Genomic DNA, 121,618 nt, shown 5'->3' with positions numbered 1-121,618 from the left:
GAGGATTACTGCTAAACGGCTTCATCCTGACCTCATTTACTAATAGTTTAAGAAATGATTGCCACGGTTGGCCCACTGAAGTAATAACAATTAAGACATTGCACTTACAGTTTGTAATAATCTTGGAATGGGCAGACTAGTAGTAAACCTGTTCTCTTCACAACAGAATTTGCTTCATCTTTGCAATAAGTAAATTACACAAAGTTAAATACTATAAAAGTCAAAGTATGCTTTGATGTTTCATCCATAATTCTCAACTTGGGACATTTTTAAGCAATGTGTACATTCAAGCTGTCCTGCAGGACTGTCCGTTGCATGGGAAGGATAGTTTGAAAAAAAAAAAATCAAAGGTAAAGTGTAATGTAGAGAGTTGCTAGATAGAGACAAGGTATTGCAAGAAAAGTCAGTGAAAGAACCGCATGGACTTGTTGGAAGAAAAATCCATCTGGTTCAGTTCCAATTGGGAAGACGGCCACTGGAAGCATGGAGGCTGATTGGAAAGATGGTTTGTTGATGGACAGGACCGCATGGGTTTGAGGTCCTGGTGCAGCTGAATACATAGAGAGTTATTAATACCATCTCTGGGGCTGCCCCTGAAGAGTGTTCGAAGACTACAGTTGGTTCCGAATGCAGCTGCACGAGCGATAATGTGTGTACCTAGATACACTCATGTTACACCTATCCTCCGTGAGCTGCACTGGCTCCCCATTGGCCTCCGGACGTGCTTCAAGGTGCTAGTCATTACTTTTAAAGCCCTACATGGTATAGGACCTGGCTACCTGAGAGACCGCCTCCTGCCATTCACCTCCCAACGACCAATAAGATCGCACAGGTTGGGCCTCCTCCGGGTGCCGTCAACTGGACAATGCCAGCTGGCGGCCCCCTGAGGGAGGGCCTTCTCTGTAGCTGCACCGGCTCTGTGGAACGATCTACCCGTTGAGATCCGGACCCTTACCACTCTCCCGGCCTTCCGTAAAGTGACCAAGACCTGACTGTTCCGGCAGGCCTGGGGCTGTTGATTAATATCCAGCCCCACTTAGACTGAATGGATTGTGCATTAATTTTAATAATTGTATCTTTTCTTAACTTTTTAAATGCTTTTATCTTGCTTGTGAGCCGCCCAGAGTCCCAATGGGAGTGGGCGGCATACAAATTTTATTAAACTGAAACTGAAATCTCTTGGGCCTTGCCCTTTAGCTTCCTGTAGCAAGAGCATATATTCTGTTGGCTGTTGTAGTCAGACTCCCATGTAGGGTCAGTTTGAATCAAATTTGAAGCCTGCTGGGTGATGCTAAAGTAGAATAAAATATGGATTAAAAATACAAGAAGACATGGCATAAAAAGGATAGTTAGAAGCTTGCTTAAAAGAAATGTCTTCAGCCTCTAACCACAAGATGTTCTAGCCAACGTCCCTACATCAAAAGTCCAAATCACAAGGTTCAGATAAAGTTCACTAATGACATGTAGTCCATACCTGTAACAAAAGAAGACCCTCATCTCCTTATAAGGCTTTTTTCCTCAAGGTAACCAATAAGAAATGAGTTAAGTGTTTCCGTGTTACGCTGCCTTTGAGAATGTATAAGAACGCGTACTTTGATGATGAAGGTGGTTCAGAACTTGCAATGTTAGCTAACTTTCTGAACCTGGCTGCCAAATAAACCTTTCCTGTATCCTGAGAAGTCTAAACAATGCAACAATGCAATGAAGAGGCTTGTGTTCTGAAAGGGTGTTGGGCCATTCCTATTGTGTCTTAATGGCTTTCCTGGTTTGGATCTTGAGTGAGGGCTGATCCTACCATTCTACTTAATTCTGCATTTGTTTAAAATATCCTGACCATTCTACTAAAATATCCTACCATTCTACTTAATTCTGCATTTGTTTAAAATATCCTGAATCCATCTTGAATGGATGACCAAATCTGCCTTTCTAAAAGCTGGCCTCATCTTAGTATCTGCTTGGGGGCAGGGATCTGTGGTTGAATTTCTGTTTTCCTTAAGATTTCTATTTCTCTTTTAGGAGAAATATAATATTCTGCCTTTTTAATATTTCCTAAAATACTTAATTTTACTAGGAGAGGGGTGGGTGCTAACTTTCCACATACTTAATTACAATGCATTGTGCCAAGCCATGGTTTGCCTTGCCCACAATTGTTTTGAATAAAATTGGGTACATGGCTGCATTTCAGGAAGTCTCATTCTGTCCATTCTATAGTATTGGCTTCCAAAAATGTATTAAGTCTGGACTCTCAATAACTTCTACAAATTATGCTTTTATTTTTATTTTAAGTCAAAATAGCTGTCTCAACACAAAATGCCACGCTCGTATTCAGGTTATGCAAATCTGCATAGGAACTTAAACTAGTAGTGAGATCCTCTGGTTAGAAAATGTGGCACCGAATGCGCATATAACTTTAAAAACCGCTGGAGAGAGAGTTTTAGTATCTCTCAAAAAGCAATTTAAAAATTATAGGCAGCTTGCTATTTCGGCTCTGTATTCTCCCCGGTTCTTCAAACCACAGCGCCAAAATTTCATTTCGACCGGCAACGTGAAGAGCGGCGTTAGCCGAGTAGGCGTTTTAAAACTTGCCCATAGTAAAAATGGCAACTGCAAGCATCGCGGCACGGTATCTTCCTGGCCATGGTTACTTCAGTCGCAAGAATTCTGACACCGAAGCGGGACGACGGTCAGCAGCGCCGGAAGAGGATCAATACATGAGTAGGCGCCCGCATTTTTTACCATGATTTTTTTTTTAAAAGAATGCCGTAAAACAGAGGTGTTCAAACTTGGCAACTCTTTAAGACTTGTGGTCTTCAACTCCCAGAATTCTCCAGCCACTTATCCTATGCCGGCTGGAGAATTCTGGGAGTTGAAGTCCACAAGTCTTAAAGAGTTGCCAAGTTTGGGGATGCCTGTTTTAAGAGAAAGATAATCTCGTCGCCTCTTGTTTCTGCCCGCCGTAAACGCGGCTCATCCAATCAAAGCGCCACGCCCCATTCCGCCCCGCCCCCGTTCGTTCAATTTCCCGCGCCACCAGCCCACCAATAGGGCAGCGCGGACAGCGCGGCCTGTCGTCGCGACGCCTTCACCGCAGGCCGCATTCAACATGGTGCTCTGGGTCCGCTCTCTTCCGTCCCATTTGCCACACCTCTCCGGCCGGTCGGAAGCGGGTGGGCGTGGCCATGAAGAAGGAGCCGGGAGAGGGAAATAAGGTGTCTCCCTTTCTCGTTTCCGGGCTGGCGGCGGAGCGGCGGAGGTGTGGGTGGCGATGGCGGAGAGGGGGCTGCCCGGGCTGGAGGCCCAGCGGCGGCAGGTAGAGGGAGAGGGGCCGGGCCAGCCCGGGAGGAAGAGACCTCTGGGAGCGGGAGAGAAGTGGTAAGTAGTGCAAAGCGGGGGGTGGGGGTGGGGGGTGCGTCCCGCGTGGAGAGGCTGCTCGGGCTTTGGGGGTCTGTGTCGATCCTTGATCGCTCCCCGCTTCGTTCGCTTCCACCGGGGACCTAACCAGGTGGCTCAGTGGCTAAGACACTGAGCTTGTCGATCAGAAAAGTCGGCGGGTCGAATCTCTAGTACAGGTCTCCTGCGTGAGCAGGGGGGGTTGGACTAGATGACCTCCAAGGTCCCTTTCAACTCTTGTTACTGGGTTCACCTGCTCCCAGCCTCGCCCAAGCCTTGATTCGGGGCTTGATCCGCGGACGAGCCCCCCCCCCCCTCGCGAGACAGGTCTTTGCTGCAGGTTGTATTTCAGGTAGTCTTCGAGATGAGCCAGGCAGCAGTAGTGACAAAGCGCCTCCTTTTCTTTTTTCTTTTCTTTGCTTTAACCATGGATTTATCATCATCTTGATTTGTGGGGGGAAAAGTTCCATTTGCTGAATGCAATGGGATTATTTTTACTCCTGGAGTAAGTATAGGATTAGGCTAATTAGCCTTATATGAGCTTTCAGTTACTGCATTGAGGCAAACATGAATGAGGTTTTACTTTAGGATGAACTAGGTACCATTTTTCCTTGGCCTTCTGTGCTCTCCCTCTGGCTGAAGCGCCTTCTCAAAATCGCCTTATTTAGATTTGTCCCCTTTTCTTATATGTCTAATGCTTTCCCTAATTGCTCCTGGGTTGGTTAAGCGATGCTCAGTATGTCATATATTCTTAATATACGGTAGGTGTACAACGGTGGCTCTAATAGCAATCTTAATTGTTGTAAACGGTAACTTTCTGAAGGCATGTTTCTCCGAGTTAGCCGAGTTAGGTTATTTCTCTCCTTTTCCATTTGGTTCAGTGGTATCACGATGAATAGATACTTTTTAATTAGACCAGCTGAGTACTTTGAAAGTAGATTTCTTCTCCATAATCATCAAATGTTTGTCCCTTATTTTACCAGTCAAGAAAGGAAACCGAAACGGAATTAAAAATCAACTTGTCATTCATATAAAGGAGAGACTAGTTTCCTCTATAAAGGAAACGTGACATTTTTTGGTCACTTCCTCTTTCTTCTCCTAGAAATCTTCTATTATTATTTTGCCATTTTAACTAGTAGAATTTCAAGCTATAGGTAGCTTTGATTGACATGGATTAGTGCTTGGCAGACCTGATATTTTTTAAAAAAAATATTTACTTATTTATTAAATTTATATTGCTGCCTATTCACCCATTCACCTATTCAAGGCGGCTTACAGAATATAAAACCACATTTTAAACAATAAAACTAATAAAAAGAATCAAATTAATATAGTATAATAAAATCACCCACCCCCCTCCCTGCCCAGGTGACAGCAGATCACATGAGCCATTTAATGGGCTCCATCCCACTCTGGGTTCCCCAGGCCTGCTGGCAGAATCAGGGCTTCAGCGACTTCTGGAAGAGTATTCGGGGGGGGGGGGGCATTCTAATCTCTGGTGGAAATGAGGTTCTAGCGAGAAAGAGCCACCACAGAGAAGGTGGCGTCCCATCAGGTGTATCTCCCTCGGTGATGGGACACACAGCATTCCCTGCCTCCCCTCTTTGATGGGTTGGGTAGATGTGACCAGCAAGAGATCCTAGATCTCGGATCTCTTTAAAGGTGACAACCAGCTCCTTGAATTGCACCCAGAAGCAAATCAGCAACCAATGCAGCTCCTGCAGGAGAGGTGATACATGTGCATACCGGGGTCTGCACAAAACCATTTTGGCCACTGCATTTTGCACCAACTGGAGCCTCTGGATGCTCTTCAAGGGCAGCCCCATGTAGAGGTGTTGTAATAGTCAAGATGGGAAGTGACATGGGCATGAGTGACTGTGAGTAGGGATTGTTGGTCCAGGAAAGGGCATAACTGGTGCACAACTCACAGTTGCGCAAAGGCCCTCCTGGCCATGACTACCACCTGCTCTTCGAGCAAGAGTCATGAGTCCAGGAGAACCTCCAGATTACGCACAGGGTCTGTTTGGGGTAGTGCCACCCCATCCAAGACCAAAGATGGCAATTCTCCCTGGGCCAAAGAACCCCAAACCCAGAGCGACTCTTGCCAGGGCTTAGTTTCATCCCATTGCTCCCTATCCAGCCCCTAGCAGCCTCCAGGCTCTGCGAGAGGGAGGACATGGCATCACTTAATTCACCATGGGCCAAGACAGCTGAGCATCATTAGCATATTGGTGATACCTCAGTCCATGGTGACAGATGATCTCACTCATTAGATTATCTTAGTTTTATTTATTTCATAGCTTTTAGATTCTGCCCAACTTAAAAAGACGAGCCAACATGTCAATTTAAGACAGCAACAACTATAAATCAGCCTACCCCTAATATAGAGATCAGCAACGTTTAACTAGGGTTGAAGTCTTGGTGAAATAAAACTTATCTTTAGTGCTCTTCTGAATGATATCATGGATGGGGCTTTATGAACCTCTGTAGGTTAGAAGTTCCAAAGTATGGTCACTGCCACAGAAAATGTTCTTCTGACTTCAAAATAAAGAGTGGGACGCTTAATAGATCTTCCTGATATTCCTTTCATGAGATGGCTAGATTCATTTTTGGCAAGGCTATGGTGCTACCAAGCTACACCATATAGGGCTTTGTAGGTGACTAGTAGCACTTTGAATTGGGTGTGGAAGATTAATGGAATTCAGCACAAGGCCTGCCTGTTTCAGAGAATGAATTGTCATGGGCATCCTGTGTGACGCCTGTGTGCCTTTTTGAGAATATTGCAGCTTAATGGAATAACCCTTGCTTTGCATGCAGAGGTAGATGTTATAATTGATATACTAATAATATAAGGTGAAATCTTATGTTTCTAAACAAAGTGTGTTTCACTGGGGATGTATCTCACTTTGGAGACAAAACTGCAGGCCAGTTCTGCTTTCTTTCCCCTTTATTTTACAAAGTCAGTTGACTTACTTGTGATTGTCCTTAAATAGTGCTTGTCTAAGAAAGTCACTTTGGTTTCACTCTTCAGCTACCAGCCTTCCTATTTTATGAAGCAAATTGAGCTCACAGTAGGAATTATTTCAATTGTTCCTGCATCCTGATGGATGGCCGTTAAAGTTATGTTGTTTGAGTCTTCCCTTGCACGCTGATTTGCATGCTGCTATGTCTGGAGTGAGACAAACAGGAAGCAGAAACCCAGTAAGAGAATAGGAACCTCCTTTTGTGTTATTACAAAAGAAACTATCTTGCACATTTATATCTTACACTCTTATAATGAAATTACAGGCTCAGCCTCTGTATCTATTATACTTAGAAAGCACTCCCACTAAATTCCATGGATCTTGTTTATATAAATATGTGTAGATTATAGCCTGCTGAAAAAAAAGAATGCATGAAGAAAAACAAGGGAGAGGTAATAACAAATGCACTTTTGAGAAAGCTAGTTTGATGTTGTAGTTAAGGCACCAGGCTAGAAACTTTATGCACAATGCTGTAACTTCGGGCCAGTCATTCTCTCTTAGCCTCAAGAAGCATGTATGGTAAGCCACGTCTGAAATCTTCCAAAGAACTGCAGGGAGTTGTCCAGGCAAGTTGCCAGGAGTCATCACCAATTTGACAATGCGCACACACATGGCACTTTCAACATCCGCTTCAACCTTAAGGCTTTCAATTTTTAAAACTTTGTGGTTTTAAAACTCAAGGGAACAAACCAGGATTCAATTTTTTTTTACTACCTGTTCTGTGGGCGTGGCTTTATGGGTGTAGCATGGGCAGAGTGTGGCTTTGTGGGCGTGGCTTTGTGGATGTGGCAGGGGAAGGATACTGCAAAATCCCCATTCCCTCCCCACCCCACTAACCTGATTTCCTGCTCAGTTCTGTTCACGGCAACCGTGACCCGTCAAAACCGCGGTAGAATAAAGCGCGCCCGATGAAAGCGCGTACGTGACCTCATCAGCAGCGCGATGAAAAAAACTAAAAATAAATTAAATTAAAATTAAAATAAAATTAAAGCAAGCCGATTCACATAAAGGTAAGGGTTAGGTTTAGGGTTAGGGTTAGGTTAAGGGTTAGGGTTAGGGTTAGGTTCAGGGTTAGCGTTAGGTTAAGGGTTAGGTTAAGGGTTAGGTTTAGGGTTAGGTTTAGGGTTAGGTTTAGGGTTAGGTTTGGGGGGGTAAGGTTTTCGCTTTAATTTTAAATTTACCGCTCACAGCGCGATGTTTTTGTCACACTGTGATGACGTCACATACGCACTTTCATCGAGCGCGCTTTATTCCACCGCGGTTTTGTGGTGGAACCCACGGCAACAAAAGAAGATCATCTGGGAGACAGTGGGGGCATGGCCAGCCTATTTGCTCCACTACTGGTTCTCCAAACTACTCAAAATTTCCACTACTGGTTCTCCAGAACCTGTCAGAACTGGCTGAATGCCACCTCTGGAACAAACATACTTAGTATTCCTTATTTCCCCATGATACTCACCCTGTGAAGAGGGTTGGGCTGAGAGAAGGACTGTCCCAAAATCATCCACCTGGCTTTCATACCCAAGGCGGGACTCAAACTTGTGGTCACAAGTTTCTAGATCTTAGTCATTGACACCAAACTGGGGCGCCTTAAGATACTGTGGCCCTCCAGGTATTCCCAGTATTCCTTAGTGACAGTATTAGCAGCTGCTGGGAGCAGTGCATCTATCCATGGTCATCTTTTGTTACAATGCTTGTCCAGACTAAATCAAGCTACAATTAGACCTTGTTTTACAACTATACATCCAATATTGTATTTGCTGCAGACAAATAGATTGGGATACAAAAAGCTATTTACCAACCAATTTTACACCATGCTTCCTTTTGAAATAAATCTCTACATTACTTGGTATGCCAATGGGAAAAATTTTCAGCAGGCTATAATCTACATACATTTATTTAGAAGCAGGATCCATGGAATTTAGCGAAGGTGCTTTCTAAGTATAATAGATATATAGGCAGATGGAGCTGATAGATTTCTCTTTGCCTTTCATTGAAGCCAATGGTAGCGGCTTACACTAAGATTGCTCCTTTTTTTGCAGACTTTGGGGAGGCATTACTCTACTTTCTAGGTCAAACCAAGGGAAAGTTTTTTTTACAGCCTGCATGGCCCGATTTGTTCATGTTGCGGCACAATGGCACACCATAATATTGATGGTGTTGAGAATGGAATGCCTTTTCTTTTTAGTGGCGTAGTCAACAGCTAGGAAGAATGAGGATTATGGTTTGCTGCTGAGCAGAAAATTCAAACTGACTTGTCCAAACATTTGACTTTGGGAAGTGGAAAATAAGCAGATAACTAAGGAGGCCAGATTTTAGCCATTTATAAATGGAAGGTTCTCCAAGGATTCCCAAGTGTTTCAAACACATTTGTCTGCATTTCTATCTGTTGTGGCCAACTGAAGAGTTAGTAAACTACGGCACAAGGACAGTGACTGGTTTGGTAAGTTGACAGATAATAGTAGAGATCTGAATTAGGAATAACTGGTGGCATAAATTCCAGTTTGGAGAATGAGAGATTAACAAACAACATGGTTTTATGTTACCGCGTTTCCCCGAAAATGCGACAGGGTCTTATTTTCTTTTTACCTACAAAATATGGCTTGGGATTTATTATGGGGGGGGGTATTGTTTTGGGGTTGCCGGGCGGCTGCTCTCTTGTGAGCGGGCTCCCAAAGAGCCGGGCACAGTCTCATGCGTGAATGGCTGTGTTGCGCAAGCGGCTCTATGGTTGTGGGCCAACTGCCTGCAGAGCATACAACCATAGAGAGTGCGCCCAGAGTGGCCACTGCCGAAAGACTCAGGTTGGAAGCCGTGGAAAAAGCCAGGCTGTGATGGTGGCAGTGCCTGAAATGCCTTGGCTCCGTAATGAGAGCTGGGCCATGCATCGTGAGGCTGGGAAGCGGGTGAGTGAGAGTCACGCAACCCCCCTTTCCAGCCGTGCAGAGCGCAATTCACTGGCATTTGGAAGGCACCAAGCCGCGGGAGCCGGGCGACGGCAAACAGGCGCTCACGCGGCTTGGCGATACCCTTAGGTCAGTGAATGGCACTGTGCCCGGCTGCAAAGGGGGTTTTCCGGGTAGCTGCTCGTGAGTGTCGTTGCTTCATGGCTGTTGTGTTGCGCTGTTGCGACAGCGCAACACAGCCATTTGCCCATGAGGCTGTGCTCGGCTTTTTGGGAGCCTGCTTGCAAGAGAGCAGCCGCCCGGCAACCCCCCTCTTCAGCTGGGCACAGCGCTGCTCACCAACCTAGCTGTATCCCAAAGGCGCTAAGCAATGCGATCACCTTTGCCTCCCCCCAGGTTCCTGTGGCTTGGCACCTTCTGGTTACTGCTAGGTTGGTGAGCGGCGCTCTGCCTGGCCGGAGGTGGGGGGTTGTCCAGGGGGCTTATATGTGGGGGGGAGGGCTTATATTTTTGCCCACCAGAAAAATGTGGCATGGCTGTATTATGAGGACATGTCATATTTTCGGGGAAACACGGTACTCCCTGTTCACCAAAGCCATCTTAACTAAAGACCATGGAAGGGAATGAGAGATGCCAGCTGCAACTATGTCATGTAAAATGTTACAGGGATTGGAACAAATTGCCATGTTGTGGTTCTAGGAAGCCCATGAAAAGATTTTTGACTTTCGTAAGTTTATGTCTATTGTCTTAAATATCTGAAACTTTAGGAAATATTTAGGATTCTTGGGGATTTGCCTATAAGGACTACAAACAGAATTTTGCCATTCTTTAGTATAATCACATAGCCAACTGGTGTTTCAGTCTGAGGCCTGAGCTTCTTATAATCCTATTTATGATTGGGAATGGAGGGAGAAGAATTGCTACCGGTAACTGCTTCTGATTGTATGTTAGAATGTGGTCTTGATTTAGATTTGAGCTGCCTGCTTCCTTGCTCAGGTATTTGCTGGAAAATCATTGGTACAAGCAGTGGAAAGCTTATGTGGAATCTGGAGATCAGAACTCAAATGCTTTTCCTGGACGGATCAACAATGCTGAACTCTTTGAAGGTATGGTTTCCTCTGCCTTATTTCTTTTATTTGAGGCTTCTTCTCTTCCTTTCAGATAAATTCTCACATTACTTAATCAGGAGGATATGAATTATTTGATTTTTCTACTTATTCCTCTAGAATGCTCCAGATTGCATACATTTGATCATTGTAGTAGATCAATAAAATATGTTGGGTTAATGAAAAGTGACATTGGGTTTTCCCACTGCCCTTCAGCAGAGATTACCTAATATGGTTTGCTGAATAAGGCACAAATGAGTGGGTTCATATGGCATGCTAAATCAACATAAGATAGATAAAATAATTATCACAATGTGTGAATCTCAAAAATTATAGACCTAACGTCATATAGTATATTTCCCAGGTAACTTAGACTGAATCTTGCTTTCTGCATTATTTCAGCAGTAATTGCTACATCCAGTGATGGCTAACCTTTTTCTAAAGGTGTGCCAAAATTGTGTGTGTCGCGCCCACCCACCTGTGCATGTGTGCATGAACCCTCCCCCCACCTGTGCATGTGTGAACTACCCCCCCCCCGCACATGCATGCACGAACCCCCCACGCAGAGGGAGGGATTTTCGCCCCCTCTAGCCTCTGGAGGCTTTCCTGAAGCCTGGGGAAAGCGAAAACAGCCTCCCTTGGCCCCCCCAGAAAGCCGAAAATCAACATGCATGCCAAAGCTTAGGGCTGCCATGTCGCCAAATATGGCTCTGCGTACCACCTGTGGCATTCGTGCCATAGGTTCAGCATCACGGTGGTATACCATACTGGTTTTATGAGAAGGGGTCTTCTATGGAAGCTAAAAAAATATTTCCATGTTAAGCCCTTGGCAGTTGCTTTTAAGCTATGGGCTTCTTTAAAGAGGGTGAGTTCTCCATGATTTCAGCCTGCCCTCCTCCTTTCTCCCTCCAGATTTGGAATCTTACCGGTTGAAGGACAAGCTGGTAGAACACGAAGAGTACATTCTGGTGCCAGAGGAAGTGTGGGACAAGCTGGTGAGCTGGTACGGCATTGAACATGGCCAGCCAGCCATTGAACGAAAGGTGAGAAATTTGGAGTTGAGAAGCAAAGGCTTTCTGTGGAATTTGCGTGCCCTGCAGCATTTTTCCATTGTAATTAATAGAAAAGGTGGCCAGAGAATGAAGACTCAATTCCCTATGTGGGTGGAAGACTTTTTTCTAGAGATACAATTTAATACTTAATTTATATGCTACCTTTTTTTTAAAGTAATCTTTCCCCCAGGATTATCTAACTCTTGCTAATGGTAAATTGAAGGGGTTGAGAGAACGGGGAGTGGCTTATGTAATGAAAGTAAAACCTATGGGGGATTATTAGTTTATGGATCTCGTTCCTGCCATGAAAGCTGCTTGTACAGCCCATATACTGATGGACATCATGCTAGGTTCTTGCTAGTGTTACAACTTTTTGTTTCTTTTTACATATTTTTTTTCTGAAATAACTGTGTTCTAATAAATAAGGGCCATTTGGCTTTAAGGATGGGGTTGGCTTTCCCCTTCTGAGTCTCTCTTCAGAGCAATAAGTATCTACCATTCCTGATTTCCCCAAATTCTTTTAATGATATTCTGTTTAATGATATTTTGATTCTTCATTTTGATTCTTCCCAGGTGGTAGATCTTCCTAGCATGCAGAAGGTGGAGGTTTACTTGGTTGATCTGTACCTCTGTCAGCACAATGATGTAGACAGCCCTGTGGTCTCTCAATTTAGCCGGATGGATACCATTGGTAAGGTCTCAGGAATTCTGAATTCAGCTGAGAGGGAAAAACAGTGGGGTTTTGTCCCAAGAAGTCATTTTTTTTTCTCTTTGTCCTCTTGTCTCTTGCTCCTTAGATACAGTGCTAAAAGAGGCCCGGAATCAGTTTTCAGTTCCAGCAGAAGATGAATCAAGACTCTGGGTGAAAAATGCTGATGGCTCCTATGAGAGGTTACGAAACTTGCAGATGACTGTGCTGGATGCCTGCCTAAGTTCAGGGCAGGTAACGCTGCTGTCACCAGGTTGAGGCTGGCCTGTTTACAAAAAAGAGGCAGAATTGGTATCGGGCCAAGATTTGTCTCTGGCATATTTATATGGATTGGTTTTCCACAGCCTGTTGCTCCAAAACTGTGTTTGATTGTTACAATCAGCATGGAGCAGGCTGGCTGAAGGTGGAGCCATCTGGAAGATAGCAGTTTGAACTGGATTTGAGATTATCAGTTCCAAAGACTGGATTTGAGATAATCGGACAGACAGAGTCTGTCTGGAGAGGGACTACAAGTTTAGACTACAATGGACTACACTTCTCTAACTAGCAAAGCCGATTTAAGATTTAACAGCAGTTTGTACTGGATAGAAGCCACTCTTTGCATCTCCTACACAACTGGCATACTTGGATCCAGATCCAATAATTACTTTTTTGGGGAAAAACAAAACACCCCCCCCCCACATACACACTAGATGAATTTTAGTAAGGAGACCTATTAGTTATATACAATAAAATAGCAGAGTTGGAAGGGACCTTGGAAGTCTTCTAGTCCAACCCCCTGCCTAGGCAGGAAACCCTATACCTTTCCAGACAAATGGCTATCCAACATCTATTTAAAGACTTCCAGTGTTGGGGCATTCACAACTTCTGGAGGCAAGCTGTTCCACTGATTGATTGTTCTAAGTGTCAGGAAATTTCTCCTCAGTTCTAAGTTGCTTCTCTCCTTGATTAATTTCCACCCATTGCTTCTTGTTCTACCCTCAGGTACCTTGGAGAACAATTTGACTCCCTCTTCTTTGTGGCAACCCCTGAGATATTGGAACATTGCTATCATGTCTCCCCTAGTCCTTCTTTTCATTAAACTAGACATACCCAGTTCCTGCAACCGTTCTTCTTATATTTTAGTCTCCAGTCCCCTAATCATCTTTGTTGCTCTTCTCTGCACTCTTTCTAGAGTCTCCACATCTTTTCTACATTGTGGCGACCAAAACTGAATGCAGTATTCCAAGTGTGGCCTTACCAAGGCATTATAAAGTGGTATTAAGACTTCACGTGATCTTGATTCTATCCCTCTGTTTATGTAGCCTAGAACTGTGTTGGCTTTTTTGGCAGCTGCTGCACACTGCTGGCTCATATTTAAATGGTTGTCCACTAGGACTCCAAGATCCCTCTCATAGTTACTATTGAACAAGATACCACCTATACTAGCGATGGCGAACCTTTTTTGGCTCGCGTGCCATAAGTAGGGGTAGCGCAGGGGGGGGGGGGCGTGTGCGGGCGTGCCGCACCCATAATGCAATGCATGACCCCCCAGTGCACATGCGTGCACTACAGGCGCTCCCTCCCATTTTATGCATGCTTTTTTCGCCCTCCCCAGGCTCCAGAGGCTTTAGGCCTCCAGGCTTCAGGGACCTTCAGGAGGCTTCAGTCAAAACGACCCTCCGAGCAAACCGGAAGTCCGTTCCTGAAGTTCCGGTTTGCCCATAGGGCCGTTTTTTTGCGCTTCAGAGGCTTCAGGGAAGCTCATGAAGCCTCCAGAGGGCCTCCGGGAGGGGGGGGGCTCTTTTTGCCCTCCCCAGGCTCCTGTAAAACCTCTGGAGCCTGGGGAGGATGAAAAATGGCTTTAAAAAAGGGTGAACTCAGCTGGCAACTGCTCGCATGTGCGCTGGCCAGCTGACAGGGCAGCGCCTCGTGTGCCCTGACAAATGCCTCTGCGTGCCACCTGTGGCATGCGTGCCATGCGTGCCATAGGTTCGCCATCACTGACCTATACTGTACCTGTTCATTTCGTTTTTGTTGCCTAAATGTAGAACTCTTTTCACCATTGAATTTCATTTTATTAGAAAGTGCCCAATGTTCAAGTTTGTCAAGAGCCTTCTGTATCTTTAGCCTGTCTTCTGGAGTGTTGGCTATTCCTGCCAGCTTAGTGTCATCTACAAATTTGATGAGTTCCTCACTTATTCCTGCATCCAGATCATTGATGAAGATGTTGAAGAGTACTGGGCCTAAAACAGAGCCTTGGGGTACTCCACTGCATACTTCCCTCCATGTAGATGCAGTTCCATTGAGGACTACACATTGATTGTGGTTGGTCAACCACTTACGAATCCATCTGGAGGTGATGCTGTCCAACCCACATTCTTCTACTTTATCTAGTAGTAAGTTATGGTCTACCTTATCAAATGCCTTACTGAAGTCCAAGTAAACTATATCGACGGCATTCCTCTGGTCCACTAATTTTGTCACTTTGTCAAAGAATGCAATAAGATTAGTCTGGCATGATCTGTTTTTGACAAACCCATGTTGGCTATTGGCTATTACTTTGTTTACTTCTAGGTCTCCTTCCTGAAATCTGTTTTGGAAGGTCTCAAGACATTTGTGCTGAGGGAGGATATTGGAAGACATGCAGAATGCTTTCCCCCCTTAGGAATCTTTTATGGCCTCTCAGACGCCCATCTTAACAAGGGAAAGAACTTCTGGGCAGCTAGATTGATTTTAAGCCTTCTGTATTTCTTGACATCACACATTCAAACACCCTCCAACGCCTTTTCTATCTCAGATCTCCGCTTGCTTTTAAGAAAATGTCTGATCACAATCATATTTGGAAATTGTGTGTGTGGTGATGGTGGGAGAGCTCTTTGGCCACAATTAGGTGCTTATGAATGCTCCAGTACCATAAGAGAGTGTGTGCTCTCTTAGAGGCTGTGATAAAATGCTGCTTTTGTTGGAAACAGCTGTGTCTTGCATTATAATTTCTCCAGGGAAACTATTCACCAATGGCTTCAAAATGTTCAATTTCCATGGAAGTCATCAAGTCAAACTAAAAAAAAACATATAAGATAAACAAAATGGAAAAATAGATGGAATGAATTGTGTGCGTGCGTGTTTCTGGGTTCACCTAACAGGCTTTTCCCTGGTTGCTTAATAGTCATTTTTTTGGGGGGGGGGGTGTTTCACTTAACACATTAAGCAATAAATGAATTACTATAAGTAGGCCAAACAAAAACAGCAACTCAAAATTAACCTACTTAGCATTTGTGGCATTCACCTGTGAAATTTTTAGCCGCTCTTGTTAAACCATATGGGAGTTGCTTTGCAGTAGGAGAGAAAATGAAGGATAAGTTTGCATTTTTGACAAATCATAGGAGTGCCTGTGCTGCCCTTGAGCCATGCACTACTTTGATATGCAAACAATGGTTTGAAAGTTATGTTGCTTTGACCCTCTTGTTGGGCTTGCAAGTAACAAGTGATAGATGATAAGAGCAAGGAGATAGATGCTGTAGAAGCAATAAAAATAGAAAAGAAAGAAAGATATACTTGATTCCAGCTAGACGGTACTATATCATGTCTGCTTTCTGTGGGTTTTAAAAATGTGTTTGGGTAGATTGAGCAACTCCAGAATAATAAAGATGCTGTGGGATCCTTGGTGCTCCCTGACCTTGGTTGTTTTCTTGCAGTCATTTAATTACCAAACTAGTCACATCATCAATGCTGATAATGCTAACTAGTTTGGTAACAAAACAACCAAACTCGGAGAGACCCAATGACTCTTCAGGTCATGGACAGTTGCCCAGCCATATACTAGTTAATGTGGCCCAGGTTTGGTTTTTTTTTAACTTTAATTGTGCCTCTCTTTTCCTACTTGCACCTCTTCCCTTCAGATTGTGATAATGGAGACCAGGAGTAAAGACGGTACTTGGCCCAGTTCCAGACCACATATCATGTGAGTATCTACCATACTACAATTTCCACAGTTTTGAGGTGCACCTGCATCCCCTGTCTAGGGTGGATTGTACTGTCAAAATTGGGCAGGCTTCCAGCTCCCAGTTTGCCTGAGCTTTGGGAGGTATCACTGTCTTCTGATCTCATTCTGCTCCAACAGGAACCAGGCTGTGGGTTTCACCTCCTCTTTTTCACACTCACTTTCCCTGCCTCTTTTCAGGAAGAATTCCATTGACGAGGAAGAGCGGTACCGGGGCCAGCCAGGGATTTGTGGCCTTACCAACCTGGGGAACACATGCTTCATGAACTCTGCTTTGCAAGTAAGAAACATGAGTGATCTTTTGGGTACCAAAACTTTGGGTACTGTGATGACTTGCCACCAAGCAGAACGAAAACTTTGCTCACATTCTGCTAGTATATTGGGTGCATTGCCAGAGTTGTTTCATGTCTGCCCACATGTAACGTCCTAATGGGTTATGTATTTTGGCATTGTCTGCTTGAATGCCTGTTTAGAGTAGCTGTTACGTTGTAGGGGAATTAACCCATCTTGGCTGATTTGTTTCTTAACACTCACCAATCCCTGAATGCTAACAAAAGGGGGGGAAAGGGCCACCCTTTTTCTGAGAAGATATACATACTTATGTATTTATCTGTGTGATCTATTCGTGACCCGTCAAAACTGCGGTCCACTAAAGCGCGCCCGATTAAAGCGCGTACCTGACGTCATCAGCAGCGCGACAAATACAACCACGGAGAAAAAAGGGCGCTTTAAAAAGCGCTTTTAAAGCAAGCCGATTCACATAAAGGTAAGGGTTAGGGTTAGGGTTATGTTAAGGGTTAGGGTTAGGTTTAGGGTTACGTTAAGGGTTAGCGTTAGGTTAAGGTTAGCGTTAGGTTTAGCGTTAGGTTAAGGGTTAGGTATAGGGTTAGGTTTAGGGTTAGGTATAGGGTTAGGCTTAGGGTTAGGTTTAGGGTTAGGTTTGGGGGGGTTAGGTTTAGATTTACCCTTTAATTTTAAGTTTACCGCTCACAGCGTGCTGTTTTCGTCGCGCTGTGATGACGTCACGTACGCGCTTTCGTCGAGCGCGCTTTAGTCTACCGCGGTTTTGTGGTGGAACCGATCTATTATGATAAATGTCAATCTTGTAAAAAGTACAATATTGACAAGAGCTTTTCCTTGACCTGCAAACCATAAAATTGAGAATTCAATCATCTGGAAAGCTATGATGATATCACCAGCCACCTCTTAGTGATAAGCCTCTGGTTGCATTTAATTGTCCAGCATCCTAATCAAAACAAAACATCTCTCTTACAATATGATAACGTACGATAATTCAATAAAGTCTGCTTGTATCAGTCTCCCTACAGTCCTAACTTAATGTCAACTCTAATAACACCACCTCTTTGTTTATATTTACCTTCCACTCCCAGGTACCCCCCCAGTAACCAATTCTCATTTCTGTCCCATACATGCCAGTGAGGCATGATGTCGTTCCCACCCTTTACAGCAAGGAAGCTATAGGTTTTTCCTGCCCACTGCAGCATTTGATCAACAAAACCAACCGTCTCAACAAAGATGGCTAGAAATTCCTGCTTCTCTCCCACACATGGATTTGGGTGAGGGAGTTGCAACCCACCTGGGGTCCTTTTGTACCATCTTACCATCTGTGGAAGAATAATGGATTTGCTAGTTCAAGGAATTTTGATTACACCATCTTTATCATGACTTGGGAGGATTGATAAATTAAAGATTGCTCTCTTTTCTGTTTTTTAAAAAATTCCCTTGTAAATAATTCCCTCCTTTTTCTCTTCCTTAACTTTAAATTGGAGAAAGTACGACGACATAGATTATAATAATGCAGCCAAATATTTATTTTACCCAATGGGAAGAGGAACAGAAAGGAGTCTTCTGACATTTCGCTATTGGAAACTAAAGAAAAGCTAAATTGCATCTACCCATTCCTTACTAATGAGCGTTTGTATAACCATTATAAAAATAATGGCTGTATAAATATCATAGCTAGACACGTCTTTTGCGTACATTATTTTTGTTTATGTGAAAAGGCGATTGGAAAAGTTCTGGGTCAATATCAGTTTGCTTAACCTTACTTTTAATTTCATTTCACAAAGGAAAATATTCTCTTTGTATCAAAAGTGTTTCCCCCCCCAAAGCTTCATTCTGAAAAATGAACTGCCACCCAACACTACATCTGGCACACTTTCATTCTTTCTTCCAGTGTCTCAGCAATGTGCCCCCTCTGACAGAATACTTCCTCAATAACAATTATCTGGATGAATTAAACTTCAGCAACCCTCTTGGCATGAAAGGTGAAATTGCTGAAGCCTATGCAGATCTCATTAAACAGAAGTGGTCTGGCCACCACCGCTCCATCGTGCCCCGAATGTTCAAGGTTAGTTGCGTTCTTGTCTTGCTGCTTTTTTAGTGTCTACCTAGCACGTTGCTGATCTCGGAGGCCCTGTTTTTGCATTCCATTCAGACCAAAGTGGGCCATTTTGCCTCTCAGTTCCTTGGCTATCAGCAGCACGATTCCCAGGAGCTTCTGTCCTTCCTGCTTGATGGTTTGCATGAGGATCTCAACCGCGTGAAGAAGAAAGAGTACATTGAATTAAAGGATGCAGCAGGGAGACCCGATGAGGTGAGCGTGAACTGTAAGGGAAATGTCGGAGAGTCCAACTTGGATTCTAGCCAGTATGTTTGTAGAAGGAATAATGTATCGTCAAACTTGGAAACTTCTGACTGGAGATCTTATCTGTTGAATTTCCATTGTGGTCTTTACATGTGTTCTTCTGGTCCATTTCAATTTTTATACCACGGTATGGAAGAACAGAACTTGAAGGAAGACCTTTGCCCAGTCACACCTGCCTGCCAGGTCTAGCTGGAAAGGGTGTGTTGTGGGTTCATGAAGGAATATCATCTGATGGGATCCAAGAGGAAAGCCTTTTCCGCGTGGTTCCTGCCCTTTGGAACATCATCAGACTGGCCCTGACGTTGTTGGAATTCGGGAAGGGCCTGAAGGCATGGCTTTGTCATCTGGCCTGAGTATCTGGTAGTGGTGCTAGAAAAACGGTGCTTTCCCACAGATTATGGGCTTTTTGGTGTTGTTGTTTTTTACTTGTTTCTAATGACTCTTGTTATAGTATGGGTTTATTTTGTCTATGGGGTGGTTCACTTTGTAAGCTGCCCAGAGTCACAGAAATAAGATACAAGGGACTAAGCACATTCAATCAATCAATCCTTTACTCCCAGTGCAGTCCCATGAAGAATTCATATTAATTCCTCAACTCCAAAAGTTCAGTGAACTCTAAATGTTATGGCTTTCGTCTAAATTTCACGAGCGGGAGGTTTTTCTTGAAACCTTAGCATGTAGATAGAAATAAAAACCAATTTTTTGTTCTCTCTGAGCAAGAACAGGGCAGTGCAGTGATAAAGGGGAAGGGGGGGGGGCTTCCAAAGGCTTTACAGTAATCAGAGATTTGGCAGTGCAAAATAAAGGAAGCTGGATGTAATTTGATGAGGCTTGGAATCTGTTGAAATGAGGCAATGAATCATAAGAACCACTCCATTACTGCAGTGAACTGGGGATGTCCTTTCACTAGGGACTGAGGGTTATTCCTTTCTATAGGATCCTTGCTTCAGACTCCTGTGCTCAGTTTACAATGCTTATAAATTCTCTGAGGTTTTCCATCACAAATGCTGTGCATTAATTGGTGGTGATATAATAGACCTCCTCTTTCTCTCCCCCTATATCCCCTTGCACTTTTTTCCCCAACAGCAGATGAAGACTAGCATGAATAATTGGTCTCACTTTAAAGATAAGGGTAGCAGGGGAAAAGTCCTTTGGGGGTGGTTGAGATTTATTTATTAATTCTGAGGTATTTGTTGCCAAACTCTATGGTAAAGTTCTAAAATAAACTTGTAAGCAGCCAGGAAGAGATAGGAAACTTCCCTTTGACCTCAAGCTGTAGTTAACATCACTTCAGCTGATGCATTTAGTAAAGTGAAATGCTGAGAATTGTAATTCAGAAAAAAAATGGGTGAGCGTGGGAAGAGAGAGCTGTAGCTTTTCAGACCATTCATTCTACCTCTTTCTGTTCAGGAAGTAGCAGAAGAAGCGTGGCACAACCACAAACGTCGCAACAATTCCATCATTGTTGATATCTTCCATGGACTCTTCAAATCAACATTGGTTTGCCCTGAATGTAACAAAGTTTCAGTGACTTTTGACCCCTTCTGCTACCTCAGTGCCCCTCTGCCAATTAGCAAAGATCGAGTGCTGGAGGTTTTCTTTGTATCCATGGATCCCTGTAAGAAACCTGAACAGGTACCAACAAGCTGCCTAGAAGGCAAGAATGTCGTGGCACATCTTGATTTGAATGAGATTTGAGGGTTCTGGAGTTGGCGGGGAAACGGCTCTAGAGCCTTTGTCATATATGTAGAAATTTTCATGCTTGATACTAGGGGTGGGGGAAAAGGTTCCCATCTGAAACCCAGGAAAGAGGTTTCCAATTATTTGGACAACGGTGACCAAATGGAACCAAAATTTGATATAGCTTCAACTTATTTTTAGGATTTATGCTGAAAGATAGAGAATGCAAATAGTTTAGATCCGACTATGGACATTGCACAATTGAGACCTATGGGTCTATCCCCAGATCAGTTTCTGTCCTGGAGATGGATTCAGCCTAGTGGGGAATTTGACTTGGGTTTGTGGTTTGATTTTCAATTGACTTTCTTACTAGTTTTGGACCTGGCCTCTTTTGTTGTTGTTGTTCTTACAGCATAGGCTGATTGTCCCGAAAGCTGGGAAAATGCGAGACCTCTGTCATGCTTTATCAGAGCACACAGATGTGCCTGCTGAGAGGGTAAGTTTGCCAGGAGGGTGAAGGAGAGATACCTGAATTGATTGTAGAAGCCTGTTCTGTGTCTTCCCTTTCTCATGACTGTTTCTTTGCCTCCTCTCCAGATGATGGTGGCCGATGTGTTCAGTCACCGCTTCTACAAGATCTACCAGAGGGAAGAGTCTCTCAGCTGTATCCAGGAACGGGATGACATCTTCATGTGAGTTTGGGGAGGGGATAATCATATAAGGCAGAGCAGTTGTTACCCTGATGCCCTTCCAGTGCAATAGACTGTAACTTTCATTACTCAGCACAGTTGACTTACCTAAAAAGCCCAGATTGGAAAAGCCCGAAATAAAACAGCACCAGCACTTAGACTTATATACCGCTTCACAGTGCTTTCCAACCCTCTCTAAGTGGTTTACAGAGTCAGCCTATTGCCTCCAACAATCTTGATCCTCATTTTATCCAGCTCGGAAGGATGGAAGGCTAAGTCAACCTTGAGCCTGGTGAAATTTGAACTGCCAAACTGCTGGCAGCTGGTGATCAGCAGAAGTAGCCTGCAGTACTGAACTCTAACCACTGCGCTACCACGGCTCTTAAGACCTTTAAATAAGGCAAAGGAGTGAGAGCTAGTAAAACATAGAATTGCACAATTGGAAGGGATCTTGGGGGTCAGGTAGTCAATCCTCTCCTCACCATAAAATGCACTGGAGCGTTTTCCATTACAGTGAGTCTGAATAATAAGATGGACCTGTAATTCAGACTAGCGTTTTACTACAGTGAGTAGGTTCACAGCAAACAGAGGGAGATCAGTTGTGATAGCAGAAGCAGCAAGAGGTAAGTATGTCAATGGGTCGGCATGGTCCAAGCATGACATGCATTGAGTCCTGTTATTTTATCCCAGCAGTAGGCAGAGAAGGAAGATCTTGGGATGGTGCTCAAGGTGGACACGCTTAGAGTTTAGGGGATGTTTTCTTCAGTGTCGGAAGCAAGTTGGTGTCAGTGTACTTGGAAAATTGAAGCTGCCCACCTAAGGGTCCACCTGCTTCTTTTGAGCCTCTTCCTTTCCTTAAGGAAATTGAATTGGGGCCACCGTTATAGTCTTACAGGTAGTCGTTGACTTAACAACCGCAATTGAGCCCAAGGAGCCGAGGTGGCGCAGTGGTTAAATGCAGCCCTGCAGGCTACTTCAGCTGACTGCAGTTCGGCTGTTCAAATCTCACCGGCTCAGGGTTGACTCAGCCTTCCATCCTTCTGAGGTGGGTAAAATGAGGACCCGGATTGTTGTTGGGGGCAATATGCTGACTCTGTAAACTGCTTAGAGAGGGCTGAAAGCCCTATGAAGCGGTATATAAGTCTAACTGCTATTGCTATTTATGTTGCTAAATGAGAAATTTGTGAAATGAGTTTTGCCCCATTTTACAACTTTTCTTGCCACATTTGTTAAGTGAATCGCTGCAATTGCTAAATGAATAGGGTGGTTGTTAAGTGAATCTGGCGTCCCCGTTGACTTTGCTTGTCGGAAGGTCTCAAAAGACGATCACATCACCCTGGGACACGGCAATCGTCATAAATGGGAACCAGTCGTCAGCATCCAGACGTAACTCCACGTGACCCTGAAGAGGCTGCAGTGGTCATACATGTGAAACATGGTGATCAGTAACTTTTTTCAGGGCCATTGTAACTTTGAACGGAACTAAATGAACGGTCGTAAGTTGAGGTCTACCCGTATAGCCATCGTTGAGGCCTTTGTATTTGTCTTCCAATTGTAATTGTAATTGACACTGTTTCCCCTTTACTGTTCAGTGGCTCATTGCCTCTCAGTTTGTGGTCTATAAAGTCTTTGTTTTTACTGTGTTTATAGAATTTTACGTGTATTGTGCACTTCTGGTTCTGCTTATTACCTTGGAATGGCATTTACCGTATTTTTCGGAGTATAAAATGCACCAAGGTTTTGAAGAGGCAAATTTAAAACAAAAAGCATTTGCACTCTTCAAGCCTTCCCCAAACGGGCCTGTTTCCCCCCCCCCAAAAAAAAGGGCATGAATAGCCCTTAGGAGGCTTGTAGAGTGTTCCTTGGGGGTGAGGCCCCCCCCCAAATGAGCAAGCAATGGCCCTTTTTTGTGAAAATGGGTCAATTTTTTTGTCAAAAAAGGGCATTAGGAAACTTATAGAGTGCTCCTGGGGGCTGCCCTCCTTTCAGGAGCTCTCTGAAAGCCTCCTCCAGGCTATGTGCAGCCATTTTGGTGAAGGGGCGGGGCTTCGGGAGGCAAAAAATGCTGTATTCAGCGTATAAGACACACACAGATTTTTAGCCTCTTTGTTGAAGGAAAAAGGTGCATCTTATACTCCAAAAAATACAGTAAATGGAGGTTAGGTGAGAAATGAAACACTATAAATAAGCAAGTAGTCTCCTTCCTCCTCCTCCTCATTGCATGTCTCTGCATCTTCCTCCAGATACGAGGTTTCTGTGTCCTGTCTGGAAGACCCAGCCTCAGCAGACGCAGTGGTCCTGCCAATCTACCTTCGGGAGCGTACCCAGGGCCGGGACTACAGCAACAGCTACTATGGGGTCGTGCTTTTTGGTCACCCGCTTCTGGTATCTGTGCCCCGGGATCAGCTCTCCTCAGATGCCTTGTACCAGCTCCTGCTGCATCGGCTCTCGTGAGTGATTTCAATCTCTGAGATAGCCTAGCGTAGCTCCTTCACAGCTGGGATATGAAGGGAGAGACGTACGAGAATACTCCCCCGAAATGGCTTTCTCCAATTTGGATCCTTCCACACACACACCCCCCAATACTAAGAGTCTTGAATTCCCAGGGTTCCCCAACCAACAGGGCCATTGCTGAGCATTCTGGGAATTGAAGTCCACGTAGCAATAGCATTTATCTACTGCTTTACAGTGCTTTGCAGCCCTCTCTAAGCGGTTTACAGAATCAGCATATTGCCCACAACAATCTGAGTCCTCGTTTTTACCCACCTCAGAAAGATGGGAGGCTGAGTCAACCTTCAGCCTGGTGAGATTCGAACTGTCAAATTGCAGGCAGCCCAGCAGTCAGCAGAACTAGGCTGCAGTACTGCACTCTTAAGCACTGAACCACCGTGGCTCTTGGTGGGATGGCTAGATTGGGAAAACAATGTCTCATGGAAGTCTCAACTCAGTGCTATTCCAGTAACTCAGAATGAATCCACCTCTATTTTATACCATCACAGCTGATGTATTGACTTGGTTTGAAGGATCCAAGCTCTGATTTTGGCCAAAAAAATATTTTTGTGGCCCTAGTTTGGAGCTAACGTCCTGATTTTAGTCATGGCAAAAAAAAAAAAAACAGGGAGGTGAAGCAGGCTGTCTGGCAACCTGGCCAGGATGGTAGATTTTCTTAGCTGGCTATTAGGACCTCCTGAGAGGAGAATTGGTCTTTGTAGCTATGACAAGTGCAAGAACTGCTACAGGGCATATGGGTGCGTTGTGTGGCTTTTTTTGCATAGTCCCATCCTGGAGCTTCCTTTGCATAACCAAATGATGGCCTGCCATTTAATCTCAGCCGCCTTCCTTCTGGTCAAATGCAACATTCAGGATAGCAGAGTTGTACTCAAGCAAATTATGCAGAGAGAGGGTCGTGCTTTGCTTCCCAGGGATTGTGACTCTTGACATAATTGGATGGGGTAGCATTTCCCCATTTCAAGAAGGCTGTGCAATCTGGGAGTCTTTCTGGACTCAAGAGCTGCTTCTCGATCGGATGGCAGCTGCGACCAGGAAGGCCCTTGCACAGCTTCATCTGATGTGCCAGTTGTGCCCCTTCCTAGATTGGGAGGCCCTTCAGACGCTCACTTGAACCCTGGTACTTCATGGCTTGACTATTGCAATTCACACTTCATGGGTTGAAGACCACCTGGAAACTTCAACAGGTCTAGAATGCAGCAGAACAGGCAGTGATGGACATGGTATGCCTGGCTGATTCAATCCAGCAAAGTGGTACACTGTGAGTTTAATTAAACGGTGCCGCCTGTCAGGATCCCATAAGTCTGCCTTCTCTGTCACAATGCCTGCCCTCTGAAATGAGGTTCTCCTGTCATTCGGATGGCCCCCTCCCTATTGGTGTTTTGGAGGGCCTTCAGAACCTGATTCTTTGACGAGAGTGATTGACACTCCTTTAAGTGATCTGGGTTTCTTCTTCTTCTTCTCTGATTGCTGTCTTTTGTTCCTTGTCCTTATATCTAGTATTATATTGATTTATTCCTTTTAATGTTGTTCACTTGTGAATCATCCAAGGTTGCTGGGAGTCAGGGAGCATACAGATTTGCATAAAATAACAGGGATCGCTTAGCCTGAGAATCTGGAGATGGCTGGGAAAAAACCTCCACAATCCTTAAGAGCAAGCTGATCCTATATCAAAAGTCTGACTAAATTGTAAGGTTTTTTTTTTTTAAATGAATGAGTGTTGACAGACATCTGACCACATAATATCTCCTCCTACATCCCGGACTCTGTCCATCCCTGATCCGACAACTGTTCCTTTCATTGGATGACAGTCACAGGGGCACGTGCTTCTTCTCCCTGTGTCAGGCAGAGGATGTGATCTGCTTCTCTCTTTGACAGCCGCTATGTGACATGGCCAGACTCTGAGGACGAACAGAGTGAGGAGGAGGAGGAGGAAGAGGAGGAAGAGGAAGAGGAGGAAGAAGAGGATCTCTACAATAAGAGATCCAATGGGCTGAGTGAAGGTGAGGAAAGCTGGTGAGATAACAAGAGTGTTAACAAGAGGAAGGGAGGGGAAAATAAGGGACCTTCATGCTAATTCACACCTGCTTTCTTTGCCTGTAATTTGCAGGGGAGGATGAGGAGGAAGACGAGGAAACAACAGCGGAAGGCTTTGCCAATCAGGACCCTAGCTCAGGGACCCCTTCAGACACTTCAGTGGGGGAGGAAGGGGCTAGTGGGGAGGAGAGGCGGAGCCCCAACACATCTCCCCCACAGCGTCCCCAGTCTCCCCATGTGCCATCTTTCAGTCCCAGTCCTCCTACAGCCAACCAGGCGAAGCGCAAATGCTGTCTGCCCCAGAAGCGGCCAAAATTGCTTTTTACACTACAGCCCGTCAGTTCTAATGGCACCAGTGACTGGCTGGCCGGCCAAGAAGAGAGCAATCCTGTGTCCTTCAACTGTAAGTCCCCCCGGTAGAATAACTTCAAGTTTGTGGTAACAAAGCTTTCCGCTAAGAAAATGTTTGGTGGTGGTGGTGGTGGTGGCAGCGCTGGGGAAGTCTGAGGGTTGGTGGCCAGATTGGGAATGATGAGGAAACATCATTGGCCCGGTCACAAAAGGCTTGCTGAGGGAAGGCTGCAATGGTGGCTGTGATGGAAAGGCTAAAAGAGTCTTATCCTTGTGAGCCTCAATACATGATAGAAGTCAGGACAGAAACCCCAAATACTGACTCCTTTGCAGCTGTGGGCTTTGTTGATGCTATACAAGGCAGACCTATTTCTGTTATTGCAGTTTCTCTCCATGCTCAGCTTTCCCTGTCTCTAATAGCTTCCCTTCCTATCACACTTATTATGTCCCTTTAGATCAGACGTGTTCTGACCCCCCTCGTACCACACCAACAGACACTCTGAGCCAAATATAAGTTACGGCATTTAATTAACAGACAGACAGATCCTTGGCAGCAAACCGGCACAGACAGGATTGGGCAGCAATCCAGCACAGATAAGCCGTGGCAGCAATCCAGCCTTCCAAGCTCACAATAATGTTCTCCAACATTAGTTCCTGCGTTGACTTCTGCAGAAGGGGCGTGTGCACAAGCAGTCCTTTTTATAGTCTGGAGAGGAGCCTAATTACCACCAGCTGAGTGCAATTACTTCCTGTACTTGCGCAACTCTTCCTGACGCCTATTAGCTCTTTGGTGCCAGGCATCTAGGAACAACTCACTGCTGACGTCAGGATCACACTCCCTTGTCTCTTCCCCACTGGTCCAAGGCTCAGGTGCCTCCTGGTGGCCAACCAACCTCTCTGCGCCCTGCTCGGAGTCGGAACCCTGTCCTCCACATTTTCCAGAGCCGACTCATAGGGGCCCTCGCGGTCAGAGTCTGTTTGCAGCTCCAACGGCTCCTGCTGGGCCACCACAGCCCTTTTACGACTTGTGGACTTCAACTCCCAGAATTCCTGAGCCCTGCTGGCTCAAGAATTCTGGGAGTTGAAGTCCACAGGCCGTAAAATGACCATAGTTCCCCACCCATGTTTTACATCTTTTCACTTGTTCCCATTACATCAGATCATTCAAATCCCTCCATTAATCTCAGCGGTCTTTTCCTGGGATGAGCTAACATCTCTCAGCCCTTTGGTCCTGGGATTTTATAGGTGAGCCCAAACGTCCACAGAAAACAGCTACTGTATAATGCTTTAAGGACTGGAGAGGTGAATGCTTCCTGGACTGCTGGCAGTATATGCTGGGGGAGGGGGGGGGGATCAAGGCAACAGAGCACTCGTGCCTGGGCCCAGTCTGCTTGCTGAACCTATGCAGTTAACATGCAACAATCCTGGATTTCTGACTCAATTTCTCATCCTTTGCTTCAGCCCAACCATACGTTGCTCTGGACTGGGATTCTGAAATGAAGAAGCGCTACTACAATGACATTGAGGCCGAAGTGAGTGTGTAACTTTCTTAAGTAGGGAACCCTCTCTTCTCTGTTTTTCCTGTAGCATTGTGCTCGAGTTCTGCAACATGGACTACTGTGGTGGTGAAATCTAGCTTCATGTGTAGTCTGAACTCAGATCTCACCAGGAGATCTTAGACTTGACACCCTTTATCAGTCTTACAGAGTTGTGTGGATAATAAAGTAAGACCTAATGTACGGTGGCTCAGTGGTTAAGATGCTGAGTTTGTTGACCAGAAAGTTCGGCAGTTCGAATCCCTAGCGCTGCGTAATGGAGTGAGCTCCCGTTACTTGTCCCAGCTTCTGCCAACCTAGCAGTTCGAAAGCATGTAAAAATGCAAGTAGAAAAAATGGGGACCACTTTGGTAGGAAGGTAACATAAGCCTTTGGCGTTTAGTCATGCCGGTCACATGACCACGGAGTCGTCCTCGGACAGCGCTGGCTCTTTGGCTTTGAATAGCAATAGCAGTAGACTTATATACCGCTTCATAGGGCTTTCAGCCCTCTCTAAGCGGTTTACAGAGAGTCAGCATATTGCCCCCAACAATCTGGGTCCTCATTTTACCCACCTCGGAAGGATGGAAGGCTGAGTCAACCCTGAGCCGGTGAGATTTGAACCGCTGAACTGCTGATCTAGCAGTAGCCTGCAGTGCTGCATTTAACCACTGCGCCACCTCGGCTCTTTGAAACGGAGATGAGCACCGCCCCCTAGAGTCGGGAACAACTAGCACATATGTGTGAGGGGAACCTTTATCTTTATCTTTAAAGTATGACATCTTGGACTCTCAAAACTTTTTCTCAGATATAAATGTGACAACGACCTTGCTCTTCCTTTCTGTCTTGGGGGAGAAGTTAGCCTCTGATCATTTTATCCATCATGTATGGATGTTCTTCCCTTTAGGGCTATGACAAACATGACTGTATGGGCTACACGCTGAAGAAGGATCCCATTAAGCTGCAGGAGTGCATTGAATTGTTCACTACCATGGAAACACTGGAGGAGGAAAATCCCTGGTGAGAATTGAAAACCTGTCTATGATAGAGGCTCTTTCATTGAGATAGCAGGGAAGGGAGGGTGTGAGGTGATTGGATGCTGACTTAGTGCTGGTCAACACTTCAAAATTCAGTAGATAAAGATAACAAAACAAGAATGCTACATGAGCCAAAGAAATCCACGTGGGTCTTATTTTGTAATAATCCAAATTAAGTAGAAGATCCAACAGATTTTGGAATATATGATAAGATCTCATTGGATCATTCCATGCTAAAACTTCTCTCTCAAGATTGGGGAGAGGGAAAGGAGGCAATTTGTGGAATGCTTAATTCTCTTGAAGGAAAAGGTGTCAGGCTTATGGACTTGTTTGTTTCAGGTATTGTCCCACCTGCAAAAAACACCAACTTGCCACCAAGAAGCTGGATTTATGGTCACTACCGGAGATTCTGATTATTCACCTCAAGCGTTTCTCTTATACCAAATTATCCAGGGAGAAACTTGATACCCTCGTGGAATTCCCTATCCAGTAAGCCAGGGGATCTAGTCATTCATTTTTGTTACCAGGAGTAAAATGGGTGGGTGATGTATGTGGCTACCTTTGGATAGCATAGATCATGGAAAATGCAACCGAGGAACGCTCATACTTTCGTCTGAGGAAACAGATGAGTGATAATTTATGGCCTCTGAAATTGTGAAAGGTGATTGAAAGCCTTCATCATCTACTTTGGAGGCCATCAAAAACCTGAATTGACTTTGTGTGAATGGTGTTGGTGAAACTAGATTTATCTATATTCTCCTTTCTATTATCTTATTCCTTTTTTTTTTGGCTTGCTACTTACTTCTTTCCTGCACTCTCTTACACTGCTACACCATAAAGGGAATAATAGCATGATGGGTATGTACTGTATGCATGTTACATCAATAAGAAGTCTCAGTAATCATCCAAGCTCCCATCACCATGACACCCTGTCATAGTTGATTCTGCTGCTAAAGGATTTTCAAAGGTAGCTCCAGGGCTATTGAGGATTTAGAAACAGGGCATGCTGGCCTCTTCCAAATGTGGTGAGATTCTCTGTCCCTGTTTTAAGGCTCTCTGCCGAAAATACTTGCTTTGTGTAATACCAGTTCATTGAAAGATCTGGGGGAAATGCAGCACAGCTTTCTTTCTGCCGAAGCCGTCAGCTCTCTCGGGTTACATTTGATAAAGCACCGAGGTGGCGCAGTGGTTAGGGTGCAGTACTGCAGGTCACTTCAGCTGACTGTTATCTGCAGTTCAGCGGTTCAAATCTCACCGGCTCAGGGTTGACTCAGCCTTCCATCCTTCCGAGGTGGGTAAAATGAGGACCCAGACTGTGGGGGCGATATGCTGACTCTGTAAACCGCTTAGAGAGGGCTGAAAGCCCTATGAAGCGGTATATAAGTCTAACTGCTATTGCTATAAAGACTGTGGGGCAATTTGGACATTGGTTGTCAGACACATCTCGAGCTCAAGATGTGGAAGGCTGCCTTAGTGTAAAGTTATTGTGGCAGCTGGGAGCCCACCTTGAGATAGTAGCAATTCCTTTGTGCACATAGTACATGACATTTCTCCAAAGGGGTTGCTGTCGGAGTATCGTTACACAACTGTTGAAAAAAAAAATCAAAGTGGCTTTGTAATTTCTCTCTTACAGGGGCCTGGATTTTTCTGATTTCATCATCAAACCCCAGAAAGAAACTGACGCTTCCCTGTACAAATATGACCTCATTGCTGTGTCCAACCACTATGGTGGCCTCCGGGATGGGCATTGTATGTATCCTGGCCCTAGAGGAAGTAGATTTTTTTAGGAGGCGGGGAGAAATTAGGGGCCTCAACGAAGAATAATTGAAGCATAATCCAATGAAAATATACTGCTCTTAGTAAGGGATATGTGCAAAAATATTTGAAGGATAGTTATATGTTCTGACCCCCCTCGTTCCACACCAAAGCACACTCCGAGCCAAAGATAAGTTACAGCATTTAATTAACAGACAGACAGATCCTTGGCAGCAAACCGGCACAGACAAGCTTGGGCAGTAATCCAGCACAGATAAGCCGTGGCAGCAATCCAGCCTGCCAAGCTCACAATAATGTTCTCCAACATTAGTTCCTGCGTTGACTTCTGCAAGAGGGGCGTGTGCACAAGCAGTCCTTTTTATCGTCTGGAGAGGAGCCTAATGACCACCAGCTGAGTACAATCACCTGTAATTGTATAATTGTTCCTGACGCCTAGTAGCTCTTCGATGGTGTGCATCCAGGAACAATTCACTCTCCGGCTCACACTCCCTTGTCTCCTCCCCACTGGTCCAAGGCTCAGGCGCCTCCTGGTGGCCAACCAGCCTCTCTGCACCCTGCTCGGAGTCGGAACCCTGTCCAGGGTCCTCCACATCCTCCAGAGCCGACTCATAGGGCCCCTCGCTGTTGGAGTCTGGTGGCAGCTCCAACGGCTCCTGATGGGCCACAACAATTATATAGGAAAGTGTAAGCCACCCAGAGTCGCTCTTATCAGTGAGGTGGGCAGGATATAAATGTAATAAACAAGCAAACAAGATTTCCCCAGCCTCTCTGTTTCAGAACCTACTTTGCCTTTAGTTATAGCTTTCAGGTCCATGAACCCATCTGCCAGTTTTGTTTTGTTTTGTTTTTATTTTGCTGCACTCCTCCTCCTCTCCATCTGGAGGTCACAAGCTGCCTGCCACTCATCTGATGGATGAGGACGGTTTGTCCTTAAAAGTAGTTGCAAAGAAATAGCTGAAAACTTGCTCCAATTTTTTGCTGGCAAACGGTACCAATACTTAGCTAACTTTAAGGAAAGAATCTTGTTTTCTCTTCCTCTGTTAGGAAGGAGACTTAAGATCACTCTTTTTTTTTAGTTCCTTTGAACTAGTCTCGATTCCCGATGACTCACTGGACTAGTCCCTGCAGTATTTTGTGGCAATTCTTTTAGAAGTGCTGTGCCATTGCCTGGTTCCTAGAGCTAAGAGAGAATGACTGGCCCAAAGGTGAGTCTGGTGCCTCAACCACTGGGTCGAATTGGCTGTCCTTCTCTCTGAGCCCAACATGATTAGAAGGCAAAAACAATGAGAAAACAAGAGAAGAGCTTAGCTCAGGGGATATATTCACTGGAATTGTAAAGAAACAGGCATAAAACACAACTCTGCTGAATTCCTTTGTGATAAGACCGTGTTTGTTTTCTTGGTGGATAACAAAAGAATACGGAATGATCTGACTCATCTCTTGTACTCTCTAGACACCACTTTTGCCCGGAACAAGGACACTGGGGCGTGGTATTATTTTGATGATAGCAACGTGTCTGCGGTTTCAAATAACCAGATTGAGGTAAGGCATTTCATCTTGGAATGGGCTCATTTCAGTACTTGGCTGGCGAATGCCTTGCTGCATAACCAAAGCGCTGTTCTCCTTCATACCTTTTTGCTACATGGAATGTCGGATCTTGCCACACAATATATTCTTTGACTTGCATTTGTTTTATGGCTAAATTTTGAATGGAACCTTGGAAACCGTGTGTTTCCACAAGCAGACTGGGCTTTTTAGTGGGAGCAAATTGAAATAAATTGCCTATATATTCTTACTTGTTAAGAAATGAGACACATTCCGATGTCTCTAAAGAGTCATTTCAAACAACTATAGGGGACAAAGGAGGCTTATTTGCCTCGGATTGCTTCCTTAGTCTTGCCATCGACTCAGGGCATTGTACGATGGAGGATTGCTGTGTGAGATGTGTGCTGCACTTGCAGTGGGAGTAAAAAGTGCAGAATGCGACTCTAAACTTTTTGAGAATGTCTTTTGTTAAAGTTAACTATTTAAACCCAGCTTTTGATACCTTGGCATTTTTAAAGATACTATCATCCCTGGATTTTCCAGCTAGTATGGCGATTCTCTTGGGCTGCACATTCTGGAGGGGTCAGTTTTAGTACTTCCTAATACAGTGATGGCGAACCTTTTCTGCACCGAGGGCCGAAACTGGAGTGCATGCACGCACCAGAGCACCGAACCTGGAAGAGAGCAGCTGATGGCCAGCTCCACTTCTGGGTTCCGGCGCATGCATGCTGAGAGCAGTTGACTACCGTGTGCATGTGTGCCGGATCAGCTGGCCACCATGCATGCGTGCAACAGAACCTGGAAGAGCATCTGGCAATGGTGCACATGCGCACAGAGAGGGCTCTGCATGCCCCCCCTGTCACACGTGCCATAGGTTCGCCATCATAGTCCTAGCATTAGGTAAGAGAACCGTGGATTAAATTTTAAGACCGAAGAAACCTGCTCTGAGGACATGCTTCAGAATCTTCATTCTTTCCAGTGGCCAAGCTGGAATAAACAATGAGAATGCAAAGCTTTATCTCCTATGATGCCTCTTATATTAAAGCAATGCAAAATTTTCTAAACAAGTTTTTTGGGACCTGTGTAGTCTTTCCTTGGCCAGTTTGATAGTCCATCAAGTTCGGGGGATTTACGCAGATGGGAAACTATTGTCAATTCAACGGTTCCCTTCTTTTTGAGCCGGAAGCTGTTTTCCCAAGTGTATCTTCCAGGCTGTGTTGTTCTTTGTAATTCATTAACTTTTCCCTGTTCTTCTTGCCAGTCCAAAGCTGCCTATGTCCTCTTCTATCAACGCCAGGACAAAATCCGCCACCCAACTCCCCTTGCTGCATCCACGAGTACATCTGCTTGCGGGAATGAGGAGGACTATGCTGCCTGCTGCGATTCTCACTCTCAAGAGCTAGCAAACCGGGACTTCATGGATGTGGACTGACCTTCACCTCGCTTCCCTTCTCCATTTGCAACAGGCGGAGAACCATATACGTTCCCTTCCTTGAACTGAAGGGGGCAGCTGGATTTCAGGCCTTGGAATAAGGGCAGGGCAGGGATGTAGGAGACGAGATAGAGCCCCTTACCAGCACAAGCAGACCTGCCATCGTCCTGTGTCCCAAAGTGCAAGGCTCTTTGCCTAGCACATAGTTCCCCATTGTGGAGGGGAAGATTGACTATCCTTTAAAAGGCTTGTGCCTTACATCAACATAACAAGATAGGCTTCTTGGATTGTCTCCTCCATTCCCCCTTTTTTTACATCTCAAAATTGAGATGCTTTTATTAGTGCTAGGTTTCCTATGTGGAAGGAAACTTAAATGCATCATTTTTATGCTGGCTGTGCACTCCGCACCCCACCCCCAATCTCCCGCAGTATTAGGCCACTCTCTAATCAGGGTATCTGCCCTTGTTTTGCTGCTCGGGACTTCATGTCTTCGCCTCCAGTTCTCCATTGCTGGTTCCTGTGTTTTGGGAGGAGTTTGCCAAGATCCTAACTCCTGTGTAGTCTGTGGCCAATTAGGACACTTCCCTGCTACTGCCCTACGTCTGACATTGGATAGGTCTGGATAAATGTACCCCACACCCTCCATGTTCTTTCCTGTTATTTACCTTCCAAGTGCCTCCTTTTAGCTTCCCAATTAAGCAATAATTCCAATATTGTCCTGCCTGTCTCCCGGCATCTGGTAGAAATCTGCAACTCATGTGCATGTTTCTGAATTTGTATTATTCCTAATTTCTGAAGCTCCTCTCCAGTTATTAAGGTGACTGTGAGCCACTGAGCCCTAAAATCCTACTTTTTACTCTTGCATCCAAACCTGTTTGGGAAGACAGCCATTTTCAGTCTGTACTGTGTTACAGTTCCCTTAAGCCTAAGGACTGTAGGAGAAACTTAGCTACCAGCTGTTGAAGTTTCTTCTCAGTTGGCCTGAATACCTACCAGGTGTATCCCCTGTTGGAGCAAAACTTTGAACTTCTTCCCTTTACTGAGTCTCTGCTGCCACTGCTGTTGTACCTCTAGGCTCAGGGATTGCACTAGTTTGTAAATAGGTTTGTGTGCGCAATGCAGTGGATGGAATACAGCAGGAAGCAGTGTTGATCAAGCACAGGACACTCACTGTTGGCAGGAGCACATAGTGCATTTAATTACTTAAAGAGTTTGGAAGATTATTCCTTCACTTAACTCTTTGAGCTTTTATTTCTCTTGAAGTTATCTTGCAGAAGAAAATATTTTTTGGCATGTGTACATAAAGTAACTTCTTTTAAAAGGCATATGGACTCTCTTTTTCCCTTGGTATTGTCCCTTACAGGATGCACACAGAGTACATTTTTTGCCTTGCTTTATTCCCCTTTGTGGGGCTTTGAACCAAGGTGTGTAATGATTTGTTTTCTATTTTGCTTCGGTCAGTACAAACCAAGAACATCCACATCTGCTAAGCTTCTCAGCTCACATCAGGCAATTGTAGCTCCTAAGAATTTCAATCTAGCTCTCCCTTTTGCTAGAGCAGTGTTTCTCAACCTTGGCCACTTGAAGATGTCTGGACTTCAACTCCCAGAATTCCCCAGCCAGTAAATGCTGGCTGGGGAATTCTGGGAGTTGAAGTCCAGACATCTTCAAGTGGCCAAGGTTGAGAAACACTGTGCTAGAGATTACTCTGTTGTGCCCACAAAGAGTTATTTCAGTGCTATGTTAAAAGTATTTAAACTCGGTGTCTAGTTAACACCTCTTAGAATCTGTCCCTGAAAAAATAACAATCGGGCAGGAAGAGTTGCAGCTACCTTGGTTTATTACTCAGTATTCTGCAATACCATATACATTAAATTTCTACCTGAAGCCTCCAGATACATTTATCACATTTTTTCCTCTTCCTCTGCACACCAGGAAATGGCAGCAGACACTATTCCAGGCTTCAGCTCTTCACAAGGTTTCTAAAACCGTTTCCTGATCAGACTGATGATCATTGATTTTCAGCGCTGTCAGTGCCTTTTGCCATTATATCAAGCACAACTTCACAACTTTAGCACACCAGGCACACCAATTCGTAGTGATGAGCAGAGCGTCTCTGGGCACTGCCATTCCGTAGGACTGTACTCCAGAGTGGACTGATAGAGCTCAATATGGCCTGGACATCCCGGTCAACTTGAGGTCCTGTGATATCAGCTGTTCCTCAACATCCTGAAGTGCCCAGTGGTGAGAGACCAATTCCAAGGCTTCCCACTCAGCCTGAAAGAAAAGAAAGGGTTTGTTGGTAATTTGCGAATCCATGCTGTAACTCTCAAGTATTATATCCACCAAATGCACTACCATCTACGAGAGTGGCAGAATCGAAGCCCAGGCTTCAAATTAAATGACTTTCACTAGATTTAGTTTTCACATTAAGAAAAATTGCACGTCTTGGAAGAGTTTTTTTTAAATTGGTGAGTGGGAAGAATGCCCAATTATTCAGAAAAAAGGGGAAAGGTTTTAAGTATTTAAAGTATTTGGAAGTATCTGTGTCTGTAGTGTGGGTAATACCACCCATTTGCTACTTACTGACAGGGTGTTTTGTGATAGCCATGCCTGCCTTGGAAGGCATTTTATGAAGACATTTGCTTTCAAAATCCCATCTGCCCATTTCCTGGAAAAGATTACCTGTTCCTGTTCTATATTAAGCCAATAATTTGTGGGTTTTTTTTTACTATAATTTTGTTTTATATGAAATGAGTTTGTTTTCTCATCCATTGTTGGAATATGTTCCTGACAGAGCATATTCCGATCTAAAGGAAATTTTGACAATCATAATTAAACAGAAGTTCACACAATGAATTGAAAACCTATGATCCTCTACGACTTTTATAGAAGCCCGGTCAATATAGATAATGGTGAGGGATCTTGGGAGTTGTAGTTTGGTAATAGCTGGTTCCCTGCACCTGTCTTAATGTTTTTCAGTAGAATTATTCAATAGAATAAAGAACCTTACTTTGAAGGCCTTGTTGGGATCTGGTGGAGCAGGAATAACTGGGCCCATGAACTGAACTTCGAGCAATAGCTGACTTGGCTCTGCAGTGAAGGAAAGAAAGGTAAGTGCAAATCTGTGAGAATGAAAGCCTACTTAGGCTACTGGTAAGCAAATATTCTGCCAGAGGCAGAATGGAAACTAACATCAAGACACTCAGCAGACCACATTTTATTAAGTATAAAGTCTCTACATCAGTGTTTCTCAACCTTGGCGACTTTAAGTCCTGTGGACTTCAACTCCCAGAATTCCCCAGCCAGCTATGCTATGCTGGCTGGGGGATTCTGGGAGTTGAAGTCCACAGGACTTAAAGTCGCCAAGGTTGAGAAACACTGCTCTACATTATAGAAGAATTAAGTTTATTAGGAGAGCATAAGAAGCCAGAGGAACATATGGAAACTATAATTGCCTAGTGAGATTTACTCTTATGAAGATGTGTGTATCTTGAATCTGAGACTACAGAACACTAAAAGGTTTCCCCCATTATAACAGACTGATATAGCTATCCTAGAAATTATTTCTCTGTAGTTATAAGGACAAAACAATTATAAAGTGTACATTCATAACTGGATGTACTCTTTAAGAAAATTAGAATGAAGATATTGCTGAATGCTGGCTGGATATTTTCTTTTGGGAAAAGAATAAGTCAAAACAATCTTGAAATATTGAATCTTGCTTGAAAAAGTAGTAGAGACTAGACTGAAAGTTGAAATAAATAAAACTTAGTTCTTATGCTGCACTCATAAGATGGTTTACTTAACCCAATTGCTAGATTCACACGACACACTGAACCATAAGTAATCATGCAGACTAAATTCATACCGTAGGTTAAGCTAAAATGTGATTCAATGCATCAAGTGAGCTTTTATTATACCACAAAGGAAGGTGGCAGATGCTGTTCTGCAAATAGGACTTGTAGGAGGCACAGCATCCTATTTCTGTAACCATTTACAAAGCTAGATCTGAAAGCCAGACCTGACAATGCAGTAAGTTGGGAACAATTCAAACTCCATTTAAGGCTACATTGTCCCCTCTAGCATTCTCATCGCTCAACTCTACTGTTTACGGAATGTTTTCTTCCTGTTTTTCAACGCAATCATGAAGTTGGGAGTTGCAAGCGTTGTATCCGGGTCTCTCAAGGTTAGTTTGCTCACTTGAAAGACTACTAAGCCCACACGTGGTTCCCTCCCTTTGAACAATTTCTCACCAGGATCCTCTCTCAGAACGTGCTTGTATATTTTGCGGAGTCCAAAGACGTTGAGGAAATACCAGGATGCCGAACTCACCCTGGGAAAAGAAGAGTTTTCAGTAACTATCCTGAACAGCCTTCTTGCTCACCAATCCACAATCAATGTCTTCTTCCCATCCTGCCACCCAAAGGACTGGCTAGGCCTGGGCCAGATGGTGGCTTACCATGAGGGATCCATGGAAGGCAGGTTAATTCCACGCTGCAACATGGGCTTGAATCGCAGGGTCAAGGGGAAGGGAACCTTAGCTAGAAGGTTGGAGGGAGAGGGATTAGAGTTGCCTCTCCCTCCAAATTCTACTCTCACCACTCAATCCCCAGCTCCCCAACCTTTCCAAACTGCTGTTCCTTGTTGCTTTAGATATGACACCCATCTCCAGATCAGATGAAAATTTCTACTAAAACTGCTGGACCATGTAACCCTTATTGCTTTGTTTCCCAAGGCATTCCAAACCTGACCATTATGTTGCTACAATGGTAATTCTACATTCTTTTTCCTGTATTATAAATTAACACGGGGCGGTGTACAGCTAACCTAAAATTCAAGGTAGAAGTAAACAAAGTGAACCTCCTTATTTATGGTTCAGATAGCCATTCCCAGGCTGTGCCTTTCAGATGTACTGAGCGAGCTTGCTGGCTGAATAGTCCTGGGAAATGAAGTCTCAGCATATCTGGACGGCAGCAAGCAACCAATCACCTGCATTTCTACATTTGTAAAAGTATAAAACTAGGTGTACCTCACAGACCAGCTAAACTAAGAACTGTAAACCACATTGTACATTAGCAAAGTTATTGGCGCAGTCATCTTGCTCCCCTCATCATTTCACTATTTTAATTAAAATGGTTCTATTTCAATAGTGTTGCAGGCTGTAATAATTTTAACTCAATATTCACAAGCCTGAAGGTCATTGGAGTCATTGAATAACAGAGAATATCAAACAAATAGGAAACTAAACACAAAATGCTTTGTCACCTCCCCTCACTGTTTCCCCCTCCACTCACTAGCCACAAAGCCAGAGAAGGCCCAGTTGATCCAGCCTCCAATGAGAATCATGGGCAGAACATCGATAAGGTTGCCCTTCATCATCTCTGTAACCATTGTGGGATCTAAAGGAAAGGAAGTGTTGAATTAGAGCCCTCACCATGTTTAACAATAGAGAAAAACTGCAGAATATTTAAAGCATATTAAAGTGGGCCTCCAAGTCAACTTTCACTCAGGCCTATTTTTAAAGTTTTGATCTGCGGTGGTTTGCGTTTGGGTAATCCCTACTGTACTTAAATATTACAATACAGGGATGGGGGTGACAATTTTGAACCATGGTAACCAAGGAAAGTGTTTTGGTGCCCCAAAGAGCTCTCTTCTGCCTGGAAGAATCTGGTCAAACACAAATTTAATTAGCCTAATACACAGACCACCAAAGCCTGCTAGTTGCAGAGTATGGGCTATGTTTGAAAGCAGTTAAGCATAAGTCCTACACTAAAGCACTTATTTTAGTTGACAGATTAGGAATTCTTTAGGGCCCGGATATGAAACTTTGGAGGTTGACATTTAATGGCCAGAGCAATGGCAAAAATTAAAGTTAGTGTTGTGTACTTAAAATTGAATACTGTAGTTAATATGATTACTGTTGTGTACTTAACAACCTATGATAGAGGCTTTGGAGAGGTGACTGAGTCTACTCTGAAAATTTCTAAAAGCTATGTGTCTCTGCCTTAGGAGAAATAAACTGCCTGGAGCCTCCAGGCCTATTATGAAGTTTGGTAATGCCCTTCCTCCTTTTCCAGTTGGTGCTAATGTAAGAAGACATCTTGACAAAAATGATCCAAAGAAGCAGCAATCTGCTTACATTCCCAGGCATTTCAGACGGTTCCCCTCCAATAAGAAGACTGAGGAAAGATGATAAAGATTAGATGAAGGGTAAGGAAACCAGACTCGGTGGCAGAACAATGGAGGACATGCGCAGGAGGCAGCATAAATTGGGCATGCTTTTTGTATGTACTATATAGGGGAAGGCAGGTTTGAAACTTTGCATCCCAACAAGGCTAAGAAAGCCATCTGCTAGAGCAGCCCTTGAAACCTGCTGTCAGTCAAGATGACAAGTCAAAAGATGGAATGGAATTGCTCCCTACTCTGAATCTTGTCTTTTATCAAAACCTCATTTCTTTTTACAGGGATAATCATGTACCTTAGCCTAATTTAGGATTATATAATTTAATGTTTATACTCCAAAGAATGTGTATGACAATATAAGATAAGAGCAAATGGCTTGAGAAGAGGAAGACCATGTCTATATGGCTGGAGGATCCTCAATTAGATGGAAAAAGAGTGAAATTTTTTAAAAGACAATTATAAAGCAGTGAGGTTATGGTGGAGGCAAGGATACATCAGCTAGATTTACCTTCTCTTATGTCTTAGTCCTTTAGCATACTATTTTATATTATTTTTCTATGTTATTTATTGCTGTGCTTCCCTCAAAAGAGAAAGGGTGATGGGTGTGACTATCCAATAGGACCTCAAATATATAATCCTATCAGTATGATAAGGAAAACTGCAGTATGATTTCTGTATTAGGAATGGGTGCCGTGAGCAAACTGGAAGCAGAGCAATCTTCCTATTTACCTACTGAATTAAAAGCAAAGGGAAATCTCAACCAGCCATTCACTAGATTTCTCATTCTCTAAGTCATGGCAAAATTAGTGTTTGGAAGGATGAAAGTCTAATAGAGAATACACATTCAAATGGATGCCCCTACAAAACATGGAGTGTAATACTTGTGAACTTTCTTGACAGCCTTCTGCCACACACAGAAGCAACACAGAAATATTTTCCATAACAGAATCGACAAGAGATCCTTTAGACAACATTGTTTAATGCCCCCCCATCCCCCTTGGCTGGTTTATGTAACAGTGACAACAGCAAGAAGGGTAAACTATTTTGAGAAAGCTTCAATAATAGATGTATACATCAGCAGGCTGGGGAATTCTGGGAAATCCACATATCTTAAAATTGCCAATTTTGAAAAAGACTGATATACGTCAAAATTTTTACAGTCAATATTGATACCCAAAACTGAGACTCTACAGATAACAATCTTTTCAACTAGGGCAGGAAATGACAAAAACTGGCCTGAGTCCACTTAAGGTGCTTCTGCTACCCCCTCTGAGTACAAACCAGTCATACTTGTTACCTGTCAGCGGATTTCGGGACTGCAGTTTGCGTTTAGTTTTGCGAAAGAAGCCATTCTCAGAATTATTGAAGTAATGCTTGCGCATAAGAAATCCCTGGAAAAAATAAAAAAGTGACAAAACTCGAGATGAAATTTGGGCTGTTCAGAAAAGAAAAATACACATAGTTCATGTTGACAATCTCATTTATAAATTTACCTTTATTTAGAGTTGCTTACAGTACCTCTCTTGCATTCTATTTGAAATCTTTAGCATACCTTACTTATAGGTAGAGCACTGTTGTAGGTTTGCCTTCAGCTAGTCTCTTAAAGTTCAATCCTATCCATCTAGATGTAGAAAGCAAGCACACTGACCAGCCAGTTTTAATTCCAGATAAGCACATAAGTTCATATAGTTTGTAGTGCCATATTATGATGAATGTCATTTTGATTTGGGTCAGGTGGATAGGGAGATGCATAGGCAAAGGTCAAATACTAATATGTATGCTGATTAAAATAATATTATCAGAGCAACCTACAAAACAAGAACAACCTTAAATAATACCACCAATAAGTCTAACAATTCTAGAATCTTGGAAGACAGTGACAATATAGAAGTTAAAATAAAGTTCATTGAAAAAGTCATCCAAAAACAGTCTTGGTCCAGGAACAGCTGTTATCCAAGAGAACCTGAGATAAGTATCACAAAACAACAGCAGGAGCAGCAAAATCCACTTTGGTTATGTTTGTTAGTTCATTCTGCATCCTTAGCAAAGTTTTGGTTTTGATAGGGACAAGCACATGCAGCTTGAAATGCTGGGAGATATCTTCATGCCAAGAAGCTTCTGATGGGCATCTGCCAAAATCTGTCTAAGGAATAGGGGTGTTCAAGAAGGGGCTGACTTCATTCTCTCACCTGGTGAGTTAGGAACCGTCCATTTTCTCTCAAGAGGCGGCTGCGAGTCAGAATTTGCCTGACAGATAGAGCACTCAAGTTCAGTTGTAATACTAATAAAGTTTGTTAGCCCAAGAGATTATCTCATGTGCAAATCTGGATATTACATCAAACCACACTTTGTTCCTCCACAAACAATCTACCTATATACTGTTGCTTAAGGCAGCATTTTAAAGGCACTGATGAAGTAGTCTATGAAATTTAATTGGTCCCTTAGAATCCCATACAATATTATAGACATTGTAGGAGAAAAGCTTTGTTGGTTTCAAAAATGAGAAGTCCTTTTAATAAAATGTGATAGTTTAAAAAGGTGCTACCAAACTCCTTGATTTTTGCATTATGAGAACTGTTCATGATTCCTACTGTGACTTCCCCTTTATGTTTTTGCAGTTGTTAGTTGACATAGTTCAAATGTCGTTAACATGACAATGGAAATAGGCAATTAAAAAACATGCAAGGCTTCTTTGCCTCCAGTGTTCCTCATGATCAGCAAAATAACTACTCAAAAAGTATATTTTACAACAGCTTCATATAGGTGTCATGAAGTCAGCATCTTTACATGGGATATCATTGGAAGCCACTTGGGGAACTGCAGAGTTGCATTATGGAGACATGGTATTGTAAGTGATTTAAAAACACAATGGGATTGCCTTGGATCTTCACAAAAAGTATATGATACATAGCTGAAAATATCTACGTTTCCATGAATGTTTCAAAAGAAATATCCCCAATAGGGAGTACAACGCTTGCGTTTCTTTAAAAAGGGGGAAGGGAAATGCAAAGAATATTGAAATAAAAATATGTTCATATTCTTCATTTTCTCTTACATTTAATGCACCAATTATATAAATCATTACTAGGATGTGCAAGCTTGTATTTTTTCTACATCCGGAATAAGAACTGGTTTTTAAAAAAGAATGAGCATAATTTTCCTGATGTTTGAGCTTGATTGTAGCCTGATGAAAATCCACTTTTCACAAAGACGCCATGAAGAAAAAGGTAGTATGTTCTTTAGTGTTTTTGAGGAAGTTTGTGGAAGACAGTTTAAGAAATACAAGTTTATGGTGATATCTTGAAGTTTAATATTTGCTTATTCTTAGCTGAGAACCATCAAAAAGAAAAAGACTGTTGCTCCCTAATGTAAACATTATGGAATTCTTTTTATGTAAGGTCTCTCTTCAACTTTTCACCCCCTTTTTCAGGAAAGATGAAAAATATGCTTGTTTCAGACTGACTAAAAGACGGGGCAGACTGTGAGTCTGTTTAATGTTGTATTTATTGCTGCTGGTGAGCATTTTGATTTTATATTATCACTAGATTTATATTAAACTGAGTTAGGTGTTGAGTACAGGTAGTCCTCAACTTACGGCCACAATTGAGCCCAATATTTATGTTGTTAAGCGAGACATTGAGTTTTGTCCCATTTACAACCTTTCTTGCCATAGTTGTTAAGTCAGTCCCTGCTGTTGATGAGTTAGTAACCCAATTGTTATGTAAATCTGGTTTTCCCATTGACTTGGCTAGTGAAAAGGTTGCAAAAGGCAACCGCATAACTTTGGGGCACAGCAATGGTCCTAAGTATGAACCCAGTGCCAAGCCTCTGGATTTTGATCACAGGAACCAGTTTGGCTTTCTAGCTTTGGCATATTGGCTGGGGAATTCTGGGACTTGGAAGTCCACAAGTCTGAAAGTTGCCTAGTTTGAAACAAAACCAGGCAAGAGAGAAGTAGCAACCCCGCCAAGAATTGACGGAGAATTCTTGATGGGGTTCCTACCTATTTGTTGCTCGGTTGTTTTCAAACTTGGCAACCTTGAGACGTTGTGGACTTCAAGTCCCAGAATTCCCCCGCCAGAATGCCAAAAGTGCCACAGAATCCCCGGACTTTCAACCGTTCCAGCGAGGTCGCGCATCTCACCTTCCCCCGTCCTTTGGAACGTCGGCGCGTCATTCGCAGCACCCCCCCGCCCCCCCCCCCCGTGACTCACGTGTCTTGCCGTTGCTCAGGCCAGGCCGGCTCGCGCTCGCCGCGCAGCAACTTCGCCACGCGCAGGCGCAGAATCCCCACAGCTGCCGCGATCCAGGCCACGGGCAGCAGAATCCAGAAGCGAATGGAAGGGTCCAGCCGCAGATCCGGCACCGTCATCGCGCGCGCGAGAGAGAGACCGCGGAATCAAAGAGAGAGCCTCCTTAATCATTGAGGCGAGCCGGGCTGCAACGAGACGAAGGCGGCGGGAGCGCCTGTCAACCGGAAGTACCGTTCACTTCCGATGTCATGTTTATGTACCTTACCGTCTCGGGAGCCCGAATGAAAACTGGAGGGAGACTCGGGTAAAGGAAGAATGGCCGCCCTCACATTGTTATCAGAAGCGATAGCGATTATTTCCCCCCCCCCAAAAAAAAACATGGCAGCAGGGTAGTTGCCCTAAATTGGTGCCCCTCTCCCTATTCCCGGCCACTATTGGAAAGTTAAAACGCCCTCACATCTGGAAGTTCACCAGGTCGGGCGAGGCTGCCCCATAATTAAATTGGGATTAATTTATAAATTAATCCCAATTTAATAAAACCACTTGATTTCTCAGACGCCGAGCCGACAGGAACCGCCTCCTGTCTTAGAGCGGGAAAAGAAGAGCGTTGCTTTAATTTTTGCCCCCCCCCCCCCTAATTTGGCGGCTTTCACTGGATACATAAAGCTGTTATGGGTCGGGTGGAGGAGGGCAAAGGTTTCTCCCTCCTAGCTCCCTTCTTTTCTGACGTGCTTGGAAGCGAGCCTGAGTCCGAGGAGAGACTTAACCTCGTTTTTAAAGTCGTAGGACCCTGGATGTAGTGAAGGGACGGGGCTCCTTGGTGCTTGCTGCTTGTAGGGCGACGCGTCGGAGCTGCTTTTCTATCTTTTGTAGATTGCATGCTTGCGTTTTCGAGAAAGGATAAGGAATTCTGCCGCCCTTATTGTACCTGAATGTGCACTTCTGGGTTTCATGGGCTGACCTGGGATAAATATTCAAATTAGATAATTATAAAAATTGCCGAAAAAAGGGAAATGATGGGGAGAAAAATGGGGTATATTTGCCTACAGGGTTTTTGTAGACAATACAAAATATCATTTGCAAAAGCAAATGGACTAACTTTTCAAAATCTGTTTTTTTTCCTTTCTTTCCTAGTTGTACATATTCTTTTTTCCAATTAACTTTATTATTTTCCACTCCAGGATCTATTTACTAATATTTTTGGTGGAAGTCTCATGGTGATGCTTAGTGAACAGCAACTACAAGAGAAGGTGCTTCAGTATGAAGCATTTATCAGTGATGTTTTGCAGAGAGACCTTAAGTGAGTGATTTTTTAAAAAATACTTTCCAAGTCCTCCTTTTAACTACCTCACTGCAGTTAACCCATCATGTGTCATGCTTTCTAGATCTCTTAGTCATTGATATAGATATTTCAGACATTGATATTTCCCTACAGGAAAGTGTTGGAGCAGCGAGATGAGATTTATGAAAAGATTGCTCAGTATTTGCAACTCAAGAACATTATTGAACGTTTACAGGTAATTAAAAACTCTTAACTACTTTGGAAAGATTTATGAAATATACTTTTTATACTACTTTTCAACCATGTGATGTAGTAGTACCCTGTTGTAATAGACACTAGGAAATAAGAATTAAGAGCTGTTGTGCCCCAGGTAAATTTGTTATTTTCTTTTAGGAAACAGGAAGCCAGGAGCTGAAAACTCAAGTGGATCTAGGCTGCCATTTCTATGTCAATGCAGAAGTGTGAGTAGCTCACTGATCTTTCATGTATTCAATATCATACAACATTCTAGTCTTTTATGCTTTTTTATATGTTCTGCAACTTTTGAGAAATTCAGTTAAAAATACTATTTTTATGCCTTTCATAAGAACCAACTGGTAAAATCGCAATAGTTGAAATGAGACAAAGGGCTATTAGTCCAATTCTCTTGCAAGAGAAGTGATCTTTGTGTATCTACTAGCAGTTAAGTTTGTTGTAGTAGCAGTCAAATCAATTGTGACAGTTTATTCATCGATTATTTAATTTTCTTCATGATTGAGAAGAAGGCTGCACTTCTTCAATGATTGCCAATCATACAAATGCTAAAGTCTAAAGGATTTAATGAAGATAAATAGAAATGATAATATTTTTGTAGCGAGATTAGATATACAAATATACTTTGAAATTTATAAGTGATTAATATTGGTGATTATTATTCTTCATAACACTAATATGATCTACCTGCATGTGAGTGATAGGTTTGAAGGATTTCAGCTATTAAAGAGTATCTGGTGGAGGATAAAAAAATTGCATGCTGGATTAATCTGAACTGGCATCCTGTTTTTCACAGTGATTGACTGTGAAGTCAGTGAAAAGAACAAAAACACTATAGCTTCTTGTATTATTCTTTTTTGGCTGGTATGATTTTATTTATGACCAAAAGTCCCAAAAGCAAATTATAAATATAATTAATTTGGAATTAGATAAAACAATTTAACGAATAAAATATTTAACAATGATTACATAATACACTTAAACTCTAACTCATTGTTCATTTAAGGACTGCTAAAAGTTACAAGGCACTGAAAAAAGTGACTTAGGACCATTTTTCACATTTACAACCTTTGTCTGTGGTCATGTGATCAAACTTCAGATACTTATGACCATTGCTGTGTCCCAAGGTCATGTGATCACCTATATTTGTCAACATTTTGACAAGCAAAATCAATGGGGAAACCAGATTCACTTAACCGTGCTAACTTATCAACTGCAGTGATTCATTTAACAACTGTGGCAAAGAAGGTCATAAAATGGGGCAAAACTAATTTAACAAATGTCTCAACACAAATTTTGAGCTCAGTTGTGGTTGAAAGGCAAGGACTATCTGTACTCAAAATATCTTGTCTTGGTTTGGATTTTAAAATAGGCCAGGTAACTTCCTGCCATTCTTAAAAATATTGTAAAAATATTCACACTAGAATAGTGTGTCATATATCATATTTTTATAACTGTCATAATTAATAACCACTGATAGTTTCAGTCTTCACAGATTTATCTATTTCTTATTGAAAACTATTTTTCTGCCTTGACTCTCCCACCTTTGAATACCCCTATATCAGTGATGGCAAACCTTTTGGGCACCGAGTGCCCAAACTAGAATGCGTGCATGTGTGTGAGACTGGAGTGCCGGAAACCTGAAAACCAGCTGGCCAGTGTGCATGCCTGTTTTTTGGCCGTTTTCAAGTTGTTTTTCGGACTGTTTTTAGCCCCCAAATGGCCTGAAAAAAATGGCCTGCTTTGGGCCGGTTTGAAACCGTTTTTTGCACTGTTTTCAGGCCATTTCGGAGGCATATTTTGAGTAAAAATGGCCTAAAACTGTGCTGGAAAATGGCCTAAAAATGCCCTGGAAAATGGATGTGTATGCCGGAAACCAGAAGAGCAGCTGACGACTGCGTGCATGCCCAGAGAGGACTCTGTGTGCCACCTCTGGCAAGTGGCCATAGGTTCGCCATCATGGCCCTATATTTTAATATTATATAACCTGATTTATAATATAACAAGGAATCTATACATCTTCTCATGGCCCAATCTTATTTTTTTTTCTTAACCTGAAACACTTGTCAAAAGGTTGAAATACATTTCATTAGAAAAAAATCCAGAAAATTAAAATTATCTTCTTTAAATGTAAGGAAAGAATAGCACAATAGGGTTCCTAAGTTAAACTTTTGAAAGTAATTTGTGCTAAGTTCTTGTAAATGATTTCCTTTTTGGTTAGGCTGTCATAGGACAGCTGTAAAGGCTGAAATTTATTTACAGGGCACCATTTATATTCTGTATGCTGTAATTTGCAGCCTAATCCCCAAACAAAACATCCAGATCTTTTCTAAAACCTTAATTTTCATGTTGTATTGCATGAGAAAGCTCTAAGTGAAGTGTGAAAAATGATTTAATCAAAGATTTTTGTTGGACTAATGGGTAAATCTGCTGAGGAGATTGCCTGCAATTTCTCTGTATGATTTGGACTTTTAGTTCTCCATCCCCTCAATCAAGAAACATGCTCAGAATGATGAGTCATGCACTCAGGCTATTCTTAGTAGTAAAATATTCTGGAGAAAACACTTTGGGCTGCACAATAAAATGTTTTTAGGTTCAGGATTTTTAAAAAATACATACCGTACATATACATTTATTTATTAAATATATATATGCGGCCCATCTTGCTGTCTAAGGCGATTCTGCTAGTTTAGGAAGCATTGTTTTTAACAAATGGTGTTAGAAATGAAAAGAAAATGGAACATTGAAAAAAGGCAAAGTCAGAAGAGAGACAAGTAGTGAAAGTCTTGTCTTTTCTCTTGACTCTCCCCACCCCATCTGTCAGAATATGCATCTGAACAGAGTTAACTCTCTTAACCAAATTTCCCTATAAATAAAAAATATTAACATTTCATTTTTCAGCCTGGGAACATATGATATAAAAATGTTCTCTGCTTTTCCCTAAATATTAGTGTTATGAAATCTACAACTTCATTACAAATGGATGATGATGATTTGTGGATATTTTGTCCCCAGATGAACTCATTCTTGGTTAAGAACAAAAGGTTGTGCATTGAAAGATAATGTGCAGAAAGAGAGCCAAATTTAGGCTGCTTTCCCACTAGCATTGCCCAGTATAAAGACAGGTGGCTGAGTGTGAAGTAACGCTTCTTTCTTTCCTCTTCCTAATAGCAGAGGGCCAAGGATAGTGTGAACACACACTAACTGTAAGCAGAAAGAGATTGTGTTTGTCAAACAAAAACACAATGATGAAAATCTGGCATCCTGTATAAGAATGAAAAATATTTAACAAAGATAGGTAATTGTTGATAAATAATAATAATAATCTCTCAGGTCTTATAAATTGATTAATTAGCATACATTGTCTTTAAAATAAGTTAACTCTATTTGTTGTTGACTTAACAACAATCGGGACATGAATTTCTATCAGAGCAGATGTTAAAGTGAGTCATCATGTCACCAGACCTGGGTTTACATTTATGTTTACCCATTTTTATCTAAAAATAAACCACCATTTTAGTTAAGCAAATCCAGCTTCCCCAATTGACTTTTTTTGTCAGAAACCAGCTGGGAAGATCATAAATTGTGATCATGTGACTGGAGGATGCTGTGACAGTCACGTGTGAGGACAAATTGTAAAACATTTTTTCCAAGGCTATCGTAACTTTGAACCATCATTAAATGATTGTACGCCAAAGATTACCTGTAGTTGCTATCTTCAAATACAACCCATACACATGAGCATGTTTCTCTCCTTCCACATGATGTGGGAATGTGGAGCTGCCCTGGGAAGGGGAGAGGAAAGAAAGAAGATGAAAACTGGATGGAGATAAAACAAGGGGAAGAAATAGCTGGGAAGAACAGAAGAGAAATAAACCCTGTTGAAACATTACAAAAATCCTTCCATTTCCTACCATCCAGTCAGAATTGAAGAAACTTCTTGAATGAGAATTGATACGTCTTCAAAGAAAAACAAGAAAGTGCAGTTGCCTCTTGAAAAAGCACCTTTGGGATTACGAAAAGGGTTAAATTTACCAGGCAGATTTTTATTGCACTCTATTGTACGTCTTGCCTATTCTTTTCAACTGTTTCTTCTTTTATCATCCCTGAATGTTGAGGCACCCTTAAAAGGTATTGGTGGTTTACTGGACAACCTGGTGCTCTCTTTCTATGTCATCCTACAGTAGAACAAGTGTAATATATTAGAAAGTTAACTTTACATGTACCGGTATATATGTATGGGGGTAGAGAATAGCAATAGCAGTAGACTTATATACCGCTTCATAGGGCTTTCAGCCCTCTCTAAGCGGTTTACAGAGAGTCAGCATATTGCCCCCAACAATCTGGGTCCTCATTTTACCCACCTCGGAAGGATGGAAGGCTGAGTCAACCCTGAGCCGGTGAGATTTGAACCGCTGACCTGCTGATCTAGCAGTAGCCTGCAGTGCTGCATTTAACCACTGCGCCACCTTGGCTCAAGAAGTACAACAGTTTATAGAAAACCATGTACAAGGTCACCTCTCTTTCACTTTGCTTTCCTGCTCTTAGATCTTTTTTCCTCTTGTAGGAAAAAAATTAACCCATCCCATCTATTTTGTTACTTTCGGTTATACTGCTATCACCCAAATATTTCAAAACTGGAAAAAGAAACACTGGATGCACGGCAGTATTTAGCTGGCTTGCACTAATCCAAAAAATGCTATATAGGAACAGATCTGGATAGTATTTGGATAGGAAAAAACCAGGAAATCCTGGATCTGGAAGCTAGATAGTGAAGCTTGAAAAAATTCCCAGATAAAGAGTGGCAAACAATTTCCATTTTGCTTCCAACAGAGCTAATATTCATGAAATTACCAAGAAGTTGATCTCAACTGAAGGAAATCTTTACTGTACTACATTGTATGCTTTGTTTACTATACTCCATTTTTTTCTTGGTTCATTAACTAATTTCAGTATATTCTACCTTAACATGGTATATTTTACATTTCAAATCTTCCTAATGTCTGCCAGTTTACCTTTCATGAAGAAAATAGGAAGAGATGACTCATTTTCTTTGAGATATATTTGCAATTTTTTAAATAATATAAACTGTGATTGGATTTACATAATATGCAACCACGATTTCCTTAGCCTTTATTAAAGAAATTATAAATGGTTAGATCTGTACAATTCAAAATGAAACAAACTCGTGTAATTTAGCAGAACATGTGATTTGATCTTTTATACTCAGCAGACAGAATCCCAGTTGCTATTTTGGTTATCTCTGTGGCTGCATTAAATGCCAATTGTATTCAGTTTCCTTTTCCTGCCTATAGGCCTGATACATCCACCATGTTTGTAGCTCTGGGTTATGGGTTCTTTGTGGAGCTGACTCTACCTGAGGCGCTAACCTTCATTGAGAAGAAGACAAAGTTGCTTAATGAGTGAGTAGAAGAATTTAGTCTTTATATTTTCTATTCTCACCTCATTACTGAAAGATGATTTGCTCTGTTATGTCCTATGTGATAAACCTAGGGTTAGTATGCTTCTCTAGCTGTTCTTTAGTAGCATATTTTCTGGCTGCTATAAGCAGAACACGCTTCTTGAATGTATGTACAAGATGAGACAATATTATAGTACAGCCATTTTTTAAAATAAATATTTGATTCAGTAGATCCATGTATTCTTTTAGCGCATGTACATATTACTGACTTAACATGGTTAATAGTCACTCTGGCATAGAAAAATCTGCAGTTTGTATTGTTGTGCATGTGGCTAAGGAATCTGACATCATCGGCCATCATAGAAATAACATTCACAGGGTTTGGAAAGAATGTCATCGCATGTAAATTAATGTAAACTCAGTGCATCTTTATGGTATTGGTATAAATTTCATGCAGCTATATATCATTAGTCATGGCTACAACTTTATGAAATGGTACTGTATTTATAAAGTGAGGAGATTGAAAGGACAAGGAGGCTGCAAGTGTATGATTAGAAGCAAGATTGGCTCCTAAAGTGGTTTTCAGTGTAGTTTCTGAATTTTGAATTTATGGAGTATAATTTTGCTAATTGGATTATATCCTTAAATACTAGCCATTAGTGGTAATACCTTTTGTAAATTATTTCCTCCTGTTCAGACCATGCTTCTAGTCAGCTGGCTGGCAAAATAACTTATAATAATGCAATTATCCACTGCATTTAAAAAGTGCCTTTCTATAAGTGTAAAGGCAATTTCCAACCACAGATGATGGAGAATAGATCATTTGTGAAATAGGAATGGTAGCTGAATTGTAATGGTAACCAAACTAAATGTAAACTAAGCCACAATTAAAATGACTTCTCCGCAGTGTAGAATTGGAAATGGGTAGTGAAGTGACATCAATAACTTTGAAAATGCGAGACCAAATTCTGTGGAGGGTGAGCCTGAATTGTGTGCAGCTAAATTCTACATCATAGCTGGACATGTCCTCTTTTTACTTCTATAGGCTCCAGCAAACTATAAAATATTGAGCCGAGCAAGCATAGATGAAGTCTTATGCAGAAAAAAAAAATGTCCTCCTTTTCTTTTGTGCAGCTTAATCCATGTTTGCATTCAGTGGAGTTTGAACTTTGATGGGTTCATATAGGACTGCATTCTTATTCATATTCAGATAAATTTCCCAGCATGCACTATAAAAATAGGTCCTCCCTGTATGCCATATTGTCTTCATCAATGGGCGATCAAGAGCTGTTATGATTTACCAGGCCAACCTTTCCTTCTCCATTATCTCCTATGGATTTTTTCTGTTTTTTGACAGGCTCAGTGAAACTCTTACTAAAGATTCCGCCAGAATAAAAGCCAATATCCGGATGGTTTTAGAGGTAATGGGATGTGGTCAGCAAAGTTTTTACTGTTGGGGGAGAAATGGGGGGATGTGGCAGATGGCATTCATTCTTCTGGCAAGCAGAGAAAGAAATGATGGTGGGTTGGAACTAGACTTGAAGAAAAGAGTAATTGTGCAGAATTAGCAAGACCTGCTCTTTCCTAGGCTACTGTTCTGACTTCCCCAAGCCGCAATGTTGGCAGATATGTTGGATGGCTATTTCCATCTTCCATAACTAGTGTGGTCCTGTACCATACAGGCTGAAGCGGTTAGGTGCTTTTGTCCCACATCAGATCAAGAAAGCTCCTTTATGAAACAAAGAGGATATTTTTTCTTGTATAGTTTGGAATCGTGATTATACTATAAAAGAAAATAAAAGGAATCAGTAGAGAAACCTGAATCTCATCTTCCTTTTCTTTCCGAAGGGATTACGTGAACTGCAAGGTTTCAAAGATCTGCCTGAGGAGAACAGAAACGATGTTTTCCTCTAGGTATCCATCTTCTATGATCCACAGGGAGTAATTTTGGTTTTCTAGAAGAAAATTTGATTGGATTTTTTGCTACAGTAAGGGCTGCATGCATGGGGAGAAACTGGTGAATGAGAGACAGTGACATGATGTGACATGCGGGGACACAGTAACGTGAGGAAGAACAGCTCCACTTTTAGTGAGGGTGTTAGGTTCTTTGAACTTCCTCCATGTCTTCCAATTTTAGTGTTTCATTTTAAAAATAATTGTATTAATAAAGATTATGTATTTGTACTGGATTCTGGACTCTTATCTTCCTTCCATTTTCAGTATCTATTCCATTAAGTTGTGCTTCGATTTATAAGAATAGCCTCTGCTTTTACTTGTGCAAAGTTGACATCTTTACTTTTTCCTTGTTTATTTTATATTTATAACCTTTTATTCCTATCAAAATAAATAAAATATAAAAAGTAAAAATAAGATATATTTGTATGATTTATAGAAAGATTTCATGAACTTTTTGATACAATAGAACAATTTTAGTATTACGATTATTTATTGCTTTTTTGATCATGAAATTTTAACATAGAGAGGACCTCCCTTTCAAAATGTAACTACCATCAATTGTACACTTCAGTTGTATTCATGTTAACACCCTGGGGGAAAAAAAACCTGCAGTGCAATGCCCTCACACAGCATCTGGAATATTGTGAATACTTCTGCTTACCACATTTGATAAAGGATAAGGCCAGGCTAGAAATTAAATGCCTCCAAATACCTCTTGCAGAAGAACAGAGTGGAGAAGTGAATGAGGGGTATGTCTCCATCTCCATCTTGCAAACATTCTAAAGGTATCTTGACTGGCTACTGAGAGAAACAAAGGAGCTGACAAAATTGGCCTTGACCATATCCAGCAGAGCGACTGTTACTTTAATAGGATTTTTTCCTGTCCTGATTATAAAATACTGATTCCCGTGTATAAATCAGAAACAGATAATTGGGAGGAAGTGATGAGTTGGGACTGATTTACCTGCTTCTTACTTTAGTGACTCAGTGTCCTTTCACATAACGCTCTTCACTTGATTGAGTTAGCCCATTTTCTAGGTGGACCTTCCCTTTCTTTTTATCACAATTTTCATAGCTCAATTTGACCAACATTAACCCATACATTGTTCAAATAGACTAGGCTACCTAATATGTTAAGCCACACTCTGGAAAAAAAATCTAATAGAAATTATTACAGTAGAAATTATTCTACTGTATACAAGCTTAACACGTGCAAATGCACCTGCTCAGCATTTAGCTGACTGGCTTAAGTGTAGTCTCTGAATAAACCCAGTAGATTGATCGGTTCCACCACAAATGCGCGAAGCCCTTATCCGCGGAGACATAAGCGGGAAGACTAATTCACGCCGTTCTAAGCGCTAAGGAAAAACGCGACCCTGTGATGACATAATCGCGGAGGGCAAATTCGCGCATTCCCAAGCACTCAGTACCCTAAACCTAACCCTAAACTTAACGCTAAACCTAACCCTAAAACAAACCCCTAAACCTAATCCTAACCCTTACCTTAACTGAAGTCGGCTTTCTGCCGCGGCGCCGTTTTAAAGCGCCCTTCTGTTGTCGCGGCGGTGATGACGCGCGGTGATGACGTCCCGGCTTTAGCGCCACGATTTTATCACCGCGATTTTGACTAGCGCGGTTTTGTCGTGCCACGGATTGATCTAATTCTGCTAAGTATTGCAATTTTGGAGTGAACCATGCATAGACCTGTAGCTTGCATGGCTGTTACTGGTAGTTAAGTAAGATGGAGAGTTGTGTGGATATATGGTGGCTAAGGTGATAGGTGGATTGCAAGGTATGCATTACTTAAATTCAAGAAAGGCAGTAGGAAGGCACTGTGACCATTTGCATGTGGGCTGCTCAACAAGCTAGATGTTAGCCCTTTGAAGTAGTCCGTGAAGCACAGCAATGAATATTAGTTTTTAAGGTTACATTAACAGACTCTTGCAAGTCTGAAACTATTTCTCTCCTTTGTTTTTACTCTCCAGAAAACCATGGCATCTTCTGAAACATTTTCCACACCTCTCTGCTTCTGTGAACTGAGATAAAATTTGCATGATGGATGTCATTATTCAAAGCCCCCTTAAAATTTGAAGCTAGCTCTAGTCTTCCCCTTCCAGCAAGCTAGAAATCTCTTTTCATGACATCTGCAGATTCCTCTGGTTCTTCTATGCTTAGTTGTGAGATGAAGTTACCATGCTTAGGAATCCTGGGCAGGGGGTAATAATGCTAATGGTTTTGGAATCAGAATAAAGTCCCAAGTTTGTAAAAGTTAATTAGATGAAAGATTTTGAATTTAATAAAATTTATATGCCGCCCAATCCCGTAGGACTCCGGGCGGCTTACAAATACAAAAATAAAGTCAAAAACTAAAACATAGGGAAAAGAAAAGATAGATTTAAAAACAACACACCATACACTCAGTTCTAGATGGGGCTGGACCTCATTTTGGGGTCAACAGCCCCAGGCCTGCTGGAACAGCCAGGTTTTAGTGGCTTTTCGGAAGGCAGAGAGAATGGGAAGGGTCCGGATCTCCGCGGGCAGATCGTTCCACAGGGCCGGAGCAGCTACAGGGAAAGCTCTCCCCCGAGTGGTCGTCAACCGGCATTGCCCGGTCGACGGCACCCAGAGGAGGCCCAGCCTGTGAGATCTTATAGGTCATTGGGAGGTATGTGGCAGGCAGCGGTCCCGCAGATATCCAGGTCCCAAGCCATGTAGGGCTTTAAAGGTAATAACCAGCACCTTGAAGCAGGTTCGGAGACCGATGAGAAGCCAGTGCAGCTCGCGGAGGATAGGTGTAACATGGGTGTATCTAGGTACACCCGATATCGCTCGCGCGGCCGCATTCTGGACCAACTGTAGTCTCCGAACACTCTTCAGGGACAGCCCCATGTAGAGCGCATTGCAGTAATCAAGCCTAGAGGTGACGAGGGCATGAGTGACCATTTGAAGTGCCTCCCGGTCCAGGTAGGGCCGCAACTGGTGCACCAGGCGAACCTGGGCAAAAGCCCCCCTGGTCACAGCCGACAGGTGGTGTTCTAATGTCAGCTGCGAGTCCAGGAGGACACCCAAGTTGCAGACCCTCTCTGAGGGGTGTAGAGTTTCACCCCCCCAGGCTGAGAGATGGAATATCTGGACCGTCCTTGGGGGGCAACATCAATAGCCACTCAGTGTTGTCTGGATTGAGTGCCAGCTTGTTTACTCCCAGGCTCCCTGACAGCTTCCAGGCACTGGCACATCACTTCTACCGCTTCGCTGAGTTGGCACGGGGCAGACAGATACAACTGGGTATCGTCTGCATATTGGTGGTATTTGATCCCGTGCCGGCGAATGATCTCACCCAGCGGCTTCATGTAGATGTTAAATAGGAGAGGGGACAGGACCGAGCCCTGAGGCACCCCATACTTTAGGGGCCTAGGGGTCGACCTCTGTCCTCCAACCAACACCGACTGCGACCTATCCGAGAGGTAAGAGGAGAACCACCGTAGAACGGTGCCTCCCACTCCCACCTCCCCCAGTCACAGAAGGATACCATGGTCGATGGTATTGAAGGCTGCTGAGAGGTCAAGAAGCACCAGGATAGAGGAATGTCCTCTATCCCTGGTCCGCCAGAGATCATCGGTCAGCGTGACCAAAGCAGTTTCGGTGGAGTAACCAGGCCTGAAACCCGACTGAAAGGGATCTAGATAATCTGCTTCATCCAAGGTCCGTCGGAGTTGAAAGGCCACCACCTTCTCAACAACCTTCCCTACAAAAGGGAGGTTGCAGACTGGACGGTAATTTTTAAGGATAGCTGGGTCCAGAGAAGGCTGGGTCCAGAGAAGAGTTTGCAAACACAAGTACACAAAATGATAATCCCCAAGATGATTCTTTAAATGGCAATCCAGAGTCAAGAATGCTGAAATTTGTGATAAATTTGTTTTAGGTTATGCAAAATGTCTCAATTTCAACCATTTTGCATGCAAAATGCCTTTTCAGTGCAACCTACATATTTGAATGAAAAACACTTCTAATCATTTTGTAACATCCTTGTTACAAAATCTTTTCAAAACATGACTTTTTCTGAAACAGGATATAAAAACCAATTAATGTGCGTCATTTGCCAGTTTACATTTGCATGCACATTTATGTCAACATTTTAATGTTTTTAATGTTAATTTTAACTCCTTTGGAAATTCTATTGAATATCTAATAAATACTGTACATATAAATAAAGCCAATGGCATTAAACTGCTAAAGCAAAAGCCTGCCTAGGTCACTTAAGATTTAGGATGTTACTGAATTCAGTGGCACAGCAGAGAGCAACCTCCTTTAATTTCTGTTGAAAAGTAGGATTTTCTATTTGTTAGATCAGTATGAGATTATAGTTCACTGAACTCTGGTTAAAGCAATTATAATATTTTACCTTAATAATCCTGATAAGCATCCCAAAATTTGTTTATAATCACTGTTGTGCCGATGAGCTGCTTCTGTGATAAGTAGCTTTCCTAGGACTAATTGCAAAAAATGGACTATGACCTTGCTGCTCCTGATTCTGATGGCATTTGGGGAGAGCAAAAATGTCATCCCCCCCCTCATTTTACAAAATAAAGCCTCCTAACCCGCCAAAGGTCATCACCCCTCCCTCAATCCCTTTCCCCAGCCAGTCTAGGCCTGGGAAACTTTCCTTTAGGAAAGGAATGGAGCCTTTTGAACAATCCTATCCTTCTAGGGCCAGAGGTTACCATGGCAGCATCTTATTTCTCTCCCACCCACCCACCCCCTTTTTTTTTGCCTTGCCTCAGCTGTCATGGTGGCTTTCCGTTGCCGTGGTAACCAAGGGGCAAATAAGGATCAGGCGAAGGGGGCGAGGAGGTCGTGGGCTGGCTGCCACGAAGGCAAGATCTACCCCCCCCCTCGCAAGGTGGGCGGAGGGGGCGGCGATGTTTGGCTGGAGTAGCGGAGGAATGGACATCTCCCCCCCCCCCCACCCGCGCCTATCTCACTTCTGGGTCCTAACTTTTTCCAGCCCAGCTTTCTCCAAACAGGTGTCCTCATGGCATCTGGGAATGGTGGGAATGTTAGTCCTAACACTGCTGAAAGGAGCCCCGTCCCCTTCCGCATTTGCAAGAGCCTTGCGGACTTCCTCGTCTAGAGGTAGAGCCTAGATGTCCCGGAATCTCTCCTCCCGCAGTTGGCATCCAACAGGCCGAGAAGCTCGGGTTTCGCAAGGATCCTCTCTCACTCCATCTTCAACCCAGGAAGTTCTGGCGCCGTCTCCAGCCCGCCGGTCCAGAGCGGTCAGCCCAGCCTGGGATTCTCGGCTCTCCGTAACCCGCGCTTTAGGAAAGAATCCCAGGCGTCCTGGCTTCAATAGATCTCCTGCCTCGGCCTGAGCAGAGAGAGCCAGATTCCAGAGATCCAGGCCCCCTCAATTTCTCTCGCCTCGCTCCGGCAGGGATCGGGTTCACGCCAGTCTTCCACGGGCTTCGGACCGGACCCTGGACTCTGCCTGGAGCGCTTCTACCCGCGGACACCACCGTGCAGCCCCCAGGCAGAGAGGAGACGGAACGAGGCGCCCGGGCCGCTGCCAGCTCCGCCTTCTCTCCATGTGACAGGCGCCGTCACCGCTGCATCCCCGGCGCTGCAACCAGCGGCCTGCACGGCTCGTCAGAGGCAGGAAGAAGAGCGGATCCGCCCCCTCTCCCCCTCCCCGCACCTTCCCCCCCATTCACCCTCCCCAGCACATCCCAGCGAGCACCCACGCCGAGTGTGGCAAGGCGGTCCGGCGACGTCAAGGTCTTGCGGGGGACACTCGTCGCCTCCCCACGCGAGAGAGCCCGCCTCGCCGAGCCCTCCCGACGGCGATCCATCCCAGCGGAGAGAGCCTCAACTTGAGACCGGTCGGCAACCTCAAGTGGGACCAGCAGAGGTGGTGGGAAAGAGCAACAGGGCCAGCGGTCGAACTGAGAAGAAAAGTGGGAACTAGGGGACCGAGGCAGGTCGTTCTCGCCTGGGAAACAGCAAGCGGACTGGCAAGCTACTCACCCCCCCGGCGGCAGAGCTGGGCCCCCCTACCCAGCCCATGGAGCCGCCGGGATCTGGGTTGGGGGGCGCCGCCATGCTCACTGGTGAGTAGTAGACGATGGAGGGAGAAGGAGAGACCCCCGTTCCACGCCTCTTCTCTAACTCTAAGACCTTAGAGATCCAGAAGGTAACGATCCCTCCTCCCAGTTGACAGCTGGTTTTGGGTTAGACAGCTTGGGAAAAGATGGGCATTTGGGGCAAGTGATCCCACCTCCCACACCTATGATTGGAAAGTGACAGAAAGAAGGCACACATCATTACCTGTCCCTCTACCAATCTTGAGTCTGAAGTCATTTTCAGATTATTGTGAACCCATCCTTCTTAAAATCTGGGTAAAAAAGAGAGAGAGAGGATTGATGTGCAAACAGGGTGAAACTGTGTGTGTTTATTTGTGGGTCCCCTTTGCTGGGCATTTGAGATGGGGACTCCTGGCAGCCAAAGAGGCGATTTATGTCACCTATGCTTCATTACCTTACAATAATTTTGTTTTCACTTGGAAAGGAGAGATGGGGTACCATATCTCTCCTGTTCATGGCACTTTCATCCCATTGATTTCCTACAAAAACATCTTGAGTCTTACCACTAGCTATTTTTATGATCTCCTGTTCAAGTGTTACCTGTTATGTGTTTGTTTGTGTGTGTGTGTGTGTATGCACACAAACAAGACATGTTTGGAGCAAGACATCAAACATAAAATACAATAAAATCCCATGAAGCATAGATTACCAAAATGTTCTTACCATCAAACCCATGTCAGTTACATGTCAAAAATAATTCTGGGCTTTTCCTCTCTTCTAAGTATTTACTTGTTCCTCCATCTCTTCTGATAAGGCCTGTAGTCTTTCCCAGCTTTCCCTACAGCCTTCACTACATTTACTGCTGGATTACAGCATTTGATGAGATTTTTAGGAAATCCAGCCCTAAAATCCTTTCTTTAGGCCAAATCCAGATAGGCATTTACAAGTGGAGACGAGGAAACAGGAGGAGAGGAATGAGTGGGTGAAAAAGCCTTTACTCTGTGTGACTCTTCTCTCAGACCTGCTGTAACATACTTTTCCTCCAAAATCAGGAACATCAAACTGGGTATTTTGTGTGCTTCTTGGGAAAATGAAAGAGGTGAACACAAGTTAATTCTTTTTTTAAAAAAAAATATGGATGGCTAGAAGGTCTCTCACCACGACAGTGCATAGAAATCACATGCATACATATGACAGAAGAAGTAGACTACAGTAGCTCAGAATGGAATGGTGTTTATCTCTGTTGTGGTTCAGGATTTGGGATTTGGGAAGCACCCAGGTAGATTCAACCTCCCGGAAACCTCTTGAAGCATATGTAGTATGCATTTTGTTTCCCCTGAATACCTCCAACTCTTTAGTGTACATTTGGGCTGAAGAATGTCTTCAGTTGCAATGTTGACCTCTGTGATTCCATTTTAGAAATTAAGGATTGCTGCTTGAGGCGTTGAGGTATGGTAGCATGAATTACAATGATTTAAAATCTAGCTGATATATATGCAAATACAATTAAACAGCCACTTACATGTTTCTGTTAAGCATCTGTTTCTTACAATGTACCTGTGGGTATGTCCTTTGTATATATTCCCTGAATACAGTCTTCTGTTTTCTTTCACACTGTCTTGTTTTACAGCACATTTCCCTTGGTTATGTGTGAATGAGACACAGTGTAGGACACAAGCATTCGGATGTACTGTATGATCAACTCATTCTTCATTGTACCTGATGCCTGAAATGGATAGTTATTAGCATTTAATTTTTTTAAATATCAGAATAAATAACTGACAGAATAAAAGTGATCACAGAACTAAAGACTACAGGAATTAGACAACTGCTTTTTCCTTGATTGGTTATTCCTTCTAGGCATCTATATGGAGTATCATCACTTCCTTCAAATTCCTTGAAACTTAACTCTTTCTGTAAAGCTTTGACTTTAGCCCTCATTGCATAAATTGGCACTAAGTCATCTAACTTAGTGATCTTTAAGCATGAATCCTTACCTCTTTTCTCCCTTGTTTTTGAAAATTTAGAATTAACTCTTTTTAACAAAAAAAATGTTGCATTCTAAAGCAAGAATATATAACCAGCAGCCCACAGGTTGTTTAAGTCCTTAATAGTCTTGGATATCCCAAGGACCTTTCCAAAACTTGCTGTTACATTAGAATAATTAATGCGAGAGAAAGGGGAAATTTTACTACAGGGAAGTGAATTTTCCTTAATTAAATATATTTTAATTTGGTTTGCGTTTATATAAAATGCAAAAAAAACCCCTGTCCTTGTTTACACCCATTTTCATGTGTTCTCACCTAGGCCCCTGACATGCTTCTCAGAGGTTCGATATGGGCCTCAACAACTCCACTATAAAAGTTGGTGGACCTTGTTATCACATTCTTTTTCTCCTTGGATGGATGAGGTCTTGTTCAGGTGACATGATGATATTTTAAGCCTTTCCAAAGGAAGAAAAATGCCAAATGCTCTTCAGGAATGACCTGGATCTAAAGTAAAGGATGATTGTGTCTTTGCGGTGTTGAATAGGACTGCTGGCTCTCCATGAATTAATTTTGCTTCAGAGCATTTGGAACAATTCCCATGGCTAATTTTGGGAGGGAGCCTGGTTTGTTTGAGTATTACTCAGGTTCCAGACATTTTGTGAGGTGAAACTGTGTTTTTAACCCATTCTCAGTTGTTTACATATGTGCATGGGTAGTACTGCAATATCTATTATAATAGCTCTTTTGAGGGGTGGAATGGTATCTACTCTGTTGTTATTCATTGTTCTATTTTAATAGTTATGTCCCAGCATAAGTTCTAGCATTATTTTTAAAGATTGGGATAATCAAGGATTATCTTTGTTGTCCTCGATGAAGTAAACTGATGAAATGATACTGCATGCATAATTGATGATTCAGCCCTCCCCCCCCCCATTATATCTGGCAAAATAAAAATCAAGGTTTTGCATGAGATGCTTGTATAATTTCCAGTGATAAAGGAACAGCATCACACAAATAATCATTTACAGCTATAGAAGTTATATTTAAAGCCTGCAAGGGAGTGACTTCATAGCCCTAGCCAGTGTTCTTTGGTCTCATTTCTGGTTATTTGAGTACTGTGTGTGCTATTATATCAATAATCTCCAATCAGTGCTCCCGGAGTTACATGTTATCCCAAAAACTCATTCAAAAACTGCTGCTGAACTGTAGGTTTGAGGCGACATAAAAGGAAATTAATAAAAGCATAGGGAGTTACTGGGTAAATTCCATGCATTTACATTTTAATTATACGAAAAGGAATATCTTTTTGGCCGTGGTTCTACTTCTTTAATTTGGCCCATGCTCACTACTTGGAGTACATTTCTCACCCAGCACTTCAGAAGTCCAATGTAGGCCATATAGACCAAAGAAAGAATCCATTCTGTTGTTTGAAAATGATGAAACACCCTCCAGGAAGGCTGAGGACTGCAGTTCTTTTAAGCCTGTGGATCCTGGACAAAAGATTAATGTTATCTTCAGCGTTTCCTCTATAAAAATCAAATGTCTTTGAGGAAAGCCATGAAGCAATAGCTCAGTGTTTCTCAACCTTGACAACTTGAAGATGTCCTGACTTCAACTCCCAGAATTCCCCAGCCAGCATTTGCTGGCTGGGGAATTCTGGGAGTTGAAGTCCAGACATCTTCAAGTTGCCAAGGTTGAGAAACACTGCAATAGCTTTAATTTTATCTCTTCAGCATGGCTGTGTGAGCGTACCTGTTTGATTGATTGGGGAGATTAGAATAACTGGTTGCTTTGCAACGAACCCCATCCTCATCCCCATTTCCTTGCATGTAGAAAGCAAGTATGCCAAAGAATGATTCAGCCCAATCTTTTCCTCGATACTATTTTTTCTCTCTCTGAATGAAAGAAACCCACACTTTCTAGTCCACCTCAACCATAGCACTTATTACTGGATTCTTCTAATTTGCAAATGTTACCTATCAAGGATTGTGCCCTTCAACGATCCATATCCCTGAATTGGCTGTCCTTTTGCTCTTCCTTTCCCCCGCTTTAGTCATGGATCCTTCAGTCACTCTGTGGCAGTTTCTTCTGCAATTGCTGGAACAGCAGAGCAATGGGCATCTGATTGCATGGACATCCAATGATGGGGAGTTCAAGCTGGTGGATGCAGAAGAGGTTGCACGACTCTGGGGCCTGCGGAAGAACAAGACCAACATGAATTATGACAAGCTGAGCCGGGCCCTGCGTTACTACTATGACAAAGTGAGAGACCACTTTGTAAATTCAAGATGAATCTGCCAGTTCCTGCTTTGCTTTCCATTTCAGCCCAGGCTTAATTAAGGAGAGCACAGTGGAAACCTAAAAGAATATTTGGGTAGATGAACTTTTCTTAAAGATCAATAGGGAAGGAGTAAATGATGGAGCTTTGTTTTGAGACTCTCTGCAAGAATTAAATGCTAAATGTCTATGTTTGTCTTCTGAGACTCCCAAGTTTCCTTTTTCTCTCCCCCCGCTCCATTGCAGTTCTTATGCCTGCAAAGATAAGCTTGAATTTATATGAAATCTCTGAAAATTGTTTGTATCTCAATAAGAAAAGAGTAATTATTTGTAGGAAAACAAAGTAAATTTAGAAACATCTAGCAACTGATGTTTTGTTATATGCACCCCACTTTCCAGAACAGAGTGACCTGATTATATACATACATACATACATACATATATACATATATATAAAGTTTTTATATTTATATTTAAAGTTTTTATATTTATATTTAAAGTTTTTATATTTATATTTAAAGTTATATATATATATATATATATATATATATATATATATATATATATATATATATATATATATATATATATATATATATATATATATATATATATAGTAGATTTAGAAACATCTAGCAACTGATGTTTTGTTATATGCACCCTACTTTCCAGAAAAGAGTGACCTGATTTTTCTCCCCCTGGAAGAAAGCTCATTGAAGTTTATATATATATATAGCCAAAACACGTTCTCTCATTCTGAATGCAGGAAATAAAATACAATAGAAGTCAGAATTCAACTGAAGGTTAGGTAATGCTTCTGAATAGCAAGAGCAGCTTGACGGTGGAATTATACTAACACAGAAGGGTGGTGTTTTCTTGTATTTGTTCCAACGGATGCTAGGCTTTAGCTTGGGGTGCTAAATTAGGATTCCTGCATCAAACAGGAGCAAATCCTCCACAGCTCCTTCCAACTTTATGAATCTATGGAATATATAAAGGGAATCAAACACCATCAACATCTGCCGACCCTCAGTTTTTGCTAATCTACCAGTAGCTCCAATTGATATTGGCAGTCATAATCAAATGCTAGAAATTCACCTACACATTATTATTGTGTTAAGGTTTCAAAGCTACTCTCCTTTAACAGATACACACATGTGCACATACGTATTGTCCCAAAAGCCGAATAAAACACAGCAAATAGGTATTATATTTTTTCAAGTCAGAAAGTATCAACTGCAGTCTAGCTCATTTCAGAAGACACTGGGTTTTTAAATTCAAATATCTTTCCAGAAAAACATTATCAATAGAACCAAGGGTGGGTTCCGGCAGGCACTACTGCCAGTTCACTTGTGATGTGCGTGCATGCATGCACAGTATAATTAAAATTGCTCTGCGCATGTGCAGAACCAAAAAACAAGATGGCACCCCCTATGACGCCCCCTATGGCGCTGCCAGGGGAACCAGTTTGGGGTCGTGGCAGACCTGGGTCCCTGCCAGTTCCAGCGATCCAGGCCTCCAAACCACTATGGGTTTGACTCAACAAGTAAAAACCCACCATTGAATAGGATGTTGTCTCATGAAAAATGTAGCTGGATTACTTTGTCTCTGCTGCTCTAATTCAGCCATCCTTTCTGTCCCTTCCAGAATATCATCCGTAAAGTCAGTGGTCAGAAATTTGTCTACAAGTTTGTCTCTTACCCGGAACTTTCGAGTATGGAAGGCATGAAGGATGAGGCAGGTACCAAAAAACCTGAGCAGGTCCCAGGTGAGGCCAAAGGGGGTGAAGGAGCATTTGGTACTTCCAAAGCTCCCCGAGGAGGCGGAGGTGCCCCACGTAGCAGTCGAAATGAATACATGCGTTCCGGACTGTACTCCACTTTCACCATTCAGTCACTACAGAACCCTTCACCCGTTGGACGGCCCTCACGCCAGGAAATAGAGCTCTTGCCTGTGGTGCCTCCTCTTGCTGCTGCTCCTGAGCCAATGGCCCCCTTTTCCATGGCCCCAGAGGAGGACCTCCCACAACTACATATAAGCATTGAAGAACCAGAGGAATCCCAAGAGTCCCTGCAGGTGAGTCATGAAAAGAGATTTCTAACTTGCTGGAAGGGGAAGACTAGAGCTAGTTTCAGATTTTAAGGGGTCTTTGGATAAGATCACAGCAGATCACTCCCTGGATGGGTTTCTTTCTTTCTTTCTTTCTTTCTTTCTTTCTTTCTTTCTTTCTGTCTTTCTTTCTTTCTTTCTTTCTTTCTTTCTCTCTCTCTCTCTCTCTCTCTCTCTCTCTCTCTCTCTCTCTCTCTCTATCTATCTATCTATCTATCTATCTATCTATATATATATATATATATATATATATATATATATATATATATTTAAAGTCACAACCCCTGGTATGCCAAATATGGGAGGAAGTTCACTACTTCCATTCTCTGTCATTCGGCTCGTCACAAGAGACCATCCAGACAGAAAACCAATATTTTTACTGTTGCCTTTTTGTTACATTTGTTATATTTGTGCTGATAAATAAATAAAGGGAGACTAGTATAGATCTATTTCAAGCTGTTTAGCTCTCATCAGCTAGCCATACCCTTACTGAGAATCGAGCCTGTGCTGTATTGCCTCTTAGGCAGATGTATTAACCACTGAGCTACAGAGCTCGACTCCTTATCAGCGAGGCCAGGGTGAAAGATATATATTTAAAGTCACAACCCCTGGTATGCCCAAATATGGGAGGAAGTTCACTACTTCCATTCTCTGTCATTCAGCTCGTCACAAGAGACCATCCAGACAGAAAACCAATATTTTTACTGTTGCCTTTTTGTTACATTTGTTATATTTGTGCTGATAAATAAATAAAGGGAGACTAGTATAGATCTATTTCAAACTATTTAGCTCTCATCAGCTAGCCACACCCTTACTGAGAATCGTCCTCAATTTATGACCTTAATCAAAGTGCTCAAAATTTCTGTTGCTAAGTGAGACATGTGTGAAGTGAGCTTTGCCCCATTTTACAACCTTCCTTGCCACAGTTATTAAGTGAATCACTCCAACTTAGTAACACACACAGTCATGAAGTGAATCTGACTCCCCTGTTGTCTTCGCTTGTCAGGAAGTCGCCAAAGGTGATCACATGACCCTGGAACACTGCAGTCGTCATAAATATGAGTCAGTTGCCAAGCATCTGAATTTTGGTCATATGACCACAGGATGCTGCACTGGTTGTAAGTGTGGAAAACAGTCATGTCATGTTTTTCAGTGCCGTTGTAACTTTAAACGGTCACTGAACAAACTGTTGTAAGTCTACATTGTATTGGATTAAAACACGCAAGGAAATAGCAAATCAATTCAAAGCTCCTGCTTTTTCCCCCTTCACCCCTTTGAAGAAAAATACTGATATTTTAGGCAGGGCCGAAAAATGAATAAGGCTAGCAAAGAACAGCAGGAGAAGGAATAGGATAGCCATCTCCAGCAGGAAAGAGGATTTTAGTAGGGCCAGCAGTGCTGACTGAACTATATAATGCCCACATTTGGCAGTCATGGAATCCTGGTGTGTACAGGTAGTCCTCGACTTACAACAGTTCATTTAGCGACTGCCCCAAGTTACAGCAGCACTGAAAAAAAGTGACTTGCAACCATTTTTCACACTTAATGGCCATTGCAGCATCTGCATCGTCATGTGATTTACATTCGAATGCTGGACAACCGAATTAGCATTTACGATGGTTGCAGTGTCGCAGGGCCACGGGATCACCCTTTGCAGCCTTCTGACAAGCGCAGTCAATTGGGGAAACCAGATTCCTTTAACAACTGCAGTGATTCAGTGCGTGACCCGTCAAAACCGCGGAGGACAAAATCGCGCTCGACGAAAGCGCGCATGTGACATCATCACAGCGCGACGAAAAAAAATTAAAAATTGAAATAAAATTAAAATTAAAGCAAGCCGATTCACATAAAGGTAAGGGTTAGGGTTAGGGTTAGGGTTAGGTTAAGGGTTAGGGTTAGGTTTAGAGCGTTAGGGTTACATTTAGTGTTAGGTTAAGGGTTAGCGTTAGGTTTAGCGTTACGTTAACGGTTATGTTTAGGGTTAGATTTAGGGTTAGGTTAAGGGTTAGGTTTAGGGTTAGGTTTAGGGTTAGGTTTGGGGGGGTTAGGGTAAGGTTTTCACTTTTTTTTTACATTTTTCGATCACAGCGCGATGTTTTCGTCGCGCTGTGATGACGTCAAATGCACGCTTTCGTCGAGCGCGATTTTGTCCTCCGCGGTTTTGTGGTGGAACCATTCAGTGAACAAATGTGCCAAGAAAAGTTGCAAAATGGTTAAATGCACTTAACAAATTTCTCAGTTAGCAACATGAATTTTAGACTCAATTGTGGTTATAAGCCAAAGACTAGCTGTACCCTGTTGGGGTTGCCGTTTTGTTTCTGGTTTTATCTTTGGGCCTTTAATTATTACATGTTTGTGACAGCAGGACTAAGCTTGCAAGATGAAAGGTTGGCAGTCTCAGCTCTTCTCCCCTTCTGGGTCTACACACCCTACCTCCAGCTCCTGCTTTGGTATGCAGTTTGGTCATTCTTGCTGGGAATGCTTTCCCTAGCATCTTCTCCACTAATCCTGACATACAAGCAGGATAAGCTTTTCACACCTTCTGTCACTTTCTGGTAATTTAAAAGGAAGAAAACAGAGAGATAGATAAATAAAATTCTATCGCATCATCTACTGTCCATGTAGTATTGAGGTTTGCTTGATTATGGAAAATAGCCCATTCTTTCCTCTCCCCTTTTCAGGAGCTAGATCAATCTCACAAGAGGCAAATAAAATAAAACCTTATTTTAAAAACAAAAAGGGAGAATGTAAAAATTATTTTTGGCTTTAAATGGTCAGAAGCAAAATATTCAAATGCAAAGCAAATTCTTAAACCAAAACCCAGTTGTTGCATTTTAAAAGGATGTCCCATAAGAAAATATAAAGGTTTGGCTAAGTAGAGATAATGCTGGCCTGCTCCTATTTAGAACTAATTCTATTGTAAAGGAGTCCCAGTCTGTCAGAAGACAAAGACACTGAGTTTGCATTAGACCAGTGTTTCTCAACCTTGGCAACTTGAAGATGTCCGGACTTCAACTCCCAGAATTGAATTCTGGGAGTTGAAGTCCGGACATCTTCAAGTTGCTAAGGTTGAGAAACACTGCATTAGACAATATATATCAAAAGTAATAAATTACACTAAAAAAGCAGAGATTCAAAATAGAAGTAATTGCCATGCAGTATTTCTAGCTCAACTTGCCTACCATAAATTTCCTATGACAGTCTAATGACTGAAGCCAGAGTCCCATTCTGGCTTTGGGCCTTTTCCCAGCTTCATGTAGATTATAATCTTTCTTTCAGAAGTTCAGGAAGGCTCTGTACTGAGCTTGTTTTTCATTCTCTCACAGAACTTTGTGTCATTTTCAGAAGAATAAAAGTTGTTCCACTTGGAGAGGGAGTGGTTCTGGGAATGGCTTCTTTTGTGACGTGCTAAAAACCTCTCTCCTCAGGGAGGTCCTGCTTGAGACAGAGACATGGGTACTCCCATGGGAATGGGGCAGAGATGGGTTCCTACCAGTTCGCACCTATTCGGTAGAACCGGTTCGTCAAATCTACCGAACCGGTTAGAAGAGGTTCCACCAGTGGACCCGGAAAGCAGGCCACACCTACAGAAGAGGTTCCAAAAATTTTTGAAACCCACCACTGCTACACACACACACACACACACACACACACACACACACACACACACACACACACAGACTGACAGAGAGAGAGAGAGAAAGAAAGGAAGAAATAAATAAAGAAAAAAGAAAGAAAAAGAATGAGAGAGAGATGAAAAAAAAAGAAAAAAGGGACAGAGAGACAAAAGGAAGGAGAGAGAGAGAGAGAGAGAGAGAGAGAGAGAGAGAACACATGGCTGGCAAGCCACTCCCACCAGGTCACATGGCCGGCAAGCCATTCCCACAAAGGATGCCACACCCACAGAGTAGGTTCCAAAATTTTTTGAAACCCACCACTGCTACACACACACACACACACACACAGACTGACACAGAGAGAGAGAGAGAGAGAGAGAAAGAAAGGAAGAAATAAATAAAGAAAAAAAGAAAAAAGAAAGAAAAAGAATGAGAGAGAGATGAAAAAAAGAAAAAAGGGACAGAGAGACAAAAGGAAGGAAAGAGAGAGAGAGAGAGGGAGAGGGAGAACACATGGCTGGCAAGCCACTCCCACCAGGTCACATGGCCGGCAAGCCATTCCCACAAAGGAGGCCACACCCACAGAGTAGTTTCCAAAAAATTTTGAAACCCACTACTGGAATGGGGATTTTATTTCTGTGAAGGCTGGATGATAAGGGTAGTTTTGGAACATTGAATTTTTTTTCAAAGTAAACCTGTAGAAAAAAAACTGGAAAAAACTGGGATAAAGTGTTTATCCTGTAAAGAGTAGCCAGAGAATCAAATATTTACCATTGTCCCCATTTCTGACAGGGAGTTATAGTGAAGCAAAGAGCTCCATGTTCTATATGATATTACTGGGCATGTGGAATCTTCCTAGACTGCCTGTGGAGGTAGGGGGACTAAGGACATTGTTTTGCAGTGGTTCTACTGCTAGCTCAGTGGGCAGTTCCAATCAGTGGTGGGGAAGAAGGTATCTGCCTGGTGATCACTTCCTTGTGAGATGCTGGAGGAGTCAGTCTACCCCTCTTGCTATTTAATATGTGTGAAACTGCTGGGAGAGGTCCTTCCATGATAGACTGGTGATACTCAGCTTTATAGTATCCGGGCCTCATTGGAGATTTTGAATACAATTTCTTCCACTGTTTGAAGATGTTTGGTTATCTTGATGGAATGAAACAGGTGGAAATTGATCCTTAACAATCAGGTTAAGTTACTTAGCAAGACTTAGTTGTATATTCTCCTCTGTCAATCTCCAGAACTCACAGCTATAATGGGATAGATTGTTGACTGTTGTGGCCAGGAGGGCGATTGGGGAGCCAATTATGGCCCTTCTGAAGTGGGAAGAGCTACCACAGTGATTCCCTTTTCACCACAAGGTTATAAACTTCTGCAATGTGTTTTACATGGAGCTGCCTTTGAAAATCACTGAGAAAATACAGATAGTTCACAATGCAGTAGCATTTTGCTGACTGGCATACAGTAATTGCTATGATTACATCTATCTGGCATGTTGTGAGTTAGTTACTAGTAGATTTCTTAGTGCCATTCAAAATACATCTACTTATACTTATAAAATACATCTCCAGGGCCACCTATTCCAACCAAATGTGGAACCAGAAGTGGGTTGCTCCCGAACCAGTAGTGGTGATTTGCCCTAGGTCACAGAACCGGCAGTGACCCAGGCTGGCCACCCCCCCGAAATGGTTCCTTGTTCTCTTCTGCCATTGCCGGCATGTTTCTGTGCATGTGCAGAACAATTTATAGTCACCTGTGCGTGGTGATTTGATTTGATTTGATTTGATTTTATTAACATTTGTAGGCCGCCCTTTTCCCTGAGGGGACTCAGGGCGGCTCACATAAAATCAGGGAGGGGAAGTACAAACAGTAATATAGACACATATAATAAAAGTAATAAACAACATACATTCATCATTTGGGAGGGGCAACTATCCTTGTCCCCAGGCCTGACGGGCTAGCCAGTTCTTGAGGGCTGTGCGGAAGGACTGGACGGTGGTGAGGGTACGAATCTCCACGGGGAGTTCGTTCCAAAGGGTCGGGGCAACTACTGAGAAGGCCCTCCTCCTTGTAGTTGCCAGCCGGCACTGGCTGGCTGATGGAATACGGAGGAGGCCCAATCTGTGTGATCTAATTGGTCGCAGGGAGGTGATTGGCAGGAGGCGGTCTCTCAAGTATCCAGATCCACTACCATGCAGGGCTTTATGAGTGATTAATAGCACCTTGAAGCGCATCCGGAGATCGACAGGTAGCCAGCGCAGCTCGCGGAGGATAGGTGTTATGTGGGTGAACCGCGGTGCACCCACAATCACTCGCGCGGCCGCGTTCTGTACCAACTGAAGTCGCCGGATGCTCTTCAAGGGCAGCCCCATGTAGAGCACATTGCAGTATTCCAGCCTAGAGGTCACAAGGGCCCGAGTGACTGTTGTGAGTGCCTCCCGATTCAGGTAGGGTCGCAACTGGCGCACCAGGCGAACCTGGGCGAATGCCCCCCTAGTCACAGCCGTCAGGTGGTGGTCAAACGATAGCTGTGGATCTAGGAGGACTCCCAAGTTGCGAACCCTCTCTGAGGGGTATAAAATTTGACCCCCCAGCCTGAGTGATGGAATATTGGTCGAATCTTTGGGAGGGAAACACAACAGCCACTCGGTCTTTTCTGGGTTGAGCACAAGCTTGTTAACCCTCATCCAGTCCCTAACGGCCTCAAGGCCTCGGTTCATCACGTCTGCCGCTTCATTGAGTTGGCACGGGGCGGACAGATACAACTGGGTATCGTCCGCATATTGATGGTATCTGATCCCGTGCCTGCGGATGATCTCTCCCAGCGGTTTCATGTAGATGTTGAATAGTAGGGGGGATAAGACCGAGCCCTGAGGCACCCCATATGTTAGGGGCCTAGGGGACGATCTCTGCCCCCCCACTAACACCGACTGCGACCTGTCCGAGAGGTAGGAAGAGAACCACCGCAACACGGTGCTTCCCACTCCCACCTCCCGCAGTCGTCGCAGAAGGATACCATGGTCGATGGTATCGAAAGCCGCTGAGAGGTCAAGGAGGACCAGGATGGAGGAATGTCCTCCATCTCTGGCTCTCCAGAGATCATCGGTCAATGCGACCAAAGCGGTTTCTGTGCTGTAACCGGGTCTGAAGCCTGACTGGAAGGGGTCGAGATAGTTTGCTTCCTCCAAGGACCGTTGGAGCTGAAAGGCCACCACCTTCTCAACAACCTTCCCAAGGAAGGGAAGGTTGGAGACTGGGCGATAGTTATTAAGAACAGCTGGATCCAAAGATGGCTTCTTTAGGAGGGGTCTCACCACCGCCGCTTTCAGTGCGGCGGGGAAGTTCCCCTCCCGAAGAGAGGCGGTCACAACCGCCTGGATCCAGCCTCGTGTCACCTCACTGCTGTTAGTAACTAGCCATGAGGGACACGGGTCCAGAACGCAGGTGGAGGCACTTACAGCCCTCATGGCCTTGTCCACATCCCCGGGGGTAACATCCTGAAACTCAACCCAGAGATGTTCCACCTGATCCTCCTGTGCCTCGGCTGGAACTGCGGGGATGGAGTCCAAGTCCGACCGAAACCGAGCAATTTTGTCCGCTAAGAATTGGGCATAGTCCTCAGCTCTGCCCTGCAAGGGTTCCCCCGCTTCCCTTTTATTTAATAGGGAGCGGGTTATCTTAAACAGGGCGGCTGGGCGGGACTCAGCGGACGCAACCAAGGTGGCTATGTGAGATCTTTTCGCTGCCCTAAGTGCCCTGGTGTATTCCTTGGTGCAGGTGGTTACCATTGCTCGGTTCGATTCGGACTTATCGGACCTCCATCGGTGCTCTAGGCATCTCCTCCGGCGCTTCATCTCCCGGAGTTCCTCGGTGAACCAAGGAGGTCTCCGGGATCCGCCGCCTCGGAGGGGCCGTAGTGGCGCAATCCGGTCGAGGGCCTCTGATGCTGCCGAATGCCAAGCAGCAACCAGAGTCTCTACCGGACTGTGGGCGAAAGTATCAGGAATGACCCCAAGCTCCGTCTGGAACCTTAGCGGTTCCATAAGTCGCCTGGGGCGGAACCACCTGGTCGGTTCCTCCTCCCTACAGTGGGGGTTTGGTCTCCGGAAGTCGAGCCTCAGTAGGCAGTGGTCTGACCACGACAGGGGTATGATGTCGTTACCCCTCAGACCAAGGTCACAAATCCACTGCTCCGAGAGGAATACGAGGTGGTGGGCGCTCGAGCGAGTGAAGCGAACCGGTACCAGTCAGTACAGGAACCCACCCTAGTGTGGAACCCCAATGTAGTGAGTTGATCAGGAGTGTTATGGGATCCTACTGGTTTAACCACTGGCTCGCTGCGAGAATATACTTACCTTCTGGATTGCTGCTTGGGAAGGAAAACAGCTGAGGCGCAGCAATCCACTCTGCCCCATAACTCAGCTGAGAAGATAGGTAGGTAAAGCGCTGGGCGGTTGGGCGGACCCACTTGCTTGTGTATTTGTATTTGTATTTGTATTTTATTATTTGTATGCCACCCTTCTCCGGGAGGACTCAGGGCGGTGAACAATTCAAAGGGGAAAAAAAGGGGGAACATAAAAGACAAAATACAAATAATAAAAGTCGACAACAATTGCACAACCATACATGTCGAGAGGGGAGGGAACTCATCACTCCCAGGCCTGCCGGCAAAGCCAGGTTTTGACGGCTTTTTGTGGAAGCGAACTGGTTCGCTCCTTCAGAGCTACAGGTTTGCCCGAACTGGTAGAATCCCACCCTCGGAGTTGATGCCAGAAAATGCTGTTTCTCAATCACGGCACTAATGCTTTGCCTCCCCCCCGAAACTAGGCTGCCCCCCCTTGATAATAGTGTTTCAGAAATAAAGACCAACCTTTTTTTCAAGGTGACTTTGGGGAATAATTGCTTGATATCTATAGCTGAATTTTATTTACGCTACAATTGTTTTTATTGTGCTCTTTTTTTTGTACTAATATATTTAATAAAATATAGCAGAATAATATTTTCCCAGTAGCTTGTGGACTACAGCTCCCAGAGTCCCTGGCTGCAGGGGGTGGGAAGGGAGGGAGGTTTATTGTGCTCTTATTATGATACTATTTGCGCCTATGGATTAATTTTGCTACTTTATTATGTATGTTTATTGGGTTTTGGTATTTTGCTATTAGCTGCATGAGTCTGGAAAGATTTGGCAACATGCAATTATTAATTGTGATGTATGAGTAATCTGCAGTTAGATTCACAGTCTCAGTAAGACTAGTAGAAACTTAATAATTCAAGTGTTAATCATGGACTTAAGAATGATTAAGATAGCATTTAACAATATAGACAGTTGCAGAAGGTGGTTCAGGGCTGATAAATTAAATATTTCCAGATATCAAGGAAGTCTTTTAGGTATCACTCCAAGTATTCCAATCGTGATTGGTATAACAATAGATTTCCTTTTCCATAAGTGTTCAGCGTCAAATTGTAAGTTGCAGGATTTCATATTTTTTTTCTAATTGTTTTTCCTTAATCCTGGCATCATCCAGAATAGCAACATCAGTGAATCATACTTTTGTTTCTTCAATAATTGTTATATCAAGCATGTTATGAACAGGATGACTGTCTATTTGGATTTTAAAGTCCTGTAACATCTTAACCCTCTCATTTTCCAAAACCTTCTCAACTTCATGGCCCTGATAATTTTTACTCCATTCAAAATCCAAAGATTTTGGATTTGGCAAAGATTCTAATCAATAATTCTAGCAACTTGGTCATGAGTTATAATTACTTTGTGAAATTTTCTTGAAATCATTGATCAAATGGTCAATTGTTTCATCTTTTTTTTAACCAGAAATATACATTTGCTGGTGTTTGTTACATGTTGAATTTTTACCTTCCTGCAGTTAACAGTCAAAACTTGTTCCTCAACCACTAAAATAAAGCCTTCAGTTTCTTTCTTTAATACCCCTGATCTTGTCCAACTACAGCATATGTGAGTTTTTTTATCAGCTTTTCCTTCTATTTCCTTTAAGCATTAACCATGTATTGACTTGTTCTTCCAATTAACAAATTGTTCAATTTTATATTTTTTTCCATGTTGAGCCTTCACTTTTCTTGTTTTCAAAAGCTTTCCTTGAATGATTCCCTTCAACTACTGGTAGTTTCTTCGCTTTTCTTAATTTAATCATTTAGCCCATGCTTTTGTTAGTTTGTTTCAAGTATAGAAGTTCTCTACCCCTTCAACTCTTTGAAAATATAGTCGATCAATATCACTTTTTGGGAGCAAAGTATGGCGGCTTGTCATTAATTTTCTTGTCTTTCAGTCCAAGTTATCACGTTCCATTTGAGTTCAGTCAACTATTTATAGCAAACAAGAAAAACTGCTCAGGTTTTAACTGCTTTCATGATATTTCCACCATTTTGTTTTGATTTCAAAAGTTTCTGAACTTGTTTGATGTAGAATGGATAACATCATCATGATCATTTCTTTGATTTGACTCTGTAATAAATTGGATACTTCCAAAATTCTCAAATATTTGTAGCCGCCTTCTGGTGCTACTGCCTTTATTAAATCTTCATTGTTAAGCTGCATTCGTTGTGTTCAACAATTTTGCCTACCTTTATGGCTATGGTTGCACACTTGTGGATGCTTAATTGCATTCAAATATCTTTACTGAGGTCTTTTGTGCTTTTTAATATGGAAACAAGTTTAGCCTTTGCTTTTCATAATAGTTAAAGTCATCTATATAGAATTAGTATGAAAGTTTTTGGCCAATTCATACCTACAGTTTGCCTTGTCTAAAATTGTTGTCAGCAGGGCCATTGATAGTACAAAAAGCAAAGGTGATAATGAGTCATCTTGGAAAATTTCATGTTTGATTTTGACATCTTCAAATTCTTCCCTGTTAGCCATCAGCTTCATTTGCCAAAACTTCATTGATGTGTTCATAAATTGCTGAACGTTTCTGCTGATTCCAAAAATTTCGAGACATTGAGAATTGAATGTCTTTTTGCAATCTATCCAAGTGTAAACATATTTGCTTTTTTTTTCAAATTCTTTAAAAGAATGTCAATCAATAACTGGTCCTTCGTTCCCTCAAATTCTTGGAGTACCCTTTTTTTTCTACAGGGAGTAAATCTTTTCTTTTCAAATCACTATAGATTTGATTTGCATTTATGCCCATAAGTAACTTGTATGTTATTGGCAAACAGGTGATGGATCTATAGTTTCTAGGATTATTTCCCTTCTCCTTTTCGCTTTGTTTGTTTTCTGATGCTTCCAAAACCTTCTTCATCTGGTCTGCCAATCTCAACCGTAGATTTGTCAGTGATTTTAGCCAGAATCTATGGTGCTCATCTGGTCCAAGAATTTTTGATCTTCTCTGATTGCTTTCATACAATTTCTGTTATTGTAATGTCTTCCATATAAGTACTTTCATTGTCTTTTCATCTTGCTTAATCCATGTTGGATTCCTATTGCATTGTTTTCCTCATAAACCTTTCTAAAATTTTAGGATCTTTTCTTGTCAGGCTTTTCATTATTTGTCAGTCCTTTCCCATTTTCAAAGGTTTTAAAGCATTGATGTCGATTTGCTTAAACTGCAAAATTTGTTGGAATATTCATATTCAATTATCATATCTTTTGATCTTCTCTGCAATAACCATGACACTTTTTTTCAGTTGTTCTATATCATATATATATATATATATATATATATATATATATATATATATATATATATATATATATATATATATATATATATATAGCGTATATTCAATTATTATGGTCCATTGCACAGTCAGCCATAAATTTAGATTGGATTTGGCATTTTTATCTATCTACTATTACTATTCTTATTTGTTCAGAATTTTAGAGAAGTTCTGGAGTCTTTCTCAAGGATTTTAAGAGCCATAAGTGGCATTTAAACAGAGGCACTTTGAACGTGTTTTAAATAGACAGTTAAATTCTTTTTATATTTCATCACATATTAAAATACTTTAAAATGCAGCTAGGTTCTGTATTTTAAAATATTTTTCCATCTTGGTTTTAATGTATTAGATGCATCATGTGATGTTTTTCTTCTGCTTAATGACATTAAATTTGTGACTATTCATTAGCTAAATATGGAATTTGTAGCTACCAACTGTGGTCATGACCTTTTAATGTAGATGTTTTTAAGAGGGGAAATACCCTTTAAACAAAAACCTACAGAATCAAAAATTGTTTGTCCTAACTACCAGTTGACAGTGTTATTGGACATATATCCTCCTTGCAAACTTCTCCATTTGTTGTTGAGCAGTCTGCAGAATGCTGAATTAGACTAGCCTTTGGTGTGACCCACAGGGCTTTTCTTAAGTTCATACGAAAAAAAACCACCTTATTATGGCAAAAGACCCAATGGTGGGATTAAGCCAGTTTGTGCCTATTCGGGAGAACCGGTTGGTAACTTTCTAAGCAGTTGGGAGAACCGGTTGTTGGAAGAAATCTCCTTTTGTTTTTTTCCACTTTACAGGGCTAATTCTGTAGGGAAGGCAGGAAGGAAACATTCTGGTGTTGTTTCTAGCCTCATCTTCATTGTCCTGCTTACAGAAACTGCCTCTCTAGTTAACCCTTATTCCATTGTAACAGCTAAAGCGAAGCGCCCATCGATGTGAGTGACGTTGAGGTAGCCATGCCCACCCAGTCACGTGACCACTGAGCCACGCCTACCCAGCTGGTCATTAGGGCAGAGAACAGATTGTTAAATTATTTGAATCCCACCACTGAAAATACCAATAAAGCGGTACAATTCACAAAGGGTATAGAAGTATAAAACTATAATATAAAAAGCAAAGGAAGTTACTATGTAGGGAAAACAGGCCCCATCATAGGAAATCCAGGCCTAAGAAAGAATAGGGCTAAAATATGGTTTTAATTTATATTTTTACAAAAATTCACATGTGCGTTTGTGTGTATGTATATAAAAGTAGTACAGAAAGCAACTAAGTTTAACTCTAAATATAAAAAGGAAGAAAATATAGAAGCAGTTGCTGAAAGGAGATGGAAACTGGCACACAAGGAAATGAAGAGCAAAAATAGAGAAGAGCTTTTTAAAAGTTGCTTTATGTTTAAATTGTATATCACATATACAGAATGAAAAATGACTCAAAGAACTTTATAAACAACTAAGGATCAGAAAGTGGGGCTCTCGTTTTATTTCTTTTTCTGTTTGTTTGCACCGTAAGGAACATGTTAACTAAAATTATGAGAAAGAGGTTGGCCAATATAGAAATGGCAATTGTTAGAATAATGGCTGGGATAAGACATAGCCAGAAAAAGCTTAGGAAGTGGATTTAATCTGGAGAACATATTTAGAAGAAGCCTGAGAAGAGAGAGAGAGGAGCAAGACAATAAAAAATAACTATGTATTTAGAATATAACCAATGACTACAGTCTCACATTGTCCTAAATTGTGTGCTTAGAAATAGTGTGTTGACTAAGCACATTTCTGTGGCAACATCATAGATTATGCTGCAATGTAAATCATGATTTCAGTCTTGCTGCAAGACTGTTGGTGGCGCAATACTGGAAGAAGGAAGACTTGCCTACAACTCAAGAATGGACATTGAAAGTTACAAACTTAGCCAAGATGGCTAAAATATCGGCATATCTTAAAGATCACTCAAATGAGAGAGATAAACGAGACTGGAAAAAATGGATTGACTATATACAAAATAAATACGGGACCAAGAAATTCCAGTTAGCCTATGCTTAAGATCAGAAATGATTTAAATTGTTTAAAGTTAGTTCAGCAAGAAGAAGCTAAGGTCAATGTAGAATGTCATTAATTTCTTTATTTCTTTTTTCTCAATAGATTTTAGACTGTGTTTGTTAAAAATCCATACCGTGTACGGGTTCTGGGAAGTCGGGGGGGGGAGGAGGAGGGGGGTTGGGGGGGAGGGGGGAGGGAGGGAGGGGTATACATTAGGCTAGACAAGAATTTGGTGGTAAACTAGAATTATTTTGACACACACAAAATTGTACTTCGATGTCTTACTGATTGAGGAATGATGAAATGTTTGTTTTAAAAGAAATAAAACCTTTGAACAAAAAAAAAAAGTAAATCATGATTTTAAAATCGATTGGTTCATATAACATGCTAAGGTAAAACATTGTATTTTAGGTTGATGTGGTAACCTAGGTATTGTTGGACATAGCAAAAGAGCTTCTAAATAAAATTGCAACCAGCCTGCTAATAGCTTTTTGCTGGGATCCAGTTTTCTTTAGCAGAAGCCTTTCCTGAACCCGTTGCCCTCCAGATGTATATTGAAACTGCAATTTTCAGAATCCCCAGCCTGTACAGACGGTGACTATCCTGGCTTGGCATTTTAGGAACTTTATTTCTGGCACATATGAAGGACGCCAGATTGGGGGGAAATGGTTTTGTAGAGACAAAATATTTCCAAATGCCTCGGGAGAGGATGTTTCATGGCCATGACAGTCAGAGAGCAGTTTCATGACCATCTTGAAATAATCTGACAGTGTTTTGAAAGAAAGAGGATGTATGACCAACCTGCAAGATACATTTTATGAAACCTCAGTTTTAAGGAAAATAGAGCAAACAAATTAGTCCCAGATCAGTAGATCAAGAGTGAGTTCTGATTTTTTTTTTTTTTAACAAAAGGACTGGTTATTAGCAGAGAACTTGGGAAGAAAACTGAACTGTGCCTGAAACTAGTCTACAGTACCAAATGAATCGTTTGAGCAAAGTTAGGCTCTGAGGTTTATTTTTGGGACTTTCCCTGTAAAATAATAATTAACTTCCAAACCAAGTAAACTGGTTCTGCTTTGTTTAGGAGAGACTCTTTGATCTCCCAAATCTTCTCCTGGTAGCATCACTTTTATTATCTCTGTTTTCTGTCCCCATCCAGGTCATAGTGGAGCCCATTCCTCTGGAGACTCCTGTCCTTGATGAGAAGGTGCTAGTGAAAGTGGAGGAGAACCTGGACCTTGACGAAGAGGCAGCTGCTCTGATGGTTTTAATGGATGGCGGAGTGAAGGAAGAGACAGCTCCTCCTGAGAAGTCTTCTCCGGAGAAGGAATCTGTGGAGGCCGATCTGCAACAAGACGGAGAGAGGCTACTGAAGAAGGAAGCCCAGTTATCTCCCAGCCTGGTGTCTGTTTCTCTTGAGGGACAGCCACAGAAGGGCAAGAAGCCTAAAGTCTTGGAGCTTCCTTCATTGCCAACTCAAGAGAAAGTGAATGCAGCTGTTAACAGCCTCCTGGCGCCGGGCGGGACGGGAAGCACCTTGACACCAACCACGGTTATTTCCTCCCATGCACTGGTGAGACCATATTTTTTAGCAGGTCTTACTGGATTTTGATCCGTTCCCACAAACTTAAGGATGCAACTGGGGATTCCTTTCCAAAGTTAAAGGGATCTGGTTTTCATTGTGGATGCATCTAATTTGAATGGGATGTTTACTGTTTCCTTGGAGTGCCAGGCAGAAAAATGGACAGAGGTATCACACTGTTTCTTTGGGTTTGGGCAGAGATTAGCTGTAGTATTTAAGACACAGAAAATAAATGCGAAGTAATGAATTAAAGGCATAAGATAATAGAGAAGAAAAGAACATATAACTAATTCTAATTTACTGTTCACTTTTGGGGTGAGGGGTGTGCCTTCGAGTTAGTGTTGACTCCTGGCGACTGCTGAACATATCCTGCAGTATTCTTGGCAAGATTTCAGAAGTGGGTTTGCTTCCCTCCTAAAGTTGAGAGTAGCCCAAGGTCATCCAACTGGCTTTTTTGTCTAAGGCAGGATTAGAACTCACAGTCTCTTGTTTTCTACCTCAATAACTACTGTGCCAAACTGCTCCATCCGTTCACTACACCTCTTATTACTGTTCTTTCCTTACAGTCTATCCTTGCTTTCACCACATCCATGCCCTGATTCGTACATTGTCTTTTGTTCTTAAAACTTCTCATCTCTCTCTTTTTGAGAACCTCATCAATTCCGTCTTACCCTGAATCTCATATTTCCCTTTCCACTTGATCCAGTCACTCTTCTTGGGCACATCTCTCTTAATCCCACCTGCCTATCAAAACTTCCCCCCTCCCCCTCTTGTAATATTCTCTATATAGTTCTACAGTTTCTTCTATCATCGCCACCATACATATAGCCGTCTGTCTACTATCCACTTCATGGCTTGTCTTGGCATATAATTTGGTTTAGTTATTTAAATTACCTGACTGCTTAGAGAGGCATGCCAAACTGGGGAAGAAGTGTGTTTCTATTGAAATTTCAATGAGAATATCGGTCTCTTCTCAGAAATTAAGAGAGCGCTATTCCTATGGCAAAAACTTTTTTTAAAAGCATTACATGAATTCCATCCCCCATAAGAAAAGGAAAAAGCCCACTTACCGGGTGATTCAGCTTGCCATGGTAAGCACTCAGTGATCATACAGAAATAACACAAATGAGTACCTTGTCGTACCTTACTCTGCTGCATGTTGAGAAAAGTGATTGATGGTTGGTTTTACCATTGATAGACAATACTCAGTGGGTGGAGAAGGGTAGCAGGGAACCCACCAATCATTGCCCTAAAACAACGTCACATTAAACTGCAGGTAGGCTTTGAAGGAAACATGTCAACATGCTTCCAATTCAGGAATGGTAGGAAAGCACATTAATATAGCTGATTCATGCTCTCTATGTGACCAAACCACTTCATTGTACTTCTTTAACATGGGCACTTAATTTTTACATTCCTCATACGTCCTTTCATCACTTGTTCATTCCCAGCCGTACCTCTTTTTGTATACTTGCACACCTCTTATGTATCTTATTTTCCACTGCACTCAAAATACTATTATATTTCTTCTGACATTTCCAACACTCATATAATGGAGTGTGCAGAATCATGTTTTTGTACATAACCATTTCACTTCTTTTGATAAACATTCGTTTCTTGCAGCTGACCATATATTTCCCATTACTTTTCCAGAAATTCCATCCATTTCCACATATTGGTAAACACTCACTAAATGTATGCATTTATTTAGTTGCTCTTTTTGCCCTTTATGTATGTATGAGTTGCATATGGTCACATACCATGTAGCATAATTGCAAATAGTCTCAGGCCAGTAAATGGAATTATCTGCATACAAAAGGACATGCATATTCATTTCTCTGACTAGCACATCTATAATATCACCACAACCATTCCTTATTTATTAACTTATTGCATTTCTGACCCACTTTCCTTCCCGCCACATCGCCACTGTCTCAAGGTACAACATCAGATATTCTCTTGCTCTGTTCTTGCTGTTGGAATGATTCAGGAATCATGTAATATATTTCACTTGTATGCCACACCTGTTGCATTCAGCAGCCTTCCTTCAACTCCACATTCTTGGAAAACATTCCATACTTGGCACTTGTTTATCTTACATTTTTTTTCTCAATTAATAAATTTGAGTTAGACTTTCTCATATTCATATATTTATCAGGAATCTGCCCAACAGCAAAAACCTGAATCCTCATGTTTAATGTGCATTCCTCCTAAATTAACAAAGCCTATCTTGACAAAACTGTACTCTTGGGCCAGCATGTTGACAAAATTGCATTTGCTGCCAGTAAATGGTGCTGTCCTTAAAGCTTTAACGTGGGACCCTTTCAAGGCATCAATTGATCCATTCTGTGGTTTTGTATTCCTTTCTAGCAACCAGCATTATGTACCTGAAGGGAGGTGGTGATGGTGGGGAAACTACAATCACTTTCCTTAAGATGTGCATTGATTGGTAACTTGAGTTACTTTTCAAGTTCCCCAAGGGAAAATTCACTGCTGTAGTGTAGACCATGCGTGAAGCGAATTTTGGACACATTTTTAGGGGTCTTCTAGAATAGCAGAACAACTGTGGCCCTTACTCAAAAAAAAAAAAAAATGCCAAGGAAACAGGTTACACGTGAGAAACAGTGCAGGGTGAACCCTAGGCATGTTGGAACAGTTTTCTCTGGTTTTATCTCATGCAGCCTTTCAGTTGGAAAGGCAAAGAAGGAAAATGTCTCTTTAATACCTGCGGAAAAATGAGAATATTCGCAACGGAAGAGTGCCAACTCTCTCCTTCAAAATCTTTCCTTGTCTTCTTTGTGAGAACCAAACTTGGAAAAATTGGTCAATGCACTAAGTGGCTATTTTGAAGAATTGGGATGTTGCTGGTTTTCCATGTTAAATTTTTCTTGTTGTTTTATTTTGCTCTTCTTTGCAGACTCCAGTACTGCTCACCCCAAGTTCCTTGCCACCCACCATCCATTTCTGGAGTACCCTGAGCCCCATTGCACCACGCAGCCCAGCCAAGCTTTCCTTCCAGGTATGGTTTGAAATCTACATCATCTGTGAGGGGAGAGGAAAGGATGTCTGTGAGGGGAAGGTAAAACCTGAGATTGGGATCACTAATAGTGAATGGATTTGAAGTCATAATTTCCTGAGAGAGTGGAAAAATAATCAAGTTTGGCTCATGAAAGAAACACATGAAGGCTCTATGTGTGGGATGTTTGCAGGCCTCATTAGCAAGTATGGAATGAAGAATTGGTTCCACCACAAAACCGCGGTAGACTAAAGCGCGCTCGACGAAAGCACGTACGTGACATCATCACAGCGCGACGAAAACAGCACGCTGTGAGCGGTAAACTTAAAATTAACGCGTAAATCTAAACCTAACCCCCCCAAACCTAACCCTAAACCTAACCCTTAACCTAACCCTAAACCTAACCCTATACCTAACCCTTAACCTAACGCTAAACCTAACGCTAACCCTTAACCCAACCCTAACCCTAACCCTTAACCTAACCCTAAACCTAACCCTTACCTTTATGTGAATCGGCTTGCTTTAAAAGCGCTTTTTAAAGCGCCCTTTTTTCTCCGCGGTCGTATTTGTCGCGCTGCTGCTGATGTCACGTATGCGCTTTAATCGGGCGCGCTTTAGTCTGCCGCGGTTTTGACGGGTCACGGAAGAATTAGTTTGGATTGGGAATGAACTTGGCTATGTTTTTGGTATAAGGCATATTTTACCAGATACCTATACATAAATAAACATTTTACATAAGCACTTCAGTAAAACAAAGTGGTATTTCCTGATAACCTTCCATAGCTAATCTATGTCAAGAAGTGATGTGTTCATAAGTTACTAATAATATCAGTTTCGCTAACCAATTGAGTATTTGGAGCTCTTATTTTTCCAATGCTGAATGAATCTTAAAAGCTCTGTAAGACACGGGCAATCCATTTTTCGGGGTCCAGATAACAGCTTCCATGCAATTGTAATGTAATCCAATAGGATACGAACATCCTAAAATAAACTTGATGGACCTCTTTGTCTGTTATTTTTAATTGAGTCAATTGTGGACCTAATATACAATACAAACTTGGCAATCTGTTCAACAGTGGGATTACAAAGCATTCGTTTCATCCCCCAATTGCCCTAACTTTGTTCTGAATTAATTTAATAATTTAATTTAGCAGTGCCCAATTACAAATGGCTCTGGACAGCTACAATACAATAAAAAAATTTAAAAAAATATTTTAAAAAAACAACTAGCAAGAGATAAGTAAGTGGATATAAGAAAAGTGTAAGGTATCAAATCTAGCCAACAACAAAGCTCAGAAGGGGCCCCAGTCATCCTAAATTCAGGCCTGGGAGAACAGCCAAGTCTTCAAGGCTACTGCTTTTGTTTTACTTTTAGGAATGGCTCTTGTTGGAAAGCCAATGTTTGTGTATGTGGTATGCATGCGTGGAGATTTGGAATGAGGAAAGGAGAAGATGGAGCATTTCAACATTCATGCTTCAAATCATGCCCTTTCAAAATTGTTTTTGAAATTTTTTTCAAAATTGAAAGTCACAAACTTAGCCGAGATGGCTAAAATATCAGCATATCTTAAAGATCACTCAAATGAGAGATATAAACAAGACTGGAAAAAATGGATTGACTATATGCAAAATAAATACGGGACCAAGAAATTCCAGTTAGCCTATGCTTAAGATCAGAAATGATTTAAATTGTTTAAAGTTGGTTCAGCAAGAAGAAGCTAAGGTCAATGTAGAATGTTATTAATTTTTTTTATTTCTTTTTTTTTTTCTCAATAGATTTTAGACTGTGTTTGTTAGAAATCCATACCGTGTACGGGTTCTGGGAAGTCGGGGGGGGGAAGGTGGAGGGGGGTTGGGGGAGAGGGTGGAGGGAGGGAGGGGTATATATTAGGCTAGACAAGAATTTGGTGGTAAACTAGAATTATTTTGATATACAAGAAATTGTACTTCGATGTCTTACTGATTGAGGAATGATGAAATGTTTGCCTTAAAAGAAATAAAACTTTTGAAACAAGAAAAAAAAATTGTTTTTTTTCCCCATAGGCTACGCAATCATTAGGCAGATCCTAAGCTTTTCCCTCTTTCTCTCTTTTCAGTTTCCCAGTAATTCTAGCTCACAGGTTCACATCCCGTCACTCAGTGTGGATGGACTCTCCACCCCTGTAGTCCTTTCTCCTGGTCCCCAGAAGCCATAATCTTCCCTCTGCATCACCACATTCTCTACTCCTGCCAAAGAACTGGCTTGAGTCTCTTTTCAAGCACTTGGGTCTACTTCAGCTAGAAGCTATGTGTCCCTTCGTTAACTGGAAGAACCCTTTGATGATTCAAGCCACGTCAGCTTGAAGAATGGAAATGGCATAGGCAAGCCGATTCATCCATTAATCTTTGATCTGCCGGAATTTTTCTTTGGAACCAAATGGTGTTTTGCTGGTATCAAGCACTTGATGTGTCGCACTTGCTTCTTGTTGCAAAATTCAGGCAGCCCTCAAATATGTCTGTGAGGGCAACGAGAATATAAGCTTTATTTGGTCGCCTCTCCAAGAGGCTGCCTTTATTTGACACTGTTGTGGCAATATGGCTTTCTTTATCTGTCCCCTGTGGTGGTAGTCACTTTTAATAACAGTTCATCTGATGGTGCAAGGTCAAGAAGGCTACCAATCTTCATCCACTTTGCAAGATAAATCAAGTATTTGACTTCATCTCTACCTTTTTTTTTTCCTGGCTTACTTTAGCTTAGTTATTATTAGAGAAGTAAATAGATCCTACCAGCCAGGTTCATTTTCGGAGTATACAAAGAAACCAGTGCCAGTCTTGTTTGTTTTATCTATATATGGACAACACGCTGATATGCAAGCCATTTTTGTTTTGGCAGGATATACAGTCATAAGGGATTTTGGTCAGCTTTGATCTTGGATGGATAGGTGTGGGAGTGCCATAGCAACTCACATCGGTTGCAGGTGAACAAAGTAGAGAAGAGGAAGCACTGTTGATCATGTTTCTTCCAAGAATACTGATAAGTCGTTATTGTATTTGATTTGGTTTCATAGGGAGGAAAAATAATGGGATGTGTTTGCTGTGCAACACAGTAGGAATAAACTGTCAGCCATCTTCTATTCGACCAGCAAAAGCAACAGCATCAGTTGCATTTAGTTTAAGCTCAGTTAATGGTGATTTTTTTTTTTTTTTTTAACTCACTGAAGTCAGAATGTTTCTGGTATTTCTTTGGGAGAAAAATTCTCCATCTGACACCAAGATTATAGCTGGGGAGGTTTTGATCATTTTCCCCCATTGGTCAAAAGTCACCGATTCGTCAATGTGGAGACCAGAGAATGAAGTCTGCTTACTGTATTCAAGACCTAATTTTTTTTTTTTGTAGCAGAATGGTTTCCTTAATTTATTTCCTGGCGATCAGAGGACATGACAGAAATGGCCAAAGGGGAAGTCTTTACCCTCTCTATTTTTGACTGCTTTTTATGGTTTCGTTTCTGTCATCATAGAAGAAATATCAGGCATCAGCTATTACGGTGGAAAAATATTCATTACAGATTGATCCTGATCTCACATACCTCTCCAGTTTTCTTCCAACTCTTGAGTCATCCTGGAAACAGCAATGACAAATCCACTATCTTACAATCTCTTCAATTCCTGGAGCCAAAAAAAAAAGCTTTTTTAAATGGAAACAGTGGAAATGGTATATTTCTATAGTTCCACATTTTATTTCAAATGCACCATAAAGGGACTCTGCAAAGGGCTGCGTCTCTTTATCAGTGGGTTTATTAGAACTCATGTATTCAGATGACAAGAATTTCATCGCTAGTTTATTGTGGGTTTTTTTGGGAGGTTATCCATAAATATTTGTTAATGCCACAAAAGATGTGCTATTTCAGAGGTATCAGCCAATTCTTAATCAGAGTTCCTGGCACCTTCTATTTTTTCACAGAGTATCTATATCTATATATCACAATTTTATCTATTGTCAAGAGAGTTGTATTAAGAGAAAAGGAGATGGTTCAGATCTATATTTATCTTTTCATCTGTCCATTTTGATAGCTATTTTTTAAACCACAGGATGGGAATGAAAGAAGATTATTTTAAAGTGAAGTTGGAAAGCATTTCGCTCTCTAATTGTTTGTATGTACCTGTGTACAAATTTTGAAGGGAAAAGGGCGTAGTGTGGAGAAATGTGGTTTTGAAATTATTCCCAGTAGAGTTTGCAATGGAACTTCAATAATGATGGACCAGGTTCTCTATAAGAACAGTTTCCAACTCTGATGGTTGAAGATCTCAAGTCTTAATCCAAACTATTGAGAAGACACCAGTCTGAAGCCTTTTCCAGGGTGTATTTGGAGAGAATATGCGGTCCCATAGACACTAACTTGCCTTGTGCTGAAGGTGTTCCCTGCAATGTCCCTTGGCATTCTTGGTATCATTCCAGGAATACTAACAGCTACTGAGCAGTTCCTTAATGTATGGATAACGAAAGTCGGCTCTGTAAGAGCAAATCAGCACATTAATACCAGTAAGAAGGATCGAAGCAAACATTTGATGAGAAGGTCAGGCCAGACTCTGAACTTGGGTATTAGAAAATCTATCATTGGAGAATGGCTTCACTAAAATTTGTGATCACTGGGATTTAGAATGTCAGAAAATCTGTGGGTTAAAATCTTGCATATGAATCATGATGAAAATGGGCAGCAAGGTAAGGGACCCAGCTAAGAGAGCAAAAGAGGAATGTGCCTGAATTTTTTGCAACTAACAGGCTTACCTCCTCACAATTTGTACTGTACTCCCAAGTGATTTTTCTATGCTCTTGGAGAAGTCTCATTCAGTATGTAAAACTTTAATTAAATTACTTGGGAAACTGACTGCAGAGAGGTGAACTAGGAGCAGGATTTCACCATCTAGATGCCAACTTGCTTTTAACTCACTCCCTGCTCCAACCTTTCTATGTGATTGGTGTAGAAGTGAGTTTAAAAGATATGCCCAATGGAGCGCTGTTGTAATTTTGAAGTGTTGAGATAGAATCCGATTTCATAGGGAATTAAGCAAGTCTACCTGGATTTATTCTGGCAAGAAAGAGATGAAACTGAGTAGGAGATTTAAGATGTAATCAATATTTTAGATACTGGATTTGGGAAGGCTTCAAAAACAAACGTTTATAGCCAGAAAAATATGGTTTATTTTTAATCATCCTGTTCTGTAGCATTAATAATAATACTGATTATATTTTTGTTGCACTTCCATATTGCCTCCTCCTGGGAGAAATCTAAGTGCTTTATAAGAGGTGATTTACAGTTTTATTTAATAAATTAGGCACTTTGTGTGATCAGCAATCTGCAAAACAATCAGGTACAATTCATGGGTGTTACCATTCAAATCATGTGTAAATCATATGTGATTTGTGTATAAGTAAACTGTACTTTAGAGTAAACTGTGAGCACAGCATGCATGTGTGGAGGGTATGTGGGTATGTATGTGGGTGTATACACACACAACACACACACAATATACATATACACACATGCATGCTGTACTCATATTCAGAAAAACAGATGGAAAGGAAGGTTATTTTGTGGCTGAGCACAAAGCATTCAAGCTGATGTGTAAAAAATGAACAAAGCTTTATTTTGTGGCACATTTATGTAATGCCACTAGTTCATCAAGAGTAAGTATTTGCATTGTAATGGATCTGCAGTGTACTTTCATACAATAACCTTCAGTTTTATTTTAGCCTTCCTACATGCAGGCCATGAGTAAACCATGCGTAGCCATCAGTAAAATTGCAAACAATGTTTCTTGTAAACTGTAAGTGGAATGTGGTTATACTTTGAGTACACCATATGCAAACAATGAATAAGTCATGTAAGCCATTATTGACCTATGGTCAAGCCATGTGGAAGCCGATGCAAATGTTCAAACCCTTTGAGGTATGGTTGCTTTCTTAAGTCTTTGGCTTTCCACATTAAACCTCTGTTTTTCTCATGCAGGTGCCATTGGGCTTGCCCAGTTTTATTGAGAGCACCCAGCAAAGTAGCTTTACAAGAATCTTGTCTAGGACCAATGGCTGCTTCGGCACTCTCCATCCTGAAGCTTGGTCTTCAGGGTTAATTGCTTTAAAGTCCTAATAGGGCTTAGGAGGGTGTGGCTCCCAGAGCCAAATAGTAGCACTGCGGTCTCGGGCTCCTTTCCTCACTTCAACTTGTGCAGCTTTCAGAAACTTTGTGCTAGAGTAAGACAATATTTTGTAGCCATATATTATTGCTGACACATACAACAAAGATATCCCTGCTATGGCGGCATGTTCAAGGAGCAATTGCAAAAGGACTATTAAAGAAGATTGCAAATATTTTACAGAGAGGGAGAGAGAGAGAGAGAGAAGCACATAGACACACACAGAGATACATGATAAAGGTATATATATATTCAGAATACAGACACATAGGTATATATTTATATTCCTTTCATAAGTAACTCTTCAGGATTCATAGGGCTATGGATTCCTTTATCTTCAAAAAGAGGAAAACAGATAATTTAGAGAATTCACTCTGAAAGTGCTTAATATCTTTCAAATAACATTAATAAAAATAATTGTAAGTTGACAGTATCCTAACCACAAAAGTAAATTAAATGGGGATCTTTTATGATTTACATTTTTAAGTCCACTGAAATCCAAAATCCAATTTTTGCTTCCAAAAATTTTAATTGAACTGGGTGAAGGCAGTAGATGTGAATCCTTTTATACTTTCCTCATGGTGAAATGATGAAGTACTGTAATAAACTGTGTACTGTATCTGCTTGGCAAAATGTTAAATGAGGGAGAAGCAGCAGTAGCCTTAAAATACTCCCCCAGTTTAAGCCAGGAAATGTCCTTCTAGAACAGATGAGCATGAAAGTGCATTTTCTCTCCATTCCATTAAAATCCTCAAATGCACAAGACATAGCATTCCTCACACTGTTCAAACAATTGGTTTGAATGTGTTTCTTTGACAAGATTTTTGTACAGCCATGAAATATTGCACTTTATCCTCCACTTACAAGGTGGCATTTAAAGGGAGGTGGCTTTTGATGTAGAAGAGAGAAAAGTTACCGGTGAGAAATTTGTATTTCTACAAAATGGCTAAAAACTGCAGAAGCTCTAGTTGCCAGCTGGCTAACTTTTCGAAATGAGTATGTTTAATAGGAAAAGTTGCCACTATTTTTATTTTTTTTTAAAGGCAGAAATTCTTTTGACAGTGCACAAAAGGCAGGAATTAGCAGATTCCATTCTCAGTAGGATGTTGAGCAGCCTTACTTGCCCTGAAATTGTTAACAGACATGTATTCGTTTAATACTGTTCGTGATGACAGTCCTGAAAGACAGCCATCCAGTTTGCATACTTAAGACCTTGCAGAAAAGGAATCTGGAAAATAAGGCAAGACTCAATCTCATATGTATGGCTAGTGAATTTCAAAACAATCCCCTTATTTAAGACTGAAGTCTGACCTCTTCCAGCAAGGATCCAAGTCTCTGCAATAAAATAATCAAGTGAAAACAAAATTATAGATCAGATCATTTCACTTGACAAATAAAAGCCCCCAGTCTCTACCAGGAATCGTAAAGCACCATAAAATCTTATTAATTGTCATGGACTAGGGCACCAATTGTAATGTCAATGAACTTCCATCCCAAAGAACTAATAATACCACAGTATCATTGATTCTAAAGACCCATTGAGGTTTGTGTTTCTTCACAAATGAATCAGGTATACCATTTATTTTTCCTGGAATGTACACTGGGTTGCAGTTGTCAGTACATTTTGCTCCCATTATAAAGTGGTTTTTTTCTGCAATGCCCAACTGGTACATCAGTTGTTTATTTGTTAATGAAATCACGGTGGTGGTGGTAGAGAATTGGACATGGTGGAGCATTGCTGTGTAACAAGAGTACAATCCAGGAAAAATATTATTGCTCATTTCTGTGGTTTATATAAAGCACTATGACTTTATTTCATTCCATTTCACAGTCTGCATTTTGCAAGTTTTTCAGCTTGCATTTGGTCATATTTTCAAGAGGCTGCTTTTAGATGATTTTGAAAAGATGGGACTAAGAAGATAGGATGATCTCTGACCCCCCCTCCTCCCCAATAGGACTTGAATAAAATAAAGCTGGAGCCAACCTGCATTAAGTTGGCCTGGTCATTCTTGATGAAAAGGGCTAAGAGCTTGATCTGTCATTCTGCAAAGCTTTAATGGGAATGTGTATCCACATCTTTCGGGCTTATGTTTGACCATAGAAATACGGCCGTAGCCTCCAAATTTAATTGGGAGAATGTCAGGGGAAAATGCTAATTCCCTCGTAGTCCCTGAATGGGATACTTTGCATGACCGATTCCAAGAATATTTGATTTAATTTATAGCAAGAAAATGTACCTAACACCTACAAAAAATCAGGAGTGTCTTTTTTGCCTTTCTCACTTGAACATGCTGAGTCTATGATATTCAGAATTTATTTCTTTCTCAGTGGCACTTTGAGTTGCTAAGAGTGCCAGTGTAGCAGGGATTGGTGAGATAATGTGAAAAGAACAGGGCAAAATCCAGGGATTTAACATTTTTGGTTGAAGTAGAGATTTTGTTGGGATTCTTTTTCCCATGGAGGAAGTCCTACAAGATGGTCTGGGAAATTATTTATTTTCCCTGTTTCTCTTCATTGTTGAACTGGTCTTGGTCCCTGAACCAGAGGTGATGGGGATCTGTCCCTCTCTAGTTACCTCTGCACTGGGGTTTGGATCCTGTTTATTTTTATGACGAAACTCTGGGATCCTGCCCTGTAAATAAATTTATTTTTCAACAAAACGCATTCATTGCTGGTTTCTTTTTATTTTCCTTTCCTGTTTCTCTGTCAGACTCCAGTTCTATGTGTCTCCTGGAAAGTTTTCCCTCTCTTGGTCCATGTGATTAATTAGATCTGTAGCATATTTACTTTTCTGGAGGAACAGCATCTATCTGATGAACCAAAATTCAAGCAATGCTTTCCCTGGGTATCCTAGTGCATATGCTCCAACATAATTTTTTTTAAAAGACTCCATAACAGGGGTTGCTTTTGCCATTGCGAAGAGGAAAATTCAGAAAGGACAGACCCTCAGAGAACCACAACTTTGCCTTATGTTTTCTTTGGACTGATAAATTTGCTTTCATACCACAAATTCCACTTCCAAATGGTGGTGGTATAGACTAGGGATGGGTCCGGCAGTCACTACTACTGGTTTGCTTGTGGGTGCACTGCGCGCAATGCAATAAAAATTGTTCTGTGCAGAAGCAAAAAACAAGATGGCGGCGTCTATGGCACCGGCTGGAGAACCGGTTCAGGGGCGTGGCAGGCCTAGGTCGCTGCCGGTTCCAGCAACCCAGGCCGCCAAACCACTATTGGTTCAGCTGAACCAGTCCGAACCAGTAGGAACCCTCTACTGGTATAGACTAATGCTCCATTTTACTAGGGCAAGAAGGACAAAGTTTTTCCTTTGTCTCTCACAGTGAAGGGGGTAAGGGTGCTCCAGTCCAATGGTCAAGAAAGAAGGGAAAATTATAATTCTAGAGAAGAACTGTTGGGGTGCAAAACAACCAGTGTAGCTGCTAACACCCCAGATCACAAGAATGCAGTTCCAACTATTTCTCATGTGGCATGAGCTCTGCCATGGTGCAACTGATGCTCTATGCAGATCTTCCCTGTTCTCCCTCCATGCCACCACACTTCTCTTGGGAAGGAAGGAAGGAATCCATTTTATGGGGGAACTGCTTGGTATCCTCCCCTTTGCAACAGGTTACATAGCTTGAGAGTAGAGACTATAGCAGGCCAATAAAAGGAAGGTGCTTCTGCCATACCTGAAGCAGTGGGAAATTCAAAATCTTATTCTTTTGAGACTACAAGGACCAAGGCCTATGGAGATTCTCAATTACCTAGGTCACGGTTATCCGAAAGGTGTTTCTACAAAAGGCAACTGGACTTGTTTTTTTTTCCCTTGAAGAAATTTTGCTTCTCATTCAAGATGCTTTTTCAGTTCTGAAGCAGAGAGAACTGAAGAAGCTTCTTGGATGAGAAGCAAAACATTTTCAAGGAAAATCTGTAGAGATTCTCAGTCATACAGGTCATGATTGTCCCAAAGGTGCTTTTTTCAGGAAGCAGCTGGACTTTTCAAGGGAAAGAACAGAGGAAGAACAGAGTTGTCTTTTGGAAAAGCACTTTTAGGACTACCAGGGTCAATATTTCACACACATCCAGCTATCGCTGGGAGGTGTGTGTGTGTGCTTTGCAATTGCTACCATGCATTCAATGGCAACGAGAGGGTTAAGCAGCAGAGATGGGAACTTTCCCCCTACAGATGAAACTCGAAAAATTAGAATATCGTGCAAAAGTTCATTTATTTCAGTAATGTAACTTAAAAGGTGAAACTAATATATGAGATAAGACTCATTACATGCAAAGCAAGATAGTTCAAGCCGTGATTTGTCATAATTGTGATGATTATGGTGTACAGCTCATGAAAACCCCAAATCCACCATCTCAGAAAATTAGAATATTACATGCAATCAATAAAACAAGGATAGTACACAGAACAATATCGGACCTCTGAAAAGTATAAGCACGCATATGTACTCAGTTTGGGCCCCTTTTGCAGCAATTACTGCCTCAATGTGGTGTGGCATGGAAGCTATCAGCCTGTGGCACTGCTGAGGTGTTATGGGAGACCAGGATGCTTCAATAGCAGCCTTCAGCTCTTCTGCATTGTTCGGTCTCATGTCTCTCATCTTTCTCTTGGCAATGCCCCATAGATTCTCTATGGGGTTCAGGTCAGGCGAGTTTGCTGATCAATCAAGCACAGTAATCCAACAGTCATTGAACCAGGTTTTGGTGCTTTTGGCAGTGTGGGCCAAGACCTGCTGGAATATGAAGTCAGCATTCCCATAAATCTCATCTGCAGAAGGAAGCATGAAGTGCTCCAAAATCTCCTGGTAGATGGCTGCATTGACCCTGGTCTTAATGAAGCACAGTGGTCCAAAGCCCTGTTGTGAGATGGTTTTCATGAGCTGTAAGCCATAATCATCACAATTATGACAAATCACGGCTTGAACTACCTTGCTTTGCATGTAATGAGTCTTATCTCATATATTAGTTTCACCTTTTAAGTTGCATTACTGAAATAATTGAACTTTTGCACGATATTCTAATTTTTCGAGTTTCACCTGTATGTGGAGTATCTGGGAGCAGCAAAAACTTCCTCAGCAGTGGCATATTTAAAGGGGGGCAAGGACAGAATTTCTACCTCTGTCTCCCAATTGGCTGCTAATATTCTATCCAACCTTGTAGCTAAACAGAAGACAATGACATAAATAATACCCTCCCAAACAGCATCATTATTTATTTATTGGATGCTTGGCTTTTTTTTTTAAGGTGTTCAAAGTACACAAAGTACATAGCACTCCTTCCTCTTAGTGGTCCTCACACAGCAGCCCTGTGAGGTAGGTTGGGCTGAAAGAGAGAAAATAAGTTGCCCAAAGTCACCTCATGGGCTTTCATGGCTGAACCGTGGCGTTCAACACTTCACCCCTGCACCACCTGGCCTCTCAGTATGGTATACATGTTACGTGCAGTGCAAAATTATCCTTTCAGGCTAACCCTAAGTGTTAACTCTCTTCCCAACCACAAACTGGATATACAGAATAAAATGAAGGACACTCGAGTGTTGTGTGTTTGGATCAACAATATGAATGTTTATGAATCTTTGCGAGGACAACTAACCCAGGTTTTATCATGCCTTAAGGCACTAGCTGGCACATGCAGTAATTTGGATCCTTTCCTTCTTTCGCTTTCGGCTTACCTTCATGTTTTTCGTAAGAGCAAGGAGGAACTCAGAAAGAGGGAGAAAGGTTGCTCACATGGGATTAAAACACAAAATGCCCCTCCTGAATTGCATCTCAGCTCAGCCCAAGAGGGGCAGCCTTTGGTTAAACCTAAAATCACATGGACACAATATTTAATTTATATCCTTTATTAGTAGCCCTTGTGCCTTCTGTGCAGGAAGAAGTCAGCCTGAAATGCTCCTGCTTGTGTTCTCTCAGTGGTCTCCACTTTGAGACGGCTTTTCCTTACAATGGACATAATAAAGAAAGGGAAATTTGCTCTTTCCAATGTTTTTTTCCCTCAGGGTCCGCTGCAGGGGTGGGTTCCTGCCAGTTCGAACATCTTCTATAGAAGAGGTTCCACAAATCTACAGTGCCATTTAGAACCAGTTCCAGCTTCCTCCCCCCCGCCCGTCCACACATCATCAAGATGAAAAGCGAGAGGAGAAATTCTGGGAGTTGAAGTCCACAAGTCTTAAAGCTATCAAGTCTGAACACTCCTGGGTTTTTTTTTCTAAAGAGGTGCAAGGGTCTTGTAACGTGACAGCTTTAAGACTTGCACACTTCAATGCTAGAGTTCCTGAGCCAACATGACTGTGGGAGGAATTATGGGAGTTGAAGTCCACAAGTCTTAAAGCTGTCAAGTCTGAACACTCCTGGGTTTTTTTTTCTAAAGAGGTGCAAGGGTCTTGTAACGTGACAGCTTTAAGACTTGCACCCTTCAATGCCAGAGTTCCTGAGCCAACATGACTGTGGGAAGAATTCTGGGAGTTGAAGTCCACAAGTCTTAAAGCTATCAAGTCTGAACACTCCTGGGTTTTTTTTTTCTAAAGAGGTGCAAGGATCTTGTAACTTGACAGCTTTAAGACTTGCACACTTCAATGCCAGAGTTCCTGAGCCAACATGACTGTGGGAGGAATTATGGGAGTTGAAGTCCACAAGTCTTAAATCTGTCAAGTTTGAACATCCCTGGTTTTTTTTTCTAAAGGGTTAGGGGTGCAAGGGTCTTGTAATTTGATAGCTTTAAGACTTGCATGCTTCAAATGCCAGAGTTTCTGAGCCAGCGTTTTGGTTGCTAAGCAAGAGCTTTGTTAAGTGAGTTTCACCACATTTTACAAGTTGGCCACTCCCACCCAGTCACATGGCTGGCAAGCCACTCCCACCCGGTCACATGGCCAGCAAGCCACTCCTACAAAACAGGCCACACCTACAGAAGAGGTTCTAAACATTTTTGAAACCCACCACTGTTATGTGCCGGCATCCTTCTCCCAAAAAGTCCATCTGCTGGGGAACAGTTAAAAACAATAAGGCACATGGAAGTATCTTTGCACACAATGGTATGTTACCCCCACCACAGGTCAAGCAAAATTGCAAAACCAGTATGACTTATTTTTTGTCCTGAGACAAATTGCAGGGAAAAAGGTACAAGTTTTCCTCAACCACTTTTTCTCCTGTTCCCCAATCCCCCTAAAATGATATTCATCTTAATGCAGAGGCACGGAAACATTTAATGGTTGAAAACTACTTTTTTAAAAAAAATAATAACTTTTTAGACTGCTTCAGGCTAGAATTTTTGATCTGATTTAATAATACTCAAGGAAGGATTTATTTTGGGTGTATTGTGCCTTTTGAAAGCTTAATATACCCAGAGTGACAATACATCCTTTATTTTAAAAGATCATTCTTTATTTCAGAAAGCAGTCCTTTAGAATTATCTAATATAATTATTTATTTTCTTTGCTCTTCAATTTTCCTTTGTAAAGCACAGTTAAAAGGATAAACATTTTTTTTTTATCCTATGGAATGTATTTCGGATTTGCCTCCTTTTCAGGTTTTTCCCCTTTATTTTCCCCCACCCCTAAATATGGTGGCTGTAAATGCACCTATCTGCTTTTTCTTCCCACTGAAAATTGCAAGAATTTGTGTTACAGCCATGAAACAGCTGCAAGGGTAACGCCCAAAAGAGGACCAACTGAGTGTAGATGTGCACAAAATTGCATGTATATAAACTTGCTTTCTGTGTGCATACAGCAAATACACTCTAGAAATCGTTATACAATGTAGTATATTGTATACTATACAACAGGGGTGTCAAACTCAATGCCGGGGGCCAGATCTAGTGCTTAGAGCTGGCCCATGGGGCCACTCTGGAAGCAGAGCCTTCTGTGCCTCTACCAGAGAAAACCCTGTACAGTCCTCCCGAGCTCTGTTTTCACTGGCAGAGGATTGCAGGAAGCCATCGCAGCTGAAAACAGAGCTTGGCAGAGCGCTCTTGGGCTACAAGTGATGTCGAGAGACGTTGAGCTGGCCATGCCCACCTCCCCCCCCCAAGGTCAAACACAACCCCGATGTGGCCTTCAATGAAATTGAGTTTGACAGCCCTGCTATACAATGTAGACGATTGTTTTTAATCTGATATAGATTATTATTATAGAATCAGATAATTTATGCATCTGTTCTAGCTGTGACCCAGTTGTTTCCTGTTAATAGGCAACTTCAAGTCTGTACACTTCATATAGCCCCGTTATTTTTTTATGTGACCTAGATCTAAAGCCCTTTGAGTTGGATGGGCAACCTTGGGCTCTCCTGCAATTCCCAGCATCCTTTACCACTGACCAGCTTGCCTGAACCTGCTGGGAGTTGAAGTTCATCCTAATTGCCTTCCGATATATGACTGTTTGTAAGGAATCTGAGCCACATGGCCATCTATTCCTAGCCCCCCCGACTGAATCTCAGAAGAGATGTTAGAGCACCGCCACCCTGGGTTTGTTCCTCATGTGATTATACTATTTGCATTTACAGTGGTACCTCAGTACTCATTCTTAATTGGTTCTGGGAGCTGCGATGAGTACCAAAAATAATGAATACCAAACACATTTTTCCCGTAAGGAATAATGTAGTGAATCACAAGGCAGCTGACACCGACAGGTTCTAGCTTGTGTGTTGAGTACCAAACAAACAACAAGTACTGGGACAAAATTTTCACATCCAAATGCGTTGAGTACCAAATTAGATGAGTGACAAAGCAGTTGCGTACCAATGTAGCAGGGTATAGCCGATTCTATTTTCATTACTTTGTGGATTGTTTAGAATGTGAGAGAAAGATCTATCTGTCTAACACAAAGCTTGTTTGTCAAAGCACCAATAGATTTCCTTTAAGTAAAATGGAGGAGGGGAGCATAGAAAGTTCTTGCACAGATTCTTCAGGTAGTCATTCTGAAATTATAAGCAAACACCATAAATACTCATAAAATGCTGTTTAATGTATTATCTTTACATACACTCCCAGATTCAAATGCTTTTTTCACACATTTTCCTTCACATATAACGTGACATATTTAGAGCCCTGGAGAGCTTAGCCTCCAGAGAGTCTAAGCTTGTTTTTCAATCTGCCCTTTCCTCTGTCTATCTTCTGAACTTCAACTTCTTGTTTCTTCATCTCCTGCAGCCTTGATTTAAGGAGTTCTGGGTCTCCAGCTTTCTTCTCTGGCATGGCTTCTGTGTCTCTAAGCTTTCCGAATAACAGGCATTCAGCTGGTTGAACTTTGCCTGGGGAGACAGCCGTATGTAAAAGAAATTCAGCCTGTCACACTGCTGATAAAAATATGGGGAACCCTGCCAGGAAGTAATAGGAAAGTTGGCAGCTTTAAGTCTAATGAGTGGGTGAATCACTTGCTCCACCTTTCCCTTCCCTCTGGCACTTATTAGCTGTTCATTTTAAATGTAGCTACTGTACCTGGTCTCTTTGTTCTTTAATTCATGCCAGTATATTTCTAGTCTGCTGCAATGTGGGTGGATGTCAAATTTGGCTTTGGAGATCAAGGTTGCTATTCTCCTGGGCTTTGTCTTCCTTCCAGTTCCTCTGTCCCACCTGGCCACCCTTGGCTCTGGTTGGTTTGCTTCAAGCCAAGTTTTTTAACAAAAGAGGAGAAGGAGTTGTTTCTTATAGCTTATGTGGCATTGGGGGGTTGGAAACAGCTGTTCCATTAAAGGCCCTTCACTGAAATCTTACCACCGCTAGTCACTGGTTAGGAAACATTAGCAGAGCTGCAACTTTTCTACCTCAGGCCTTCATTGTCACGATAGAGTAGGGTGATAAAAACTCTGACCCAATTTATAGTGTTGTGGCAGGGTGGGGGAGTGTTGCAAAACCACCAGAAATAGTTATATAACTGCTAAGAATTTTATTAAGCTTTTGGCACATTGCAAATTCACAGAACATGAATCTATAGTTAAACTGAACGATGGTTAAGTGATTCATCAATGTACAGATTGGAACAATTCTCTGAACCATAGATCAACTATCCTGGCTGGTTATGACTAAAACTGGTAAGTAAATTTTAGCCTAGTGTGTTGAAGAAACCCGACTTGTATAAATGTTATATTAATCCTCCTTCTTTGCCCAGAACCATTCTGGATCTTTTTAATCCTGCTGTCCCTGGTTCTGTGGTTTGCCAAGTCCAACAATGGTTACTTTCATCATGGTACTCTCTTCACTATTCATTGCCAAACTGCACATCACTTGTTGTATCCAGAACTGATAAACAGCTAGTGGTGATCATCTACACCAGTGGTTCCCAAACTTGGCAACTTTAAGACTTGTGGATTTCAACTCCCAGAGTTCTCTAGCCAGAAGAGCTAGCTGGAGAATTCTGGGAGTTGAAGTCCACAAGTCTTAAAGTTGCCAAGTTTGGGAACCACTGATCTACACCTTCCACCCAGTTAATATTGTGTGTGTGTGCGTGTGTGTGAGTTGTGTGAATGTTGCTAAGCTTTTTTTTTCTAGCACAGCTCCACTTTGGAACAAACAGTATAATAGCAACATGGTGTTGCTGAAGATACAAACTCTGTCATTTCTTCACCAGGAATCTTATATGCACAAGTGGATCAGTAGTTGGGATTCAAATTTTTTTTATTACTGGTTCTGTGGCTTGGGTGGCATGGCATGGCTTGGTGGGCATGGCTTGGTGGGCGTGGCAGGGGAAGGATACTGTAAAATCTCCATTCCCTCCCCACTCCAGGGGAAGGTTACTGCAAAATCCCCATTTTCTCCCAATCAGCTGGGACTTAGGAGGCAGAGAATAGATGATGGCGGGACCAGTCAGAGGTGGTATTTACCGGTTCTCCGGATTACTCAAAACTTCTGCTACTGGTTCTCCAGAACTGGTCAGAACCTGCTGAATACCATCTCTGAAATGGATGCTCTAAGGCAGGGGTGTCAAACTGGATTTCTTTGAGGGCCTGATCAGCATTGTAGTTCTCCTCTGCAGGCTGGCCAGGGGTGAGGAGATGGGATGGACACCTCCTGAAATACTTTGCCCCCCCCCACGCCCCATTTTGGCTGGCAGAGTGCTGTAGGAGGCTATACAGGCCGAAAATGGGGCATGGGGAGCCTTGTGTGACTCCCCTATGCCCTGTTTTGGCTGCCAGAGGCACTGCAGACCAGTCCTTTGATATTTCCAGGCAGGCCCTGGGGGGGGGGCAGATTTAAGCACCCCATGGGACAGATCCGGGCCTTGAGTTTAACACCCCTGCTCTAAGGCTATGGAGCTATTTGCAAGCCACCAACTTGACTTCCCCTTAAGGTAGAAAATTGGATGATTAGGTAAAATTACTTCCATTCATCATCTTGTTCCTCAGGTGGCCATCTAGATCACATTGATCTGTCAATGTCAAATGATAAATGATGGTAGAATTTCCATCAATAGCAATAGAAGTTAGACTTATATACTGCTTCATAGGGCTTTCAGCCCTCTCTAAGCGGTTTACAGTCAGCATATTGCCCCCAACAATCCGGGTCCTCATTTTACCCACCTCGGAAGGATGGAAGGCTGAGTCAACCTTGAGCCGGTGAGATTTGAACAGCCGAACTGCAGAACTGCAGTCAGCTGAAGTAGCCTGCAGTGCTGCACTCTAACCACTGCGCTACCTCGGCTCTTGCAATGGTTACATGTATAGCAGTAGTATCCCTGATAACCAACGTCTTGTTCTATACTTTTGCCTTGCAAAGTGATTTCCTTTCTGGCAATATTTCAGAGCCGCTCTTATTCTAAGCTATGTAGGCTATTTATATTTCCTGACTCTCAGACTGCCCCAAGGTTTCTGTGCCCTGTCATGACAAATTGTCATTACTTCAAAGAAACCGGACTGGCAATACTGACCATACAAATACATATGGAAGGATTTTGACCTTGTGCACTGTTGTGCCAAGTAAGCCAATCGGCAGAGGTTTCAATGCAGCACACACAATAACAGGTACACATCTGTATAATGGAACATGCACTCTGCATCTCCAGGCATGACTTCAAGGTTTGTGGGATCCTAAAAGCAAAAGATTATAAAAAAAAATTTTTTTTTCCAGGACTCAAAAGTCCAGATTCATTTTAGAAACAATACATGCTTTTCTGAATTGTACCCTTTGGGAGATGATGAAAGTAATTATCTCTCATATCCACTGGATGGGGAAAGGCTGATCTAGTTCTTTTATTTATATTAGCAGCCACTCCAGTTTCTTCCAGATTGTCACAAGCAGAGTGTAAAAGTGATGGACTTCCCTTGAGGATTGCCTCCTACATCTAGTGTTTGGGGGGGTATATGATAAGAGATATTCCATTTATATGTTGCATAACAAACTCATTCCAAGAAGCTGGTATCAGCAGGCCTGGAGAACTGAGAACTTTGCAAAAGTTTTGTTTTGTTTGTTCACTTTTGTTCTTTTGTGGACTCTCTCTTTGTCTCTCTATCACACTCACACATAAATTAGGAGCGGGGAGGGGGAAACAAGGAGGGGGAGGAGAATCAGTCCTTTGAGGATGCCAAATGACCAGAGAATGCAATGATCAGACACAAAATCTTTGTAAGTCATATTGTGGTTGGTTAGTGGCTTAATTAAAGAAAAGAAAGAAAACTAGATTTAAGATATGATGACATACTGCCATGGAATGGGGATGGTGGAGGAAGAATAAAAATGTATGTATCTCCTTCAAGCTTAGCTTCCAGTGAAGCTCCTTAGACTGCCTGGGGTTTGATAGACTCTGGTCTCTGCAATTTTCTTGGTAAGATTTTTTTTAGAAATGGTTTGCCCTGGAGAAAGAATAGCAAATGTATCAGCATTGCCCAATTACCCTGTTTCCCGCGAAAATAAGACCTTTCTGGATAAATAAGCCCAATCAGGCTTTTGAGTGCATGTGCTAAAATAAGCCCTCCCCAGAAAATAAGCCCCCCAAAATATTGCATCACAGAAGGAGCTATGAGGTGACCATCCTTGCCATCTCCTGCACCTCAAAAATAATAAGACCTCCCCGAAAAAAAGGCCAAGTGCTTATTTTGGGGGTCAAAAGAAAATAAAATCCTATCTTATTTTCGGGGAAACACTGTAGTTTCTCAGCAAATCTCAGCAAAACCGTGTTGATAAAATAAGAAGCCTGGTTCCTGGTGCTCTCTTGCCTCTTCTGGTAACAAGATCTAACAGTTTTGGCAGAAACAACATCCAAGCTGACAAGCGTCAGGCCTGTGCACATAGAACTGGGGGAAGGAACTCACAGCTCAGCTTGCACACTTTTGTGGTTTCCTAAACCCCTGAGAACTGGACTCTCAAAATTCAGTGAGAAATTGCTATGGGGGATTTCCTGCCAATTTTAATGGAAACAAAATAAAGCCTTTGAAGCCTTCCCATTTGTAAAGTGAAATTAAAGAGGAAAAGAAAGGAACCCCGAAAAATACCTTCCCCACTGAAAACCTCACTCCCCAATACTTATAGGGAGCTGTAATAACTCTCGAAAATAATAGTGAAAGAAAATAAAGTGGGAACCACAGAACCCTTTCCTGTAAGTGGTGTCAAAGTCTGACTTGAGCTGGACCGAAGACAATTTGCTGCTACACAAGGCAAAAGACAAAACACTAAAATAATAATAGGGTGTCTTCTTTCCAGTCAAGAAGTAAATAATTGACCAGCACATCCATGATGGTAATAGGATAATGTTCTTCTTTGTGCCACAGCACCAGCTTAGTTTATCAGCCCCAGGACAGGCTGCACATATTCAGGTTTGTCCTCCAAAACAGTGGTCTCCCAACAGTGGTAGGTTTCAAAATTTTTTGGAACCTACTCTGTGGGTGTGGCCTTTGTGGGAGTGGCTTGCCAGCCATGTGACCTGGTGGGAGTGGCTTGCCGGCCATGTGTTTTCTTTCTTCTTTCTTTCTTTCTTCTTTCGTTCTTTCTTTCTTTCTTTCTTTCTATTTTCTTTCTCTCTCTCTTTTTCTTTCTCTCTCTTCTCTTTCCTTTTGTTCTCTCTGTCCCATTTTTTTTCTTTTTTTTCTTTCATACTCCTCTCTCACTTATTTTCTTTCTTTTTTCTTTATTTATTTATTTATTTCTTCCTTTCTTTCTCTTTCTCTCTCTCTCTGCGTCAGTCTGTGTGTGTGTGTGGTGTGTGGCAGTGGTGGGTTTCAAAATTTTTTGGAACCTCTTCTGTAGGTGTGGCCTGCTTTCTGGGTCCACTGGTGGAACCTCTTCTAACCGGTTTGGTAGATTTGACGAACTGGTTGTACCGAATAGGTGCGAACTTATAGGAACCCACCTCTGGTCTCCAACCTTGGCAACTTTAAGACAGGTCTTAAAGTTTGCTGGCTGAGGAACTCTAGGAGTTGAAGTCCACAGGTCTTAAAGTTGCAGGTCTTAAAGTTGCCAAGGTTGGAGACCACTGCTCCAAAAGAACCATTTTGGAAGATTGTAAAGTATCATCTGCACCCGAGGCCTCTGTCTCACCCTGCCCAATGGTGTCACTATTCCTGGCCCTTTTTCACTTTTCCCTAATTGCTCATCCCTCTAGAGCAGAGTTCCCCAACCTTTCTAGCTTTGTGAACTGGTAGTGGTGGTGGGGAGATGGAATGGTTTCGTGCACGCAGGTGTTTGCCCACTACTTGTGCAAGTGGGGATGCATGCGCTTGCCCACCACTTCTGTGGCTCGGTTCTGAATGGCTCAAGGCCTGGTACTGGGCCGCGACCCAAGGGTTGGGGACTCCTGCCCTACAGTATGTAAAGTAATAATATAAAAACTAGGAGGGTCTAGGCAAATACATAGTGCCTTTACATTACCACTGAGTAAAAATAACTAACTTCCCTGTGTGACAATGGAAGGATAGATTTAGGAAGCATAAGAGATTTCTATTCAGATTCTTATTTTGCTATTTTGCACCCTTGAAATGAGAGCCTGTAATCTTGCTCAAAAGGAGAAGCAGGCTTATTATCCCCAAAATGTTCACTAGAGGGCAGCATATCAATCTTCTTGGGTGACAGAAAAACGCGCTTGATCCTGGGTGAGGTGAAGAGATTTGGTTCCTTGCATTGCCTGTTTTCAATATATTATCTCCTTCCCCCAACAAACACATCCACATATTTTAAACTTTGTCCAACTCAATTTTATTCATTTTTTTAACCTGCCCCCCAGGGGCTACACTGTCCCAGGGGCCTTGTTATCTGCCTGATCCTATCCTCCCTCGTTGGCTCTAACTACACAGTGAGACCTTGGCTAAGAAATGTCCAAGTTCCTCGTGCCCTTGGTACATATAGTGCACAGGTGGGTAGAAGGGGTAAAAATGGGAGGCAAGAACCTGAACTGGGAAGGCCTGGAGACCCAATTCTGACATCCTAAAAGCCACAGGGAGGAGAGATTTCCCACCAACGTCTGTGTTGAGGTATGGGTACCAGCACACCTCAAATTCCTTCATGGTTGTTGCCATAGGTAAGTCTTGGAAGTGTCAATCTGGCCAGGAGGAGATGGCAGCAAAACAGTGTGCCCAGCTATGGCAGGGGGAGGTGGCAAGGTTGGTGTGGGTGGAGCCAGCTGTGCTAACGGAGCCATTGGGAGGGGAGGGTCTCCCTCTGCATCCCACAAGCTGATCAGGGGAGGGTAGACCTCGTTGAGTGGGATGGCGGCTGCATGTTGCATGTACTTTTTGAGCGAATGGCGACACCCTTTCTCCTTGAGTCGCCGAGAAGCACAAAGGAGCAGGAGCACAGCACTCAGGGCTGCTAATAAGGAGCCAGTAATAGCAGCCAAGGCTGCCCCTCCTGCCCAGCCTCCCATCAGCTCCACTGAGAGGGAGGCATCCTTGGTGGTGACATTGAGGCAGACGTGCTGAGCGTGGGGCAATAGCCAAGCAGATGGAAGACCTGCAGAAGCTTCCATGGGACCTGTCATGGGTGCAGAGGAGGATTTGGAAGTTCCTGGAGAAACCACAGTTGAATGACTCATGAGAGACAAGGAAGGACCCCTGGGGATTATCAAAGAGCTCAGCGATGGCGCAGAAGTACCTGTGGCTGCGGTGACCATTTCTGAAGAACTCGCAGAAGACAAAGGAGAATTTGTAGAAGCTGCTACGGCAGAGGGAACATCGGTGTAACTGGCAGCAACGGAGGACTTGGGAATGGAAGACATGACGGTAAGGCAAATCTCATAACGGGTGGAAGGTTGCAAGTGTGTGAGGTTGTATTCCCGGATGCTCACAGGGACTCGTGAGGTGTAGGTAAAATGGGGATTATGGATGCGCATGGTAGCTGATGACCAGGATGGAGGAGGTGGTGGGTGGGCAGTGGCTGATTCATCTCTTTCATTTTTATGCCCCTCTATGTAAGATGTGGTCCATTCCAACACCACAAAATGCGACTGTATCTTTTTGGCAAAGACCAAAAGCCTGGCAGGCGTTACAGGTCTTTCTCCAATGACATTGAGGGACAGACTATGGCTAGTAGAGGCCAGTTCATTCCGGGCTACACAAGTGTAGACTCCTGAATCTGCTGGGTTGGCTCTGCTAATCTCAAGGGTCCCACCAGCCCTAAGATGCATCTTGCCTGTTCTAGCAGTCACTTTTTTCCCAGAAGGTAAGATCCAATGGAATTGTGGTGGTGGCTCTGAGCTGGCCTGACAGTCCAGAATCACTGTAGAACCAGATGATGCCTCCATGTGTTCTGGAAGATTGGGTGTGATTTCTGGCAAACAACCTCCCCCACTGACATTTTTAAGGGCTTCTTGGAGCTCTTGACCCATGGCTTCTGGAGGTGAAGTACAGAGGGTAGTTTGCGATTCAATCAGCCGAACGTGTTCTGTGATCCATGGTTTCCAGTTCTCTAAGCAATCGCATCGCAATGGATTCCCATTGAAGCTGAGTTCGGCCAAAGTTGGCAAGGCATCTCTCAGGCCTAAGGGAAGAAAGCCAAGGGCTGTATTGCTGATTAACAGAGTGCGAAGAGCCGGCACCCCCTGGAAGGCAACTGGGTGCAAGTATGACAGATGAGGATTGTTGCACAGCTCAAGCTTGGCTAATTCTGGAAGATTCTCAAATGACCCTTTGTGGATGCCGGTAAGTTCCTCCATGCCATTGAGGCTCAACTCTTCCAGATGCAGCATATCCTTGAAGTCTCCTGGCTGAATTTCTGTGATAGGATTTTTGTTAAGATCCAGGAATTTCAAGTGAGGTAGGCCTCTTAATGCCTTGGTGGGAACATATGAAAGGTGGTTATCATAAAAGGAGAGACTCTCCAGGTAGTCCAGACCTTGGAAAGCATCAGGAGGGATTTCAGTGAGCTGCATCCCAGCTAGGACGAGGCTATGAAGCTTTTCCAAAGGCTGAAAACTCCCCCCTGTTAACTGGGAGATGGGATTCTCTCCAATCATCAGGATCTCTAAGTTGTGGAGTGGGAGGAACCAACGATGGTCAATGGCGTGGAGACGGTTGGCATTGAGGTGCAGCCGGAGCAAGCTGGTTAAGCCCGCAAAAGCCAATGGCTCAATAGAGGAGATAGAATTGTGATTTATGTAGAGTTCCTCTAGTGAAGTAAGGTCACTTAAGCAGTGGTTGGAAAGCTCCTCCACCTGATTCTCTTCCAGGTAAAGTGTAATGAGATGTGAAAGGTTAGCCAACCCAGCATCACTGACTCTGGAGAAGTGGTTTTGGGAGAGGTCCAGCTCAGTCAAGTTGGACAAGTGCTGGAGCTCCCTGTTGACCTTGGAGATCTTATTACTCTGCAACAGAAGGACCTGGGTGTTTGAGGAGAGATTGCCGGGTACCCGGGTGAGCAGCAGATCATTGCAGTCCACTGTGCTGGCCTCATGATAAATGGATTGGGGAGTGAACCATGGGCGAGTCTCGCAGACACACTGTGGAGGGCAGGAGTGAGTGGCAAATGGTGATCCTTGTAGACACAGCAACAGTAGAGCATACCACGGGAAATAGGACATGGTGCTCTTCCCTGCTATGAGTCTTCTTGACCACCAACTGCTTATGGTGTAGTTTCGAATAGAAAGGATGACTTTAATCCATCAGACGAGCTCAGAATAGCCTATGGAGTCTTATCATCTCTGGAAGAGAAAAGAAAGGATGGATATGAGGCTTCTTAGGGTAAACATTTATTCTGAAAGTTCATCAAAACTGTTTGAGATTCTAGTCAGCAGTCAGCTTGGGTCATGCGGTCTTTAAAAGTTCAAAAAGTTTCTCCAAACTTTGTCCACCCACTGTAATTATTGGCAGCCTTAACAGAGAAAAGAGAAAACGAATGAATGAATGAATGTCATATTAACTAGATTTAATTTCATTCATTTTATGTATGACTTATATTGTAGATGAATCTCAGTTTTTGTCCTTTTTCTGGTAATGTTTTACAGTGCAGCCCTGTCACTTGTAGTCCAAGGCCGACCCTCGGTTTTACAAAATGTGCACTTGCTTCTAAAGGTAATAATTTTTAGAGTCAGTTCCCATTCCCTGTTATTTTATAAAACAAAAGGTAACCTCAGTCAGAAATTTTAAGCTAAACTCTGTAATAATCAAGCTCTAATTTATAGCCATTGTGATTCTTACATTTCTCCTAGTCCCTGTTTTTGCCTCATATTGTTCACATCCATTTCCCAATTCTGCTCTGATCTGATAAACTCAGATTTGTTTAGTTTCTACATTTCAGGACAGATTCAAACCATAGAAAGTCTGTGGCCTTAAGAGAGCTTGCATTAAGTTTGCCACATAAAACTCCATTCATAATCCCAGTTTAGACTCCATTTCTGAATTCAGACTGATGGCACTTTAGGTCATCTATTGTTACCATAAAATGACAAACCAGATTACTAAATCTCATATGCACTATATAAAGAAACTAAGGGTGGTTTGTTTTGTTAGTTTTGAAAATGTCACAGGGATTTTTTAAAAGGGCAAAACTTGTCTAATGTAATTTTTATGAAGAGTTTTTACATAGATAAAAGACAAGTGTAATATACATATATAACAAAAAAGAGAAAAAATGTGGTGAAAGAAAGAAGAGAAACTTAAAAGACATAAGAACCAGAAAAAATAAATGTTATAGACAAACTCATTGCCCTCCCTCTTTTAATATTACAAAAAATCCCTTCAATCCCTTAGTTGATCTTTTTTTCAATTGTCAAGTCACAAACTCATTTCACTTTTTTTTTCTATTTCAGAAAAAAAAAGTCTATAAATGGTTTCCAATAATACTTTTGTCCCTGGCCAAACAGGTCAGTGTTATCATTTCTGCCAAATCTGCCATCTTTGCTATCCATTCCGCCAGTATGGGTGCTTCAGTATTTTTGCATCATTGCACATATAATAATCTTGCATCAATTGCCATATATAAAAATTAAAAGGGCAGGCCTGAATTTGCCAGACATGTTTGAATGAATGTTTATTTTATTTATATGCTGCCCTTTTCCCCCGAAGGGGACTCAGGGTGGCTCACAACTCAACCAGGGAAGGGGGATACAAAAAAAAAAAAAAATTAAACGACACAAAACAATACATAATTTAAAACACACGACAGTCATACTATTCGAGACGGGGACAGCAATTCTTTAGCCCCAGGCCTGTCGGAACAGCCAGGTTTTAAGGGCTTTGCGGAAGGCCTGGAGGGTGGTGAGGGTTTGAATCTCCACGGGGAGTTCGTTCCAGAGGGTCGGAGCAGCCACAGAGAAGGCTCTCCTCCGGGTAGTCGCCAGTCGACACTGGCCGGCGGATGGAATTCGGAGGAGGCCTAATCTGTGGGATCTAATCGGTCTAGTGGAGGTAATTGGCAGCAGGCGGTCTCTCAAGTACCCAGGTCCAATACCATGAAGGACTTTATAAGTGACGACTAGCGCCTTGAAGCGTATCCGGAGACCAATAGGCAGCCAGTGCAGCTCGCGGAGGATAGGTGTTACGTGGGTGAACGAGGTGCACCCACGATCGCTCGCGCGGCTGCATTCTGGACAAGCTCGAGTCACCGAATGCTCTTCAAGGGCTGCCCCATGTAGAGCACGTTGCAGTAGTGAAAGTACATGCTGTGAAAGTCATCCAGCCAGTGTTTGGTAATTGTTTCTTTGCTTTAAGATACTCAGGAGAAACAGAATTCCTTCAGCTTGCTTTGCTACACTTATCTGGGGAAACCTATATCTGGTGCAATTTTTCTGGACTCACCAAAGGCAACAGGATTTATTCTCTATACTTCACGATCAGCCATCAGCCAGGTTTGCCATGGGTTTAAATAACAACTTGATATGCAATTAGGATTTCTTGGATACTGATAAACGGGACTACTTATGAGAAACAGATAGTTTAAAAGCACAGAGCTTGGGAAAGGCAGCTGCCAATACGAACAATCTATAACAGGGGTGTCAAACTCAAGGACCATGGGCCGGATCCGCCCCACTGGATGCTTAAATCCACCCCGCGGCCTGAAAATATCAAACGATCAGCTCGCAGTACCTCTGCCAGCCAAAACGGTCCACGTGCCCCCACCCTCACTCAGTGGCCTGTTTTCAGCCTGCCCGGCCTGCAGCACTCTGCCAGCCAAAAACAAACTGTGTTTTTTATTTAAGATTTAATGTGTACAAACCACAGCATGATAGTTCACTCAAACATGGTAATAATTCACACTGAAACATACCATAGCACTCTTTGGTGTGCAATCACTTTGTGTGACCATATATATTTGAAAGGCAGCTCTCCAATGCAGCCCTTCCTGTGGCCATCAGGATGGAAAGTCCACAAGAAGAGAACCTGTGGAGCATTGGAAGATGGTCAAGAGAGCAGAGAGCTAAAACAAGGGATCCACTGTAGCTGTTCTCAACCTCATGGCTGGTATTATCTGGAATAAACTACTTAGGCAGCCTTTCCTGCGTGGCACGACAAAACCGCGGTCCACTAAAGCGCGCCCGATTAAAGCGCGTCGCTGACGTCATCAGCAGCGCGACAACAATGACCGCGGAGAAAAAAGGGCGCTTTAAAAAGCGCTTTTAAAGCAAGCCGATTCACGTAAAGGTAAGGGTTAGGTTTAGGTTTAGGGTTAGGGTTAGGTTAAGGGTTAGGGTTAGTTTTAGGGTTACGTTAAGCGTTAGGGTTAGGTTTAGGGTTACGTTAAGGGTTAGCGTTAGGTTTAGGGTTAGGTTTAGGGTTAGGTTTAGGGTTAGGTTTAGGGTTAGGTTTAGGGTTAGGTTTGGGGGGGGTTAGGTTTAGTTTTACGCGTTAATTTTAGCTTTACCGCTCACAGCGTGCTTTTTTCGTCGCACTGTGATGACGTCAGGTACGCGGTTTCGTCGAGCGCGCTTTAGTCGACCGCGGTTTTGTGGTGGAACCCTTTCCTGTATGGTGAAAAGTGGCAATGAATGCTCCTTTGAGTTGATCTTTGTAAATGATGCTGGTATTATTGATGCAGGAGAAAGAACTGCACATCTGTATATTTTGCACTAAAAGGTAATTTTCCTTCTGTCTTGCTTTGCCCATCCAAACACCTGGTGATACGGACAACCATCTCAATTAATGAATATACAGAAAGCTAAGGAAGTAGCGAATTGATGACTACAAGGCTACATCTATGCAGTTTTCTTTGTCCTGTTGACTCCTCAATGCAACCTACACTTCTGGGATTTCCTACCCAAGTACTAGCCAGATCTGACTCTGCCTATTTTTTTCTTTTGAGATCAGTCGAAATGGAGTAGTTGCTACTACAAGATATTATATTATATCTGGAATAAGAACAAGAAGATGATAGATGATGTAATCCATTATTTTATTGGATGATGTAATCCATCATCTTGTTGGATGATGTAATCCATCATCTCCTGCTTGAGCAGGAGGTTGGACAATGGATGATATACGATGGACAATAAATGAGCAATGGATGACCTAGAAGACCTCCAAGGTCCCTTCCAACTCTATTATTCTGTTAGTCTTTCCTAAAAGCTCAAAAAATCAGGTTCTAGTTTATAATTGGACAGCATTCTGTTTGGCAAATCTGTACATTCTTCCTTGAGTTTCTAGCAGGATAATGACAGAATGTGCAAGCACAAGAGAAATAACCTACTTTATGTGGTAGTAAATTGAACATTGAACCAATTTTACTTGTCTCTCAAAAGAATGTCGGTCTGCTCTCAGTCTGCAATAAATTTCCTAAAAAAATTAATTCTACTATGTACACTGGACACTTTTTAGGTAAGCAGGATTATACTATTAACCTATCGTATATGCCTTTTAAATATGACAATGTACCTTTCATTTGCCTTCTTGTTCCTTACAAAACAACAGCTGTCCTTTTAAAAGCTGTGAAGATGGTGCACTGAATAGGGAGAAGGAGATGATTGGGTGAGACCACAGACGTTCACTAGAATGTGCCCATCATCCTCATCTCCCTGCCATATCTATTCAGCTAAAATGTCTGGTGGAAACATTCACAGCTTCCCCACCACCACTCGCTCCAAAGCCAGATATTTGACAGGCAAAAGTTATGTTCTTTTGGAGAGCAGCAACAGTTTTGGCAAAAGCTACTCTTCTTCAGATAATATATTTGCCTTTGCTGATGGATTATGGACTATGCCTCTCTCAGTGGAGCAGATGCTTTGGTGAGAATTCAGAAGAATTCTTTACGTGAATTTTCATAAACTGCAGTTCTTCTGATGCAGTTCAGCTCGGCCAAATGATGGTTATCTTCTCCATCGCTTTCTAAGATTAGCCCTCTGAAAATTCATTTCACATCCTACTCTGTTTCCCTGAAAATAAGACCTCCCTGGATAATAAGCCGAATCAGGCTTTTGAGCGCATGTGCTAAAATAAGCCCTCCCCTGAAAATAAGCCCTCCCTGAAAATATTGCAACACAGCAAGCAGCCATGAGGTGACCGTGCTTGCCATCTCCTGCATCTCAAAAATAATAAGACCTCCCCAAAAATAAGGCTAAGCACTTATTTCGGGGTTCAAAAGAAAACATTTATATCTTATTTTTAGGGAAATACGGGAATTTGAAAGCTTTAAATTCCATCTTTGCCCCCAGCAGTTATTTCCTAATTCTTACCGTGTGCTGTTTCTTTGCAGGATTTGCCTTAGTTTAATAGCTTATGTGAGGAAAGGGATCACTGGGTGATCCCAAATATCTAAAAGCCAGAGAGGTTTTGAAAGTGTGGAGATTCCGTACTGCAGCTCTTTTTCATAGGTGACATTTTAGTGCCTTTTTGCTGTAAGCATGACAATGACAAAGTAGAACATGCAAAATATATACAGGTAGTTACTGCTAAAAACTGCTTTCATCCATCAGGGATTAAACTGAGGTGATTTACTAATGCAGACATCCCAAAGGCATGGAGGGAGTACCTTGCCATCAATATGCCCATCATACTCCTGCTTTAAATAAATCTTAGTGTCAGGGCTGCTTCCCTCAATAACCAAGAAAGAAACCACTCAACTCCATTTTGCAGAATTAAGAGTACTTTTACTGGTTATGAGTAGATGGTAGCTAGGCAAAGCAAGATCTGAGGCAAAAGCGTGCGTAATCATAGATATCAATATGTGACCCAACACACACACACCCCGGGTAACCCAATCCCATAGTCCAATCCGCACACCCCACAGGTGTCATGTGGGAGACATCTTCAAAAAGCATCATCAGGCTGGTATGCCGGATATTTGGCCTTGGCGACAAATCCTCTATCTGTAGCATGCGTAGTAGATGGTGAGAACAAACTCCCTTTTCACAGGCACTCCTGCATTGACACTTCCCCATCCAGATACAATGCCTCCTCCCTCCCCGTTTCAATGGCAGCCGAAAGCAAGCAGCAAAGCAGAGGCTGACACTTAGTGAGCTTTCATATTCTTATTATATATAGAAAGATGCCTTTTTTCACCCAAAAAAGGGAATTTAATCTCGGCATAAAATAGGTATGTTTTAATCTATACACTAGGGTAACCAGATGCAAAAGAGCACGAGGATCCTTCATATTTATAAGACTGTAAGGAAAACAGAATTTCAGCAGAATATGTTTTTTCTACTCTTGACTGACAAGTATATTGAAGGGTGTTTTTTTTTTTTTTTTTTGCAGGAATAGAGGGATTTGTTATTTTCCAAATAAACCATCTCCCTATATCTCCTAGCATTGTTCTTGGTGGTATGAAACTAGGCTGAAATTGCCATAACAAAAGACGAAGCTGGCACATAAGCAGGAATCTTGCTAAAAGAACCCCTTCGGGGAAATAGCTAAAAAGGAAACAAGTTGTTAAGGAAATAAAGGAAAAATATCACCTGAACCAGGCAAACAAAGCAGAACCTTAGCGGGAGGGAGGGAGGGGGACCCAAAACCAAATCCTAGCTAATCAAAGGAATAAAATGGGGTCCAGACTTGGTAGCTTCCATCCCTCTGACTAGTTAGTGTAGTTAGTGCATTAAGGTGTGTTTGTGTGTGTGTGAGAGAGAGAGAGAGAGAGGGAGGGAGGGAGGGAGGGAGGGAGATTGGTGTAAAATTGAGGAGGGGTGGTGGTGGTTTAACATCTATGATTACAGGTAGTCCTCAATTGCAACTACGATTGGGAGCAGCAACTTTCTTGTTAAGTGAAGCAGTTGCTAAGTAAACCTATGCTGATGAATATACTTCAGCTTTCCTTTGTTTTGCATACTTGTGAAGGTCGTAAATGCGAGGCCTTATTTGTACCTTATTTATACATCACCACTGCAAATGGTGTCAGTTGCCTGATAACGACTTATATTGCTCCTGATTCCTAATACGTTATAGTTTTAGCCTCTCATTTGTTTTAAGTGGTTGTTTTTCATTACTGGCTGCTCTAAGAGCTATTTTAAGATGCGATAGCAAGGTAAAACATATGGCAAAAATAAATGCAGCCAAACAAATACATCCAGGGATATTTTTCTCACCGGCTAATGATACCCTAAAATACCTTGAAAGCATATCTTCCCACAGGCAAAGAGGCAAGGGTGTGGTGTTGAATACAACCTTCTGAGTTTATTTATTTATTTATTAGACTTATATACCGCTTCATAGGGCTTTCAGCCCTCTCTAAGCGGTTTACAATTTTTTTTAGCAAATTGAGTCAGCAACTTGCCCCCACAGTCCGGGTCCTCATTTTACCCACCTCGGAAGGATGGAAGGCTGAGTTGACCTTGAGCCGGTGAGATTTGAATCGCTGAACTGCAGACCGCAGTCAGCTAAAGTGGCCTGCAGTACTGCATCCTAACCACTGCGCCACCTCGGCTCTTTATTTGTTTATTTGTGAGAGGGCAGGGTTCCCCAACCCCTGGTCTGCAGACTGCTACCGGTCTGCGGGCCCGTTGGAAACTGGGACACGCAAGTAGCAGGTAAGTGTGTGAGCACACAAAGCTCCATTTGTATAAGTGATGGACATGTGTGCAAAACCATCCCCTCCTCCCCAGTGCCAATGCTGCTGCTGCTAATGGTGGTGGTCCACGGAGCCAGAAAGGTTGGGGACTGCTGTGCTAGTAGGCAAACTTCCTTATAGCCTCCTTAACCATTTTGCCATGTAAAATGGTAAAACAGCCTACCAGTCGTTTATTTGAGAGTAAGCTCCCTAACCTGGTATTTCAAATAATCAATTACAATTTTCTGAGTTGTTTATTGGTATGAAGGAAAAAAATGGATCTTCTTTAATTAAGCACTGATATTAATTACATAAACCTTGCTTGGTATCCTGAACCTCAAGTGGCAAACAGAAGAATGACCACCGAACCAGTTTTAAGGATACTTCTTTAGGATTAATAGCAAGGAAAACAGCTGCTTCAGAGTCCTGAACCTTTGATCCTCCTTTTGGAGGTATGACATGAGCCTGATATGTACTTTTAAAAACCTGTGGTCTTCCAAAGGAAGACATTAAAAATTGAAGATGTCCCTATGAAAAGCAGAGCTGATGACCACAGTGAAGAATGAGTAGATAGTGAGTAGACAAATAGAAAGAGAGGATTGGGAGACCCACAAGAAAGTGGTCTCTAGGTGTGTTTTGAGTACTGGGAGATGAGGGGATCGTCATCTTCCTCAAACTGAAGTTGGTCTCTTTAAAAGGACACTAAGTCCGCATACTTTTTAAATCCTATTTGGAAATTGCTTATTAACTATTTTCAGCAATTAGAAAATTTTGAAGTGACAGATATGGAAACACCAGATGTGTCTGCCTTCAGAGCTTAATCAAATAAAAATTTAACTTCAAATTTAATAACAAATTTTAAACCAAAGAAGCAGCAAAAGGTGGATGATGACTTTGATTTTAGAAAGCTAAACACAGGCTAACAGTACAAATAAATTTGAAATTTTGAACTGACAGGTATGAAAACACCAGATGTGTCTGCCTTCAGAGCTTAATCAAATAAAAATTTAACTTCAAATTTAATAACAAATTTTAAACCAAAGAAGCAGCAAAAAATTGATGATGACTTTGATTTTAGAAAGCTAAACACAGGCTAACAGTACAAATAAATTTGAAATAAGATTCTGAAATTAATGATAATTCTTCCTGTGGGAAAGTTTTTTGTTCTGAATTTTTAAAAAATAACCTGGTAAAATAAGAATTTTAAAATTGGACACTAGAGTGAAATAAAGCTTTCAATTAAAAGAGAAGAACATACGAATGACAGCTATAGAGTGCAAAATATTCTAATGCTGGAATTCTTGAAGGACATTCTTTGGAGACTAGAGTCAGAAAATATTAACAATGTCAACAGTGACATCTGTCTCTATGGATAGACTGTATTTAAAATATGTTATGGAAGAGGAACAAAGTTTAATTTGACAAGATAGAGATTGAGTTGAAAATGGACTTACAAATGAATGACTACAAGAATGACATCAAAAAAGATTTTACACTGGCTATACAAGAAACTGACTGATCTTTTAATAATTGAAAGGGACATGCAAACAATAAAGCAAGTGAGTGACCCGGATAATTTTTCTATATTGGATTTACGAAACAGACTTATTAAAGTTTTGAAGAATTTCATGAGAAGGGATATAGAAGAAATAACAAAAAGAAAGCAAGTTCTATGACATTATTTGAATGGTCTAAAGATAAAGATTATTAAAAGTAAAAGGAAGGAATATAAAGTTGGTTTATTTCATGAAGATTAAAATAAATATGACGTTATTTTTGATAACCCTTAATGAAATTTTGCTGACACCAGAATAGAAATAATAATGCTTTATGGATTTTTAAAAACTAGATAAGATATAGAATATGGGCAGGAGAGCTCATTCAATGTAATTTAAGACTAGGCAAAAAGTTACTAAAATTCTTTATGCTTATAATGAAGTTTGGGAGTCATTTTCGTACATATTTCTTCTTTTTTGTTTATTATATTCCTTCCTTCCTTTCTTCCTTCCTTTCTTTCTTTCTTTCTTTTTCTTTCTTTCTTTCTCTTTTTTCTTTGTCTTTCTATTCTTTAAATCTCTCGTATTTTTTCTCTTTGCACCTGGTATTCTTTCTTTATAATTTCTCTCTCTTTCTTTCTATATGCATTATTTTTTTACTTTTGCAATTGTTTAATAAAATACAGGGCGTGGGGTGGGGGAGAGAAAATCTGCTTCTTAGTCCTGGCCATAAACTCCACGCCAGTTCTTTGAATACTAATAGTGATGCTGGTAAAAAGGAGTGCCTGCTGCATAATTGGTGACCTAGATAAACCACTGTATGGAATGGCTGGTGCCTGATCTACTTTGTGGACTGCCTGAATGTGACAGCACAAAAGATTTGCAATTGCTAAAAGAGATGAATGATAAAGGAGAGCTCAAGATATAGCCTACCATATCTAGAGTCAGCTGCAAAATTCCAGACACTTTTGTAGGCCAGATTCCAAAGTGGAGATGTGGGTTTAGAGATGTTAATTCATATTGGGGACAAAGGAGATCAAGTTATGTTGTCAGGCTCAGTCTGCTTATGATTGTTTCCATACCTCAATTCTTCAAAGCAAGATTGAAGATGAGCCATCACCATTATCACCTTCAAAACTGCCAATCTCAAAACACTGTTAATAAGAGTTGTCCCATTCCATGACTGGTTGCCAGTCTATGAATAGTAGAATTCCCCTCACCCTATTCCATAGAGAAATTCCTTTTCTGATTTTATCAGTCCATACAGGCAATACATCAATAAATTAACCTGAACATTTCCTATGCGGGAGAGTTAGAAAATGATCAAGGCCGCCTCTCCCCTTGAAAAACCCAAGGGGTGGGTGGGTAAAGCAAGAGTTCCTATAAATAATAAAACAGATGACCCACAAATTTCACAGGACTGCAGTGTTTTAGGTAAAAATGACAACGACCTCAACAACAACACATTTCACTGCAGTTTTAGATGCACCATAGCTGAGCTAAAAATAATTTGGCTCAGCTTTAGAAAACAGTGAGGTCTGGGGGCTTCTTTCAAAATGGGGTGGAATCCTTGAGGGATTCCTCAGTGCTGGGAAAGCAAGAAGTCAATAGGATGATTCCCCCCTTTATTAGCATATTGTGATGTTCCCCTCATCACCCCATCCATTGGGGGGGGGGGGAACCCTTGGAGACAGCCTTGTAAAAGGATTTCTCTTGGATAATACGTTCATTGAAAAAAAATCTATATTGGAAATCTTTGGCTTCAATTTAGCTTGCTGGTTTGCCCATGTGAAAACGGGGCCTCCTGTATGACTTAAAACATATTGCCTTTTTTCCTTATTATTGGATATGGGTGAACATGGATGTTCTAAGCTCCGCAGCTTTAAAAGCCTCAAACGCTTTCCCTCCACAAAGCTTGACCCTGCTCATCTTTGAAGTGTGATCGCTGACATATCATTTGATGCCTGACAGAGCCCTCGAGCTGACAAAAGTGGCATATTCTTGGCATAGGTATCTGGGTGATTTCAGTTTTTTTATAGTTCATTCCGAAAACTAGGGCTGCATGAACGGTGGCCTAACGTGATATGTGAGCCAGGACACCTGAGGAGGGAGTAGAAACGGAGTCTCCTCAGCCCTACTTTGATGTGCAAATAAATGTGTCCTCTTAATAATGGCTGAAATAATGGGGATTCCTTCTTTCCTCTCCTTCCCCCACCTTCCCTTCTCTCTCCCCCCCCCCTGCCAGTTGCTGAATTAGAATCAAGCCCGGAAGGTGCTGTGACTGTGAGGTAGAGCGTGAGCTCATTTGCACAAGGGCTGAGAGCAGCAACAACAACTCAACATTGTGAAGGGGGCGCTAAAAATAGAGGTGTATTAAAGAGAGGGAGGGAGGGAGGGAGGGAGGGAGGGAGAGAGAGAGAGAGAGAGAGAGGGAGGGAGGGAGGGAGGGAGATGGGGAATGGAAGTGGAACTGCAGAGGGGAAGATTAGGAACCCTGAAGAAGGCTGAGAGAATGAAGGTCAGGATCCAAGTTGTCAATTGATTCACAAGAGACATGACATTGAGCCTGGTCTGAGGTCTTCCTTGGATGCTTTCCTTGGTTTGGCTATGGTGGTGTGGGAAGTTATCATCCAGCCCTCTCCCAGAAAAATGAAATATCCTAGGAAATATTGAAAAGGCAGAATATTTCTCTGGATATGAAAAGAAAGAAACATGTTTTAAAAGACAGAATAGTTGCCTGTAGCTTCCTGCCCATCCCCACTGTTAATGGGCCATTAAGAAGGCCAAGCTAGCCCATTTTACATAATAAAGACTTCTCCACTGCAGCTCCAGGGGGAAGGGATTAAGGAACTTTACTCAACTGACCACATGGCATCTGAGAACTCAAACAAATCTGGATTCAAAACGCAGCCTAGAGAGTAGCCCCTGCATGGCCCCATTGGAGTCTGACAACCAACCAGAATACATTTCTTACACAGGAACAGGAAACAAAGAGGTGGGACTGAACAGGTTATAAAAAGCCTAGCAAGCCCCTCCCTCAGCCCTTCTCTTCTTCTCCACCAACATTGAAGCATGTGATCACCTTTTCTGTTCAGGGCTCAAGCCATGTGGTCCTGTCCACCAATAAACCATCTTTCCAAGCAGCCTCCATATCTCCAGTGTCTTTTTCCCCACTTGGAGCCGAACCCAGAAGGACATTTCTTTCATCAGTGGCTAGGAGGAATACATTTGCATACAATATCTGGATTCTATCCCTCATGTAAACTACTGTATAGTGTGACAGTGGTGGTTCTCTTCCATCACTGAAATGATATGAATTCTGACCCCATGAACCTTCTTGGGTGGAGCTGCTCTTGTCAGCTTTGCTGGGAAGCCAATTACGAAGGAAGCTTCTTATGGAGATCTGTTTAGGGAAAGAGGATTGGAGATAAGCCTTCTAAAAATTAGAAATGGTCTACACACAATGGATCTTTTTTATCTGGGAGCCAAATATACACTTGATACTCTCCCCACCACCACTTTCTTCTCATCACAACCTATGAAAGCATTTGGTTTTTCTAAACTATTTGTTTTTATTAACTAGTAAAACTGTTTTTGTTTTCATTTATTGATTGACGCTTATAGCTCACCTTTCTTCTGGAGCTCTAGGTTACATATCAAAAAATCCTCCTCCAATTTTCCTCCATAACAATTCTGCGAAGTAGGTTGGATTATGAGAAAGCAATGATCTAAAGTCACCTCATGTGTGTGTGTGTGATCTAAATATTTCCAATCCTAGTCCATAGACCAACATCTTAACTACCATACCACACCACAGTCAATCCATTGAAATCTGGTCCAAGTAATGAAATGAGGATTGGGTGGGAAGCTACTGAAATAGCTATTGCCTTGAATAATAAGCACTGTTTTGTCTCATTTGAGATACAACAGTATACTTTGGAGGGCTCCTTTCCAGTTGGACAGAGTCTGCCCCTGTTTTCTCCAACTAAAATTGTGCTCTATGGCCAGAAGAACTTTGGAATCCCTTAATGAGGAAAGAACTAATCAGATGGTAGGAATTCATTTTTGAAGCCTGTAATGCAAAGCACATACCCTTACACGGGCAGTAACAACCACAACTCATGTGGCATTTTTCTCTCCGTGACCCGACAAAAGCGCGAACGTCATAAGCGCGCCGACAAAACCGCGGGGCTAAAACCGCGATGTCAAAAGCGCGCCGACAACAGCGCGCTGACAACAGCGCGCCGACAGAAGCGCGATTTAAGTTAAGGTAAGGTTTAGGGTTAGGTTTAGGGTTAGGTTTAGGGTTAGGTTTAGGGTTAGGTTTAGGGTTAGGGTTAGGTTTAGGATTACGTTACAGCGCGCTTCTGTCGGAGCGCTTTTGTCGGCGCGCTTTAGGGCCAATTCATCGCTCATTCGTCGCGCGGTTTTGTCGGCGCGGTTTTGTCACCGCGGTTTAGTCAGGCGCGCTTTTGTTGTTCGCGCATTTGTGGTGGAACCTTCCAAACAGGTCATTATATTGGTTAGCCTTACTAGTGGGGCATTCCAAATCATCGGCTGCAGTAAAAGAGATGATTTGCTTCCACTTCTCTTTCATCTTCAATGTGGATGTGAGGGGGAATTTTCCTGAGTTAGGGCCAACAGTTTTTGCTTCAATGAATAATGATTTCAGCTAAAAATTAGTTAATTATTTTATTCTTATTTTTATTATCATAATTAATTATAGTTTTAATAATTATTTGGTAGCTGTAATGCTGGACAGGAAACATGGATGGTTGTTTTTCCTTTTCTACCTACCCACATTGACAACGTATTTCCCCTTTGTGTGATATATCAGAATCAATTTCGGGACAATACCCCTAAGGTCAATTCCCCCATCAATATAGGGGAGCTAAAGTGGCAGAGCAAAATGTCTCTATTCCCTCCCCAGTTTCAGCCACATTACAGAATAAGGCAGGTTGCCTGGAATCACTGTTACATTTATACATAAATCAGTGGTGAGTTTCAAAAAAATTTCAAACCCACTCTGTGGGTGTGGCCTACTTTGTGGGAGTGGCTTGCCCGCCATGTATTCTCTCTCTCTCTCTCTCTTTCTCTCCTTCCTTTTGTCTCTCTGTCCCTTTTTCCTTTTTTTCTTTCATCTCTCACTTTTTCTTTCTTTTTTCTCTTTTCTTTTTTTCTTTCTTCCTTTCTTTCTCTTTCTCTCTCTGTGTGAGTCTGTCTCTGTGTGTGTGTGTGTGTGTGTGTGTGTGTCAGTGGTGGGTTTCAAAATTTTTTGGAACCTCTTCTGTAGGTGTGGCCTGCTTTCTGGTGGAACCTCTTCTATCTAGATTTGACGAACCGGTTCTACGGGAACTGGTGCGAACTGGTAGGGACCCACCTCTGACATAAATACAAAAATGTTTTAGTCCACTTTCTTTCAGATTTGTTCTAAAGAGATTAAAG

The 121,618-nt window shown here is 42.2% G+C and overlaps 5 protein-coding genes and 1 long non-coding RNA gene across 10 annotated transcripts; 3 read left to right on the top strand and 3 right to left on the bottom strand.

The window, feature by feature from the left end:
- The first annotated feature begins 3,179 nt into the window (after nt 1-3,179).
- Nucleotides 3,180-33,695, top strand: USP11 (ubiquitin specific peptidase 11). The gene is made up of 21 exons (XM_032210710.1): nt 3,180-3,372; nt 10,316-10,425; nt 11,338-11,468; nt 12,051-12,168; nt 12,275-12,420; nt 16,068-16,129; nt 16,349-16,448; nt 18,366-18,539; nt 18,627-18,785; nt 20,247-20,471; nt 20,929-21,012; nt 21,114-21,208; nt 23,449-23,655; nt 25,592-25,716; nt 25,824-26,153; nt 27,563-27,633; nt 28,544-28,656; nt 29,013-29,162; nt 30,307-30,422; nt 31,903-31,991; nt 33,256-33,695. The coding sequence occupies exons 1-21, from the start codon at nt 3,266-3,268 to the stop codon at nt 33,424-33,426; spliced, it is 2,883 nt and encodes a 960-aa protein (XP_032066601.1). The 5' UTR covers nt 3,180-3,265; the 3' UTR covers nt 33,427-33,695.
- A 1,550-nt stretch (nt 33,696-35,245) lies between these two features.
- LOC116503287 (ER membrane protein complex subunit 3-like) lies at nt 35,246-44,005 on the bottom strand. Its single transcript, XM_032209595.1, has 8 exons — nt 43,827-44,005; nt 41,802-41,859; nt 40,910-41,003; nt 38,724-38,828; nt 37,889-37,970; nt 37,683-37,762; nt 36,440-36,519; nt 35,246-35,703 (listed from the first exon to the last, which is right to left on the bottom strand). The coding sequence occupies exons 1-8, from the start codon at nt 43,982-43,984 to the stop codon at nt 35,593-35,595; spliced, it is 768 nt and encodes a 255-aa protein (XP_032065486.1). The 5' UTR covers nt 43,985-44,005; the 3' UTR covers nt 35,246-35,592.
- Nucleotides 44,006-44,087: 82 nt separating this feature from the next.
- UXT (ubiquitously expressed prefoldin like chaperone) lies at nt 44,088-55,118 on the top strand. 4 transcript variants are annotated; one of them, XM_032209594.1, is made up of 7 exons: nt 44,088-44,169; nt 45,047-45,165; nt 45,301-45,382; nt 45,541-45,608; nt 50,715-50,822; nt 52,179-52,242; nt 54,763-55,118. In XM_032209594.1, the coding sequence occupies exons 2-7, from the start codon at nt 45,080-45,082 to the stop codon at nt 54,820-54,822; spliced, it is 468 nt and encodes a 155-aa protein (XP_032065485.1). In that variant the 5' UTR covers nt 44,088-44,169; nt 45,047-45,079; the 3' UTR covers nt 54,823-55,118. The 4 variants fall into 4 exon arrangements, with proteins under 4 accessions (XP_032065485.1, XP_032065481.1, XP_032065484.1 ...); XM_032209590.1 differs by lacking the exon at nt 54,763-55,118 and adding an exon at nt 52,670-53,010; XM_032209593.1 differs by lacking the exons at nt 44,088-44,169; nt 54,763-55,118 and adding exons at nt 44,205-44,685; nt 52,670-53,010.
- Nucleotides 46,754-49,718, bottom strand: LOC116503288. The gene is made up of 2 exons (XR_004254687.1): nt 49,103-49,718; nt 46,754-48,603 (listed from the first exon to the last, which is right to left on the bottom strand). It is a non-coding gene; the product is annotated as an uncharacterized LOC116503288 (long non-coding RNA).
- Nucleotides 55,119-56,530: 1,412 nt separating the features above from the next.
- On the top strand, nt 56,531-92,010 carry ELK1 (ETS transcription factor ELK1). 2 transcript variants are annotated; one of them, XM_032210290.1, is made up of 6 exons: nt 56,531-58,884; nt 62,899-63,107; nt 64,770-65,198; nt 79,739-80,152; nt 83,079-83,180; nt 85,274-92,010. In XM_032210290.1, exons 1-6 carry the CDS (start codon nt 58,839-58,841, stop codon nt 85,370-85,372), a joined length of 1,299 nt encoding a protein of 432 aa, XP_032066181.1. In that variant the 5' UTR covers nt 56,531-58,838; the 3' UTR covers nt 85,373-92,010. The 2 variants fall into 2 exon arrangements, with proteins under 2 accessions (XP_032066181.1, XP_032066182.1); XM_032210291.1 differs by lacking the exon at nt 56,531-58,884 and adding an exon at nt 58,893-58,967.
- Nucleotides 92,011-104,772: 12,762 nt separating this feature from the next.
- LOC116504447 (leucine-rich repeat neuronal protein 1-like) lies at nt 104,773-107,286 on the bottom strand. Its single transcript, XM_032211449.1, has one exon. The coding sequence runs from the start codon at nt 107,284-107,286 to the stop codon at nt 104,773-104,775; it is 2,514 nt and encodes an 837-aa protein (XP_032067340.1).
- Between the last annotated feature and the right edge of the window lie 14,332 nt (nt 107,287-121,618).

This window comes from Thamnophis elegans, chromosome 2, assembly GCF_009769535.1.
Source record: "Thamnophis elegans isolate rThaEle1 chromosome 2, rThaEle1.pri, whole genome shotgun sequence".
Taxonomy (NCBI): Eukaryota; Metazoa; Chordata; class Lepidosauria; order Squamata; family Colubridae; genus Thamnophis; species Thamnophis elegans.
Note: the sequence above shows the minus strand (reverse complement) of the source record. Positions and strands in the feature narration are given on the sequence as shown.

Coding starts and splice junctions, on each gene's coding strand:
- UXT (XM_032209590.1), top strand. CDS start 45,080: ATGGTGATGCTTAGTGAACAGCAACTACAAGAGAAGGTGCTTCAGTAT. Junction 45,609..50,714: donor TTCTATGTCAATGCAGAAGT/GTGAGTAGCTCA, acceptor TCCTGCCTATAG/GCCTGATACATCCACCATGT. Junction 50,823..52,178: donor AAGACAAAGTTGCTTAATGA/GTGAGTAGAAGA, acceptor GTTTTTTGACAG/GCTCAGTGAAACTCTTACTA.
- LOC116503287 (XM_032209595.1), bottom strand. CDS start 43,984: ATGACGGTGCCGGATCTGCGGCTGGACCCTTCCATTCGCTTCTGGATT. Junction 41,860..43,826: donor CCTGAGCAACGGCAAGACAC/GTGAGTCACGGG, acceptor TCTATCTGTCAG/GCAAATTCTGACTCGCAGCC. Junction 36,520..37,682: donor CGTTCTGAGAGAGGATCCTG/GTGAGAAATTGT, acceptor CCTTCACTGCAG/AGCCAAGTCAGCTATTGCTC.
- LOC116504447 (XM_032211449.1), bottom strand. CDS start 107,286: ATGTCCTATTTCCCGTGGTATGCTCTACTGTTGCTGTGTCTACAAGGA.
- USP11 (XM_032210710.1), top strand. CDS start 3,266: ATGGCGGAGAGGGGGCTGCCCGGGCTGGAGGCCCAGCGGCGGCAGGTA. Junction 21,013..21,113: donor CAGATGTGCCTGCTGAGAGG/GTAAGTTTGCCA, acceptor CCTCCTCTCCAG/ATGATGGTGGCCGATGTGTT. Junction 26,154..27,562: donor CAATCCTGTGTCCTTCAACT/GTAAGTCCCCCC, acceptor CCTTTGCTTCAG/CCCAACCATACGTTGCTCTG.
- ELK1 (XM_032210290.1), top strand. CDS start 58,839: ATGGAGCCGCCGGGATCTGGGTTGGGGGGCGCCGCCATGCTCACTG. Junction 65,199..79,738: donor AATCCCAAGAGTCCCTGCAG/GTGAGTCATGAA, acceptor GTCCCCATCCAG/GTCATAGTGGAGCCCATTCC. Junction 83,181..85,273: donor CAGCCAAGCTTTCCTTCCAG/GTATGGTTTGAA, acceptor CTCTCTTTTCAG/TTTCCCAGTAATTCTAGCTC.